This window comes from Eleginops maclovinus, chromosome 10 (genome assembly GCF_036324505.1).
Source record: "Eleginops maclovinus isolate JMC-PN-2008 ecotype Puerto Natales chromosome 10, JC_Emac_rtc_rv5, whole genome shotgun sequence".
NCBI classification, from domain to species: domain Eukaryota; kingdom Metazoa; phylum Chordata; class Actinopteri; order Perciformes; family Eleginopidae; genus Eleginops; species Eleginops maclovinus.
This window is the reverse complement of record NC_086358.1, coordinates 20,797,785-20,941,963: the sequence shown is the minus strand read 5'-3', so window position 1 is coordinate 20,941,963 and position 144,179 is coordinate 20,797,785. Positions and strand designations below refer to the sequence as shown.

The window sequence follows — 144,179 nt, the reverse complement described above, 5'->3', positions numbered from 1 at the left end:
CCTCTGATCCCTCTTTTTAAAAAGAGGAACCACCACCCTGGTCTGCCACTCCTTCGGTACTGTTTCCAACTTCCACGCAATGTTGATGAGACGTGTCAACCATGACAGTCGCTCAACACCCAGAACCTTCAACATTTCTGGGCGGATCTCATCCACCCCCGGGACTTTGCCACTGTGGAATTGTTTGATTACCTCAGTGACTTCCCCCCTCTAACATAGAGGGCGGAGTTGTCGGATTCAGGAGTTCCTCAAAGTGTTCCTTCCACCGCCCTAACACACTATCAGTCGAGGTCAACAGCGTCCCATCCTTATTGTACACAGCTTGGATGGTTCCCTGCTTCCCCCTCCTGGGGTGTCGGACCGTTTTCCAGAACAACTTTGGTGCCGACCGAAAGTCCTTCTCCATGGCTTCTCCAAACTTCTCCCAAACCCAGTGCTTTGCCTTGGCCATGGCTGAGGCTGCTGTCTTTTGGGCCCGTTGATACCTTGCAACTGCGTCAGGAGTACCCAGGGATGACATATCCCGGAAGGCCTCCTTCTTCAGTCGGACGGCTTCCCTGACCACCGGTGTCCACCACAAGGTTTGAGGGTTACCGCCCCTTGAGGCACCTAAGACCTTGAAACCACAGCTCCCCGCTGCAGTTTCGACAATAGAGGCTTTGAACACCGCCCACTCAGGTTCAATGTTCCCAGCCTCCACAGGGATGCCTGAAAAGCTCCGCGGGAGGTGTGAGTTGAAGGCCTCCTGGACTTGGGACTCCTCCAGACAACTGAATATTAACTATGATTTGGTGTTTATTCATGTAATTCTTTCAAACGATGTTAACAAAACCATCAATGCAAGCCAAAGATTTCCATGATATAACGATCTTAATCCTTTCCGAGAACCATCACCTTATCGTGGTGGAGAGGTTTGTGTGCCCCGATGAACCTGGGGGCTGTGTTGTCTGGAACCTTTTGTTCCTGGTAGGGTCTCCCATGGCAAATTGGTCTCAGGTAAGGGGCCAGACTAAGATTGGTTCAAAAGACCTCATGAAAAACACATGTGAAAGCGAGGATACCCGACCCGGAGGAAGCCCGGGGTCCCCTTCTGGAGCCAGGCCCAGAAGGAGGACTCGTCAGCGAGCGTCTGGTGGCCGGGCTTGCCACAGAGCCCGGCCGGGCAGAGCCCGAAAAAGCAACACCTCCGCTTCCCCGTCCCGCGGGCCCATCACCTACTGGAAACAGCGATGGGGTCGGGTGCGCTGCCAGAAGGGTGGTAGTGAAAGCAGAGGGTCTCGACGGACCAGACCCGGGCGGCAGAAGCTGGCTTTGGGGACGTGGAATGTCACCTCTCTGGGGGGGAAGGAGCCAGAGCTTGTGCAGGAGGTGGAGCGTTACCAGTTGGATCTGGTGGGGCTCACAGCGTCGCCTCTTGAACCTTACTTCTGGATAAGGGGTTGGACTATATTCTTCTCCGGAGTTGCCCAAGGTGTGAGGCGCTGAGCGGGTGTGGGTATTCAAAGCCTCCATTGCCGAATCTGTGGCGGGGAGCTGTGGTCTCAAGGTCTTAGGTGCCTCAAGGGGCGGTAACCCTCGAACCTCCTGGTGGACACCGGTGGTTAGGGAAGCCGTCCGACTGAAGAAGGAGGCCTTCTGGGATATGTCATCCCTGGGTACTCCTGATACAGTTGCAAGGTATCGACAGGCCCTAAGGGCAGCAGCCTCAGCCGTGGCTGAGGCAAAGTCCGTGGAAGTCGGAAACAGTACCGAAGGAGTGGCAGACCGGGGTGTTGGTTCCTCTTTTTAAAAAGAGGGATCAGAGGGTGTGTGCCAATTACAGAGGCATCACATTACTCAGCCTCCCCGGGAAAGTTTACTCTAAGGTGCTGGAAGGGAGGGTCCAGCCGATTGTCGAACCTCAGATTGAAGAGGAACAATGCGGTTTTCGTCCTGGTCGTGGAACGACGGATCAGCTTTTCACTCTCGCAAGGATCTTGGAGGGGGCCTGAGAGTACACTCATCCGGTCTACATGTGCTTTGTGGATTTGGAGAAGGTGCATGACCGGGTTCCCAGGGAGATACTGGGGGAGGTGCTGTGGGAGTATGGGGTGAGTGGTCTCTACTCAGGGCCATCCAATCTCTGTACTCCCAAAGTGAGAGCTGTGTCCGGGTCCTCGGTAGCACGTCGGACCGATTTCCGGTGAGGCTTGGCCTACGCCAGGGCTGCACTTTGTCACCAATCCTGTTTGTGATATTCATGGGCAGGATTTCGAGGCGTAGTCGTGGGGAAGGGGGTTTGCAGTTTGGTGGGCTAAGGATTGCACCTCTTCTTTTTGCAGATGATGTGGTCCTAATGGCTTCATCGGTCTGTGACCTTCAGCACTCACTGGATCAGTTCGCGGCCAAGTGTGAAGCGGCTGGGATGAGGAACAGCACCTCCAAATCTGAGGCCATGGTTTTCAGCAGGAAACCGATGGACTGTCCACTCGAGGTAGGGAATGAAGCCTTACCCCAAGGGAAGGAGTTCAAGTATCTCAGGGTCTTGTTCTCAAGTGAGGGAACAATGGAGCATGAGATGGGCCGGAGAATCGGAGCAGCGGGAGCGGTACTGCAGTCCCTTTACCGCACAGTTGTGACGAAAAGAGAGCTGAGCCAGAAGGCAAAGCTCTCTGTCTACCGGGCCATCTTCTTTCCTACCCTCACCTATGGTCATGAAGGATGGGTCATGACCGAAAGAACGAGATCGCGGATACAAGCGGCCGAAATGGGATTTCTCCGCAGGGTGGCTGGCATCTCCCTTAGGGATAAGGTGAGAAGTTCAGTCATCCGGGAGGGACTCGGAGTAGAACCGCTGCTCCTTCGCGTTGAAAGGAGCCAGTTGAGGTGGTTCGGGCACCTAGTGAGGATGCCACCTGGATGCCTCCCTAGGGAGGTGTTCCAGGCATGTCCAGCTGGGAAGAGACCGAGGGGTAGACATGGGGCACAGGCAAACTGCATAACATGTGGCAGTCAAATGCCTTTGCAGCTGTTGCCTCTACATGTGGAGGAATGTAATGTTATATTGACTGCAAGCTGTTATTAAAACATTTCTCTAATTTCTCAAATAAATATATAATATTTTAGTTTGCTCGAATGAATGTTTCAACGTCTATAGAACCAATTCTCTGTACCTTTTTTGTTTTTTAGGAGAATGAATCTCGGAAGTATTGAGCAGCCAAACCCACCTAACACAGGGATGGGAGAATTATCAGAGGTAGTTGATGCTGTCTTGTCCTGTTAAAGTTACTTTGCAATTTAGTATAAATGCCTTATTGTTTTCAGTAAGTAATGACAGAATGATTACAGCTGTGTATATAGGTAGGGTATAACACATTTCACCAAATTGACTTTGCAAACTGTCAATTCAATTCAATTCAATTCAATGGGGCTTTATTGGCATGAAAGTTAACAGAGTGTTGTCAAAGCATCAAAATACAGAATAATATGATATACTGTCTATTTACTAATTTTTCATCGTAGAATTGTTTCCTTGAATCATTTATCTCAGAGAGAATTCTTAAACATGAAACTTTTATTCTAATAATGTGATTTGTTTTAAAGGTATTGACATTTGTTTCTGTTTTTTACAGGTTTGCCCTATACGTCTTGAATCTTACCCGATTGATGTCCTCTCATCTCATGCAAGCACATGTGGTGAAGCATAAGAAGTTTTAACGTATTGAAGCAAAAGATGGAAGATAGACGTGTTTTGAGTGAGGTGAAAAACTATAAAAAGTGTCATACCTAATAATGATAATGTTTGGTGAATGTGCTTGTTCCTTTTTTGTGTTTTTAAAATGCTGCAATGTTACAGCTATAGCAGCTGTATCTGAGCATGAGATGCCTTTTCAGAAATGTAGATGTAGAAATCATAACAAAACCGAAATACTTATTAGGGATCTGATTTAATTTATTTTGTTTGATGGAGCTTATATGCCAGAAGAAATGTGTAAAAAATAATGGGCACTCATCACTTGTCTCTATTTTCCATTCCTGTGAGTACGTTTTTTGTTGTGTCTTTTCCAAGAATGGACCCTGCTCATCATAGCGAAGCAGCCAGTATGACAAGGACAGAGGAAATGCCAGGACCTTCAGTTCAACAATTTCCAGCAACAATTTCAACAGGTTATTTAATCAGAACAATTACTGATGTGGTGTAGTTTGAAACAGTGACTACTCACAAACACGTACCTAGCAATGATCACCAAAATGGATGTTGTTACATGTTTGATCCAGTAATATGTAAAGGATCATTGATTTCAAGTTACTACCTTTTAATATATTGCTTTAAAATACAGGGCTTACTGAATGAGACAATAAATGAAGTACTATTTTAGAATTGAAGCTGACATGAAGTTTATTGTACCAACCACTTTTTTTTCCTTCAAATTACATTTTCAGCTTAGGCTAATGAAGTGGACCCCCGAAAAGCATGTCAGTTGTTAAGATGATTCTTTAAAATGAACAATGTTAACTGGACAGCTCCATTCAAGTGCAGGCTGAGAAGTATTAATTAATAGTATAACTTCTTATGTTTCATTACAGGTAGTCATCTGGGTCGAATTTTGCCTTTTTTGTTTGTTTTTACTTGCATGTTGAGGATTAGGTTCATGTCCCTTAGATCAGGGAAGAAAGAACTAGTTACATTTGTTGTATTGAAAGCTTGAAGGATGGTAGCACAATATTCATGTTGTTTCTTAGTAAGTGCATGTTGAAGATCATCTTGTTGGTTGTACTTTTCTAAGTGGGGTCGTCTTTATTTTTAAGGGGATGCAGCAGTCGACCAAGGTGTCAACCGACACGTTTTGTCAATGGCCATGCAGAAACTGAAGACCGGCTTCAGTTTAAATTTAGGTGGAGTGTCCCCCTTTAACTTTCAATTGAAATAACCACTTGCAGCTAAATCTTAATAAACCACCAAAGGTTACAACATGCATATTCACAGTTGAACCAATACTCAATATAGCTTGAACTAAAAATTATGGTATAGCAATACATGATGTGTAAACTATTTCTCCCTTTTTCTTAAGGCTGTGCAGCTCTTACAAGCCTTTTTGAAGGGGAAATGGAAGATCGGGTTCCCTCCGCAGCTGCTGTACTTCCGGAAATTCATGGTGGTTTTGGTTTCTCTAAGTGTGCCTGTAGTGACTCTGTTGACTGGTGGGAGCACGGATACCTGCTGGACTGTCCTGATCTTAACCACTGTGAAACAATTGGTTTTGTGAGTGTCCTAGTTAAAAGTGTCATACACATGCTACATACACTTGTCATCTTGTGCATCATGAAAAAGATTCCATTCATGTGTCAAGGCTGGGCTGTTTAGCTACAAATCATTTCCAACATTTTTTTGTGTCCCATTGTGATTTTTCCAGATTTAGGCTTTTTGTCCACTTTTATAGACTGCCGTACACAATTTTGTATGCATTTAAATGATTTCCTCTTTTTTCCTGTTTTAGCTTAGGAATACAGAACTTACTGCTCAAGAAACCACCATGGTGACTGATCTTTGCCTGTCCTGGGATCTCCCTGTTCCAACCTCCACCAATCATGACTGGCTGTTCCAGGAACTTCTTTCCCATGCTGTAATCATTTTATATTGTACCAATTTTATTTAAACAATTCAATGTTATGGTAATTCGTAGGTTTGCTTTGTCTCCTGTGGTGTTTTTACATTATTGCCTCAGTTTGATTGTTCCTTTTACTTGTTTGCAGGTACTCCACCGTGGTAGGCAGCCTATCAAACAGATTTGCAAAGGCCTTAAAGAAAAGGGAATCTGGCCGCTTGTTTCAAATAGGCCAGATGTACACCCCATATTATTTCCATAAGAAAAAATGATGAGCTGAACACACAGGTAAGTAGCATTTTCTTTATTGGATTTATGTTATTCAAGGGATTTGTTTGCAAACACTATCATGTAATTTCATTTGTTAGGGGTGACAAAAAGTGACGAAAAGTGACAGCGATGACGACAAAGACGACGCTGTTCCAATAGAGAGGCAGTCTCGTCACTGGATTTTTGAGGCAATTCATAGAGGAAGGTAAGACTTTTTACTACATCTCTATTTTAATCTAGTTACTTAAGTGTAATGACTGCTAAAGCTGCAGTGCAGCTGAAGAGATGGCAGTTCTGATGAAAAGGAATATGCACACACGTCGGTGTATGAATATAAATCTATGCATGAGTTAACCGTTCTGTGATATTTCTGCAAGTTTTACTGCTCAAATTTAAAGTTTTGATATAATGCAATTTGAGGTATCTCATACATACAAAATGCTCTCCCATAGCATCTCCGAAGGTGCTGCGTGACCTCATGAAGTTCTGGGTCGGGTGGGAGCTGCTCACCACAAACCTTGTAGTTGAGGTTGTTACCTCAACATACCCAGTGGCTCTCACCTGCTTCCTAAAATTGAAGCTCCCAAGCCACTACCAAACCTACGAAAAGTTCCACCAGGACTTGATGATGGCCCTCAGTTCCATCAGTTCAGGCTTTAGGCTTGTGTAGCTACAGTTCCTGACTCTGTTTGTTTTGTATTTTTCTGGAGAAGGGTTGACCTCTCTATTCAATACACTCAGAGAGATACAGGGTTACAGTTTGTACACCTTGGTAACTGTGGTTATAAATAATGGACGTTTGGAAAAAGACTGTTTGTCCATTATCATTGTTACACTTTAACGATACCCAAAGCAGTACACTCTGAATTGTTCTTTTACAAAGTTTTTACTTTTTACAGAGTGTAAAATGAATGTAATTATGTTGCTCTGAAACAGTTTTTGATCCTGACTGAAAATGTATCTCTAAAAACACTTCCATTAGTTTCTCTTCCAATTATAAGTCAAAAGAAAAATGTCAAATCATGCAATTGAGAATCACTTAATCAAGCATAAGATATGTCAATATAAAATGATTCACTTTCCATCAATGCCAAATAACTGAAATCATATGACAAAAACCATACTATAGTTGTTAAATGTGTAACAACTATCGGTGCTCAATTAAGTTCTGAATGTGTTGGACAGTATTGAGATAGCATTGGATCAATGTTGTCTTGCAGTTGCATCATTTCAAGGTCAGAGAGAGGAAAGTTCAGCGTAGGGACATTGACACCGGTATGATGCTCATTTGTGTATCCACGAGTGGGAAAAGTCCCATTGAATCTCTGGTATGAGTGAACCCTAAGAAAGACAAAGTACGTGTAGAAATATTAAAGCAAGCACTGTGCCATTACTGCTTCTCATTACAAAATCTGTGATGAGATGAAATAAAGAGGGTATGCAATGGTTTTGTGGAATGTACTGATTGTGGAATAATGGTAAGGTAATAGTGTAATATTATAGAAAAGTTGTCTTGCTTGCACCCAGCTGAGGCTTTTTGAATCCAAGAAGGGGAGTGAGATTATGAATCAGATATCTGATTATACTGCTTGGGTTTTTATTGATTAATAATAAACAAGAGACAGTGATAGTGATGGTTTTGAAAATTCATAATTGACCTCAGGCTCAGGATCTGCAACAGGATTCAGGCCCTGGCCCACCTGCCACAACTGATTGGGTGTCAGATTTTGCTCTGTCCTGATAGGATGGTTGGCCCAGGCCTCACTGAACACATCCAGGTTGGCTTGGAGGCGTGGCAGGAAAACGTAGTGGTAGCAGAATAGGTGCAGGACGTTACTGATGTCAAGCAGGTTTTGTTCCTCAAGAGAGTGCAGGGTGTGATAAAAGACGCCCGTAACAGTCATGAACACATCTCGCCAGAGGCGTTCAATTCTGTGTTAGAAGAAAAATCCAAACTGTTCACTATGAACATTTTAAAGTTTCCCAGACATAGTCATTGATTCAATGGCAATGTCTCTAACTGAAGATTGTATTTATTTTAAAAGAATCAACTGACTTGACAGGAGAGTAAAACATAACAAGAGAGTTTTACATTTCTGTGAAAATTGTCTTTCTCTTCTTTATGAAGGAATGGTCTCACCATGTGCTTATGAAGGTTTGTTAAAGGGAGTATTAAGAAAAAGAAATATGCTCATAAACTTCCAAAATTAGGTTTAACTCACCGTTGATTGTGTACGCTTTTCCCTGCAATGAAGCTGTTACAACATTAGTTGTGCCACTCCCACATTTTCTCCAGCATGATCTCCTCTCACTCTGGAAAATAAATCAAATAATTATGCATAGTTGAAATCTATGTATTTGAAGGTAACAATATTTGCAATAAATGAGTCCCATCAATAATAAGTAAAAGTGGTCGTCACTGATGCAGCCATTGGAGGGGAGCATCTAAATTTGATGGAAAGGTCCGCAATGACATTATTGATTACATATGAAATAATGTGAACACCTCAGAGGGAACCCGTGCTCGTCCACAGCTTCATTGAAGAAACACAAGTGGGTGTCAGCCCGGTTGTTGTCTGCTATCTTCAAGTACATAATCTACACATAAAACAACATATTAGTACCTTGATGAGTCCGTTTACCTGCAGCATCTGTCAAATGACATTGTGCAACATTAAGAGAACAAAGCACAACATAATTATTCAATGTATAACAGAATATCATGAGAGCTCAGGCAAGCTGCTTGACATATATTGTGCAGTTACTAGTATAAGTGTTTTGATTATTTCATGAGTTCTTCAAAGTTTTTAGTTTGAAATTAGGTAAACACGTAAATGCATACTGTCTGATCTGAATGACTTTAAATATAAGGTGACTTTAAAAGTCTGTTTGGTAAGAGGCAATATGTAATTAACTATAGATCAGATTGTGTATCTAAAGATCACCACCTGTTGGTACAGAAAATAAACCATCGCATGATGTTCAGCAACATTTTGCAGTTGTTGGATCTTGACAATATAAAGTGTTACCTTCTTTAGCCATCTATTCCCCCAAAGATAACAAATGTGTACCTGTTATTTTTTTAAAAAAAGGACAAGATAAGAATTAACCCCTAAACACAATTCATAGCAACTGTAGCAGCATAACAAAATCTGTTGATGCTTTGTGAAGTCAATGATAGACAATGATATGATTACATACACACGATATATACAACTAGACATTCAAAATAATAAAATGAACAGTTTACATACAGACAGCATGCAGACAAACCTGATGAGCTGATGATTGGTGTCAATGTGCACCATGTACTTGGAGTAAGGAACTGTGTTCGTTCTCCTCACCACACATCCCATCTGGGTCATCCTGGAGAGCACACCAACGCTGTCCACACGATGCATGGATGCATACACCCGTTCCCATTGCACTTGTGTCCCTTCGCCAGGAGAACACCTCGGACTACACTGTAGCCAGCTTCTGGCATTGTACTTTTTATTGTGGTGATCAATGAATCCAATTCATCTTCAGTGCAGCCACTATATGAAACAGATATAGAAATGCCGTTTTCGGTTGTCCGCCTAAATAGCGTTGCTCTAGACCATGGCTGCCCCAATTTGGGCAGCCATTATATTTGATTATATTTGGCCCGTGCCTTCCCGCACTGTCCCACCATAAACGATCGGAAGCTCTCGTTGAAAATTATTTATTGGCGCACAACCAAATAATGCCATAGGATGGCGCTGTTGAGCTCCAGTCAGCTCCTAGCTATCCGATAACGCCCAAGACCAGTGAGTGAGAGGATTCAAGGATGGAGCGTAGTAGGCTGTGTCACACAGACAAACGAAAATTTTAAAAAACTTGGGAACAGGACTATTTTTTTACCGAGGTAGATTCCAATGCAGTGTGTCTGGTATGTAAGCAGAGGGTCGCTGTTTCAAAGGAATACAACATTCGCCGTCACTATCTAACTAAGCATGCGGCTGAGTTCGCAAAGTACACTGGAGAACATCGCAAGGTCAAGTTAGCAGACTTGCTAACAAAGCTAACCACCCAGCAGCGAACTCTACTTCAGCCGTCGACTGCACAAGAAAATGCCACTCGGGCTAGTTATCGCATTAGCAATGCAATCGTGAGAAGTGGGAGAGCTTTTGCAGTGGGTGATTTCGTCAAGGAGTGTTTGACAATTGCTGCCCAAGATGTGTGTGCAAATCAAATGCGTGTATTTTCTCAAATTAGCCTGTCACGGAACACTGTCACCCGCCGCGTTGAGGACATGGCCGAAGACGTTCGAGGTCAGATAGCCCAAAGAGCAAGTCACTTTTCTGCCTTCTCCATTGCGTGCGATGAAAGCACCGACGTGTCCGACTCAGCACAGTTGCTGGTGTTTTTGCGAGGCGTCAATGAGGACTTTGAAGTGTGTCAAGAACTAGCGGGCCTTGAAACATTGAAAGGGACAACAAAAGGTGTGGATATTTTTATGGCAGTGGAGCGAGTTCTGGACAAGAACGGTTTGAAGTGGGAAACCCTATCTGGCATCACGACTGATGGAGCCCACTCCATGGTCGGTAAGCGAGCAGGGCTAACTGCACTTGTGTCGGACAAGGTCTCCGAGTTTGGTGGCTCGATTTTAAAGTACCATTGTATTTTGCATCAAGAGCAACTGTGCGCTAAAAACATGGGCTTGAAAAACGTAATGCAGGATGTCGTCGCCATTGTCAACAATATTCGCTCAAAGGCCCTCTCACACCGTCAATTCAAAGCTCTGCTTGATGAGATGGATGCCCAGTATGGTGATGTATTGTACCATCAGGAGGTGCGGTGGTTGAGCCGTGGGAAAGTTTTGCGGCGTTTCCTTGATCTGCGCGAGGAAATAAGAGAGTTTCAAGCCACGAAGACAAACAACATCCAAGTGCCCACGGACAGTCACTGGCTTGCAGACCTGGCTTTTCTTGTGGACATCACAGAGCTGCTGAATATCCTCAATCTTCAGCTCCAAGGGAGAGACCAGATGATCACGCAGATGTATGACCATGTCAAAGCCTTCAAGCAAAAGCTCCAGCTGCTTAGCAGACATCTCTCAAAAGGTGAGATCTAACTTTAATATTTTATTGAACATAAAACATTGTATTACGCTTGTTGTCACAACCATGCTATCATAGATATATTGTTTGTGATGCATGTATACTTTGTGTTGGTGGAAAATAGATGTTCTTTTTAAAACCACTAAACCAGGCATTAAATCCAAAACAGTAGTTGTATTGCTTTTCATAGTCTACTGCAGCCATAAACAAAACAAAATATATCCCCTGCCCACCATTTGATTGATGATTGGTATTTCATTTCATTTCATGAACAACCTTGCATCTTACATTGCTGCTTTTGTCTTTGTGTCTGTATTTTCAGGAAATTTGGCACATTTCCCCAGCCTCAGAGAAGTTGGGTTGATGGAGGAAGACACACCAAAATACCTCGACATTCTCAACAATCTTGAGGTGGAGTTCGACCATCGCTTTGAAGATTTTCGTGGAAATACAACAGCATTTGAGCTGTTTGCTCAACCTTTTTCTGTGAATGTGGATGCAGTCAGTGAGGAGCTTCAAATGGAACTTTTGGAACTTCAGTCTGATTCAGACCTCCATAGCAGGTTCAGAGAGCTTTCCTTACAAGATTTTTACAGGTCTATTCCCGCACACAGATATGGCAAGATCAGCAAACATGCCCAGGTTATGTTATCCCTCTTTGGAAGTACTTATGTCTGTGAGCAGGCTTTCAGCCTTATGAATCTTAACAAGTCCAAACGGAAGAATGCTTTATCTGACTCTCACCTACATGACATTCTCACTTTGTCAGTTAGTCAGCTTGAACCTGATATTGAGAGGCTTTTAAAAACCAAGAACAGGCTTCATGTTTCCCACTGATTGGACTACTACAGGCAGAATATGTAGGCCTGCCCTAGGCCCCCATTGTGTCACCTGGGAGTATGGTAGGCCCAAGGACTGGTAATGTTCCACACCTGTCCACAAATATTTCATAGTGCTTCAGTTATTTTTTTAATTTAAAGAAGCCAGATCGATGTTATGAAATGTTATTGACCTAAATGTGAAGCACAATAAACAGTGCAATTCATTTTTCAAAATGACTTTGTGATATAGTGTTTATTTTGCACACGTATGCTTAACTTACACACGTAATGTACTGCACTCATATATTTACCGCACACTTAATGTACTGCAAAATTATCATTTTGACCCTCGGCCCTCCCCTCACGTTCAATTTTGGCCCTCCATCGGGAAGTATTTGGGCACCCCTGCTCTAGACACACCCAAGAGTCTGGCAATACAACGTGCTCAACGTTGGACCGTTTGTTTACCAACAACGGTTAATCCTATTTGACGTCAGCTCTAAATATTCAATTCCACTCCATTGGCTTAGAATGGAAGAGACATCTCATTGGCTATTGGTGGAAAAAATTACAAGTACGAATCGGGTGACCGTCAGGGGAGTCTCAAAAACCCACACGCGAATGCACAGTGATCCATGCACAGAGAGCGGTTTGTGTGTGCAGGTTCAGCGGTTTGACACGGAAAACAAATATGTGTGGATCAAAAATACACATGTAAAACTTTTTTCTGTACTTGGATTTTATTTACATGTATGTGAATCGGAACACATTTGTGTGTGCATTGAAAATACAAGTGTGGATGCTTTTGCAGATCATGAAATACACATATGAATCCTTTTAGGTGCATTCATGAATTATGAGACTGATCTGACCCCATACATTGTAAACTTACTACTTCGTTTGGACTCCTTGCCCCGTAGAATAATTCTAGAACACAACAATGGATAGGAACAACTGTGAGAGCATACACAGCAGGTCTCTGCTTCACCTACTGCTTCATTTTCTCCACCCCGGGAAAGGTCACAAGTCTTTGACGTTTTAAACCTCCCCTTTGTCGGTTGGTCCCTGTAGCTTGACAGATCTACTAAAGGGCCCTTATCCACCTCCAGGAGGTTCTGCCAAAGACCTACGAGCACCTCCACCAAATCCAGGTTGATGAAGCATTTTCTGAAGAGTTCCGCAAGACTTTGGGCCCCTGGTCATGTCCCTCAGCCTCAGTGCCAGCGTCTGCTCCCGCCAGCTTCATGGTCACCTGCAGGGGAGAAGTGTCTCATCCATTAGTAAAGGTACAACCACATAACATACAATGTAATTAATTTTCTGGCTAAGTAACATTACATTTTCTCACCTTCTGGGTGGAGTCAAGTTTAAGGATGGAGCCGAAGGCTGGGGTCACATTCCCTCCCTCAGCTCCACTATCATTGTAAATGACTATTATTTTCCATCTACAAGCCCATGTGTGTCGTAAGCACCGCTGTAAGACCAAGCTCCTTTTTACACTGTTTGTATGCATGATGAGTTCCCGGTTGGGCGTAGAAGGTGTACAAACTAACAAAGGTGAAGAAAAAAACGAATTTCTATGTGTTTAGATTTACATGTATCCACTAAAACAAGGTTCAATGTGTGGGCCATACAGTGGATGTATATAGCCTACAGGTAATCCTGGAGTAGTTTTTGTACACACGTCTTCTATTCAGCGCCAAAGAAGGTCTATCCTTTATCCAAATTGACACTGATCCTCCCAGCTTATCAAGTGCTCACATTAAGTGTAACAGCCGTGTTAGGTTAATGGGAGAAGGAACAGAGACATACTTTGTGGAGTGCACTGACTTGTGTTCACATGTGTAAAGAGGGAAAAATAACTCTAAAGGATTATCTGAGCAGACACTAACTGGCTCTAAGGTGTTCCATGTGTAATTCTGTCATTCTGACAAAACTATCTGCTCTTACACTGTCAGGCTCTCACACAGGAGGAATGATCGAGACACCTTTAAGGTTCAAAGGTTTTATTGGTCATATGCACAGCATATACAACGTATATGTTGGTAATGAAAATCTTATATCCCAGGCTCCTCCAACAACTCAACATACACAGTGCAAATAAGATAAATAAAATAGTGCAACAATTAGACAAGAATAAAATGTATAATATAAAGATATGTGTACTATATACAGATGTGAGCAGACTTTAATGGAAGGAGGGAGTATTTCACGTTGAGAGGAAAGGTTTTAAGGCGTGGGTTCTGACATTAAAAGAACATTTATGGAAATGAAGTCCAAACACATTTTTTACTGTATGACAATGCATTCAATTTTTGAACGTATTGTCATTGGATTGAGAATTAAAGTAAGACAATAAATAAAAGGAATAACAGATCTGTCGCATCCAGTATCGCATCGTCCCCTTAGACTACCCAATAAAAACACTAACCCAAAGAAAACCCAATAATACCTGGTTTAGTTGCTAAAACTAAAATGTAAGTAATTACATATGAGGATTTCATGTTAATATGTCATTTTTTAATTGAACCTTAAGGCGAGAAACTACAGGTGAATAGGGTAATTTTTTTAACTTAAAGATATCAGCATGAAACTTCTCCAGTTAATCACTAACATAAAGACAAAATGTTTTTTGTATTACAAATTTTCTGAAAAAGCTTGTTTAAATATGCAAATTAGACATTATCTAATTAAATATGCGCATATTTCAGAAACACAGTTCTGAACATTGGAAGTCAGGTTCCTAATTCTTATTTCATTTTGTAGTCATATTTGAATCTAACGGTTTTACAGAAGGGATTTTTGGGATCTCTTTTTACCACTCCATAAATCTGAAAATACTGTCAACAGCCGTAAAATATCCAATTTCGCCATGTTTTTAGGTATACAATGTTATGTAATTCAGGCGATGAATGACATATGAACAAACGCTTCTGTAAAAACCTTCAGAATATTGATAGGAATAAGACTGGAAGGTGTATGTAAGTGCTACTGAAGTGGAAATTTCGTGCTCCCAATATGAGAAAAACCTCATTTTGACCTTTAAAGATATTTACCAGTTGACCATTGATCCGAAGAAGATTTTCATTCCTTCAGTTTTGAAATAAAGATCCAGTATTTAACTTGAAGATGACTGGCTACCATGCCACCGAAAAAGAGGCCGCTTATAACGACGTCATGCTCAGACTTGACAGGTTTCGGTTTTACAACCAAAATGCAAAAAATAGCTCCAGATGTCACAGATACCTGCTAGCTCTACTGTGAATGTAGCGGATGCTAGCTTTGCAACTAGCGGTACTACATCTAGTGATGGCGCCACAGCCACTGCTTTGACACTGACCGAAGATGAGGACATAGAATCTGAAAAGGAGGATGAAGAGGCTGGGATCGGGACTGATACAACGGAGGAACTGCCATAGAACTGGGGACTCAATCAGTGGCGATGGTGGAAGGAAAAATTCCAAGGGTGGCCTTGGATGCACTGCCTGTAAGGTAGCAAAGACACTGTTTCTTACAGAGAAAAAGACGTGTGCATTTGTCGGATGCCGGGGTCAATGGGACAGTGAGTAGCCCTGTTCAAAAGCAGTTGCGTAAAAAGATGTACATCCACCGTGACAGTGTTGTTCACAACCGAGCTATGGAAATAGCAAACCTTAAAAAGAAAGATATCCTTCCAACAAAAGTTGTGGAATTAAATTCCTCTGTGTTAAACGTGACAGCCAGTTCATTCAGGGCAGCCTATACTGTCGCTAAAGAAAGATTTCCTTTCACGAAATTGAACCCCATTATGAAACTCAATGAGCTGAATGGTGCTTCAGTGGGCCCTGTTCACCGATTTGACTACTCCTGTGCCTCCATTGTGCAGTATATTGCAGATGAGATGAAAACAAAACTTATTTCCCTCATTAAGTCACTTGATTCTTGTGTCAGTATAACGCTAGACGAAAGCACCATTCATGGACGTGCGCACATGATTATATATGTTCAGTGTCATGTCACAGGGAATGGGGCTATGGACAATGTATTTCGTCAATTAGTTGAGCTGGACCAGGGGACGGGCTCGGAAGCCATTTACAATGCACTACTCAGTAGTCTCAAGGCAGCTGGAATGGATACGGAATTTCTTCAGAAGAACTTGATAAGTGTAGCTACAGATGGGGCTGCGGTTCTAACAGGGAGACAGACAGGACTCATAGAAAGATTGAAGAAGGATTTCCCCCAACTACAGGCTGTGCATTGCCTTGCACATCGTTTGGAGTTAGCTGTCAATGACTCATTGAAAATTGTGGCAGGGTGTAATCATTTTGAATTTGTTATTTCTGAGCTATATGCTTTTTACCACCAGTCATCGAAAAATGCAAGGCAGCTAGAGCAAGCTGCCGTGGAATCGAACATGCAGATTCTTAAAATCGGCAACGTTTTTATTATAAGATGGGTGGGTAGCAGTTTCAAGACTGTTAAAGTTGTGCTTAAGGACTTCCCTGTGTTGGCACATCACTTTGGAACGGCCAGTGAAGATGTCTCGCGTACCGGCGCAGAGAGGGCCAAGTACACTGGATTACTTATGCATCTGACATCAACTGGATTCATCTCAGATTTGGCGATCATGAAAGACGTGTTACGTGAACTGCAAGGGCTCTCCCTGAAATTTCAAAGACGGGACACATCTCTAGTTGATGCCAGCAGACATATTCACCAAACGATCGAGGTGCTGTCTGCTATGAAAGAATCGGGGGAAAACCGAATCGAAAATCCAAACAAGCATAACCAGTGGCCAGCTCAAAGGGGTTACGCTTACCAAGACGCAGCCTAAAATAAATAAGCCCCAATTTTACCAGTCAATCTTTGACAGTCTCACTAAACGTTTTCCAGACAGTGAGCTAGTGATCATGTTGAAGTCTATGGATCAGCAATTCTGGCCCAAAGAAAGAACTGACCTAGTTCTCTTTGGAGAACATGAGGTGGGGAAGTTTGCGAAACTCCTCGGTAGGGCTGAACGATTTTAAGAAAAAATTGAAATTGCGATTTTTCTGGCAGAGATTGCGATTTCGATTTCAACCACGATTTTTTTTATTTAAACAAGTTTCAGTGTAACAACAAAGTGGAGCAAAAAAAGAAGTCTTACCTTAAAAGTAATGCAAAATGGCTCAAAGGAGCTAGCTTATGAACCTCAACATCAGCAGCAGTTACAGATATTCAACCCGTGTATTCAGAAACCTGTGCTTCTTCTTCAAATAAAGTAGCAAGAGGAAGTGAAATGTAAAGGTAGTAAAAATAAATAATAATAATAATAATAATTTAAAAAGTTGAAATGACCCTACATTTTCCTCATCAACAAAAGATGTCCAACTGGTTACATTATTTAACATCTAGTCTGTAAACAAAAGATAAGTAAAAAAGAGTAAACACCTTTTTTAATGGAACAAAGACATGTCAGGGTAAGGTGCAGAAGAACAACAACAAAAATCAATAAATCTTCCCCTTCATCCCTTCAGAGATTTTTGGCCAAGAAAACCAACATGTCAACCTTTGCTGGCTTCAGACTTGCACGCTGACATGTGACAATATTGCCACTGGCACTGAACAGTCTCTCTGATGGTGCACTCGTTGCTGGTATGCAAAGGTACTTACGAGCCAACTTGCTAAGCCATGGGAAGTTGACATTGTGCACTCTCCACCAGGCCAGTGGATCTTGCTCTCCATCAATGGTAGGAGTTATGAGGTAGTTGTCCAGTTCTGCTTTAATGGTATCCTCCAACTGCACAGTAGAGGAAGCAGGGACCGCCTTGGTCTTGAAAAAGCTGCCCAGTGACCGCTTTCGCTTTGTAGAGGTGGATGGTGGTTCTTCTTCTGCACTCAGGGGCATGGGATGGGTTGTGACACAAGCCCTCTGCTCCTGCAACACACAGTAATAAGAGGCATCAATGTTTTGCTATCAGTTGTGATTAAGACCAACGAGGCATTTTGTCTAAAAGTTTAAAATGTCAGTAGAGTATAGTTCAAAAATAAAAACACAAATACAACTTTGTTTTATTTTGAAACAACAAAGAAAAAGGAAAGCTTACCTTTTGTGCCACCTTTTCCATTTCCATCTTCGCTCTGTCTTTGATGTATGGGACATTCTCTTCACTTATGTAGCTCTTCTTGAATCTTGGATCAAGGAAGGATGTGATGTCCAAGAGCTCCTGTGTCACTGGGTCGCTGTATTTCTCTTCAATGTAGTGGAGAGCTCTTGATTTGATCTCCTTGGTGAGATTCGTGTCCTGGTCAGTTTCAGCAAGCGTTGCTGTTCTGAGGAGATGGAGCACTGGCTTCAGGTATGACACGCTTACGTAGTCCTCACCTGAGAGGGCGTCTGTGAACTCCTGAAGAGGACCGAGGGCATTGTTTACAGATTCAAGGACATCTGTGTCTTGCCAAGTGGGGACCAGGTGCCGCGTCTTCCTGTCTTCAGACAGAACCTGGCACAGTGCCTTGCTCTGCTCCAACACCCTCCCAATAATTTTCTGCCGGGAGCCCCATCGTGTCGGACATTCAGTGAACAGTGACTGTTGAGGTAGGTTCAAGTCTTGCTGTGCCTGTTTTAGTGCCGCCTTCTTCTTCCAGCTGTGAGTGAAGACCGCAACCAGCTGCTTGCAAAGTCCTGTGGCCCGTTTGATTCTTTGCTCATCTTTGACAGCATTTTCTGGGGGAAAACATTACATGTATTACAGTATGAAAAGCCAAGGATAGCTCATAACACAGTATTCATAACATACCATTGATTACATCTGTTGTCATGTATTTAGTTCAATGACGTTTTTTTAGCAGCACTTCAGGTGGTACTACCACAGTAAGTTATTGCCCATAAATTAATTTGTAATTGGTAATTAATGTACAAGCAATTAATATGCTTCTTAGATATTCCACTAAAAACCAAAAAATCATTTAATCTGTATAGTGGCATCAGCTGATGTTGCACCACCCTGACATGTGCTACTACTAAAACACGCTAGCTGTTTATTGTACCAAAAACACGTTTCCCCCTCGCACCGAAACACACATTACATGGCCTCACTAATCCCTAATCCTTAAAACGTGCACACACATACATACACACTCACACACACACACACACACAAAGTTTACGGATGAAAGGGTTCATTTTTCTCCCTAGGATAAACAGTATGTTAAAGTAGCATTGCGCTAACAGTTGGTCAGCTAACGACAGCTTGACAACAAACTTCTCGGCGCTTCGTCCCCAGATAATACGAACTCTCACACTTGTAGTAACCTTGTAAACATACACACTCGCACAAACACACATTCTTGTACTTACCAATTGCAAGATGCAGCCTGTGTCCGAAGCACTGCAGTCTGGTCCATTGGTTAAGTTCCATTGCTTTGACCATATTTGAAGCGTTGTCTGTTGTTATGCACGTCTGGGCCTCTTCTTTTAGACCCCAGTTGGCCAAGCACTCCTTCAGCCCCATGGCAATATTCTCCCCGGTATGGTCAGTGGGGAAGTATGCAGTCTGCAGGCAGCGGCTACACAACTCGAAGTTGGCGTTGACGAAATGCACGGTCAAACTCATGTAAGGCTCGGTCGTTCTGCTTGACCACAGATCAGTAGTTGACGCATAAAACTCAGTGTTTTCCAGCTCATTTACAACTTTGGCCTTACATTCTGCGTAGAGCTGTGGGATGGCAACTTGATTGAAGTATGTGCGGGAGGGCAGAACATACCTCTTATCCATTGTGCGTAGCAAACGTTTAAATGCGTCTTTGGTCACGGTGTTTACAGACACCATGTCCTTCGATATGTAAGTCGTTACGGCAGTGGTAATCTCCTTGTGTCTTCGGCTAGTTCTTTCATAAGGCGTCACACTGGCGAACAATTATGTTATTGTTGGCTGTTTTGCCGAAGTATCGCTGCTGCTTGATGTTTCACAGTTCTTTTTCGCCATGCACTCATCATACAAGTTCAGGTGGTGAATTCTCAAGTGGCGATGTAAATTGGTGGTATTGCCACCCGATGTAGCCACTTTTACACGACATGTTTGGCACAACACCTGTTTCTGGTGTTCACCAGTGGCCTCAAATCCAAAATACTGCCAAATGACCGACGTGCTGTTTTTCTTTGCTATTAATTTCGTCGGCTCCGCTTCTGCTCCTGCTTCAGCCATGCTTGAAATTGAATGACGAGCTACACACTGACTTGGGTGGCGAACACGTGATCTGGTCACGCGCAGCCTGCAGCTTTCTGATCAGTAGCTGACACAGAGCCTTGGGCATTCATGTGAAATTATTGACGAAATTATTATTATTAATATGCACCAAGCAAAAACCGCAGCTTTGACGATCCCAAAATCGTGTTGTCTGAGATCGCGATTTTCGGTCCAAAACGATAGATCGTTCAGCCCTACTCCTCGGAGAGTCGACCACTGAAGCGGTCAATGAGTTCAGAGACTGGAAATTGCAGGGGCATCAGGGAAAAACAGTCAAGAGACTTATTACTGCAAGCAACACTATTCTCCTGACCTCTGCGGAGTGTGAAAGGGGTTTTTCGGCATGCAACGACACTGGTGATCAGAATACAAACCGACTACATGTCCCGAGCCTCAATGCATTGTTGTTCTTGGACTTAAATGGACCACCTATGGAGGAATTTGACCCTATGCCGTTCGTAAGGTCATGGATCAAGAAAGGACACCGGACGTCAGCATCATGGGTTCATGGAGCACGACCACAACAGAACAGTTTGGTCTATTTTGTCTGCGTAATGGTTTAGACGGCTTTCACTTTGTACAATAGTTAACCTATGTACTATCCCTCTTTTTGAATACAAGTTGAGGCCAGCTGCTTGAATAAGTCCCCCTGATGTTCACTGCCTTAATTAGGCTACCGTTATCATTCAATGAATTATTTCTCTTTGTGTGTTGTAGGCCTAATTGCGCCTGTACAATTTATAGCATGGGCTGGGCTGTAGCCACAAACAATATTTTTAAACAAAAATAAAAAGATCAGTTTAAGCATACAATGTGCGTGTGTGTGTTAATATGTATGCGCGCACAAGTGTTAAACGTAGCCGAACATAGCCGTCACTAAATGCGCACCTGTTTAATTGTAGACAATTTAATCGCGTATCCATAGTTAAAAAAAAAAAAATGTTTAGCCCCCACAGAGCCTGAACCCTGCTTGCAATGATACCTGTGATTACATGGAGCAAACAGCGGTCGCGGTACTATATGTTGCGTTAGAATGCTAACTTCAGGTGAATTTAGGAGAAATCTACGGACGCAAATAGACAAACTATAGTAAAATAAACACCTAAAAGTGTATTTTGTACGTTTTCCTTCCAAAAGACTGAAAAAAACATGTTATGGAATCATAATAACACCAAATCTCAAAATTGACCCGTGCATGAAAACGATGTTTTTGCCTGCCTTGTTGCCTCAATTGCAGGACAATAGCACCCCAATCCCAGCTGCTAACAGATAATGGCTAATGTCACGGTTCTAGCCCCGTGCTAGAGCTCTTCTGGATCCTCTTCTTTTTAGCCCCAGTTGTGTTTCCACCACTCAGAGCCCGAGTGGTGATACGTCCATTGCGTAATCGTTTGCGTCATGACGTTACTGTTTATGTGCCTGCTTCAATGAAGCCACACCGCGCGGAAATCCCTCACATCGACAACAACAATGGCAGATTGTATCAAATCGCTGCTCATTTTTGCTTTTGCTTTGTAAAAAACACATGGAAATAATAGGACGACTTCACCACAAATTTGCCACACCGTCCGAGGTCTCCCTTTTGGTCACGATAATCTTTATTTAATTTTTTCAGTTTATTGCAAATCTGATCCATGGTTCAGTCATAACCAGCAGTTTGCCATCTTGCTCTGCAATAGCTGAAAAATCGCCCTTGACCGAGTGCTCCCCTCCGCTTGTCTGTACCTCTTGGTAAGACCAGGGGTACGGCCGAATTGTCCAAAATTCTGCTCCTATCGTCTATTCCTATCTACTATTTGTTGACCTTAGCGTTAAACGTCACAGGGTTAAGGAATGGTGGATAGAAGAACACAAAAGGACTTAGGAAAAGAGACTGCGGTGCTTTGAGAATCCGACTGCACTTACACTATCCCACGTATTCATGATGAAGGACATTATTAGTGTGCCTCTGCTGTGGGGGACTACAGCTTCTATAAAGCGGACTACTGAAAGCGCATCAATCTGCACCGTGCTCTCTGATGGTGCTGTTTTATGCTTTATGAACGAGGACAACAGAGACACATATATTCTTCATTACAAAAGTTGGAATTGAAATAAAAAAGGAAAGTGAAACTTGTGCTTGTCACCCTCACCCTCCGGTCCACACGTATTAACCCATATGAATCCCAATCCGTATGATTATATGAAAGATGTTAAAATAAATACAAATGTGTTTATAATGAACTTTTATGCCTTAACCCATAACTTTGTATATCACCATTAAACATGTTTTAAAACGTTGAAGAAACACCACACAGCTCAGTAAACACTGAGCAATGTGGAATTTGATCACATCAGTGATCAAATAAACACATACACACATTTCTTCTTTTGATTAATACAGTGTTGAAGGTTTAAAAACAAAGCAGTTAAGCAAATTACGGCATACGTTTTAAATTGCTTAATGAGCACCTTAACTTTCATGATGCTCATCTGTAACCCTTTTTAGTGGAGCTACAAAATATATATATGAACAGTAGAAACAAATGTGATATCTATCTATGTTAAGGAAAGCTTTAAAATCTGTTCACAATATCAACTGTAATAGAGTGTTCACGGGTTCCTCCTGGCCCTTAGCGGGAGGTGGTGAAGGATATTATTGAATTCTTATTGCTTGCTCATAAAGACATGTTTATGTATAAATGCTACCAGAGAGGGTTTCAAACTATGAAGAGAAGTGAGCTTCATGACAGAGTTAAAGGTGAGCTAAAAACATAAGAAAGGAACTGCATTTTGCTTCTCTGTTCACAGTGAATATTAACTGCACATTCCTTCCTCAGAACACAACAGTGGCGTTGTCAGTTTAGCTTTAATAGGTAACCCCACTGACGGTTACCACAGAAGTTTCAAAGCTCCCTTCCAGTCATCCAGAGAATTCAAACAGCTCTTATCATGGCTGTCACTGAGGTACTTCCAGGTCATTTCCAGAATGACGTTCACAACCCAGAATCCCAGTAGAGCTGCCAACTCTCACGCTTTTGCCTGTTCAGGACCAAACAGCACTTCCAACAGGTAAGATGTATTCCAAAGATTGTAACATAAATAGGCTACAGGAAATGTGTGCAATACAAGTAGGCATGTTCTTGTAACTGAGAGTAGAGTTATTAAACCAACATGACTATTTGAATACTTCAAGGTTTCAAAATGTCCGTAAGAGACCTTTGCCAGGACAAAAGCAAAACCTTTTATTTTATTTAAAGAACAAGCAAAGTGAAAAAAGACAGACAAACACACTGACAGAACAGCCAGAACCACTGATAGAAACAACAGGACAACAGACAGAGGAGCAACACATAGGACAGAGAGAGCAGGAGACAGGTCAGAGAGAGCGACAGACAGGTCAGACTGACAAACACGTAGAGGAGCAACAGACAGGACAGATAGAAACACATGCAGAGGAGCCACAGACAGTACAAATAGAATGACCAAGAAGAAGATACAGAGGGTCAGATAGAAGAGACTCCCCCAATCCAACAGCAGGGCCAGAAGAGTCGTGCTCTGGCTGGAGCAGCAACAAGTAGATCCATTTTCAATAATGAGTGGACCTCATCATGGCCATTTATTACCGCACTACTGGTGTGCAGTCTGCTGTATTGAAAACTCATGTTGCTACCAGGGTGTGGCAGATGTAGTGCGCCACATAAAAAGCAAAGGCCACCAAGAAAAGCAAAGGCTCTCCAGTCCTCAGCCACAATATCACAATATGCAATGCCCGTTCCCTCTGTTGGGGGGATGTCTGCACAAGATGTTAAGGTATGATATGTGTAATGGTCCTGTCAAGGTTCAGTCAAGAGATTTGTGTTATAGTTGATCACGGTAAAGTCATGGTTGATAGTTTTGACTAATTTTTGGTTTGTATTTCAGTGTAGTACAATAAAGTTTTCTTAATTTGAGATCTTAGTTGCTGATTGTGTTTTTTTACCTAAGCCCTATTATCGCAGGTGTCCATTTGAAATAAACTATGGTCTTTTGGGAGGATTAATCATTTTTAATTTCTTACAGACAAGAAGGGTTGAGGTCAAAATGACAGCTGGGTTGGTAGTTCACAACGTCCCCCTAGCCTTTGCGGACCACCTGGGGCCTCTCCTAAAAGAATGTTTTGGAGATTCGAAGACAGCGCAGGACTACAGGTGTGCCAGGACTAAGTCATCCTGCATTACCAATGAAGCACTCGCACCATATTTCACACAGGAACTTGTGAAGGAGATGAAAAAAGATGGATTGAATGACACTGGTATTTCCCAAACTATTTGAGATTAATGTCCTCTGCACAACATTTGCTTTGTGTATTTTTAAACATCTAACAATATGAACATCTGTATGATTCTAACTTGTCATTATAGAAGTGGCAAAGATGAACTCGCTTACTGTCTGGGTCTTCATGGGCAGCAAAGTGGTCCGGTTTTTAAATATGTACACAAGTAGGGACGAGATGCGGGACAGCAAGTGAGATCTTCACATAAATTAACAACACCTTAGAGGAGCATTGCATCCCTTGGGAGAACTGCATTGGTCTCTCAGTCGACAATGCAGCTGTGAACATTGGATCACGTAATTCCATTGCCTCTAGGATCCTCCAGAAGCATCCAAACACCTATATTCATGGTTTGTCTTGTCATGTGGCACATAACACCACCAAAGCTGCAGGAGTGGGGTTTTTAACACTAGAACTGCCAACAGGTCAATTTTACCCGCAGCTGTTTCTTGATTGACTTTTCCTGAAAGTGTGTTATGTAACACCCTCTGCTGTTAACAATTGTCAATATAAAGTCAGATTGAAAGAAATGGCCATTTATACCTATCAACGCCAGCAGGTAATATTTACCCCTATAGAAATGCAGTGATTTCGAGCTATTTATTTCATGTGTAAAGATAAACATGACGTGTTGCTATAGCAACGCCCATTGTGTACTGCTGTTCCTTACAGAGCCGGTCATATTTTGTAGAGAGCCTTTTAAAATGGACAAAAGAAAGAGACTCATGAATGTACAAGAGGCATTAGCGCTGCTAAACCGTCTGAGTAAAGAAGAGTCTGATGGTGGGGAGGCATCAGGACTGAGTGATGTGTCCTGGGTTTGTGCCGCTGACGGGTCATCTGACAGCGATCCAGGGCCTCCGCGGAAAGTGAAGCCTTCCCATCAATTTTGTGCAAACTTCCCTGCTTTGGGACGCCCCCGGGCAGACAGAGACAGTAATTAAACGCACCCCTCAGACTATGATGTCACTAGTCACGCGCATTGCGCTCCCGGACATATACAGATTGGTGGCGAGTGAACGGGTTGCTGTGTGTTCTGCAATCGTGCATATATGAATCCATAACCACACACACACACACACACACACACACACACACACACACACACAAATACTATATTGTAAAGAGGTTCACCTTAACCTGATCTCAACACTAAGAGAATTTTCTACTAATCACTAATAACTTGTTGGTTATTAACACATCCCCCAAAGCATTGTGGGACAGCATTTTCTCCTTTGCTTTTGTAAAGGAAGGTCCAGTGTTTCCTAAGCTAAAGGGGGTTAGAAAGGAAGTCGTAAAGCTCTTTTCCTATCATCTATTCTAGAGAATTCAAACAGCTCTTATCATGCCTGCCACTGAGGGACTTCTGGGGCCTTTCACTCTGTTAGGAACATAAACTGACAATTCGACCGCAACCAACATCTCACTGTCTCACACTTATTCGCTGGAGCTGTCAAAAGGTGTTCCGGGAAGTGTAGGCAATAACTGACAGAGAAAAAGGTACCCATACAGCTTTGCATTTCCTTGAACCTACTCTAATCCAGTGCTGGGGGAAATTGCAAAATCCCCTTAAGGCTCAAAGCACTTCTTGCAAGCTGTGATTAGAAAATAACCTGACAGAAGATCTGCTGATGTGACAGGCCAAAGCAGCATGGCTGCCTCAGATCAATAAAGATCCAAATCTCCAGCCGGACAAGCTGATGACAAGAGTGATAAGTATCACCTTTAAAGCAACCTGCCGTCTTCACAAACCATGACATGAAAATGAATAAGGCCCGCAGGCTGTTCTCCTTGAATAACCCTGCAGTTGAGAAAATATACACAGTGGTCTTAAAGGATGCATTTTAGTGTTTTTACTGCACAGTGACGTGTCAAAAGTGAAAGGAAAAGCTCCATTAATTCTCCTCAGCTTCTGCACACTGTGGACAGTAATCGTTCCCATGAAATGTACACAAAAGGAAACGATCCGTTTCCCCTAGCTTTTGATGAATGGATCCTCAGAGGGACTTTAATTTTCAAAACGGCCCTCATGCAGGTTCTCAGATATCACCGCTCACTAACTGATGCTTTGCTGAGCTTATTGGATAATTATTTTTCTGAAACCTGACCTATGGGAGACTCTTGTAGATGTTTCACAGTTTAAACATGACCATTGCAATTTGTACACACCAATCAAACTATCCATTAACTAAATAACTGCAGTTGACTCATAAAATGGCTGAGGGTCCTATGACTTTATTCCCCTAAATGTCTGAAAGTCAAATAAAGAATGAATAATTATGATGCTTGACTTTGAAGAGGTTCTGTTCTCTTTCTTCAGGTGTGATGCAGACGGTCAGGGAACAGCCATCAGAAAAATAAAAACAAAAGGTTCAATATATTATGTGCAGAATCTTGGTACAACTTACAAAGGCATCAAAATATTTAGTGTTGGACAACTAATATCAAAGCTGAGAGGGCTTTGGAATATGCAGGAAGATGCAAGAACTCGCCCACATGCAGTTCTTCAGTCTCACTTCTTTATACCAGAGAGTGATCTCAGAGATTCAAAGGCTTTGTTATAATTTGCACAATGGCTACACCATGATGCTTTGCAATAAAAAAAAATGTCCCAGACTCCTTAAAAAAAAAACATTTGTCTGTGAAACCAGGCAACACTCTGCCCCATCACCAGGCTCCCTCATATGATACATGTTAACACAGCTGGGTCGTTGCAGCACTGTCACTAGTCCAGGATCATTCTTAGTATAGTTCTATAACTGGAATCATATGGAGACCTGCGTCTGCCCAAATATCAGCTCCCGTTTATAACAGGTGTAACATTTAAGAATCAAAGGTTTTAATGTCATATGTACATGAGCTACAGTGTAGAAATGGCAATTAAAATTTTAAGTCCCAAGCTCCTCCAACAATGCAACATATCTTTTGCATTATGTACATTTCTTAATATATCCAACCGCATACTTTTGAACTGTAATTTTGTATATTGACTGTTCTTTTATTTATGCCTTTTCCTGTGTGTATATATATGTATGTATACAGCTCCGGAAAAAAATAAGAGACCACTGCAGCATTATCAGTTTTTCTGGTTTTACTATTTATAAGTTTGTATTTCAGTTAAATTACTTTTTACATTTTTATTGTATTCTATAAACTACTGACAACATTTCTCTGTGTTGGAATTCAACAGACACTGGAAAGACTGCCATACATGTAGAGATACAGATTTAAGATATTGTGAAGTGGTCTCTTAATTATTTTTGTATATGTTATATAGGTGTGTATGTACAGTGGGGCAAAAAAGTATTTAGTCAGCCACCAATTGTGCAAGTTCTCCCATTTAAAAAGATGAGAGAGGCCTGTAATTTTTTATCATAGGTATACCTCAACTATGAGAGACAGAATGGGGAAAGAAATCCAGGAAATCACATTGTAGGATTTTTAAAGAATTAATTGGTAAATTCCTCGGTATAATAAGTATTTGGTCACCTACAAACAAGCAAGACTTCTGGCTCTCACAGACCTGTAACTTCTTCTTTAAGAGGCTCTTCTGTCCTCCACTCGTTACCTGTATTAATGGCACCTTTTTGAACTCGTTATCAGTATAAAAGACACCTGTCCACAACCTCAAACAGTCATACTCCAAACTCCACTATGGCCAAGACCAAAGAGCTGTCAAAGGAGACCAGAGACAAAATTGTACACCTGCACCAGGCTGGGAAAGCTGAATCTGCAATAGGTAAGCAGCTTGGTGTGAAGAAATCAACTGTGGGAGCAATTATTAGAAAATGGAAGACATACAAGACCACTGCTAATCTCCCTCGATCTGGGGCTCCACGCAAGATCTCACCCCGTGGGGTCAAAATGATCACAAGAACGGTGAGCAAAAATCCCAGAACCACACGGGGGGACCTATGTGAATGACCTGCAGAGAGCTGGGACCAAAGTAACAGAGGCTACCATCAGTAACACACTACGCCGCCAGGGACTTAAATCCTGCAGTTCCAGACGTGTCCCCCTGCTTAAGCCAGTACATGTCCAGGCCTGTCTGAAGTTTGCTAGAGGGCATTTGGATGATCCAGAAGAGGATTGGGAGAATGTCATATGGTCAGATGAAACCAAAATAGAACTTTTTGGTAAAAACTCAACTCGTCGTGGACAAAGAATGCAGAGTTGCATCCAAAGAACACCATACCTACTGTGAAGCATGGGGGTGGAAACATCATGCTTTGGGGCTGTTTTTCTGCAAAGGGACCAGGACGACTGATCCGTGTAAAGAAAAGAATGAATGGGGCCATGTATCGTGAGATTTTGAGTGAAAACCTCCTTCCATCAGCAAGGGCACTGAAGATGAAGCGTGGCTGGGTCTTTCAGCATGACAATGATCCCAAACACACCTGCCAGGGCAACGAAGGAGTGGCTTTGTAAGAAGCATTTCAAGGTCCTGGAGTGGCCTAGCCAGTCTCCAGATCTCAATCCCAGAGAAAATCTTTGGAGGGAGTTGAAAGTCCGTGTTGCCCAGCGACAGCCCCAAAACATCACTGCTTTAAAGGAGATCTGCATGGAGGAATGGGCCAAAATACCAGCAACAGTGTGTGAAAACCTGGTGAAGACTTACAGAAAACGTTTGACCTCTGTCATTGCCAACAAAGGGTATATAACAAAGTATTGAGATGAACTTTTGTTATTGACCAAATACTTATTTTCCACAATAATTTGAAAATAAATTCTTTAAAAATCCTACAATGTGATTTCCTGGATTGTTTCCCCCATTCTGTCTCTCATAGTTGAAGTGTACCTATGATAAAAATGACAGGCCTCTCTCATCTTTTTAAATGGGAGAACTTGCACAATTGGTGGCTGACTAAATACTTTTTTGCCCCACTGTATATACTGTACATATATTTATATATATTTGGATATTTTTACTTTCACTTTTTTATACCTCGGGACTGGGGGAACAGTACTTCGATCTTTCTCTCAGTACACACAAATTGAAGGATCGACCATAAAGTTGACATTTGACTTTGATAAAACAAATTTGAAAATAAAATTAAAAAGTGTGAAAGAAAATATCTGTACATGTAAATAGAATATAATATATACATGAATTTGCAAAATTAAATATTGTACAGTAAGATACAATTTAAATTAAATCCTATTTATTACAGTGATAACTATTTAGATAAACAACAGCATAAACTTCAATAAAATATGATCATTACATTCCTGATTCAATCAAATCATATTTTATCAAAGGAAGATTTCATCCGTACATCGTAAGGGCCAGTGTTTATTCCACATGGTTCTGGTCTTCTTTTGCTGGGGGGTTGGAGCAGATGGGTGTGGTGCAGCATGACGGGATGACAGGATGAATTAGATGCAGAGAGATAATAAGAGAGGTCAAAATGTAAAGCTATTCATCCAAAAGACATGCGACACCTTGCTGTGTCAAACGGCCTCAGCCTCTCACACGATTACCCTTTGTACAGCGGCTGAGCAGACTCACCAGCAGAGAAAACCCACTGCCTCCAAAAGTCTCACTCACCAATATCGAGTCTAAAGTCTGGGGCAGATTCAGTGCGGTCTGAATCTTGTTGGCACAGATTACTCTCAGGCCTGCTGATCAGGAGTGTGTAAAGTATGTGTATCATCTAACACACTGAAGAGTCTGTTATTGGTTGGAAGTAAATTATTCATTTTACAATAAATATATAGACAACTTATTGACAAATTAATCATTTAAAATGTAATACATTTATCAAATAAACATATTTTTCAAGACACACACACACACACACACACACACACACACACACACACACACACACACACACACACACACACACACACACACACACACACACACACACACACACACACACACACACAAAGATGGCTTCTCAACCTGGCTACCACATCTAGCACACAGCAGTTTTTTATTGTGTGGTCAAAAAACAAGTGGCCCCTAAAGGTTACAGAACTTACATCAAGGTTTTTCTAATCAATCAAATTTGTATAAACCCATAATCACAAATATTGCATTTTTGTCCTCAAACACTCACCAAAAAGAAACTCCACAAAGAATAAAGATAAAAACCTCAGTTCATGAGGAGGGGAGGCTCTCACAGGAAGGACGGGCCTGCAAAATATGATCATACATCATAATAAAACAAGACTTACGTATGTAACTACGGTTCTATGAATCCTGGATGACCACCAGAGGCAGTGCTTACCACTGGATATCTTCGGTCTCGTGCATGCGCAGATCGAGTATTTATGTCAACAAAGTCACGTGTGACCTCTGTTGTGTTCTAGAATTTCTCTCCGAGCCAAGGAGTCCAAACGAAGTAGTAAGGTTATAATAAAGCTGATTTATTTTCAGTGGTGCTAAACATAGTCAATATTGAGGTTTCTGGGTTTAGTGAGCCACAGACTGCAAGCAGGTACTGTCCTTCATTTCCACCCAGAGCCTCGTCATATGACATCACACAATATTTATACTTTGTGAAAGAGAAAAGGGGCATTCCCTTTATGACAAGACATATGTGTATTTTTGAGTGTGGTGCGTGTTGGTTTCTTTTTGGAGGACAGGCAGAGTCCTCGCCTCCTGGATCCAGTAGTTCCAGGTCTGCATCCTATCATTTAATCCTCCTCTACTCTATCATATCTTTCCTCTCTCGTGCAGTATCCAGTTGCCTGGCACCACTATCTTTCTGCCTTCTCTTGGGCCTCTCGGCATTCTCCCACAATTCTGGAATGTGCAGTTAGTGTTCACTGTGAATAAAGTAGCAAAATGCAGTTCCTTTCTTATGTTTATAGCTCACCTTTAACTCTGTCATAAAGCCCACTTCTCTTCATTGTTTTGAAACCCTCTCTGGTAGCATTGATACATAAACATGGTTTATGAGCAATCAATAATAATTCAATAACATAAGTTCCGGTGTTGTCAACGAGTTCAGTCCTATGAAATCTTCTCGCGGGGACACGAGAAGATTCTGAGTGACTAAGAACTCTCGCAGTCATCCAGGATTCATAGAACCGTAGTTACCTATGTAACTCTCGTTCTTTCATATTTCATCCTAACTGACCGTCAGAGGCAGTGCTTAGCACTGGATGACTTATATCAACAAAGTCACGAGGAAACCTGAGTACCCACCGTATAAGGATGGGGTAGGTGGACTCTGCAGGAGGACCACACCCAACGGGTGCGGGGCGGCAACATTTACTCTGTATTATCGGGCAAATGTGCTCGGGGATGCCCATATGGCTGCGGCACATATGTCCTCCGGGGGCACACCTCACAGGGTTGCCCATGATGTGGAGATACTCCTGGTAAAGCCTGCACCGGGCATAAGAGTCTTGACCTCTCGTCCCCCTCTCCTGGTGGGGGGTCAAACCACGCCAGCTTGATAGGCCGAATGGAATGCAAGCATGCCAGTACCTTACCAAGGAATGTTGTATTTGGCCATAAGGTGACACCTGATCCATCTGAGTTCCATGTAAGACACAAACTGTTCACGGACAAGGCCTATAGCTCGCTAACACGCTTTGCTGAAGTGATGGTAAGAAGGAAAGCAGTCTTGGCTGAGAGCCACCTCAGTTCTGCCTGTGACAAGGGTTCAAAGGGAGGTGAGCATAGGGCGTCCAGCTCCATGGGCAGGTCCCATGTAGGAGCCCTTGTGACGTTTGGAGGGCACAGCCTCAGAGCTCCCCTTAAGAAGAGGGATACCAGCGTGTGGCTCCCAATAGTGTTGTTGTCAACCCTTGCGTGTTGAGCTGAGATAGCAGCCACATACACCCTGACGGTAGCGGGACGCCGGCCGTCGTCTAAGAGGGACTTCAGAACCTCGAGGATAGCAGGTACCGAGTGTAGCGTGAATGACTCGGTAGAATTTCAGAATTATGATAATTATCAATTATTAATCATTATGAATGACTTTAGATTATAAATTTGGCTATTGAAGAAGGTTCTTTAACTTTGTGTGTAAGAATAATTATAATTTCGGGGCACCAGTGGCAACTAAGCCAGAAATACAATAGCTCAACTCGTTAAAGAAGTCTCTAAAAGAGATACTAACAAGAATACATACGATAAAAAATGAAATGGAAAGGATAATACTGCACATTGAATGGAAATCAACACAGCATAAGTCAGCAAAAGTGGAATGTGGCAAGATGATGGAGATGAATACCTCTTGACAGCAGAAAGTCTAAAAGGGCATTATTTCATGGGAATCCTTATTCCTATTTCATAATCCCTAAATCAATTCAGCAATTCAGCTAATACATCAACCCAAGATACAGAAACTACAAAGCTTGGACCTATTCGAATGATGGTCGGTGGTAGAGGCAAAGAGGAGGCAGAGGAGAGTGGAGAGGTGTGGAATAGGAAGTCGGCTGTCGGGTCCACGTGGGTTCGGAATGAACGTTGCAACCCTTTATGGGTGATCGCTTCTTCCCTCATAGCGACCCCCTTCTTACAAAAAGGGGGTCTCAAAGGGATGAGGGAAAGTCCGCGTTCAGCAAAAAGGGCTGTTCCGACGGAGGAAAAATGAAGATAAATTAAAGAAAAAGGGCGGGATGTTACAGGGAAGTTATCTTTAAGCTCAAGAAACACTCTATCCATTTACAGATGCAGGTCACATGGAACGTCTTCGCACTGTCGGGGTCTTCAACTCCATCCTCTTTCAGCCACTTTTCTTGCCCTCTGCATTTGGTCAGATTATTTTGGCCTTGCTGTATTAAGCTTAATAACAATATATCCCACTATTTAACTTTTCACATCTTTGACCTCCATTTTCCAATTGTCAAGAAAACACCAAATATGATACGATAAGTTATTATAGGACTTTGTCATTATCCACATTCAATGTCCTATAAAGGGAGCCCAGGATAAATCATAGTATATAGCATAAAAACATGGTCCATGTATTTATATTCGAGGGTTTATACATACATTTGGACATTATATTTCACACAAATGAGGTTATTTCTATGGCGCCAAACTCCTGTGAAAGTCTCAGTATTGAGTAACTTGACCCTCCCCAGCCAGCTATCTGGATTAGTCACAAAGGGGTCTCCTTTCACTTTCCCCTTCCTGATCTCTATATGATGGGAGTTTTGGTGTGTTTTCCCATGGGACCACACTTAAACCTAGCAGTTCAGAATCAACATATATCACCTGGCTTTTCAGTTGTAAATACAAAGTTCCCCTTTCAAGCTTTGTCTGTCTCTGCTATGTCAAAGTGTTTTGGACAAGGAGATAAGCATTCGTCGTCTCTTTGCTCGGCTACGGTTTCACCCAGCCTTCCGATGAACTCTCCCTCGCAGTTTTACGACACCCTTTAATCCAAATGCCATCTGGCTAGTATTCCCTGTGAGGAAAAGAGAGGATGAAGATGATAGTTCCTCCGGTTGGATTTGACCCGACCATCAGATGATTCTCACCCATAGTTTTACGGTGTCCTGACCCAGGGGGCTGGTCTTCTCCATCAAGAATAACCATACCATGGGGTGTTTACTACATCAATGAATAACAGGGGGCAGTGGGTCGACATCCCTGAGGCAAAGAGATCTACCTCTGCCCTGCCGAAGAGACCCCAGATGCTGTGCACCACCTCTGGATAAAGCCGCCACTCGTCCAGCGGAGGCTTGTGACGGGAGAGGAAGTCTGCGACTTATTTCTGCTCTCCTGGTAGATACTTTGCACGTAGGCTGGCCAGGCAAGGGGCTGCCCAGGTCAGGAGAGTCTTGGACACCTCTAGCAAGCGTGCAGATCTGGGGCCCCACTGTTGGTTTATATGAAACACTGTTGTAGTGTTGTCCGATCGGACAAGCACATGCTTTCCCTCAGGTATGGCAGGAAGTGCCTGCGATCTAGGGGTACATTGATGTGCTCTGTGCAGTCCTGAACAGTCCACTGCCCGAGCTGTCCTGTTCTGCCACACCGCACCCCATCCAGAGAGGCTGGCATCCGCAGTAACGGTCTCTGTGTGGAAAGGAACGGAGCCCATAGTCATGCCTCTTGACAGGAGCTGTTGCGAAACCATGATTTCTTTGTGCCTGTACAACTTGGGGCGCAGCGATAGCAAGCCCAAGGGAACAATTTGCCTAAGAGGCGAAGAAAGAGAATTTACTGTATGGCAGAGATCGGCCACTTTGGAAGAGGGGAAGAAGCTGGAGGATGTTGCCCAGGCGCTGAGCAGATGGAAAGGCCTGCATAGTGACTGTGTCCAGAGCCACACCAATGAAGGATAGGATCTGAGAGGGGTTCAGACAACTCTTCTCCAAGTTCACCCTGAGGCCTAGTCGGGCGACGTGAGAGAGAAGGAGAGTTGTGTGGTGGTGCACAAATCAACCAGTCATCTAGGTATGGTAGAACCTTCATACCTTGAGACTGCAGGGGCAAGAGGGCTGCCGCGACACACCTGGTGAACACCCGTGGGGAGAGGGAGAGTCCAAATGGGAGCACCCTGAACTGGAAATTACGGTCTTTGAAGGCAAGCGAAGGAACTGCCTGTGATGAGGCCCAATTGGCACATAAAAATAAGCATCTTTCAAGTCATCAAACGTGAACCATTCCCCCCAGCACGAATAACGTCTGCTGTGCTAACCATGTAAAAGGGTAAGGTCTTTAGGAACTTCTTGAGTCCCCTCAGATCCAGGATTGGGCGCAGTCCACCGCCTTTCTTCCTTACCAGGAAGTAGGTTGAGTAGAGGACCCTGGGCTGTGAGATGGGGTCCACAGGCTCAATTGCACCCTTGGCAAGGAATACTGACAGCTCCTGGCTCAGGGCTAATTATTTTGCCGGGTTGCTTATGATGGTCATTTTGACACGGCTGGAGGCTGGGGGAACTGAAGTTTACACCCCTGGGTTAAGGTGGAAACCACCCAGGGGTCTGAAGGTTGAGCTACCCAGTAGTCGAGCTGCTGCTGGGAGAAATAACCATCAGCCAGCCCCAGGGCCTCAGCACCTTGCCCCCCGGCCTCTGGAGGCTTTGGGGGGGCGACGGTTAGGCACCGAAGCCCCAGGCTCCCTGGGGGGCATTTAGCCGTGATGGCAGCGGGCAGGTCTCTCTATGGGTTTCTGAAGCCAACCGGGGAGTGGCAAGTCTCTGCGAAGAGCTGAGAACTGTTGCCTGGTCTTATTAGCCTGGACAGTCCGTTCGAGCACCTGCAAGGCAGCTGAACCGAACAGCTCCCCCGGCTCCACTGGGACAGTACGGAGGGTCCTCCTACATGCCTCTGACAAGGGTGACTGGGCCAGCCAAACCTGGTGATGAGTCTGGACGAGAGTACACATTAGGCACCCAAGCTCTCTTGACATCAGAGCGAACGCTTGTAATGAGGCGTGACTGAGGAAATGCTGAAAGCCTCCTGCTGTAGGGAAGCTGAGAGGACAAGCATGAGGAGAGAGAGGGAATTGCCTATACAGCCCATGGGCACCACTGTATCGTAAGCCTTTGTGAGCAAGTCATCAGTGATCCGGCATTGGGGTCAAGGGCACTTGGCATCCGACCTCAGAGCCTCGTCGGGGGAGACTATGAGTGAAGCAATGGTAGGCTCAAAAGTCAGCATGTAGTCAAGGCCAAATCATGCAGCATCCTGCATGACTGCCAGGGCTCGGCCATCGGACGTAAGACGGGAAAGAGCCCTAGTGTCCCTCCAGCATGCATGCAACTCCCTCAGATATTCACTAGAGGGAGGAACAGTAAAAGTGGCGGGTGCCAGAGTGCGCCTGATGAAAGCACTGGCAGGCGCTGTTTCTGGCTGCCGTACGTCTAGCTGCAGGCGAGCCAGTGTCATGCAAATGATTGCACCCATGGAGCCGTCATCTGCCTCTTCCGAGGATCCACGTGCTGAGGAACAGGAGCCAGGCTCAGAAGCATGGGCTTGGCCCTCCTCATCATACTCATTAAAATGAGTGGCTGAAGCTGTGGATTGGGTGCAGCCTCATGTTCTGTACGGGCGCTAGGGTGGAGAGCCAGGAGAAAGTACTTCATCTGGGCTAGCTCGGTAGTTAGCAGGTCCACCCTAGAGGATAGCTTATCAGACGTAGTCCTCTTCTTGGGTGGAGCACCCTCAGCCTCTGCGGCCCGAAGCTTAGGGTGGGTAGGTTGGGCTGGAGTCAACTGTTCAGGGGGAAGGTTGACCTCACCAGCCAGTAGTTCCACCTCCGCCAGACTGGCAGCTCTCACCGCACGACGCATGATGGTGCAATTCATGCAAGGGTCCTCTGAAAGGCCCTCCCTCAGATGCTGGATGCCAAGACAAGAGGGGCAAAGGTCATAGCCATCCTCAGGTTGTAGTATTCTATAAACTACTGACAACATTTCTGTGTTGGAATTCAACAGACACTAGAATGGCTGTCATACATGTAAAGATAAAGATTTAAGAAACATTTGGAGTGGTCTCTTAATTTTTTCCGGAGCTGTACTTAAGATCTGTGATTGTCAGAGAATGCATTTAACAAGCAGCTGTTGTTGTTGTTTCTTTCTATCTGAGAAGATGTGTGTATGAGATTAGATTAGATTAGATTAGATTAGATAGAATTTTACTCATCCTGAAGAAAATTATTTTTGCCAGGTTGCTTCAAAATGACAAAACAGAGAATACAGGTACATGTACAATATGCAATATACAATAAGTCAAATATACAAAGTGTTATATACAAGTATAAACAAAAAATGGCAAAGTGTAAAGTGAAACAGAGCACCGTGTAGAGAAAAAGTAGTAGTCTGTGATGGTGACAAGTCATATTGCACATTCAGTAAAAACACTAAATACTTAATACTAATTGCACATTGTAGTGAATTAAATGACACCTGGATACTCCTGGCGTGGACAACGCTTCTCCTTCACCGGACACTCGGCACTCGGTCACCTGCTGACACCAGTGCTGTGCTAACGCTCCTCTACCTGACAATGCCGCCGCTGTACTCCGTGTCTGAACTCCACAACTTTAATCACCACCTGCCTCCAGATAACATCGACACATTGCTGGAAACGGGATTACTCCGGGGAACCCCCCCCCCCCCACACACACACACACAGAGGATCTGGCCGAATCTTCACCTACAACTGCACTTCCCCAAACTCCATCCCGTTACTGTGGTCATCGCGTCGTACACCAGCCTTCGTGTTATGCCATGACGTCCAATCTCCGTCTCCTCCCTCAGTCTTCCCAACCAACCACAACGCAACGTCACCTGAAACTGTCCCTACTCAACACCCGTTCACTCAACAATAAAAGCCTCATACTGAACAAATTCATCACAGACAATACCTGGACTTCTTCTGCTTCACTGAAACCTGGCACAAACCCCTGGACTATTATTCACTCAATCAGACTACACCCCCTGGCTTCACATTCATCGAAAAACCTCGTCCTGAGGGGCAGGGAGGCAATGTTGCAGCAGTTTACAGAAAGGACATAAAATAACCATCCCATCCCCGCCACTGCTACATTTGAACATCTCGCCTTGAAACTCTCAGGCTCCACTCCCCTGGTCACTGCAAATATCTACTGCCCTCCTAAGCCAAACCCTTCTTTTCTCTCTGACTTCTTTGCTTTCCTGACCCAACATCCGTTCCTCTTGGTCTTCTGGCCAGCTATCATGATTGAAGATGTTGCAGCATTTCACAGCTTCGGTTGTGGCAGATTCTGTAGCATTCTCTCCTAAGGATAAAGACATCTTAATGAAATGATTACCATCATTTCTGATCTATCAATGTGTTCATAAGACAGAGGAGTACACTTGCCGAGGAGGCTACAGAATCTTGCTTTCAAGTGTCTAGTGACAGTAGATTTAATTGTTGCCTCCCTTGCTCTTTGTAGTTTAGTGATAGCACCACCATCCTCTGCCAGCTTCCCCGTGGAAATCCACTGACCTTTCTGGCTCGGCCTGAAATATCTGCATTGCCAGAGGACCCTGCCAAATGGTCCATATGACAGTAAACTGCAGTGAACTGGCCATGGCCATTCTGTCCTGGTCTGAGGAAGGTTTTCCAGGGCCATGGAGACATGTCGAAGCCATGGTGTTCCTTTAACCCCACCGGGGTCACTAGGACATTCACTCCCAGGTCTGCTCCAATAGCCTTCAGCTCCCTCATTGATTTTGGACTAAAATGGTAGGTCTTCCACACCAAATGTAGCAGATCATATACTTGACCAATCATAACATTGTCTCTCTGGACTGACAACATAGCCAATTCCAATATGTAAAGATACATCACAATTAGTTTACAAATAGTAGATAGATAGATCGTTATTAGAAAATGCACAAAAGCCTATATCAGGGGTTTTCAACTGGTTTTGTCCCAGGGACCACCATTCGGACTAGAAAGCAATCCGCGGCCCACTGATGTGCCTGCGCGTGCGCGTGTGTATTTGGTGTTACATGCATAGCTCAATGCATGAAACATGAAAGAGAGGCCACGCAGATTTTATAATAATAAAAGTAGATTTATTAAATTAAATTAAATTAAAGATTATTTTAAAGAAAGAATAAAGAATAATAAAGTGTTGTGCAATTCAGTATTGGGAAAAGTAACTAAAAATGTCATGCAAAGTCAGTCTAGGTGTGTGACAAAACAACAACGGAGAACAAAAATCCAACAACACCGGAGAACCAAAATCCAACAAATGAAGACCAAGGCAGCCTCAACTGCTGGCTGGTCAGGGCTTTTATAACCCAGCCAGGACAGACCTGTCACCAATCACCTGCTGTAGAGACAGAGAGATTGAGAAAAGCAGAGAGAGATTGAGAAAAGCAGGGAGAGAGAACAGGCTTACCATTAACACAGGGCGGGGCCTAAACCCGCCAGGGTCGTAACAGTGAAAACATGGGAGAATTAGGCCTACCTGTCAGTGTGATATCTGGGCGTGGTGAAGTCCACACAGCCTGTCTATTCGTGGCGAAATGGTAGACAGAGACAGTCTCATGTCATTCTCTGGATCAAGCCTAGCCCTGTACTTATTCTTTAAGTACGCCAGTGTAGAAAAACCACTCTCACACAGGTATGTGGTTGGAAAGGGCAAAAGACACCTCATTGCTTTTGCAGCAAGCTGTGGAAATTCTGTCTGGCAACTTATCCAGAATTTAACAAGGGGCTGTGTGTCGTACATATGCCTCCTGACAGAGTCTGTGGACATCTCAATCAGCTTATCCTCTTCCACAGCCGTCAGACTTGACCCTACTGATGCATCGTCACTGAATGGGAGCAGGATCCACTTGCTGTCACGGCGCCACTCTTCCGAATCAGTGAAGTACTTTGCGAATTGACGCACAAGCTTCCTCAAATGCTCACATATAGTGTCGTTGATGTCAGTGCTGTCAGGGTATTCCTCAACTGAAGGAAACATCGCCAAGTTATTGCTCTCCACTCGTTCGATCCACTTTGACATTTTTTTCACAAATGCGTCGAGCTTCTCGTAGAGCTGCATGACGTTTGCATCTCTCCCTTGCATGGAGCTGTTCAACTTGTTCAGCTCTGCAAAAACATATGTGAGGTACGCCAGCTTAGTTAACCAGTAACTATCGTTGAAATTGGAAGCCAGATCAGAATGCTTCTCGCACAAGAACTCGTAGATAGCTCCGCGTAGTTCAAACACACGGGCGAGCACAGCGCCGCGAGACAGCCAACGCACCTCTGAATGATAAAGGAGAGAGCTGTGTTCACTTCCCAAGTCATGGCATAGGGATGAAAACAGGCGTGTATTCAATGCGTTTCGTTTTATGAAGTTGACCGTCTTGACAACGACATCAAACACACCACTGAGCTCAACACTGAGATCTTTGGAGGCGAGAGCCTCTCTATGAATCAGGCAGTGTGTCCAAATTACCCCCGGAGCCACCCTCCTTACATGCGCAAACAGTCCAGTCTTGCTGCCACTCATGGCTCGGGCCCCATCGCTGCATAATGCAACGCACCTCTGCCACGAGATATTGTGCTCCGTGAAAAAATCGTCCAGTGCTTTAAATATTTCTACACCGGTAGTTCGCCCGGGCAGTGGTTTGCAAAAAAGAAATTCCTCGCACATAGTGCCACTGTCCTCGTATCGCACAAATGTTAACAGTTGCGCATCATTAGTAACATCTGTCGTCTCGTCGATTTGAAGGGAAAACAGAACTGTCTGAAGTTTTGCCATCAGCTGGTCTTTGACATCATTTGCCATTTCCCCAATTCGTCTTCCGATTGTGTTGTCTGACAACGGAATAGTTTTTAATTTGTTGGCACATTCTTCGCTTACCATAGCTCTGCACATATCTATGGCTGCTGGCAATATAAGCTGCTCTGCAATGGTATGGGGCTTCTTACTTTTTGCAACCCTGAGAGCGACCAGATACGATGCTTTCAGTGCGTTTTCATTTATTTTTGCACTCTTCCTCATGCAGGCCCGTCGCGTTCAGGTAGGCATGGTAGGCAATTGCCTAGGGCCCCCGAGTAGGAGGAGGCCCCCCAAAGACGACAGGTTAAGATTTTTTTTTTTTTTTTTTTTTTTTTTTTTCAAAATTCAAAGAAAAGTCTGATACAAATGCAACATGAATCAAACAACATGCATACCAATAAGACAGGTCATGTATTCAACAGCAATGACGATTTTAAATAGCTTCATAATAATAAGCAGTCATCTGTATATGAAGGGCTCTGCTGCGACTGCGAGGGCAGCAACAGCGCCTCCCTAGAGCATGCGATGTCCGAAAAGCGCAACGACACATTGTAGTCGAAATACCCCAGCTCGAGGGGGCCCCCCTTTCCCATGCATTAGCGCGACAGCGTCAAGTGCAAGTGAAAAGTGAAAAATTAAAATGAAGCGAAATTATCTCTCCGGCAATCAAAAAAAGAAGAAGAAAAGGGAAGAGGAGCAGAAAAGAAAACAAGACACCGGTAAGTAGAATATACACAATCAACATGAAAATTGTGCCAGGCAGGGTATACCATATTTTGCTAGAGTAGCGAGGTTGTAACGACGACTAGCTAGGAACCAGTGGTTTGGCATGCTAGCATGCTAACCAAACTTAAACTGCTACCTTTGACTTCACTATAAGTTCATAACGTTATCAGCTGGCCAAATTGATCAACGATTAATTCCTCTTAATATCCTAAATAAACTTCACATATGTTTTCAGTCGTTAGAGCCTTGAGACAACCAGTGAAATAGTTATTCCTGTAGTAGCTAGCTATTTAATAGGAGATTAACATGGGAGTTTACAATAATTTTGCTAGAATACCATTGGGTTGATTTACTTACTTTATTTACATTTTAACGGTTAACATCCCGGCGCAGATCAGCCACATGAAGAAAACAGCCACTTTAGTGTCAATTAATCCTTTTCTAAACCTATTCTGCTGTTTGTTGTTGTTGGTCTCCATGATAGCTGTAAATACCACTGGACCACCGTTAAAAACTGTACCGATAGCTTTGAGCTTTTTCTATGGGACACAGACAGTACACAGACACACACAGACACACCACGGGTGCGGGGATGGCGCTGTTGCCACTCACAGAATTGATTTCAGGAAAACAGCTCGTCTTAGTGACTGTATTTCTGTTTTCAAACCAGTGAAAACGGGATTATTGTAAGATTTTATTATTATTATTTTTTTTACTTTTTTTTGGTGAAGCAGTGCTTCACCTGTAGTCGTATAGAAACCGCCACTAAACCGCCTAGTAGGAACTGTGTGTAATGCTTTTAATATCTATTTCACCACAATTATCAGACTGTAAAATGATAGGATTTCAAAAGCATTTGAAAAATAACCAAGCTAATCATACAGTACTTATTCTTTCTCCAAGGGGCATTGCTGAAATTTCTTCATCCCGCTCTACCAAGTGTTGTCTCTGGTGCTACTGAAGGTAACGTTCTTTTCTACCTATTATTAGTGCCTTCTATCAACACACTTGATGTTATCAAAATGACTTTACATTTTTCTAATTCAAGTCATAGTTGTGTGTATTCATTCCACTTGCCCACAGAGTCTTCTGGACATTTCAAATATGTGGGACATTCACTAATGTTAATGAATAACTGAGTTGTTGAGATCAATGCATGCAAAATGTGCAATATAAATAAAAAGAATATTATTTATGTATTTATTTATTTTTGCACCAGGGCCATCAACATCGTCTTCGTCACATGTTTATGAGGAGGAGCAAGTGGAAGACAACATTGCAGCGTCCACACCACTTCCCAGCAGTGGTTCAACAGAAGGTGCATTAAGCCGCACAATTTCAACTTATCACCTATCATAGTGACCCAAAGTTATAGCAGCATGTGCTGTGAAAGTGTATTAAAATGACCATTTGCTATAAAGCGTTACACAAGTAGATCACCATACCTTAAGCATTTAGTTGTCGTACTTCACACATGAAACTGTGCCATGAATTAATTTGTAATTACATATTTTTCAGCAGTGCCATCAACTCCATCACGACTTGAGGAGGAGCAAGTGGAAGCATCCACACCACTTCCCAGCAGTGGTTCAACAGAAGGTGCATTAAGCCGCACAATTTCAACTTATCACCTAACACCCATGTGCTATGAAAGTGTATTAAAATGACCCTTTCTTTTTAAAGCATTATACAAGTAGATCACCATTCCCTAGTTGCTGTACTTACCACATGGCAATTGTGCTATAAATTAATTTGCAACTATATGTTTTCAACAGTGCCATCAACTCCATCTCCACTTCATGAGGAGGACAAAGAGGAAGATGACATTGACATGGCAGAGACCACCCCACCATCCAGAACTGGGTACCTGTAGGTATTGCAAGCACCACATTAAGTGATGACCCAGGATGTTGGCCCAGTGTCCTAACAAGCAGTATGCGCTGTGAAATAGTCAAAAAAGGACCTGTGCAAATCATGGACATTGAATTCCCGCAAAACTTAGACAATCCTCCTCGAAGATTCACCAAGGACAGTTACAAAAGAACCATGAAAAATGGTGAGAATATACATCGATCGTGGCTGGTGTATTCCATCCACACAGATGGAGTGTTCTGTTTCCCTTGTACTGTTTTCGGGAAGCGTGAGCGTGACAATGCCTTAACGACCTGTGGCTACGGTGGATGGAAGAACCTTTCCTATCGCCTAAAAAAAACACGAGTGCACAAAGGTGCACTGTGACAATGTGAAAAAGTGGCACGACCTTCAGAGGAGACTGCAAACCAGTACACTGATTGATCAAAGACAGATGGAGTTGATGCAACTTGAAGTTGAACACTGGAAAGGCGTGATTCGGAGAGTGATTGCCATAGTTTCCCATCTGGCAGAACGCAACCAGGCTTTGAGAGGAACTACCAGTACCGTGTATGATCGCCACAATGGGAATTTTCTGGCTCAAGTGGAACTCCTAGCACAGTTTGATCCGGTAATGAATGAACACATCAGACGAATACAATGCAAAGAGACAAAGGTGCATTACCTGAGTGGAGTCATTCAGAACGAAATCATTCAGCTGGTCGGAGACAAAATCCTACAGGAGATTGCAAGAAGAGTGCACAAAGCAAAATACTTCTCCGTGATCATGGATTGCACTCCTGACATCAGCCACAAGGAACAACTTTCTGTTGTTCTCAGGATTGTCAACTGTGAAACACCTGTTTCTATTGCTGAGCATTTTTGGGATTTGTACATGTTGAAGACACAACTGGTAAAGGGCTCAGTGAAATCCTGCTTGACCAGTTGGAGAAGCACAACCTCAGCATTTCAGATTGCCGTGGGCAGTCATACGACAATGGCAGCAATATGATGGGCCACAAACAGGGTGTGCAGGCAAGAATTTTAGAGCTGAACAACAAGGCGCTATGCATCCCATGCAGCAGTCACACACTAAATCTGGTTGTGTCAGATGCTGCCAAGTCTTCAGTGTTGTCCATGTCTTTTTTTGGTATGCTGCAACGACTGTACAACCTTTTCAGTTCCTCTGTGCACCGCTGGGCAATTTTGAAGCAGCATGTGAAGCAGCTCACCCTTAAGCCACTTTCAGGGACGAGATGGGAGGCCCGAATTGACAGTGTGAAGGTAGTGCGGTACCATCTACCTGAAATACTAGACGGACTGTCAGCACTGGAGACATATGCTACAGAGAAGGGGGACTCAGAGACCATGTCCTCAGCAAAAAGCTTACATGGTGAGCTTAAAACATGGTCCTTTCTTCTGTGCACAATAACCTGGTACAACGTTTTGTATCAGGTTAACCATATGAGCAAGCTCCTCCAGAGCCCGGATGTTTCAATGCAAACACTGAAAAAAGAAACCGAGGGAGTGACAGAGTACCTAGAAGATTTCAGGGAAAATGGACTCGCATCAAGCCAAACGGATGCAATGGAGATTGCAGAAGATCTGGAAATTGAGAGGAAATTGCCTGAGAAAAGGCAACGTAAAAAGAAAAGGCAGTTCCTTTACGAGAGTACAGATGAAACCCAATCGACCCCAGAAGAGGCCTTCAGAAGGGACTTCTTCCTGCCTTTGGTTGACACTGCCATCACCAGCCTAAAAGACAGATTTTCCAGACTGGAGGGGGTGTATGCCCTGTACGACTTCCTGTTCAGCATTGATATCATGAGGGCCACAATCAAGACTGGGAAATTGCATGAGAGATGCAGGAAAGTGGAACAAACCCTCCATGATATTGATGCAGACGACTTGGCATTGGAGATCAACTCTGCTGTCCACACCTTTCCAGATGAAGTATCCAGGTGCCCATTTAAAATGCTGGACTACATATACAGTGAGAAGCTGTTGGACCTGTACAGCAATTTAAGCATTGCACTGCGCCTACTTCTGACCCTTCCTGTCTCGGTTGCCTCCGGAGAGAGGAGCTTTTCATCTCTGAAGCGCATAAAGAATTACATGAGGTCAACTATGAGCCAAGAGAGGCTCTCTGGACTGGCACTCATGTCAATTGAGAGTGACGTCCGCAGGTCTTTGGACTTGGAGGGGATTGTGTCTGCATTTGCTGAGGCCAAGGGCCGCAAGCAGCAGTTTCAGTAGGAAATAAAAAAAATAATAAAGGCTACTTTTCAGTGTATGTTTGACCTCTTTTGTGATTAAAACGCACAGAATTGCGGAATTTTTTTTTTTAAAGGCCCCCAACAACTTCTTTGCCTAGGGCCCCCAAAATCCTAGAAACGGGCCTGTCCTCATGGTAGCCTGCTGTCCTTTGAAATCACGCAACATCTGTTGCATGTACTCAACGGGTTTGGCCTTCAAGTGGACGTGATGCGTCTCCATATGCCGCGTAAGTTTCGACGGCTTCATAGCTTCATTACAGAGAATTGTTGAACATACGAAACACAGTGGTACCTCCTCTCCTGCTCTGTCTGTCGTCACTGTGAATCCATATTTAACATATTCCTCATTGTATTTTCTTTTTCGTCTTTTTTGCGAAGTTGACGCTTCGGAAGCCTGTCCTTGCCCTATCGTGGCGGCCTGTCCCTCTGTCGTGGCAGCCTGACCCTCTGTCATGGCAGCCTGTCCCTCTGGCACTTTCCTCACTACAAAACGATCCATTGGTGCTAGATATATAGCTAGACTAGTACATATGTAACAAATGTTTGCTGTACTACAACCTATCTTAAAATACTCTCGTCGGCTATGCTTATAAATGTGTGTCAACTTTGCTCGCAAGACTGTACGTAATGAATAATAAGTGAGGTTAGCGACGCAACTCATTACCATTAGCGAATCACAGGCTACCATAGACTGGATAGGCGCAAGGCTACATTCTGTCAGCTTGAATTTCCTTTATATTATTTTAAACATATTTTTCACGATATGTAACGGTATTCTGGAAATGTGTTGAAATATCAAAGCGAATTTATATTAAAAAAAAACAATGGTGAACTGATCAACATAGGCTCTTGTCACGGACCACATGCAATGCCGCCGCGGACCACCAGGGGTCCGCGGACCACCGGTTGAAAACCCCTGGCCTATATAATTAGGCCTACCTGAAAGGGCACAATGAAATCTCCTGCATCTCTTTGTAAAAGGGCTATAACCCCTCCTTTTCTGCCGAGGTTAACTGCAGCACCATCAGCACCCAGAGCAACCGTTTTACCCAGCCAATCTGCACACTGATGCCCAAGCGCAGCAAATTCTTGCTTTGTGGCAGCATACATTCTCTTGAAAGATCATGCAAGTCACTAGCCTATAGATTGCAAAGGGAAAACTGTTTATGTGATCTTAGCCTACTTATCTTATTACTTATTCATTTTTAATAATATTTAGGACTATACAATTTTCTTAAGATTTCTATTTCGTTATCTCTCATGCTGTAATGTGGATGGACCTTCAAATTTACCTTGTGCATGTGCGTGCTCCACCTCTGTGTCCAATTGAAATGTTGACCGGTCTCCCTTTGCGCAAAATGCGGCTGTAGACGATCACACACTCCTTGGTAGAGACGTCTGTCACCGTCAATCATGAAGGACATGTATGTGGCGTTTCCAACCTCCGCAGCTGTCTTTTGCGTTAAGGTGTCGGCTATTACCCCAATGAATTGGGTACATGCCGTATAATTGCTATACGTCGGGTTGACGTTTATCCATTTTTCTTCATGAGAATAAATTCTGATTTAAATTTGGTGACGGCAACTCCTCTTTGACAGTGTTGTATGCGACAATTAAATTTGATTAAAATTGATCAGTTCCGATTCCTCGGAGGACCTGTTTATTACTGCCTGCCTCTGAAATGCAGCTGGGAGAGGGGCCACTTTCTCTACACACTTGTCACGGCATATAGTAGGATTTTTAGACATGTGGTGTTTTTTTAAAGTTTCGATACGAAACATTGTTTACCCGCTTATGAATGCACTATTGCCGGCCATATTCTGACCGCACTCCTGACAGTAAACGCAATGCATTGCGTTCCATCCTTTGTCATACTTCAGCCAGGGAAATTGTTTTAGCCAGTCCTGTCTGAAAGAATACATTTTGGGCTTTATAATTTGAGTGTTGGGGCCAGGCTCTATGTCAGACTCGGTTGTCTCCTCTGGTTCCGAGTCTGATGCTATCGCCAAAGGACCAGGGCTTGGCATCTAACCAGGACCGAGGGCTCCGTGTCTTGGCTGGATGGACTTTCAGTAGTGGGGATGGGTGGAATGACAGTAGTAAAGCTGGTTGTAGGCTTAGTTTTCCTAATGAAAAGACTTTCAATGTTTCTACCTCTCTTAATTTTCCCACGTTTTGTCGCGTTTATTTTCTTTTCCGTATTTTTCCGGTTAGGCTACTCTGGCGCTCAGTTCGTTCGCAATTTTTAAACACACACAACTTAGAACAGTAACAGGACCACAGCCAATCAGAGGCAAAGACCTGTCTTTTTGGTTTAGACCACGATATGATCCTACAATGAGTGTGAGTTCGGTCACATGAGAACACAGAGAGATGCACTTGGGAAAGAAAATTATGTTTTTACCTGGGCAGCGTCAGGTGCACCAGTGCGACCTAGAAGTACAGTACATACAGAACTCAGCCGCTCGGCTCCTCACCCACACCCGCTCCCATGACCACATCACCGTTCCTGCAGAACCTCCACTGGCTCCCCCGTCCCGCATCCACTTCAAGATCCTTCTCCTCACTGAAGGATATTATTGAATTCTTATTGCTTGCTCATAAAGACATGTTTATGTATAAATGCTACCAGAGAGGGTTTCAAACTATGAAGAGAAGTGAGCTTCATGACAGAGTTGAGCTAAAAACATAAGAAAGGAACTGCATTTTGCTTCTCTGTTCACAGTGAATATTAACTGCACATTCCTTTGTGAAGAGAAGGCAGAGAGGCCCAAGAGAGGGACAGTAGAAGTTAGTGAAGAGAGGCCCCTGGGTGCTTCACAAATGACAGGAGAGTTATGGCAAGAGTAAAGAAGGATTACATAACAGGATGCAGACCCGGAAATCGTGGATGCAAGAGAGGAGGACTTCTTGCTGTCCTCCAACCTGAAACCAACATGCATCACCCTCAAAAATGTACATTTAATATGTCATAAGGCACTGCCCCTTTTCTCTTTCACAAAGTATAAATATTATGTGATGTCACATGATGAGGCTCTGGGTGGAAGGAAAGACAGAACCTGCTTGCAGTCTGTGGCTCACAAAACCCAGAAACCTCATTATTGAGAATGTATATCTTCATCACCACTGAAAATAAATCAGCTTTATTATAACCTTACTACTTCGTTTGGACTCCTTGCCTCGTAGAGAAATTCACAGAACTCAACATCACCCACAAAGCCCTCCATCACCAGGCCCCCTCCTACCTCACAGACCTGCTCCAACACCACACTCCTTCCCGCAGCCTCCGCTCGTCAGACGCAAACCTCACACTCTCACTTCCTTCAAGGACCAAATTCCGGACCTGGGGGGACAGAGCCTTCTCTGTCGCTGCCCTGTCTCTCTGGAACTCACTCCCCAAAAACATCCATGACTGCCCTGACATCACAATGTTTAAATCCCAGATCAAAACTCACCTTTTCAGAACTGCTTTTACACTGTAAATTAATGTTGTATTTTAAATATATTAAGTGTGTGGCTTGAGTTATGTTTGATGAATTGTACCTCTGTAAAAAGTGTCTTTTAGTTTTTGGAAAAAATATTATTATTATTATTCATAATAATAATAATAATAATCAAACAGCTACCAACTCTGCATCTGTCCTGACCAGCATGACGATAAAGTACCCCATTATGCAGCCACTTGAGTTAAGATACTACAGCACTCCAACTTATATCGCAGCACTTAAACAACTTGGAATTCTACACCGACGCAGCTACATCCACAAAAGCTCCCGTAGAACGTTTGTTTATTCCCAGTTTGGAGACTATTACCACATCATCAGAGTACTGCCGCTCCTGGAACTTTGGAAACACCCCGAGACATCGGCACAACAAGCAGGACAGTAAACATGGATTTGATTTCAGCCTACTTCTGCCTCTAAAAACCACTGCTTTATCAATCCTCAAAAAAGTACTATTGAACACACAATCTCTCATTTATAAATCATGTCTGATACATGATCACATCCAAAATAGGGGAATTGACTTAAATGTGTCTTACTGAGACCTGGCATCAAGCCAGAGGGCTATTCAGTCCTGAATTAAACCTGTCCTGCTGGCTATACTTACTGTACCTGGATAAAGCCTGCCGCACTGGTCTCGGTGGCGACTCAGCCGTAATACATCGCAGTGACCTGAAACTGACCCTCTTGTCTCTTCTCGACCTATCCTCCTTTGAATGCCTTGCATTCAAATGCAAATCCCCTTTCCCCATGACTATTCTTCTCATCTACCCAAACCAAACCCAGCCTTCATCTCAGAGATAAATGAACTTCTCACTTCACTTTGTACTACATTTGCAAATACTATCATACTCAGGGATTTGAACATCCATGTCCCGGCAACCTGCAGCTGAGTTCTTACAACTATTGGATGTTCTCAACTTAAAACAGCATGTTGATGTCCCCACAAACACCAGGGGGCACACGCTTGACCTGTTCATCACTGACTCTGCCCCCATCACTAATCTTTTGGCGTACGATCTGGGAGTGTCGGATCACAAGGTCATTTCAATGGAGTTAAAATTGTCTCACCACACCAAGCCCAAACGCCAAATCCATTTCAGAAATCTGAAACACATCAAAACAGATAACAGGACTTTGGACCTCGAGCAAATCCCGCCCTCTGCTAATTTCACAACAGTCATTGAATCAGTGGAATTCTACAACAAATCCCTGATTAGTGTCCTGGATCTCCACGCCCCACTGAAAACATGAACAGTTACCTTGTCACGCTCGGACCCCTGGTTCACTTCAGTGCTACGCAACATGAAGTCAGCTAGGCGTGTACTCGAGTGGCGTCTCACACAATCTGGACTCACTGTTCACAGATTAGCCTATCATCAAAAGTCCTACTCAAAATCACTGAAAAAGCACAGTCACAGTTCTACTCCGACCTCATCAATAAAAATCCTGGAAACTCCAAGCAACTTTTTCCCACTATTAATCATCTCCTCAAGCCACACACTCCCTCACACACTGATACCACAGAAGAGCAGTGCAATAACTTCATCACTTTCTTTAGGACAAAAGTTGCCAATCTTCGCTCTATTCTCTCCACCCCCTGCGCTCTGTCCGTCACTACTGTCAACCAACAGCCTGGGAATTTTCAACATCTCTGCTGCTTCATGGAGATCGCTCAGCAAGAGGTTGAGGACATCATCCGCTTTCCACCTGCACACTGGACCCAATACCTAGAGCCCTGGTGAAAACCAACATCTCTGCTATTAGTCCCAGGATCACCCAAGTAATCAACCTCTCCCTCCAGGCTGGTCATGTTCCATCAGCTCTTAAAACTGCCGTTATCAGACCCCTTCTCAAAAAACCCACCCTAGATCCAGACATCCTCGCTAACTACAGGCCAATCTCCAACCTCCAATTTCTAGTCAAACTGCTGGAAAAAGTGGTTGCCGCGCAGCTTCAGGACCACCTCGAAATAAACTGCCTCTTTGAGAAATTCCAGTCCGGTTTCCGTTCTGCCCACAGCACTGAAACAGCTCTAGTAAGGGTCACCAACTTGCTGATGGCGGCTGACACTGGCTCCCCATCTCTACGCATCCTCCTGGATCTGACTGTTGCGTTCGACACTGTCGACCATAACATCCTCTTTCATCGCCTCCAAAACACCATTGGACTCTCTGTCACCTGTCCATGAGTATCAGACACCTGTCTGGAAGAACAGAGTACATCTCCTTGGGAGGTGCAAGGTCCCAGACACACCCTGTCAACTGTGGTGTCCCTCAAGGGTCGGTCCTCGGGCCCACTCTGTTCACCCTCTACACTCTGCCCCTTGGCCGAGTCATCAGCCAGCATGGAATATTGTTCCATTGCCAGGCTGATGGTATGCAGCTAAATATAGACAGACCCAATTACCCATGCATCATCAAAGACTTCTTGTTCTCGTCTGTGTATGGATTGTATGTTTGTGGGAGCCCTAGGGGCGTGTGATGGTAGCACAGGTTTATTTATTAACAGGAAATAGTCACGCAGGAAATAGTTGTTAGTCTCTTGGGAAAACTACATCTGGCAGTCCTGTAATGAAAGCTCCAAAATGCGGTTGCATCCATCTTCTGGAGACTTGTTATACATATTGTCTGTAAGTGAATATGTTAGTTGAGAGTATATTTGTGCAGAACAGTGTTTATTTTACAGTTTGATTGTGTATTTTGTACCTTAATTAGATGAGGTTAAACTGCATCTGTACCGCTAGGTTTAAGCTACCGCCTCATGGCAACCTAATACAAATATGTTAGCATATTAGCTCTTGGTTAGCTTAGCATATTAGCTTTTTGTTAGCTTAGCATTGTGAGCATGTTAGCTTCTTGTTAGATTAGCATTGTTAGCATTAGCATAGCATTTAGGTTGTGTTTCTGTATACTTGGACTGGAATCATCTCTTCTGGAGTGTTTTAGTTCATGTTTATGCTGGCTGAATAGCTAGATCGTGGAAATCTATTGAGTTGCAGTTACACATTACATCCTTAAACACATGCCTTGAGGAGATAAAGGGTTGGATGCGACAGAACTTTCTGCAGCAAAATAGCACCAAAACAGAGGCTATTTTAGTTGGCACACCAAACAGGTCCAGTCATCCCCCATAACCCACATCACCTTTTCTGGTCAAAACATACCACTCTCCACAACAGTTACAAACCTGGGTGTCACAATTGACCCAGTGTTTCCCATACAGAGACCAATGCGTGGTGGGCCGCCACAGAATCAACACCCACCGCCACAAATTGATTGCGTTTTTTGTTGTTGTTTTTTTTCAACGTGATTTTAAAATATAACTATCGTTCCATTCATTCAACTCTAGTGCTCTAAGCCTGAGAGTTTTACACATAATCTCAACATAAATGTAGGCTAGGCTACTAAACAAAAACGGAATAATACCCTATAACTTTCCATTAATGTAAATTTTACACATAAGACTTTCCCATTGGATGCTACTAACTAAAGAAGAAGTAACACAAAAAAGCAACAGCAGCGCCTGCTGGCTGGAATGAGACAGAGTCTTAGACAACACGCCCATCCTTGATTCCTTCCACTGGCGTCCTGTCTCATTCAGGATCGAGTACAAGATCGCACTATTAACTCATCAGTGCATCCACGGGAATGGTCCTTCATACCTGAAGGAACTAGTGTGCCCACAAACCACCACACGCAAACTCCGCTCCACAATCAACCATCTGCTTTGCCCCCCCAGGACCAAACTCCGCACAATGGGGGATCGGGCCTTGTGTGCAACTGCTCCCCACCTGTGGAATTCCCTCCCGGACCGCCTGAGGGCTCCACAGGCCACTGACGCCTTCAAAAAGGACCTAAAAACCTTTCTTTTAAAAAAAGCCTTTCATTAAACTTGTGTTTGTTTCGTTTTTTTTTTAAACCCCTTGTAACACTTTGAGATTACTGTCAAGCAATGAAAGGTGCTTTATAAATAAAATGTATTATTATTGTTATTATTATTGTTATTATTATTATTATCATTATTATTAATAACGTGAACAATAGTCGTATGTGTGTTTGCGTGTATCTGTGTGTCTGCCAGGTGTGGTTCATGTGGGAGGATGGGCAAATTAGAGCGGGAAATGCATATAATTGTTCAGTCTGAAGTGTGTGTGTGTGTGTGTGTGTGTGTGTGTGTGTGTGTGTGTGTGTGTGTGTGTCTCTGTGTATGTGAGAGTGTGAGTGTGTGTTTTTTCAGACACAACAATGGCGTTTTATAATCAGATCAGAGCGTGCCTTGCAAACGTAGGCATTACATTTAAAGCATGTAAGTCTGGTTTTGTTTTTCCTAGGGGCACAGAGCTTACATCTTTTCCTTTTCTGCCCCTTTCCTTGTTGGGGGAGAGGGGCCAGAGAAGCGGCTGAGGCTTGCAGACTCCTAACCAGACTGGGAGAGCCTAGTGTGCGGGGAAGGTGCTTGCGCTGTTGCATGAGAGGAGTCACCAAAGCTTTCCCAAGCTCTGGGAGGAATAGTCTCTTCTTGTAACATTTCCCCTGGTTCCATGTTGGGTCGATCACTGTCCACACAACATATGCATTGCATGCAGACACATCCTGGATGTTGTGGAACACCGCCACAGGCCAACGGGCTGTCATTCACTTGCAGGTGTATGTACCAGTAAGCTGCAATGAAAGAAACAACAAATAAGAGATTTAAAAACAATATTGAATATGTCTTACACAAAAATTTAAAAAATTATGTAAATAAAAGTACATTTAATGCAGAATAGATGAAAATATGCATTACCTTATCAAGGCAGTCAACTCCTGCTTTGTTGCTGTTGTAGTCCTTGATGATATGTGGCTTCCTGTCCTCTGTTGTGCTGACAGCGGCGTTTCTGTGTAGTGTGCTCATCAGAATGACGTTTCTATTTTTCCCGGGTACGTATGACACAAGACAGTGTGTGTCGGTGAAAATAAATATTGATGAGAGTGCCTCTCTCCCTCTGGTCGACACCAGTGCAGAGGGAAGTTTGGGCTTGTTCTTTTTCACTGTCCCTACCATGGTGAGCTTTATTTTCAGCAGCTCCTGACCAAGCATGTATGATGTGAAAAGTTGTCACGTGATATTACGGCCCTTGAGACCGGTTGTCATGTCCAGCACAACACGCATGCCCTGGTTATTTTCTGGCCATCCATTTGTAGGTTTCCCCGTGTAGACCTGCATATTCCAGGCATAGCTGCTCCTGGCATCACATGCTGCCCAGATCTTGATTCCATACTTACCTGGTTTGCTCACGAGGTACTGCTTGAAAGGACAGCGTCCTCTTAAACGAACCAGGCGCTCATCCACTGTCACCTCAGGGCTTGGATTGTACATCAGTGGTAGGCGCTCCACCCACTTGTCCCAAATGTTCCTGATGGCAGCCAGTGTGTCATTTCTCCAGCGGACAGGTCGTGGTTCCCTATCATCAAATCGGATAACTTTCAAGAGGACATGAAACTGCTGTAAGGACATAGTTGACCGAAATATAAGCCTCTGCATCCCACAGATTTTGTGTAGCCTCATTGTTCGACCGATAAACTCCTGCCAAAATCAACAGCCCTATGTAGGCTTGGAGGTCTTCATGGTCCAAATCTCTCCACGTGTCCCCAAACACAGGCCTCCCTCCAGGGTTTTCATTTCCAGTATAATGTGCTGAATGGACTCTGGTAAGAAGAGGTGGAAGCTGGACTTGATGTCATCCACACGTGATGTTGCATATCGTGTTGGACCTGGCGTCATCCTAACAACATTTTCCACGCTCGCTCTTCCTCCGATGTCCTGGGAGGATGAATTCCAGAGCAATTTGCCATCCTTGGACTGATATACAGTGGGGAGAACAAGTATTTGATACAGTGCCGATTTTGCAGGTTTTCCCACTAACAAATCATGTAAAGGTCTGTATTTTTTATCATAGGTACACTTCAACTGCGAGAGACGGAATGTAAAACAAAAATCCAGAAAATCACATTGTATGATTTTTAAATAATTAATTTGCATTTTATTGCATGACATAAGTATTTGATCACCTACCAACCAGTAAGAATTCCGGCTCTCACAGACCTGTAGGTTTTTCTTTAAGAAGCCCTCCTGTTCTCCACTCATTACCTGTATTAACTGCACCTGTTTGAACTTGTTACCTGTATAAAAGAGACCTGTCCACACACTCAATCAAACAGACTCCAACCTCTCCACAATGGCCAAGACCAGAGAGCTGTGTAAGGACATCAGGGATAAAATTGTAGACCTGCACAAGGCTGGGATGGGCTACAGGACAATAGGCAAGCAGCTTGGTGAGAAGGCAACAACTGTTGGCGCAATTATTAGAAAATGGAAGAAGTTCAAGATGACGGTCAATCTCCCTCAGTCTGAAAGATCTCACCTCGTGGGGCATCAATGATCATGAGGAAGGTGAGGGATCAGCCCAGAACTACACGGCAGGACCTGGTCAATGACCTGAAGAGAGCTGGGACCACAGTCTCAAAGAAAACCATGAGTAACACACTACGCCGTCATGGATTAAAATCATGCAGCGCACACAAGGTCCCCCTGCTCAAGTCAGCGCATGTCCTGGCCCGTCTGAAGTTTGTCAATGACCATCTGGATGATCCAGAGGAGGAATGGGAGAAGGTCATGTGGTCTGATGAGACAAAAATAGAGCTTTTTGGCCTAAACTCCACTCACCGTGTTTGGAGGACGAACAAGGATGAGTACAACCCCAAGAACACCATCCCAACCGTGAAGCATGGAGGTGGAAACATCATTCTTTGGGGATGCTTTTCTGCAAAGGGGACAGGACGACTGCACCATATTGAGGGGAGGATGGATGGGGCCATGTATCGCGAGATCTTGGCCAACAACCTCCTTCCCTCAGTAAGAGCATTGAAGATGGGTCGTGGCTGGGTCTCCCAGCATGACAACGACCCGAAACACACAGCCAGGGCAACTAAGGAGCGGCTCTGTAAGAAGCATCTCAAGGTCCTGGAGTGGCCTAGCCAGTCTCCAGACCTGAACCCAAAAGAAAATCTTTGGAGGGAGCTGAAAGTCCGTATTGCCAAGTGACAGCCCTGAAACCTGAAGGATCTGGAGAAGATCTGTATGCAGGAGTGGGCCAAAATCCCTGCTGCAGTGTGTGCAAACCTGGTCAAGAACTACAGGAAACGTCTGATCTCTGTAATTCTAAACAAAGGTTTCTGTACCAAATATTAAGTTCTGTTTTTCTGATGTATCAAATACTTATGTCATGCACTAAAATGCAAATTAATTACTTAAAAATCATACAATGTGATTCTCTGGAATTTTTGTTTTAGATTCCGTCTCTCACAGTTTAAGATTACCTATGATAAAAATGACAGACCTCTGCATGCTTTGTAAGTGGGAAAACCTGCAAAATCGGCAGTGTATCAAATACTGTATCACCTCAGGGGACTGTTCTTCAGTTGCCTCCGCCTCAGGGAGCTCTTCCTCGCCATCAGTTGACTGGTCAGTCTCAAAAGAGTCTGGATCAAAATCAGGATCAATATTGTCTTCCATCTCTGAGACATCTTCCTCAATTTCTCAATTTCCACTTCAATCCCTTCTTCATCTGGCTCAAAAATTTGGTGAGGAACCTCTCTGACAGATAACAGCTTAACCGGTTGCCTACTCATTGTGCTCATGGAGAAAAATGATAGCAGGGCCAAAATGTAATTATATATAGGGGGTCTGTGAGAAGATATGATAGATAGTTTAGTAAGCCATATGTGCACATAAGAGCGAGAAACAGATCCAATTGTTGTGTGTGTGTGTGTGTGTGTGTGTGTGTGTGTGTGTGTGTGTGTGTTTGTGTTTGTATGTGTGGGTATGCCAGGTGTGATACACATGGTGGGATGGGCACATAAGAGTGGGAAATGTATCAAATTGTTGTGTGTGTGTGTGTGTGTGTGTGTGTGTGTGTGTGTGTGTGTGTGTGTGTGTGTGTGTGTGTGTGTGTGTGTGTGTGTGTGTGTGTGTGTTTTATCTGATCCAGATGGTTACAATTGTTTTTCTCTATGGCGGTCATTTTTGACCGGAAACACCATGGGTGTTACAAAGTTGACTAAATCATCCAAAATTCAATGTAAGTGGTGGTCAGCAATTTTATATGTTCAAATGTCTACTATGAAGGATATCATAAAGCCTTAATGCAATCGAATGTCAAACAAAAAAGTTATGATTGATGAAGGTAGTAAATCGGTCAGAAGTCACACAAACACAACAGGAGGGTTAAACGCGTAATAGTATTATTGCAGCATCAATGAGTGAGAGGTAGAGGCGGTGTGTTTAGTATAACTCCACGCGTCATTCTCCCTCCACTCATACAATATACCAGGGGTTTTCAACCGGTGGTCCGCGGACCCCTGGTGGTCCGCGGCGGCATTGCATGTGGTCCGTGACAAGAGCCTATGTTGATCAGTTCACCATTGTTTTTTTTTAATATAAATTCGCTTTGATATTTCAACACATTTCCAGAATACCGTTACATATCGTGAAAAATATGTTTAAAATAATATAAAGGAAATTCAAGCTGACAGAATGTAGCCTTGCGCCTATCCAGTCTATGGTAGCCTGTGATTCGCTAATGGTAATGAGTTGCGTCGCTAACCTCACTTATTATTCATTACGTACAGTCTTGCGAGCAAAGTTGACACACATTTATAAGCATAGCCGACGAGAGTATTTTAAGATAGGTTGTAGTACAGCAAACATTTGTTACATATGTACTAGTCTAGCTATATATCTAGCACCAATGGATCGTTTTGTAGTGAGGAAAGTGCCAGAGGGACAGGCTGCCATGACAGAGGGTCAGGCTGCCACGACAGAGGGACAGGCCGCCACGATAGGGCAAGGACAGGCTTCCGAAGCGTCAACTTCGCAAAAAAGACGAAAAAGAAAATACAATGAGGAATATGTTAAATATGGATTCACAGTGACGACAGACAGAGCAGGAGAGGAGGTACCACTGTGTTTCGTATGTTCAACAATTCTCTGTAATGAAGCTATGAAGCCGTCGAAACTTACGCGGCATATGGAGACGCATCACGTCCACTTGAAGGCCAAACCCGTTGAGTACATGCAACAGATGTTGCGTGATTTCAAAGGACAGCAGGCTACCATGAGGAAGAGTGCAAAAATAAATGAAAACGCACTGAAAGCATCGTATCTGGTCGCTCTCAGGGTTGCAAAAAGTAAGAAGCCCCATACCATTGCAGAGCAGCTTATATTGCCAGCAGCCATAGATATGTGCAGAGCTATGGTAAGCGAAGAATGTGCCAACAAATTAAAAACTATTCCGTTGTCAGACAACACAATCGGAAGACGAATTGGGGAAATGGCAAATGATGTCAAAGACCAGCTGATGGCAAAACTTCAGACAGTTCTGTTTTCCCTTCAAATCGACGAGACGACAGATGTTACTAATGATGCGCAACTGTTAACATTTGTGCGATACGAGGACAGTGGCACTATGTGCGAGGAATTTCTTTTTTGCAAACCACTGCCCGGGCGAACTACCGGTGTAGAAATATTTAAAGCACTGGACGATTTTTTCACGGAGCACAATATCTCGTGGCAGAGGTGCGTTGCATTATGCAGCGATGGGGCCCGAGCCATGAGTGGCAGCAAGACTGGACTGTTTGCGCATGTAAGGAGGGTGGCTCCGGGGGTAATTTGGACACACTGCCTGATTCATAGAGAGGCTCTCGCCTCCAAAGATCTCAGTGTTGAGCTCAGTGGTGTGTTTGATGTCGTTGTCAAGACGGTCAACTTCATAAAACGAAACGCATTGAATACACGCCTGTTTTCATCCCTATGCCATGACTTGGGAAGTGAACACAGCTCTCTCCTTTATCATTCAGAGGTGCGTTGGCTGTCTCGCGGCGCTGTGCTCGCCCGTGTGTTTGAACTACGCGGAGCTATCTACGAGTTCTTGTGCGAGAAGCATTCTGATCTGGCTTCCAATTTCAACGATAGTTACTGGTTAACTAAGCTGGCGTACCTCACATATGTTTTTGCAGAGCTGAACAAGTTGAACAGCTCCATGCAAGGGAGAGATGCAAACGTCATGCAGCTCTACGAGAAGCTCGACGCATTTGTGAAAAAAATGTCAAAGTGGATCGAACGAGTGGAGAGCAATAACTTGGCGATGTTTCCTTCAGTTGAGGAATACCCTGACAGCACTGACATCAACGACACTATATGTGAGCATTTGAGGAAGCTTGTGCGTCAATTCGCAAAGTACTTCACTGATTCGGAAGAGTGGCGCCGTGACAGCAAGTGGATCCTGCTCCCATTCAGTGACGATGCATCAGTAGGGTCAAGTCTGACGGCTGTGGAAGAGGATAAGCTGATTGAGATGTCCACAGACTCTGTCAGGAGGCATATGTACGACACACAGCCCCTTGTTAAATTCTGGATAAGTTGCCAGACAGAATTTCCACAGCTTGCTGCAAAAGCAATGAGGTGTCTTTTGCCCTTTCCAACCACATACCTGTGTGAGAGTGGTTTTTCTACACTGGCGTACTTAAAGAATAAGTACAGGGCTAGGCTTGATCCAGAGAATGACATGAGACTGTCTCTGTCTACCATTTCGCCACGAATAGACAGGCTGTGTGGACTTCACCACGCCCAGATATCACACTGACAGGTAGGCCTAATTCTCCCATGTTTTCACTGTTACGACCCTGGCGGGTTTAGGCCCCGCCCTGTGTTAATGGTAAGCCTGTTCTCTCTCCCTGCTTTTCTCAATCTCTCTCTGCTTTTCTCAATCTCTCTGTCTCTACAGCAGGTGATTGGTGACAGGTCTGTCCTGGCTGGGTTATAAAAGCCCTGACCAGCCAGCAGTTGAGGCTGCCTTGGTCTTCATTTGTTGGATTTTGGTTCTCCGGTGTTGTTGGATTTTTGTTCTCCGTTGTTGTTTTGTCACACACCTAGACTGACTTTGCATGACATTTTTAGTTACTTTTCCCAATACTGAATTGCACAACACTTTATTATTCTTTATTCTTTCTTTAAAATAATCTTTAATTTAATTTAATTTAATAAATCTACTTTTATTATTATAAAATCTGCGTGGCCTCTCTTTCATGTTTCATGCATTGAGCTATGCATGTAACACCAAATACACACGCGCACGCGCAGGCACATCAGTGGGCCGCGGATTGCTTTCTAGTCCGAATGGTGGTCCCTGGGACAAAACCAGTTGAAAACCCCTGCAATATACTATTAGCTATATGCTTACTGAGGCTAAAAATAATAGCATCCGGTAGTACAACCGGAAATAAAGTCTGGTCCGTCGGGAAACAGTGAATTATATCATTTAATGTTCCGTTTCAATATATTGATTATTCTTACATTTTTAAAAAATATATATATAAATATTTTAAATTATATTGTTTTTTAGATATACATTTATGTATATGTATAATATATATATATATATTTTATGTATTTATTAAATTACAAGTCACACAAGAGTTTTATTGTTTAAATGTCTTTTAATTGTATAAACCAGCATTTTCCCCCCAAAAAATGTACTGTACTATATTTACATTTTTTTTATAGCAATAGTACACCACCATGTTTTTAAAGAATATAGGGGGTAACTTTGAACTTGATGAACTGAATGACGAATGAAAAAAATAATATTCAAGTAGAAATAAATCATTGCAAATTACAGCCCCTAAAAGTACAAATGGCATCACCTAAAATCTCAACAATCAACTTTTTAATCAAATTCAAGCTGAATCCTCCTATGACCAGAGGCATCCCACCGTCGAAGGATATTCTCCCGGTCCACTTCCACTTTCTGATGCACATGCATCATCGCCAGGCCCGTCAGTCTGTCGTTGGACATGGTAGATCTAAGCCATGTCTTTAGTCTTCGCATGGCTGAGAATGACCTCTCACAGGCACAAGTTGTCACTGGCAAGGTTAAGAAAATCTTCAACATACATTTTATGTTAGGGAAGAATGACAGGTTGTGTTTTTGTAGAACTTCTAGGGCAAAAGAAGGAAGGGGGCCATCTTCAAATGTATGTCTCCAGCGCTCAATTTCCTGTCTGGCAGTGTCTTGGTCAGGGAGGTCTTCGTGGTACCACCGAAGCATCTCATCCTCTCGTGCTGGTGTTAAATATTTCAAGGATGATGGCACCAAGTATGATGCAAGGATAGGGGGCTTATTATTCTTGGCAAATCTCTCATCCAACTGAGCTGTGATGTGGTCCAAGAAGGGGTAGAAGAGATTTATCCTGTAATGGTCCTCCACTGATTCTGTGGTCACGTTTGCTCTGTATGTTTGTCTCACAGATACCCTCCGCTTGGCTGGGACAACACCTATTGAATTAGCCAATGCAGTGGCTTTCTCAAAGCACAACCTGGAACCTTTGTCCTCTCTTTGGTTGGCGATGACCTGCCGCATGTTTCTTGCTTCCTCATAGGCTGTGAGGATGTCCAAATTTGTAGTCTGCAGCAGTTTGGTTAAAGGATGTATGTATCCAAGTATTTCATTTACCATCACAGCTGTAATTATGGTCTCAAATGATTCCATGCTGTGCCTGAGGGTGGCAGCCTTTGCAGAAACAGAACACAGACACACAGAATGCACCGCTGTGAACTTCTCCACAAATGCGCTGAGGGTGGTTGATCTGCTGCTCCATCTTGTGTCACTCATGAGTGGGATTCCTGATTTTTTTGTTGTTTGACCTTCTTTACTGGTTTCTGCCTCCAAAGCACCTTTTCTGGCACTAGATCCTGAAAAGAACACTGCAATTTCCTCAATAATAGACATTGTATTCCTCACTATAGGCAGATCTGAACAGCCATGCACTACAACTAAATTAAGTGCATGGCTCCTGCAGTGGGTGTACATTGCCCTGGGATGAACATCACTGATTCTTTTTTGGACTCCACTCACATGGCCACTCATTGTAGATGCCCCATCATATCCTTGGCCCCTTAAATACTCAGTGTGAAGTCCCCATTCAGTCAGCTGTCGAAGAATTACTGTGGCTATTGTCTTCGCATCTTGCTGAGTCAAAGGGCAGAATCCAAGAAAGTCCTCTCTTATTTCAGAACTCTCTCCCTCCTCACTCACATACCGAACGCAGAGTGATAGTTGCTCAATTCCACTGATATCCATTGACTCATCAGCTAAAACAGTGAAGAACTTCGCTGTTTTGATATTGTTGATAAGAGTCTCCCTTATGTCCTCTGCACAGCATGCAATGAGATCATTCTGAATTTGTGGGGATATGTATTTTGCATTCTTGGCTGCAGTCTCCAGATGTTGCTTGAGTGTAGTGTCAAACTGTGCTTTCCAGTTAACAAAATAGTTAAAATTTCCATTTTCACTGGATCCCTCCCAGTTCCCCCGGAAAGGCACATTTCTTTTCCCTAAACATACAATGATGTCTATGATGGAGAGCAAAGCCTTGCGGTTAGCCATGACCTTGTCATCATATTGCTTGCTGATAACAGATTTAATATCTTTCTTTTGGCCTTGTGTGATCAACATGACATTTTCAGCCAATTCGGTGGCTCTCTGGTGTCCCTCTGAATGGCTATGCCTTGGGATCACGCCTCTTTTATCACCAACTGCATTTTTCCAGTCAGTAAAGCCCTTTGTAAGGAAGCTAAAGTTTTTTCCTTTTACTTTATTAAAGCAGAGGCAAGTGGCACAATAAGCTGCATCCTCAGATGGCGAGTAGCTCAGCCATTCATAATTTTTCTCCCACTGGGGATTGTACCTCAGCTGTTTTCCTCCCAAGATACGTTTGGGATAGCTATATCCCTGTGGTGCTAACCACCGATTTTGGAGTACACTTTTTTTCTCATCATCTGTAAGGGCATCACCATTAATAACTTTGTTTTTTACCCTAACCGGATCAAAGGGATGCTGAGGGCATGAACTTCCAATTTCTTCTCCCCCTATTTCCATGTTTCCCTGCTCCCTGCTGTATTCATTCTCTGCGCTTCTCTGCCCTCCCTCCTCCACTGTGTGCCTCTGCGCTTCATCATCCTCTGCGCTTCTCTGCCCTCCCTCCTCCACTGTGTGCCTCTGCGCTTCATCATCCTCTGCGCTTCTCTGCCCTCCCTCCTCCACTGTGTGCCTCTGCGCTTCATCATCCTCTGTGTGCCTCTCTCCTTCCATCTCTGAATGACTCTCTTCTCTGTGCTCCAGCTTACTTTCCCTATTCTCTCTTTCATCCTCCTTGCTTTCCTGTTTACTATCTCCATCTCTGTCCTTTTCTTTCTTTTTCTTTGACAGAAATGCATCCATTGTGTTTTGTTTTAATCTCTTGGACATGGTTGGCCTGCTCTTTGTGACTTGTTTTCTGTGGAATGGGTATATTAAAATTAATATGAGCTGAAAACGTGCTAGATTAACTGAACATTAATATCTAAAGGTGCCCCCTCCAAATTTAACCCATAGCCTAACCCAATAAAGTCAATAAGACTAGATGCTTATTAATCTACCTGAAAAGGAAGCTTTGGCTGATCCTACAGTATGGGTCTAATGCCAAAGTAGCCAACAAATGAGCTAAAATATCCGTTGAAGTCGTGGACAGTCCCAAAACGGATATTTAAAACGGATATTTTGCTCATTTGGACACTATTTTAACGGTACAAGGGTAAAATAGTAGCCTACTTTCACTTACCAAATGGTTTCTTGACGTTGACACAGGCTAGAAGTTACTGTCGTTACTGCTATCATTCACACACTGACTTCATGTCGGCTGAACATTCTTATCCTCGCGTCGCACGCGCGCTTTGTGTTATTTTTTTCTTAGTTCTGCACACGTAAACGCAAAAAGCCGAAAGTGCACACAGGAAACCGAAAACAAAGCCCATGGATGTTAACCACAATCTGCAAAGCACGTTTCACAGAGGTTTAATGAGAGGTTTTTAATGTTTGATTCAGTTGGGCATTTTTGACGTTCAAAAAAAAAAAAAAAAAAAAAAAAACCTCGGATGAAATAAGCGAGGTCCGGACCTCCCTTACCTCTAATGTGGCTACGGCCATGAACACACTGGATTTAGTTAACGACCGACAGGCGTGTTCAGAGATCAGAGCGTGATGTGCCACCCACTCTTAAGTGTTAACAAGCTCTCCCATACACACCCGTTATACAATGTGAAACAGTATGAGATGTTCACAAAACGTAAGCTGTGGCTATGTGCGAACCGTACTAGCTATCAAAAAATATCAATTTGTGTAGTAAAGTCCATAGTCTCGGAAACCGTTTAAATTGGTAATTTTTAAAAAACTTTTACTGGGCTGTTTTAAAGCTCTGTTCTAATGGTTTTAACATTCAATCCTATCAGGAAAATGTATTACTTTTACATTTCTACACATTTAGTTTTGGTTACTTTTTTGAATTAATTTATTTTTAATGTATTTGAAGTGATATTTCAACTCTTTTTGTTATTATTTTAAATGGTTTTGTACTATTACATGTTCTGTACGGGGGGAGGGAATGGGTGTAACATTTGGACTTTGTTTTTGATACTGTATGTAATTTAAAGTTGAATAAAAACAAAATAAAGAAACGACTCACTCACCAATATTCAGCTTTTTTATTAAATTAGTTTTAGAAAGGTCCTATTAAAGTCCAGGGCAGATTCAGTGCTGCCTGAATCCTGCTGGCAGGGATGACTCACGGGCCTGATGAGGTGTGCATGAGTGTAACTTGTGTGTGTAACATCTAACACAGCGCTGACAAAGTGTTTGTGTTGGAACAGCCGGGGTTTGTTTGTGTTCGGCCACACAGGGAGGCATCTGTGGCCGATCGTGCTTCCACCTTTTCTCTCTTTATTTGGTTAGACGCCTGATTGGGCACACCTGCAGGTCTGCCAAGCCGCACCGCTGAGAGCTGTTTATGTTCTGCTGCTCTGTGTGTGTGTGTGTGTGTGTGTGTGTGTGTGTGTGTGTGTGTGTGTGTGTGTGTGTGTGTGTGTGTGTGTACAGGGTAGTGCATTGTGTTCATTGTTGAGCTTGTTTTCAGCTAAGCTTTTGGAGAACACTCCAGCTCAGTACAGCATTGTGTAACAGAACAATATGTGGCTCAGTTGACATTTGGGGTGCGTGTGTGTATGTGTATGTGTGTGTGTGTGTGTGTGTGTGTGTGTGTGTGTGTGTGTGTGTGTGTGTGTGTGTGTGTGTGTGTGTGTGTGTGTGTGTGTGTGTGTGTGTGTGTGTATTCATTCACTGGACAGAGATTGCTGTAACAGAACATGATTCTGAACAATTGACAGAACACAGAGGTGGTGAAACGTGTGGCTGCAGTTTGATGCTCATCATGCTAACAGGAAGTGCAGCTCCACCTTTGGGCCCCCGCTCCACTTCCCTCTGACAGTAGTTGCCTTCCATGGATTTATGCATTTATTGCTTTACCTTTATTTTCTGTTCAATGTTTTTTATTCTATTGTTTCTTATGTTGCTTTGAAAACTGGACTTAACACCCACATCATTCATCCATCTATATAGTGTCTTTACACGTGCCTTTTACATTTATATTAAATTGAATATGCTATTTGTTGCACATTTAATGTAAATAATATCCTGCTTTAACTTATGTTAGCTGTAATTGGCCCTTCATGGTGTTTATTTGACAGATAGTCTTCAGATATACAGTATATCTTTCACTATCAATATGTTCATATTACCTTTTAGTTCTGTTTTATTTCTTATGTTATATATCTGTTTTTCATTTTCTCATTATGTGCAATGCCTTGCTATATACTGCTGTGACTGTGAAACACATTTCCCAAATTGGGATCAATACAGTAACTGTTACCCTATCTTTATTTTGTTTTGTGTTTGTTCTTTTATTCTCTATGAAAGTTTACAGCAGCATGGCTGAAGCTCCAGCAGCAGGACAGTCACTTTAAGGCTTTTAAACAGCGCTAACAGGCTATCAGCTAATTACAGGTACTTAACAGCACAGTGATGCTGACTTCAGACCAGCATCTATGCATACAGTGAATGAAATAAGTATTTGATCCCCAGCCGATTTTGTAAGTTTGCCCACTTACAAAGAAATTAACAGTCTATACTTTTAATGGTAGGTTTATTTTAACAGTGAGAGACAGAATATCAAAAACAAAATCCAGAAATGTACTGAAAAAAAAAGATATAAATTGGTCTGCATTTAATTGTGGGAAATAAGTATTTGATCCCCTTCAAAACAAGTCTCAGTTCTTGGTGGAGAAAGCCTTGTTGGACAGCACAGAGGCCAGATGCTTCTTGTAGTTGGTCGCCAGGTTTGTTCACATCTCAGGAGGGATTTTGGTCCTCTCCTCTCTGCAGGTCCTCTCAAAATCCTTAAGGTTAGGAGGCTGATGCTTGGCCACTGGAAGCTTCAGCTTCTGGGTCATTGTCGTGCTGCAAGACCTATCCATGTCCCATTTTCAGAGTCCTGGCTGAGGGAAGGTAGTTATCAGCCAATATTTTACGATACATGGCCCCCTCCATCATCCCCTCGATGATTCTCTGTCCCCTCAGCAGAGAACCCCACCAAAGCATAATGTGTCCATCTCCATGCTTGATGCTGGGGATGGTGTTCTTGGGGTCATAGTCAGCATTTCTTTTCCTCCAAACACAACATGTGGAGTTGATGCCCAAGATCTTGATGTTGGTTTCATCTGACCACGTCACCTTCTCCGAAGCCTTCTTTTCTAAATATTTTATATGTGCTTCAACATCGGAAACTATCTCTGTTTTTTCCTGTTTTGTGCAGAATGCCAAAGCACAATATTAAAATACTGTACAATATTGATGCAATACTGGAAAGTGTAGCTCCTTCTTGTTTATGTTGATAACGATTGAGTCATTTATTGATTTACCCCGTGTCACACACATCATTACCGCAAAGATGTAGCAATTACTCTTCCTATGAATTAGTATCATATACATGGAACAATGAGAACTCACAGCACAGATTCACCACACCTGCACAACGACCTCTGACCTCAGATTATTTTTTTGTTCTGATTCACGGGCAGGTCCTGTTTGTGTATTTACATTACAACATTGTTTTCAAACTATTAAATATTTAATTAATCACATTTAAAATCCTCTGGCCAAATATGTTTCTAAACTGCTAAAGGTAAGACCTTAATATATCACATTAGGACTGGTTTGACCTGCATGCTGTGGAGTTATTCCTATCTGCCTCTTCACTTGCTTTAATGGACTTCCTTTAATAATCACAGTCATTTGCGCAAATTCCATTTCCTCAATTCCAACAGGTCACAGTCCTGGAGTTCAGAGTGAAATCATGAGGTTGAAAAGCATAGAGCCACGATGATATATGAAAAGCCTTTAACAAAGCCCTGCAGGTAAAGCGGGGACTGAACAAATCCCTTCCTTTCTGCCAGGAGCTTATTTTCTGGCCTGTTCACTTCTTAGGACAGCTTTGAGGAAGAGTTCATGCGAGACTTCAAACCGGTACCTGAGCTGCCACAGAGAGGCAAGATTTACTGCACATGTCTACCAAAGGTCCACCCAATCCATCAGCGCCCTGAAACACAGAGACGCTGTAGCAGAACATCTTTAAACATCTCACACATTTGGAAAATAAAACCTGTTATGCATAATGCTATGCTAAATATGTGAGTGAGTGAGTGAGTGAGTGAGTGAATGAGTGAGTTAAAAAAGCTCCAATCAGCTCACAAACTAGATAAAAACAATCCTAGTGAATAGCTCTCTGTGAGTAGTCAAGTCAAAAGTCAAAGTCCACTTTATTGTCAAAGTGTCCACATGTGTTATACATACAGAACATTGAAATACCGTTTCCAGCAGTCCCACAGTGCAAATATAAACAAGAACATATAACATAAAACGATAAGAGCGTGGAAAAAAAGGGGGAGTAAAAAGGGGTATACCAAAAAAAACTAAGTAATATATACATATGTTAGACACAATCAACACAGTTTGACGGCAGTGCAAGTAGGTCTTTAGTGCAAAAAATACTTTGTGCAAAGTACATTTTCAGTAGCAGCAGAGAATAGAAAGTGACGTTTGCACGCTTCGAAGCGCAGTTGTGTTGTTCTGTGCTTCGATGCGTGCAAAGAAGCCGTTGAGGTTGTTGAGCTGGGAGGTGTGACTGTCACAGGTCTGCGGCGGTAGTTTGTAGTCCGTTATGGTCCTAATACCCTGCCACAGGCTCCGTGAGTCCCTGCTGTCTTTGAAATGTCCTGTGATTTTCCTGGTGTAAAGACGTTTAGCTTTCCTGATGCCACGGCAGAGATCAGCCCTGGCTGCTCTCAGCCCAGCTGGGTCTCCAGCTATGAAGGCGGGGTCGCGGGCCTTGAGCAGCATGTGGACCTCCCCTGTCAGCCATGGCTTCTGGTTGGCTCGGATGGTGATGGCTCTGGTGATGGTTACATCATCAATGGACTTGGTGATGTAGCCTGTGACTGTCTCTGTGTATTCTTGTATGTTAGTGTGATGGTTGTAAGTAGCTGCCTGCTTGAACATGTCCCAGTCTGTCGTATCAAAGCAGTCCTGAAGTGCAGCAGTACTGTCCTCTGTCCATACCCGTACCTGTTTTGAAACCGGTTTGGCAACCTTTACTCTTGCTCTGTAGGCCGGTTTCAGCAGGACAGTGAGGTGGTCAGAGAGGTAAATGTGGGGGAGGGGGGACGCCTTGATGGTCGTGTAGGACTAGGTCTAATGTGTTGTTTTCCCTGGTTGGAAAATCAACATGCTGGTATATTTTAGGCAGAACAGTTTGTAAGTTAGCGTGGTTGAAGTCTCCAGCTGCGATGAGAAGGCCGTCTGGGTGTGATGTCTGTTGGTCACTGATGGCTTTGCAAAGTTCACTGAGTGCCTCCTCTCTGTCCTTGTTGTTGCACTGTAAAAAAAAAACGGTTGACAGAACACAGATTTTCTAGGCAACGTGATGCATTTGGTTTTTTGAGTTTTCTTAACTTAAATTCACTGTGGTTGAGTGTACAAAGATTTTTAAGTTCTGCCAACTCAAGTTTTTGGAGTGTTGCATAGAAATTTTGAGTTCTACAAACAAAGGCTTTTGAGTTTCACATGTTAATATTGAGTTCTACCAACACAGTTTTTTGAGTTTCACCTTTATGCTCTGAGTTCTACCAACACAGTTTTTTGAGTTTCACCTTTATGCTCTGAGTTCTACCAACACAGTTTTTTGAGTTTCACCTTTAAGCTCTGAGTTCTACCAACTCAGTTTTTTGAGTTTCACCTTTAAGCTCCGAGTTCTACCAACTCAGTTTTTTGAGTTTCACCTTTAAGCTCTGAGTTCTACCAACACAGTTTTATGAGTTTTACATATAGATTCCAGGAGTTCTACCAACTCAGTTTTTTTAGTTCTACCAATCCCCCTCACCACTCCCCATCATTCAACACACAACAAATTAATTGAATACAATTTGTTTTTATTTTTCCAACATCAATGGGCTGCTGGAACAATGATGTGAAAGGGAGTCTCCTTGTGTTTGTGTGTGTGTGTGTGTGTAAGAGGTGGTGTAGGCTATAACTGTCCAATACTCTGATAAAGACATTAGGCCATTAGGCTCATGTAAATGTGGCTATTGTATCAATACGTACAAAAACATAAAACCACAATGTAAACCACATACAATATAAACATAAAACCGCAATGTAAATCACCATTTATCATCATAACTGCTAGAGTCAATGGGCTGCCAGGACAACGGTGTATGAAAGGGAGTCTCCTTGTGTGTGTGTGTGTGTGTGTGTGTGCGTGTGTAAGAGGTGGTGTAGGCTAAAACTGTCCGATACTCTGATAAAGACATTAGGCCATTAGGCTCATGTAAATGTGGCTATTGTATCAATACGTACAAAAACATAAAACCACAATGTAAACCACCATTTAACTGCTAGAGTCAATGGGCTGCCAGAACAATGATGTATGTATGAAAGGGAGTCTCCTTGTGTGTGTGTGTGTGTGTGTGTGTGTGTGTGTGTGTGTGTGTGTGTGTGTGTGTATGTGTGAAAGAGCTGGTGTAGGCTTGTTCATGGAGGAGTGATGACAGAGCTGGGCGTGCGTGCGTTCGTGTGTATGTGTGTGTGAGTGTAAATCATACACAGGCTTCACAGCAAAAGCTTCTCTTTCAAGGATCGCGTGCGCTGAGAGCATCTTGAACCAAGCTCGAAAAAGATAGTCTGGATGGCCTCAAAGGTGTACCTCATCTTCTCTGGATAGCTTATGTCCATTGCATACATTAGGCCAAACAGGTAGGCGAAGTCAGCAGCGAGGTCAGGTAGGTCGTGTTTTATAACTGCCCCTTCCAAGATGACATTGATTTCAGTCACTGGTGGGGATTCGGTGCCATCATCATCGTCATAGACAGTCAGTATGGCAACTGCCACTCCTCCAACCACCTCTTCCTCAGGGTCTGTGTTCTGTGGGAAAAAACAGACACAGCAAATGTTTTAGTGATACCGACACCCCATTACAATTGCGGTCAACACATAAGCTAATTTAGTTGTTTACAGTCACATTTAGGACAAGACTACCAGCCAATATGTATCCAGCTTCTGGGGAGATATGAAAGAGGCACTGCAAATCTATTAATCACACCGAATTGCTCTGGACTGACTTACCATGCACTTCAGAAAGAACTCTGATGCATCCTCTCTAACAAAAATATATCAGTCAATATATAAGTCTATATATTAGTACTGAATGCCCTGTATGTAGGTTACCCCACAACCTAGCCCTTGCCTATCCTCGTGCTACTGCTCCCTCCACAACCAATGTTAGCGCTACTGTCGCTATCACTAGCTACTACTGCTTGATTGTTAAGCAGACATCACATGGTTCTTTCTGCAACACACGCGGTCCTTATGCAACATGTGTATGGAGTACATTCAATTAAGTTGAATATTTTAGCAATTTTAAGTTTAGATATTTATTTTCCATGAATTACTGAACAGTCAAATTAAAAGTAAACCAGTAAATTCAAAACCACAGCAGCATTCATTAATGCGAGAGAAAAAATATATCAGTCAATATATAAGTCTATGGGTGCGTTCGTAAATTGCCACTCCGAGCACACTCTGAAACGTTTTAACCGATATATACAGTCTATGGATTTGACAGTATCATGAGACTGGTGAAATACTGTCTTTCTGGGAAGTGTTTCGAACGGTTAAAAAGTTTCAGAATGTGCTCGGAGTGACAATTTACGAATGCCCTGTATGTAGGTTACCCCACAAACTAGCCTCGCCTAGCCTCGCGCTACTTCTCCCTCTACTTCAGTTAAGACACAAGGGCACAAACTCTAACTCTCCCTCTACAACCAATGTTAGCGCTACTGTCGCTATCGCTAGCTACTACTGCTTGATTGTTAAGCAGACAGTTCTTTCTGCAACACACGCGGTCCTTATACAACATGTGTATAGAGTACATTCAATTAAATTGAATATTTTAGCAATTTGCTGCTACTGACTGTGCATAGAACATCACGTTCAAAAATTAGCATTAAGTTAGCAAACTAAAATCAGCTAATAACTTTGCTAATTTGGTTGAAATACATTAAATATACGACGCTGGTTAGTTCAGCGACCAAATCTATCTTCAATTATTTGCCTTACGCATTCTATTAAGTCATATTTTAGAGCAGGGGTTTTCAACTGGTTTTGTCCCAGGGACCACCATTCGGACTAGAAAGCAATCCGCGGCCCACTGATGTGCCTGCGCGTGCGCGTGTGTATTTGGTGTTACATGCATAGCTCAATGCATGAAACATGAAAGAGAGGCCACGCAGATTTTATAATAATAAAAGTAGATTTATTAAATTAAATTAAATTAAAGATTATTTTAAAGAAAGAATAAAGAATAATAAAGTGTTGTGCAATTCAGTATTGGGAAAAGTAACTAAAAATGTCATGCAAAGTCAGTCTAGGTGTGTGACAAAACAACAACGGAGAACAAAAATCCAACAACACCGGAGAACCAAAATCCAACAAATGAAGACCAAGGCAGCCTCAACTGCTGGCTGGTCAGGGCTTTTATAACCCAGCCAGGACAGACCTGTCACCAATCACCTGCTGTAGAGACAGAGAGATTGAGAAAAGCAGAGAGAGATTGAGAAAAGCAGGGAGAGAGAACAGGCTTACCATTAACACAGGGCGGGGCCTAAACCCGCCAGGGTCGTAACAGTGAAAACATGGGAGAATTAGGCCTACCTGTCAGTGTGATATCTGGGCGTGGTGAAGTCCACACAGCCTGTCTATTCGTGGCGAAATGGTAGACAGAGACAGTCTCATGTCATTCTCTGGATCAAGCCTAGCCCTGTACTTATTCTTTAAGTACGCCAGTGTAGAAAAACCACTCTCACACAGGTATGTGGTTGGAAAGGGCAAAAGACACCTCATTGCTTTTGCAGCAAGCTGTGGAAATTCTGTCTGGCAACTTATCCAGAATTTAACAAGGGGCTGTGTGTCGTACATATGCCTCCTGACAGAGTCTGTGGACATCTCAATCAGCTTATCCTCTTCCACAGCCGTCAGACTTGACCCTACTGATGCATCGTCACTGAATGGGAGCAGGATCCACTTGCTGTCACGGCGCCACTCTTCCGAATCAGTGAAGTACTTTGCGAATTGACGCACAAGCTTCCTCAAATGCTCACATATAGTGTCGTTGATGTCAGTGCTGTCAGGGTATTCCTCAACTGAAGGAAACATCGCCAAGTTATTGCTCTCCACTCGTTCGATCCACTTTGACATTTTTTTCACAAATGCGTCGAGCTTCTCGTAGAGCTGCATGACGTTTGCATCTCTCCCTTGCATGGAGCTGTTCAACTTGTTCAGCTCTGCAAAAACATCTGTGAGGTACGCCAGCTTAGTTAACCAGTAACTATCGTTGAAATTGGAAGCCAGATCAGAATGCTTCTCGCACAAGAACTCGTAGATAGCTCCGCGTAGTTCAAACACACGGGCGAGCACAGCGCCGCGAGACAGCCAACGCACCTCTGAATGATAAAGGAGAGAGCTGTGTTCACTTCCCAAGTCATGGCATAGGGATGAAAACAGGCGTGTATTCAATGCGTTTCGTTTTATGAAGTTGACCGTCTTGACAACGACATCAAACACACCACTGAGCTCAACACTGAGATCTTTGGAGGCGAGAGCCTCTCTATGAATCAGGCAGTGTGTCCAAATTACCCCCGGAGCCACCCTCCTTACATGCGCAAACAGTCCAGTCTTGCTGCCACTCATGGCTCGGGCCCCATCGCTGCATAATGCAACGCACCTCTGCCACGAGATATTGTGCTCCGTGAAAAAATCGTCCAGTGCTTTAAATATTTCTACACCGGTAGTTCGCCCGGGCAGTGGTTTGCAAAAAAGAAATTCCTCGCACATAGTGCCACTGTCCTCGTATCGCACAAATGTTAACAGTTGCGCATCATTAGTAACATCTGTCGTCTCGTCGATTTGAAGGGAAAACAGAACTGTCTGAAGTTTTGCCATCAGCTGGTCTTTGACATCATTTGCCATTTCCCCAATTCGTCTTCCGATTGTGTTGTCTGACAACGGAATAGTTTTTAATTTGTTGGCACATTCTTCGCTTACCATAGCTCTGCACATATCTATGGCTGCTGGCAATATAAGCTGCTCTGCAATGGTATGGGGCTTCTTACTTTTTGCAACCCTGAGAGCGACCAGATACGATGCTTTCAGTGCGTTTTCATTTATTTTTGCACTCTTCCTCATGGTAGCCTGCTGTCCTTTGAAATCACGCAACATCTGTTGCATGTACTCAACGGGTTTGGCCTTCAAGTGGACGTGATGCGTCTCCATATGCCGCGTAAGTTTCGACGGCTTCATAGCTTCATTACAGAGAATTGTTGAACATACGAAACACAGTGGTAGGCTACCTCCTCTCCTGCTCTGTCTGTCGTCACTGTGAATCCATATTTAACATATTCCTCATTGTATTTTCTTTTTCGTCTTTTTTGCGAAGTTGACGCTTCGGAAGCCTGTCCTTGCCCTATCGTGGCGGCCTGTCCCTCTGTCGTGGCAGCCTGACCCTCTGTCATGGCAGCCTGTCCCTCTGGCACTTTCCTCACTACAAAACGATCCATGGTGCTAGATATATAGCTAGACTAGTACATATGTAACAAATGTTTGCTGTACTACAACCTATCTTAAAATACTCTCGTCGGCTATGCTTATAAATGTGTGTCAACTTTGCTCGCAAGACTGTACGTAATGAATAATAAGTGAGGTTAGCGACGCAACTCATTACCATTAGCGAATCACAGGCTACCATAGACTGGATAGGCGCAAGGCTACATTCTGTCAGCTTGAATTTCCTTTATATTATTTTAAACATATTTTTCACGATATGTAACGGTATTCTGGAAATGTGTTGAAATATCAAAGCGAATTTATATTAAAAAAAAACAATGGTGAACTGATCAACATAGGCTCTTGTCACGGACCACATGCAATGCCGCCGCGGACCACCAGGGGTCCGCGGACCACCGGTTGAAAACCCCTGTTTTAGAGAAATAACAATAATTACCTGATATGAATCTCACGTCTGGCAATCCTCTCAACTTCGAGGGAAAATGGTAGAACGGTCGACTCGTGGAGACCTGTGTATGTCCATGGAGACAGGAAGGAAACCCCGTAGTAGGCGTGTCCATGAACATACAGTTGAGGAAACTTAATTTTTTGTGTTAGAATCTTTCTAATCTTGTTAGAAAGTTGAGGGAAACAAAAAATCTTGTTTTGGTGAATCAAATTTCCTTGTTGACCAAATTCTGAGAATATTGAGTTGGGCAAACATTAATTTATTTGTTAGATGACAAAATTGTATTTCTGAATTAGCTTACAATAAAATTGTGTGTAAGTACAACAACTGTAATTTCCTTTTTTTTACAGTGTGGGGCTCGGAGGGATATAAACTGCCACCAGTAGAATGGCGGAAAACTCCCTCGGCACGTAAAAAGGATGGCACCTTAGACCCATGAACTCCACCAACTGGTAACAGTGTTGGTTAACAACAATAGCATCTCGACACCAAGCATCACTGATGTAAACACACACACCGCCGCCGCAGGTCTTCCCCCCGCTAACTATGTTTCTGTCTGCTTGGTAGCATGTTAGTTTGTCTAGTTGAATAGCGGAGTCCGGGATGTTGTTGTGGAGCCATGTTTCCGTGAACACGTAAGCACAGCAGTCCCTTACCTCACGCTGGGTTGTTCTAAGTAACCGTATGTTGTCCATCTTGTTGTCCAGTGAACGAACATTTGCCATGAGTAGTGTTGGAATTGCCGGCTTGTGTGGGCTAGCCGCTAGCCTCGCCCGGATACCTCCACGAGCCGCTAGGGGGCCCCCAAGAGCTGGCATGTTAAGCCAACTACTAGTTACCTTATGAAAGTAAGTGTTACTTTCATAAGGTACGCACACCAACCGGCACATACGCATTTAACACTGATGTTACAGGCGCTTAACTTGTATAGTAACAAACTACGTTAATTACTATTTGGCCGCGAACTTAAACGTGCTACTCTCCAACTGCACATGCGCAGCGTTGCTAGGCAACGTCACGTAAATAAAGGGAGTCTTTTCGTACACACATTCCGATTGGATGGAATGTTAATTGACATTGGCTTTGCCGAGTTACTTTCCGATATAAGTCCGTCGGACATGACAAACACAGCGACAAACTCGACGAAAACACTGTTTTTTCGGGACTGCGAGGGGCCGCTGCGACTGCTCGCGCCGCCATCTTGTCACAGCGGCCCCTTGCGGTCCCGAAAAAGTAGCTGTCAGTATTAGAGAATAAGTGAACGACTACTAACCAGAGTTGTGCATGACTTGGACTCGAGTGAGACTCAAGTCATGAATTTGATGACTTTAGACTTGACTTGACAACATCTAAAAGGACTTGCACTTTGACTTGGACTTTAACATCAGTGACTCGCCTTCGGACTTGGACTTGCCCCTTTTGACTCGAAAAGACTTGCTACTTTCCCCAAACCCAAAGATTAAAAAGTATGTTGACATGGACTGCGCTATCTCTCTTTGCACCTGTGTGCATCTGTGTGCATAATGTGTGTAGCATGACATCCAATCAAATGAGATCCACGTTGTTTTGATCGGACAGCATCCAACCAATCAAAGTACTGGACAACCAATGAGGCGGAACAAACTATAAGGCGCCAAGTAGGCAACAATGATACCACGGGTAGTTTCGTTTGGATTTAAAAACTTTGAGGTGGTCAACAAAAAAAGAACTACAGTCTGTAAAACATGCGGGACGAAGATAACAGATGGAGACGCAACAACTTCCAACTTCGTTCGACATTTGAAGTTGCACAAAGAACGGTAAGTTTTGAATGAAAGCCAACACTAGCTTATCGGCTAATTGCTAGCTAGCTACATATCAATGAGACTGTAAACGTCACCTTGGCTTACGAACACGCTAAACGGTATCTCCTGTGGGTTCATTAATGGGTAAGTTCACTATTTTGCACTTTGAGCCCCCTTTCTGGGTCGTCTTGGATGAAATAGAAATGTTGACGATTGGTCCAGTCTCCAGCTTTTGGCTAATTTGGAATCACCCCTGCTTCAGAATGGTTGGCTACAGGCATTCATAACATTGTCCTTAAAACAACCCTAAACATTCGTTTTCAAGGATGAGCAAATCACCGAGTGGTAAGTGGTGTTCGTAGTTGTTTTAAAAAAATATATCGGCGAAATATTTGGTTTCCATCCGTGTTATTTGCTATTGTGGAACTAGCTATGTTTTCAGATACCTCACTGAGTAGGCTATTAACTTCCGCTTGATATTTGGAATACAAAACGGCAAATTAAACACGACAGAAACTGTATTTCACTAAGACACTCGTTTTGGAGCATCACCATTAACCAGTGAGCACTCGGTGAGTTGCACATCTTTGAAAACGAACCTTTAAGGTTGATTTAAGGACCGCTTTATGAATGCCCGTACATGAAGCACGGGGGACCAATCGTTAACATGTCGGTGTCAAACACACTATTTCATCCTAGACAAACTAGAAATGGGGCTCAAAGTGCAAAATAGTGAACTTATCCATACTCATATTGTAAAAGGATAGTTTAGGATTTTTTGAAGCGAGATTGTATGTACTTCCCAGCAAACAAAAAAACGTCCCCAGGACGTCCCCTAAAGGTCCTCTCCGAACGTCTGCTAAACGGAATTGTGTAGGGTTCCCCTAAGGTTCTGTGGACGTTATTGGTGACGTTCAAAGAACGTCCCGAGAACGTTAAAGGGACTTTCCAGGAACGTTTGGGGAAAGTCCTCTAGACGTTTTTTATGTCATAATAATAATAATAATAATAATAAATTATTATTATTATTATTATAAGTACTACTACCACCAGGGTTACTGCTAATGGTAATAGCCTGGTTTATATGCGTTTCTTGAAAGCTAAAAGAAATACACAGATTCCAGATCAAATGTTTCTTTCTTTTATAACATATAATTAACTTTTTGATCATAAGGATGAAATGAAGGGGTGCGAGGGCGTTAATATTCTTCCCGGTCCTCCGATGCGTCTTCCTCCGATATTTCCTCTTCCTCCTCCTCCTCCTCATGCGGGCACCTTCAGATCGAATCCATCGGAAAGGTAAGAATTACAGAATTGAAGAAGATGTCGTGGAGCAGAAGTATAAAGTTACATAAAATGGAAATATTCAAGTAGGGGAAAAACACTTCAGTAGCCTAAATGTAACTTAAACCTACTGAGTTGCATTCCACCACTGCTAATAGCTAACGTTAACGCTAGTTAGCTAGAAAGAAGAAGCTTTTTTTAAAGTCCAACACAAGTGATTTTTATATTATATTATAGGTTGCACACTTATAAATAGACTTAACGTTAATAGCATATGGATCAGCTAACGTAGTAGCATAACGTTAGTCACAGCGTTAACCAGACAATGCCGTTGCCATAGATGCGTGCTAGCTACATGGATCAAGCTGACATTAACATTAGCTATTTAGGCAAAAATAATTTAACGTTAAGAAAAACTTAACTCATCCTCATGAAACTTTGACCTTAGATAATTGTACTCACCTTGAAAGTCAGACGATGGCTGGCACCTAAACTAATGATTAACCTAAAGTCAACACTAGTGTAACGTTAACGTTAACACTAAAACACAAACATAAAAACAATATAAAAACTATTTACAATAAAACTAATCTAAGGTTCATAAATAACTAACACTACTATTAACAAATATACTACAAAACTATGCGAAACTACACAATGCTCTCTCTACTCAAAACTCAATATCACAATTACCTCCGTCCCACTGACAAAACCCACAAACTCAACCGTCATCTCAGGGTACTTATACGGCCTATTCGCCTTATTCACCTGGCGGCCATTTTGAAACTCGAACGAGGCTGAGGGGTACACAAACCCGGAAGTTTGACTCCGACGCATACGATCTATGGAAGATTCAGCAGCACCAGCAATGGAAACTCCAGTGTGGACCACCAACCTTTCTTGTTTGCCAGAATTAACAATTCAAAATGTGGAGCAGTGGGCCAGTACCGACTGCTCCACACACACACACACACATACACTGAGTGTGCAGTGAACCTTCCTCAACCCTGGATACACTGCTCCAAGAACTGAGCAACTCTTATCTTATGAATGTTAATACTTAGCTTACCTTATCACTTACCTGATAGTTATACTGTCATTATACTATCATTGTCAACAAGCAATAGCAACATGCACCTAGCGCTGTCTGGCTTTGCTAATTTGAAACAAGATAATACTGTATTTGAGTAGATATCAATGAGGCTTATGTGATATTACATCAACTAGAGATAACATGTTAATGAGATAAAATCAACATGTTATTTTCAGTCAGACAGGGAAAGGTACATCGTTGATAAAACTCTTAATGAACATTTAGCAAGCTGGTTTAAACTGTGGCACTGCTCTGCGAACTGAGCAGTTTGCCCACTTAGCACTATGATACCTGTATGTTGTACGGTGACTCATTTTTCCGCACCGAGGGAAAAGACCTAGCCCTCACAAATATGTGTGTTGGGCTCCTATTAACTGTCGATTAAATACATGTTAAGTTTTAAATAAAATCAAACATAGTACAGTCAACAACTCCATATCACAGCTAAGCTTACTACCCCTAGCTGCTACACGCTAGCAGAAACTGAGGTAAATTAGCGTCCATTCTTACCTTCAATGTCGTGGATAAAACCTTCAATCCAGTTAAAGTATCCTTTAATTAACACCGCCCGGGGGATGTTGCAGTCGGTACTGGCCCACTGCTCCACATTTTGAATTGTTAATTCTGGCAAACAAGAAAGGTTGGTGGTCCACACTGGAGTTTCCATTGCTGGTGCTGCTGAATCTTCCATAGATCGTATGCGTCGGAGTCAAACTTCCGGGTTTGTGTACCCCTCAGCCTCGTTCGAGTTTCAAAATGGCCGCCAGGTGAATAAGGCGAATAGAGCACGAGATAGCCGGCCCCTGTCACGTGCACAATAGAACCAGGGGTCGGCTATCTCCGTACGGAGCGAACAATGGAAGGTTCTTATCAAATTAGGTGTTCTACCTCTTTTCCATTACCTTCACACTGTCATTCAAACAAATAGTAAGAATTCCTCAGAAAAACGAGGCATCTGAGGTTGTAAGGATTGTGGTTTTGGGCCTGCTAATCACCTCTTTATGTTGGGCTTATGCTAATACAAATGTACAACCAAGTACCAAGCTACATAGAAGGAATTGCATGTAAAAAATATCAAATGTAAATAGGTTTGTGAAAAGAAGTCAGACATTGTGCGTATGGTGTATGTGCATAGGTCTCGTCCTTAGATGTGTCTGAATGTAAAATTGAGTGTGTTGCCTTTCTTTAAAGATGACATACAGATGCTGTGTATGTATGACTGTGTGTATGAGACGGAGACTAATTGAATTAATGTTTTTATATCAGTAATATATGTACTAATGTATGCTTTATTTCTGTATTGTATTTCTAGTTTCACAATGAGAATCTTACAGTAAACCTCAAGAAAAGACAAAGCTTTGTGATTATTGGAGGTTCAAGTTGTTAGCTACCTGTCTAGCTTTGCGTAGAAACACGTTGCAAGGGCATTACATTGAGCATATTGTATGTGCATGAAGTAGTGATTTTAAAGTGGCAGTGCGGTCAGTACACTATTATATATAAAACATAAGCTTCATTGCCATGTATAATATACAATTTAAGTGAAAACATGTCAGTACAGTGCAGGTAAGGTAGCAGCTTCATATAGTCTTATAGTCTGTGGGGTCTTGGCAGATTGCGTTAGGAGGTTTATTGCTCTGGGATGGAAACTGTTCCTCAATCTAGCAGTGTGGGCTCTGGTGCATACAATACAATACAATACTTTATTGTCATTGCACATTATTGTACAACTAAATTCGCTGTGTAGTTCCCAAAACAGCAGAGAGAAAAGATGATGACCAGGGTGAGTTGTATCCTTCAGAATACTGCTGGCTCTGTGGTTCTGAAGATGTCTCCCAGTGTGGGCAGATGTAAAACAAAAGCTTGGGAGAAACAACACCCTCTAGGAAGACAGCGGCTCTGTATTATTGACACGTTTGAAATGTTGACGTCAATCTTTTATAAAAATGTGCTCCAAGCAAAATATTAAGCCTTAAGCATTAGACTCTGAGAAGGCACATCAAATCTACTTCTAATCTAATGTATGTTATGTAAATAAGGGACAAAAGCACCAACTACTACAACCCCCTTGTGCTCCTGTGGTGTTTGAGCTCAAACCTGGTGGAGTTGTGGGCTGTAACACAGACAGATCTCTCTCCCTCAGCTAGCAACAATACTAATAGGCTATAAGGTTATGCAGGCGAAAACATGTAGTTCTATATATATAATAATGCCAAGTCATGAATGAATTTAGATATATGTAGACTACTTACATGTCAGATGGCAAGGATGTATCTCTTGGACGGAGTCCAAACGAGCATCTTCTGATCTGTCACTCTTAGCATCCATGTACAACAGGGCTATTCAAATGGCGGCCCGCGGGCCATATGCGGCCCAGAGGCAACACCCAAGTGGCCCAGCCCGTGGTCCCACCAGAAAGGCAGAGTGAGAGCCGCATATTCAAAATAAATAAAAAACATTTCGGGAGCCTTTAAAAATCCCTACAGTCGTACAGACCTTGAGTGCAACACTGCGTATCCTAGCAACCCATAAGTCAGTGCGTTTTTGTTGACAGAAGTGTTAGTAGTCGCCAGTAGTAACAAACATGTCTTTCTCAAAGCAGAAACGTACAGTTGAAAATGAAAACCGTCGGTTTAACCCCGCCTGGACTGATAACTATCTATTTATATTACCGCCAAGTTTAAATGCCAAACCGATGTGTTTAATCTGTAATGAGTGTGTCGCGGTTCTAAAAGATTACTGGATCTTGGCCAAAAAGAACAGACTCAGAAACTGTCAAAGACTGCATGCTGGCCATCGTGGATGAAGTAATAAATGACGACAAAATTAAAACGAGTGTGACATCTGCTATTAAACATGTACCCATGTCAGACACCTCAAACATTCGAAGGGTGGAAATTCTTGCCACAGATGTGTTTGAAACACTGTTAGAAGACCTGAGGAAAGCTGAGGTGATGTCTATAGCTGTAGATGAGTCCACAGACAAAACAGATACCGCACAGTTGTGCATATATGTCCATTTTTTTGATGGGAATTGCTTCCAAGAGGAACTGCTTGGTCTACTGCTGCTGGAAGGTCACACAACTGGCGAGATACTGTTTGAGAAAATTTCAGCTTTTTTCAAAGACACTGGTCTGGATATGAAGCGTGTGTGTATGCTTGTGACTGATGGGGCACCATCTATGGCAGGAAAAGTGAATGGTTTGGCAGCACGTTGGTCTGCTGTTAGACCAAGGATGATATCCTTGCACTGCATTGTGCATCAGACGGTGTTGTGCGCAAAACTAAGCGGGGAGCTTAAAACGACAATGGACAGCGTGATGGCAACAATTAATTTTATCCGCTCAATATCAAGCCTCCAACACCGCTTATTCCGCATGCTGCTGTCAGAAATGTCCGCTGAGCACCACGACCTGCTTCTTCACAATGACATCAGATGGCTGTCCAAAGGCAGAGCACTGGAGCGTTTCTGCAATCTCAGAGAGGAGATCACAACTTTTCTCCGCAGCAGCAGCAAGCACAAAAAGGCAGAAACACACTTAAATCGCATACTGGACGACAACTTCATGGCCCATGTCTGCTTTCTGAGCGACATATTCAAACACCTTAACGACCTAAATGTGGGACTACAAGGCAGAGACAAAACTGTCACTGAACTTGTGGAACAGACGCGCGCATTCCAAGTCAAACTGGACCTTTTCGCGACTGACTTCACCACAGGCCGGACGCTGCATTTCCCAACACTCCGCAACTGCATCTCATCCCCGGAACAAATCACGGATACGATGAAAGAATTTATTGCGAGGTTGAAAGAGAACTTTGTCGGTCGATTCGATGGACTTCCTCTGCCCACAGAGGTGATGGACTTTGCCAGAGACCCGTTCACCGCTGCAACAGGAGGGGATTTATCCACCAGAGCAAAGGACGTGGTCCCTTCCATTGACGAGGGGAAATTCATTCTCGAGCTAGTTGACATGCAGTCCTCCATAACCATGGCACGGGAGCTTCGCACTCACGGGCCTGCAAAGTTTTGGACTGATGTCAATGTCCATCAGTTCCCTAATGTTAGGAAAGTAGCAGTTATCATGCTCAGTATGTTTGGATCAACATACACCTGTGAATCAAGCTTTTCACACATGAACCCAATGAAAAGCAGCTCTCGCTGCTCTCTGACTGACAGCACTCTTCACCAATGCCTTCGGGTTGCATTAACATCATATGAGCCAAAAGTCAATGCTCTTGTTCAGAACAAAAAATGTCACTTCTCCCACTAAGAAGGTCATCAGATTATAGATTACATATCAACATACACCAATCAGCCATAACATCATGACCACTTGTACAATCTAATGCGATCAATACAACAGCTCTGCTATTAATTCTGCCTTTGCAAAGATAATAATAATTAATTAAACTACATGGTGATTATTTAAGTTGTATTTTGAACTGGTGTTGAACTGGAGTGCATTATCTTGAGAGGTGTCTCCATATTTTTGGCCCTCTGAATCTTAGTAGGGTGGCCTAAAAGAGACAATAGTAATCACCAAATTAATATAATTTAATTTGGTCATAATGTTATGGCTGATCGGTGTATGTGGGATGTGTAACAAAGCCATGCCTAATCACACGTGTTCCCTCAGTGTGCAGTAGTAGACGTTGTATTCATGTGTTATTTACTGTTAGTTACTGTTATCACTTGTGTGGGTTTATGCACTTTTGTTGCATCTTGTTTCAAAATGGATACTGGTGTTATTTGTAATACTTTGCACTGTTTAATGTTATGTACCTTGACATGTTCCTGGGTAAGATGTGAGCAAATGTTTTATTTTATTCCTAAAGGGAAACAAATGTTACTGCGAATGTGCACTAGTTTGTTTTTATGCACTTTGAGATGTTCCTCGGTCAGGTATGACCAAAATGTTAATTTTTTTATTTCAAAAGTGGAAAAAAGTGTTGCTACTGCCAAAGATTTTGCGCTGTTATAGCTTTTTTATTTTTGTATGTACTTTTGATGTTCCTGTGTTGGATGTGACCACATTTAAGAAGGAAACATTGAATAAATATGACTTGTTTTTCAATACATTCATTTGTGTTGTTTTAAAATGTGTTATTACCTGCTGCTTACTGGCTGCCGAGAATGTCTGGCCCAGCTCAATATCTTGGTTTGAAAATTTGGCCCAACCAAACTTGTAATTGAATAGCCCTGATGTACAACAACAAAATGATTTATCTGGGAAGTTCTTGACTTTTTTTTTTTCTGTCTCAAAATTTTAGTTCTTCACAATTGGTTCTTCATTGCTTTGTTTTCTGTGGAAGTGTAACTGCACCCAAGGTACTGTCATGTTATGACCGTTGTTCATGATTTCTGAAGTTATTCATCTTGTCTTTCAGGGTACAATTGGTAGGAAAGACATCACTCTCCCCTGTACATTCAGCCAGTCCCAAGCAGCAGCATCTTTTACACTGGTAATTTTTCACCCTGATTGTGTTAGTTTTGAGAGGATACACAGTTTAACAATAGGTTATCACATTTTAAGGTGCTGCCGAGCTGTATTTTTGAAGCTCTTAGTAGCAAGTTAATGGTATGGGGCTCCGAAGGGGGTTTCTAACCCTTGTCATTGTAGTGTCCTGCACAAAATCATTTATTTCGAGGGGGTTTCTCTCATGCAGTTGTTGTTGCTGTGGAGTAATGTAGCTGTATTTAGGGGGCCCCCTTCCCTTCCAGCTCGGGGCCCCAGAAAGCCACCTGTTTTGCCTCCCCTATCACAATGCCCCTGGTAGTAATACCATCAACATCTTCTTTGTCAACCAGCTAAAGCAAAATGACTCGGGTATTAACTCCTGAAAATCATCCCCATTGTCTGGTTTACAAAAGATACTTGCACATACTTTCTCCACCAGCATTTTCATTCTAAACAGTTATGCTTTCGTATGTTTCACAGATTCGGAGAAGAAAATGACATGTATCTTTTCTAAGTGAGAAAATGGTGATGACTTTCAGGGTGGTTGAATATTTTTGCAAGGCACTGGATTTACCTTTGATGAATGTGAGTCCAGATGTTTAGGTGTTGTTTTAACCTGTAAGGCAGAATCCACCCTAAGAATGACCATCTGTAAATATACATGAATGTAACATATTCATATTTAGTCTTGAATCGATCCTTACAATATGGACAGTAGTCTGATCACTGTAATGTCAATCTAACTCATGGCAATCTAAAGTATCTGTGCATAGTTCTGCTTTTGACTCTGATAATGATATTAAGTCTGATAATGTTGTTTGTTGCTGTTGTTGTTTTTATAGGGAGGCAGCCAGAGGCCAGTGAAAAAGTGCTTTCGGTACCCGCTGGACAGAATGGGGGACAACAGAGCGCTACCTGATTTCACAGAGACACACGCACACTAAATATCATTCACTGTATTTTGTACACCTGTGTCCTAATCTGTTTATTGATGTGATCATCAATAAAACATGTAACTGTTAAAACTGTTCAAAGTTGCCAGTTGACATATTATTGCCTCATAACTTTAATGGGGTCATAACTTAGCAGTATACAAACCAGCAGGTACAAAGTTTATTCGGCATTGTATCAGTGTGTTTTAAAAAGACTACAAATCCTTATGCTTACGTTTCTCAAAATGGGCTGAAAAACGTTTCAGCTGGGATTGTTTCCTTTTTTTGTATTGGAGAACACAAATAAGGTATTACAGATTGTTATGCTTAAGATAGGCTTACTTAAAGTGTACTCATCATAACAAGTCGGCTTTATGGTTGTTCTCAGTGGCAAATGTGTAAGGTCTCTCTGTTCAGATTACTTTTGTCCTATTGTTTAGCTTGGTTGTGTCCATACCTCTTAATTATTAGTAATAGCAATAAAAACCATCCAAACAATTACATTTGTTTGTTCATTTTTCAGGAAAGTGAAAAACAATATTTCAGGACGTGTGGTGCCTGCTGAGTTGACTGTTTTACATTGCACAACTTTAATGTATGTTCATTTATTGTTGAAATCAAGCGTCCAAGGGCATGAATGTTCTAACTGGCAAACTAAAATACTGGAAAATGATGTACCAAATTGACATCACTGGTTTTCCCCTTGTTTTGGTTTTTCTTACTAAATTTCATTTTTGTTTTGATCTTGAATGGATTGCAAATATTGATACTGTCTTCAACATCTCCACACACACAGCTAACATTAACTGATCCAGAAGTTTCACCGATCCCTTTGCTGTTAATAGCTCACTGTTAGATAAATCTTAACACATAAGAGGGAAACACGTTATAGAAGTTCTACAGTACCTAACCACTGATACCCAACATTTGCCTTTTAAGATAAGGAACATTTTTCGACCTGACTCCCTTCGTGTGACCATGTGAGAAGCTGGCACAGTGACTATCAGCACAGCTACATTTGATAAACCTGAAGCAAGTGTACATTTATTTTGGAGTTTCACTGAATCTCCCTTGTGGCCCTTGAGGTACAGTGTTTCCATTTTCTGTGAAGCCTGCATGTAGGTGGGCAGGTCCATTCACCATCCCACTTGGACCAATTCGCAGTGATTAATGCAGACTAGGATTGTCTTAAATGTGTATGGTGGGTTGCCACAATTGTTTGCAAAAGTACATTCAGTTATAGCGTTTTCTAGCAGAAGAAAAAGTTGCCATTGATTAATCTTAAGTAATCAGATAGTGTTGAGGTGCATTGAGTCAAGTCTGATCTCTGCCCTTTTGGCAACAAACAGGTGGGTATGTAGGCTATGTGTGTGCGTGTACAAATATGAAAACATAAATAAACGTCCCAGGAAAGTCCCGTTAACGTCCCCATTATAACGTTATGGGGGGCCAAGACGGGACGTTCGCAAAACGTTTTTGAAGGACCAAATAAGAACGTTATCCGAGGGACCAAACGGGAACGTCCCCTGTAGGTTCGATTTACGTCTCATTCGGAACGTCGCATATGGATCAAACTAGAACTTGTTGCGAACGTCAATAACGTCCCAGTAACGTGCCACAGAGAACGTTGTGGTGGGGACCAATGGGGGACGTCATAAACGTCCCCTGTTTGCTGGGTTAGCAGCTAGTCAGTGGGTCATACACAGTAGACTGCTGCCAGCAGCAAAACTAAATCAAGCCTAGTCAAATCACGGTCAGTTTAATGTACTTTATATTATAAATATGTGTACCATTTGAGCTTGCTGCCAGACGATTTTTTCCGATAGGAAAACTAAGTATATCTCACTCTCTCCAGCACACAAGATTCTATTGACAAAAATGGCTATTTTATCTTCACAAAGGAGTTGCTAGTCTACTGCTGCCTCATTCAGGTCGTTTATGTAATTTAGGTAAATCACAACAAAGCTGAACTATCAACAAAGACATAGAATAGCACAATTAAACTTAATCATTGAGCCAGCAGTAGACCAGCAATTTCTGTGTGATGCAGGTAAAATAGCTGTTTTTGCCAATGGAATCTGGTGTGCAGCCTTCAATCTCACAATTATTGGACAGTCGTGTAGCACATTACAGCATGAGTCATCCACAGCAAAGGCTATCAGTAACGCAATACTGACCAACTTGATTATTGATTGCAACCTTCCCCTGTCTATTGTGGAACACAAGAGTTTTCGGCACTTTCTGACAGTAATTGACAGTCAGTACAGCCCAGTGTGTCACAGAACGTTGACATCAAAAACAGAGAGCCTCGCTGGGGAGAGACGTTCAAGATTAAAAACTCAATTGAGCAACACTGAGCATGTTTCAGTCACTGTGGACATTTGGTCTGACCGAAAGATGTGGGGATTCCTTGGTGTCACTGTCCACTGGATAGAGAAAGAGACAGCTAAAGAGAGGATACAGCTAAATACAAATCTGTTGGCCTGCAATCGCTTCAAAGGCTCACACACAGCTGAACGAATCTGTGACCAATTTGAGTCAATATGCGATGAATACAACATCAAAGATAAATTGGACTACATTATTAGTTACAATGCTGCTAACATGCGAAAGGCATTCACTGTGTGCTTCCCCAGTGAACAAGAGGATGATGACGGAGATCATCTTGATGACCCTGATCTCTGGTGTGACTTAACCCTGGAAGAACAGCAAACGGTAGATGCTGCTATGGCAAAGAAACAGCGCCTGCAGTGTTTTGCGCATACTCTTCAGCTGGTGGTGGGAGACGGTTTGAAAGAAACAAAGTGGCATGTCCTTCTCTTTCCAAGTTATCAAAACATAGCTCATTGCTGCACACAAGCACAACATTCAAAGATGTGTTTGATAGTGAATTTGGGGAACAGAAAGGTATCCCTGCTGCAGCCAACACAAGATGGAACTCAACACTGATGCAAGTAAAGGCAGTTCTCCAGTGTGATCATCTAAAGCTCTGTGCCATTCTAGAAAAGGCTGGGCATAAGGAGTTGTCATTCACACCACGAGAGTGGAATCTGTTGAAGGAGTTGGTGGACATCTTGAAGCCGTTTGGAGAAGCAACTGATTTGACACAGGGAGAGAAGTTCATCACAATCAGTGCAGTTGTTCCATCCGTCTTGTCCCTCAATCATCACCGTGAGAAACTGAAGCCTCAAGTTCGTTTCCTGAGCGGCCTGGTTGGAAGTCTCCAGGCATCCCTGAACCAAAGATTTCTTGGGATCTTCATTAACATGAAAATGGCCGGGACTCAAGATGGGATCACTGCCCACTTTTCAGACCCAGTCTACCTCAAAGCAGCCGCCTTGGATCCAGCCTTTTCTCTGCTGTGGGTGGAGCACCATGTACTGGTCAATCGTGACATCAAGGCAGAGGTGGCACAACGAGTTAAAGGTAAATATGATTGACTTCAATGCAACTTTTTTTCTCGTAGTCTGATCTTATTGACAGCATCAATAATTGCATTCTTCAGTCTCACACTGTATCACCAACACCAATGGTAATAAGGGCTCTTTTGTCACAAGAGCAAGAGGACCTTGGACAAGGAGAAGGGCTGTTTGCTGCATACCATAAGAGGCAGAAGAAGGATGTTGGGACCACTCCAGCACTACAGCTAAGTCACTACCTAGACACAGCCGAAGGACAGAACGCCCTTTTGTTCTGGGCACTGAACATGAAGTCTCTTCCTTCACTCTTCCGAGTGGCCACCAGAGTCTTGGCAGTGCCTGCCTTTAGTGCTCCAGTGGAGCGAGTTTTCAGCCATGGTGGCATCATACTACGTCCCCATCGTGCACAAATGACTGACAGACTGTTGGCCAATTTGATCTTTTGCAAATGCAATGCAGCATAGGGCCCTGACATAGAAAAGCACAACTCTGTTCATTGTCATGTTCATGACACTTCACATCTAGTCCCCTTCCACACACACACACACACACACACACACACACACACACACACACACACACACACTTTTTTGTGAGTGAGGATATCTTGTATAAAGTGGTGACATGTTTGAAAAGGTTAAGGTTACACTTAGGTTTTGAAATGAGTTAAAAAGACTGAAACTATTTTTTGTAAAGTGGTAACACATTTGGAAAAGTTACATTCAACTGTTTCTGTGATCCTCCAAATACCTGTTTGAGGGTGAAGACATGTGTTTTAGTTCAAGGCTAGATTTAAGTTTTAAGGTGAAGAGTGTTTTGCAAAAATGAGGATCTTGTGAGACAGTTATAGTGCAATAAGCAATGGAAATACAATGTCAGCACTTTCTGTGGAAATGACATTTGCCTTTGTTTATTTCAGATGTGTTTGAACAATGTTCTTGGTTTGATAAATATATAGAGGTCTTAAAAGCATACATGATTTGTGTAAATATTATTTCTCCGTTGTTAAAAGGACTCGAAAGGACTTGAAACTCAAACGGTAAGACTTGGGACTTGACTTGAGACTTGTCGATCTTGACTTGGGTCTTGACTCGGGACTTGAAAGCAAAGACTTGAGACTAACTTGTGACTTGCAAAACAATGACTTGGCCCCACCCCTGCTACTAGCATTTACATTCTGCCAGCTGGTGATCTCAGATTGAGATGGCGTATGTGTGTAACACCCCGTCATGTCTGTTAATTTAATCTGTTGTGTGTTTTCCCACCTGACAGATTAGTCCTTTATTATTTCTCGATTTTCGACTATAACCGAGGACACACTGATGTATATCCTCCGGGGATTGTATTTCTGGCAACAGTGATGTTTATCAGGTGCAACACACGGCTGGACGTATCTGAACCAGTGACAGCTCTGCAAACTGTTCCGTTGTGATTACAAGTTATTAAGAGGATCAAATCTGCCCTTTACTGTTTGTTACTCACTAATCTCCTCTGGATATTAGGCTACTTGTGTTTTTAATAACACTGCTTTAATCGATGTTTGCAGTGAGAACAGCTGAGGTCTGTGCAGAAAGCTGAGCAGTGTGTATAAAATCACTCAGTAATATATATTACAGACATACATTACACTCTTTAAACAGGAGCTATGTTTCATAAATCCATATAGTGCTTCACATAATGAAATATACATCGGCTGTAGCCTGATATATATTATATGCTTTAGGAGCTGTAGGTGTGTGTTGTTCAGTGTGTAGGTCTGTGAGTGTGCATATATGCGGCGGACAGCCAGGACAGGTCTCAGTTGGTCTGGTTTCCAATGCTTACTCTAATAATTGTAAATAAAACCTTTTGGCCTGTAATTTCATTTCCACAGACCAGAGAGAGGAGAGAGAAATATCCAGTCTCTGATAGTGTCACGTTATTATGAGAGTGCTCTGATACTTGTTTGGTCCTGAATTGTATATACACAGTTGAGGCCAACATTATTAGCCCCCCAGGAATTATGGAACATTTTCCTAAAATTCTTCCCAGTAATTGCAGCATTGATAAAACTTGATATAATCAAACGTTCACCAGTGCTATTTAGTAGCTTTTGGTACATTTTGGAATATAAACTACATTTTTAGGCTTGCTTTATATCAAATATAATGAAAAATGGGGGGTTCAAAACTATTAGCCCCCATGATTGGGTGGTCAATAATATTACCCCCCCCATGTGAATTTTTCCTTTCAAAACACACATGTGCAGTCAATTGGCTTCCAAACAACACCTGAGCATTCAATCAGCATAAAAGGACTCTAACAGTTCCTGAAGGATACCAAAACCAAGATCCTGGAGTGGCCAGCACAGAGCCCAGACCTCAATCCTATTGAGAATCTGTGGCGGGTGCTCAAAGTGAATGTCCATGCTGTGAAACCACGCAATTTGGACCAGCTGGAACAATTTGCAATGGAAGAATGGGCCAAAATCTCTCAGGAGACCTGTGCCAACCTAGTAAAGAACTACTCTAAGAGGTTGTCAGTTGTGGCTCAGAAAGGGTACACTATTGACTATTAATGGCCAGGGGGCTAATCATTTTGGATGTCTCATTGTTGCCCTTTCTTTGTTACAACTCAGTGTATGAATAACATATCTTAATCAAACTTAGTGGACATTTTGTCTTTCTTATTTTGGAAACAAATACACTATAAACACTTGTTGTTCATGGTCATTTCCATAGATAGATAGATAGATAGATGGATAGATGGATGGATGGATGGATGGATGGATGGATGGATGGATGGATGGATGGATGGATGGATGGATGGATGGATGGATGGATGGATGGATGGATGGATGGATGGATGGATGGATGGATGGATGGATGGATGGATGGATGGATGGATGGATGGATGGATGGATGGATGGATGGATGGATGGATGGATGGATGGATGGATGGATGGATGGATGGATGGATGGATGGATGGATGGATGGATGGATGGATGGATGGATGGATGGATGGATGGATGGATGGATAGATAGATAGATAGATAGATAGATATAGCATGTCTACAGGTTATTCCATAGCTATGAAAAATATTTCTATCAGTCAAATCATCCCCTGCTGTACGCATCCGTAGCCTGTTATTGTCTCATTATGCCATATTGTGAATGAATTAAAAGTAAATATATAAATGTTCATGAACACAGTTGTGCCTATCAGACAGAGAGCTGCTGTGCCTCCTGTCATCGGTAATGGACGTCTCTTCAGAATAAACATTTATGTAACCGGTCTGGTTTGACGCCACATGTATCTCTGCGTTGTGTTGTGTGATCAAATAAAACGACCTTCTTCTTGTCAGCCAGGATTTATTATCTGTGCAAAACAGAATATAATTACAGCAGGAAATGTCTTCATCAGCTTTCTATATCAATACCTCTCCTCAGCCCGGCCTAAAGCTATATCGAAAGCATACACAAAGTTCTACATAAATAAATTAGCATGTTCTTTAAACAGATATACATTTATCCATGGTGGAAAATTAGGTTTTTCTTTGTAAATTAATGTATACAAATATAACCATTAATTTACACTTGGAAAATAAACAATACACCCAAATGCACGATATTTATAACACCTACCTCTCCTCAGTGAGGCCTAAAGCAGAGAAATAGAAACAACGTTCATTTAGAAAGTAGTTCAAGTATTCTCATTAGTTTTTAAACCAGATTTTCCAAATGCACACAAAAAGCATTCCCCTTATATTGTTGGGTTCTTAATCTTGAAGAAAGGAATAGGCAATTAGACCAAGAAGCTTCTCTGTAAAGTATAACAATATTTAAAAACGTAACGGCACGATAAGTCTACAAAGGAAACACAGCTGCGCCCCATGAGCATATCCCCGTCTCTTCTATTGGCTGAGGTCGGCGTAGGCGGGTCCATGGCACGTTCTGCTTTGCCCTTTTATGAATTCACCGTCTCCATCTGTTGATGTAGTCATGACGCTTCCCCTTATGATATTCTATTATGCAATTCTTCTGAGGTTTATCAGTTATTAAACATGTAATAGTATTATTGCAGCATCAATGAGTGAGAGGTAGAGGCGGTGTGTTTAGTATGTAACTCCACGCGTCCTTCTCCCTCTACTCATATACTATTAGCTACATGCTATCTGAGGTTAAAAGCATAACATCCGGTGCGACCGGAAGTATAGGTCTGCTCCGCCGGGAAACAGTGAATATCCCTTAATGTTACGTCTCAATACATTGATTTATTGTCACAATATATAAGCTTATTAATATAGCTACTGTGTTAGAAAACACATTTCTATTAACACATCCAGCAGAGCAATACTAAAGCAAGAATTATCCCTCACGTAAACTACTGTCTCATCTGCTGGACACATTCAAATCTGTGGAAACATTTGAAAAGTGGGCTATGACAACATTCTAGATAAAAAAAATCCATTCATATCATCAATATACAATTTCACCTAAATAGGTTTTTTGAACTGGGAAAACACAAATTTGAAGTGTACTTGACCATGTCCCATTTCAATGCTGGGAAAGTCTTCAAAGTTGGCCTTAGATAGATTAATAACCATCAGGAAGGTCTGGTGATATTTGTTGGGATGGGGTCCTAATTAAAGAATATGAGGTCACGAGATCCAAGCTTGTGATGATCGTTTGGAGGTTTATTTCAAGGTTATGACAGAGGACATCTTGTGAATCTGATCATACTAGATGACGTATGTGAGTGGGGAAAGCAGCAGCATATGAAAGTGTGATATTTGTATAATGGACAGGCTGTTGGTTGTTGCTGTGTTGTTCTCATGATCTGTCTGACACGGTAATGAAACTCAGAACCAGAGCCAGGCTGCCCTCATCAGATCTGACTCTCCTCTCCTTAACGGTGGAAGAAAGGATAGCAACACTGCTGGATTAGGTACATATCATAGTTTTGGCACGGTGCTTTTTCAGCTTCACAGTTCAGTTCGGAGCTGTTCGATCCACTCAGTGTAGGCGGGGGGATATGCTCCACCATACATCCTCAGGATGATCTATAGCTGCAGGGGATGCCTGTTAAAGCACACACTCATGCTTACACCCCTCCTTCCCGCATACAGCCATATTAGCATTGATTCAGGTCATATTTATGAGGAGAGCTGGCACCAGACCCACTCTGCCTGCCTCGTGTGAGGAAATTATTTCCAGGAAGAGCCATTTAAGAGAGTCAGGAGCCCCGGAGGGAATGCTAACACTTTGCTGACACTGAGATACCGTGCGACTTCTGGCTCTGTTCTTGAGCTTTTGTCCTGGCACCACACGCTATTTATACACCTTTCATCTGTAATGAAAAAAGAGAGAGTAGGAAATGGATACCCTCCTTGTTGCATGTGAATTTCTGAGGTGTCAAGGTGGCCTCTTCCTGGAAGTCATGCTGATAAAGGTGAAAAAATTCAAAATGATCATGTTTTATAATAAGTTGCCTTAAACATAGACGGCTATATTATATGTATTTTTGCGGAGAAACATGGTCTATAGGTCAGTTCATATTATAAAGTCTTTAAGGTTAAAAAGTGTGTTCTAATGATAAGTAATAACAATAACAATAATCCCACATGTACATGTAGCGCCCGTAGTCTGATCAGCAACAACCTTATGACACTTACACTCTTGCTAGGTTCGGATAGTTGGGAGTAGTTAGTCAAATGCGAGAACATGAGGTTAGAGTATAACAATTTATTGCAACACGCAATTTCCTTGACAGTGTATGGAAAATAAATGATACAAAAAAATAGAGCTCTCTTATTAAAAAAAACCAAATTAAAGGGTCCCTTCTTCTTCACTAGAAGTCAGAGTTCAAGTCCCTCAGGGTGTATGCAATATTCTGTCTATGTACTACCCGGGTAGGTTTTTGTATCTTATCTGTGCCAGTGAGTGAACGAGATGATGGTTTGAGTTCCTCTGAGTGGATCCGCGGCTGGCCACACTGCGCTCCGCTCCTCTTAATCAGGGTCCTGGCTCGCCACCGAACCAAAGGTTCGGAAATCTGAATCCGTTCCTAATCTGAAGTCCAAAAAAAAACCAGTCGGAGTCTAACAGAGGGCTTACACGGTTGAAGCAGCTCCTCCCTCTCTCTCTCAACAACTCACGAGGCTCTCTCCCAAATTCGTCAGCTCACTCAACGAACGGCACTCACAGTCAACGTCTCGGTTGAGTCTCAGGACGAGCACGCGCTGCGTGGTCGTGACCATGAATACAGGGCTGGTGCGCCCCTTGTGGTGGGGCATAGTAACTCTTATATTACGTAAATGGGTTTCATACTCATGTGGGTTACACCCTCCCCTCTTGAATCTGCATGAGTCCCTTAATGAGCCGGTCTCTGGTTCACATGGGGGCTATCATAGTTACAGATAGTGTCTAGTGCTTGGTTAAAGCTCTGCAAAATACTCTGTGCAAAAGACATTAAAGGGTTTCCCAACTGAGTGTAATGAAAACGGTCAGGGGGTTGTCGTGACCTTTCTGACCTTCGTGTGGATTCATTTGTGTTTCCATCTGTTTCAGTTTCACTTTCAATTTGTTTTTCAGACGTCTCAGATGCTTGAGTGTGGTTTTCCTCAGCATCTTGTGGGATCTCCACAGGATTCTTCTCCGTCTCAGTTTCATTTATCATGTCTGGTTCTCTTTCATTTGTCATATTCAGGGTACTTGTCACATCTGTTTCGTTTGTCACATCCAGTTCGTTCGTCACATCCGGTTCAATTGTCACATCCGTTGTTTCGTTTTCAGGTATCGGTTGTGTACTGTCCTCTCCATCAGGGGGCTTCTTGAACATGACCTCGGGCTCCTCTCCTTCTACCAGCTCAGGAGGTGTATCGACAGGTTCGGCAGGGGGATTGCTGTCATCAGGAGGACCATCCTAAGGCTGGGAGGTCAAGGAACCCGATGGCATAGCCGGCAACTCTCCATCCTCGGGGTTTGCATTGAGTTGCTGCTGAGTGAATTTTCCTTCTGGAGCAACAGAGGACCAGTCAGGATAGATGAGCAAGTCGTCCTCAGATTCTGAGAGTTCCACTGAGAGTTGAGGGTGACTCTGTCTTGTCCTCGGCTTGCGAACCTTAGGCTTGACTGGTTCAGTTTCCTCCGCTTCGGAGAGGTCACCACAAGCAAGCATTAGGTCCCTGTGTAGAGTTCGGATGGGACCATCTCCATTGATAGGCTGTACTTTGTACACTGGTAGGTCTCCCATCTTTTCCAGAACCTTGTTCATAGTGGACTCCCACTTGTCCGCAAGCTTGTGTTTACCCCGGAACCTCAGATTTTTCACTAACACTTGATCTCCTTCCTTTAGTGTCGACTCTCGTACTGCCTTGTCGAAGCGGTGCTTGTTCCGGTCAGCAACCTTTAGCGAATTCCTGGTGGCAATCTGGTAACTCTCTTCGAGGCGTGCTTTCAGGTGTTTCACGTACTGAGAATGGGATTTGGGGGAGCCATCTTTCACAGGTAAGCAGAAGGCGATGTCAACAGGTAATCGAGGTTGGCGTCCAAACATTAATTCGTATGGGCTAAAGCCTGTGACATCGCTCTTGGTGCAATTATAGGCATGGGCAAGTGGTTTTACAAAATCTTGCCAGTGACTTTTTTCCTTGTCCTTTAAGGTTCCCAACATGCCTAACAGGGTTCGGTTAAACCTCTCTACGGGGTTTCCTCTTGGGTGATAGGGCGTAGTGCGCACCTTAGTGATGCCTGCTAGGGCGCAGAGTTCTTTGATGAGTTGGGACTCGAAATCCCTGCCCTGATCACTCAGCAGCCGCTCAGGAAAGCCGTAGTGCACGAAGAACTGCTCCCAAAGCGTTTTGGCAACTGTTGTAGCCTTCTGGTCCTTTGTCAGTATTGCAACCGCGTATTTGGTAAAATGGTCTGTAATCAAGACCAAGATATCTTTGGTATTGTGACTGTCGGGCTCGAGCGACAAGTAGTCAATGCACACCAGTTCCATGGGGCGAGTTGTATGGATGTTCACAAGAGGTGCTGCTCTTTCTGGTTGCGTCTTCCTTCGGACGCAACGCCCGCAGGTCTTTATCTTTTTCTCCACATCTTCAGCCACTTTCGGCCAATAGAACCTTGTTCTAACCAAGTCCAGGGTCCTTTCCAAACCCTTATGTCCCATATCCTCATGTAAGGACTTGAGGATGGAAGCACGAAGAAACTTGGGGGCAACGAACTGGTAAGTTACACCATCTCCTGATTGACGCGTTCTGTACAACAGACCATTTCTCATCTCCAACCTTTTCTTTTCCTTGAGCATCAGCTTAAGGTCCAACGAATCGGGAATGAGGTTGGCTTCATCTCCGCCCTCCAAGACTTGGACAACCTGTCCAATGATCGGGTCGGACTTTTGATGTTCTTGGAGCTCTCCTGGGCTGTAGGTAGGTATGGTAGGACACCCTAGCACATCATCATTTTCATAGGTGTCTGGAACTGCATCCGGATGGATAGCGAGGGATTCAACCAAGGTGATGGAAGGTAGGTCGTCGTCTGCCTCGTTTAGAAGACGGTGTTGACACAAGACAGCGATTGCTTCCACAGGTAAGTCTTGTTGGTCGGGAGATGAAGAAAAATGGTGGGAAGTGAATCTTTTTATTCTCTCCTTCTCCTTAAGAGAGGCATGATCGTCAGCCATACTGTCATGCATCCGCCTAGAAAGGCCTGACTGCTCATGCGCGGAAGTGGTGTGTAAAACTTAGGAGCGTGTAGCTCCCGTTTCAAACTTTTGAAAAATCCGGTTATGAACGGATGATCAAGTTGTTCAGTCAAAGTCCATAGTGAAATATAATGTGGGGAATATAATGGCATCAAAGAAAGCACACAAAAAGGCTAAAGTGCCGTTAAACGAGAGCAGCGGCCTGTCGGGAGTGAATGACACACGAGCAGCTGAGGAGAACGCCATGGAGAGCGAGTCCTCGCAGGTGAGCCACTTGGAGCTGTCGGCACTAATACGCTCAATAATAAGAGAGGAGATAGGGGCTGCTTTCGAGAGATTCCAGCCGCAGCTTGATGCTTTAAAGGGAGAACTCGACTCATGTTGTCAGAGGCTCGGTGATGTGGAGGAGGGACTGACCGATATGGATTGTAGGGTTGCTATACTCGAAACCGCAAATGGAAATCTAATGAAGGAAAACAAAGAGTTTAAAGACAAAATTGAGAGGATGGAGATTCAAAACAGAAAGTTGAATCTACGTGTGTTTGGACTGAAAAAGGATATAGAGAAGAGCGATCCCATTGCCTTTGTGACAAACTTTTTAAAGGAGGTATTCGGAAGTGAGCTCTCATGTGACCCGGCAGTTGAGATGGCATACAGGATTGGGCATGGGACTGATATGAGACCCAGACCTATGATTGTCACTATGCAGAGATACCAAGCAAAGGAAGCTATCTTGAAGCTGGCAAGAAGCAAGGGAGAGATCATTTTCCGAGGCATGCGAGTGAAGATATTTCCTGATATTACTGCGGATATTGCCAGGAAGCGAGCACTTTTCAATGACGTCAGGATGAAGCTGCGTAAGGCTGAGGTGAGGCATGGACTACTGTTCCCTGCAACACTCATCGTAACCTTCAATGGACAAACAAAACTGTATCGGGACTGTAGTGAAGCTGAGCATTTCTATAAAACAGTGATAAACCCGGTTTCAGCTCAAAGCTGAAATAGAGGTGGGAAATGACTGATGGACATGACATAATTAGATGGTATGTTTATGCATATTAGGAGGTGAAATGAATTATATTATGCAAAGGGAATTGTTGCAGTTTTGGTGTATTGCAAATGTATTCATTGTAGGCCAATATTCACTGGCCTATGAGTTATCTACTACCTTATTTTAAGTTATTTATTTCATCAACTGCGACTATGAGATTACGTTTAATAGATTTTGAATAGAGGCCAATTTTAACTGGTCTCTATTGTTGTTCATTCCTCCTAAAATGTCATTTTGATTTATTGATTTATAAATTTGATCTTGCGTTGCAAGACATTACCATGAATGTATTTAACACAAAGGTTATTATCTAAGATGTTAGGGAGCTACCGTGCTGCTCGTTTAGGTGAGTGAGTATGCACATGGATAGCAATCTATGGGCAGTGAGGTGTGGGGTTGTGTGTGTGATGGTGTGTGTGGTTGAAGTTGTGTTGCGTGTATGTTTTGGTTCAGCTCTCAATTTGAAAAGAAGTGAAAAAGGAAAAACATTTAAATTGCCATCTTAATGTCAAATAAGTTACCAAATAAAGGGTTTAAATTGGCTCATATCAATATTTGTAGCCTAAGAAATAAAGTGTCTGAGATAGAGGAAATATTATCATGTGGTATTCATTTGTTAGCAATATCAGAAACTCACTTAGATGACACCTTTAATGACGCTGCAGTGGACATTCAGGGATATAGTATATTTAGAAAAGACAGGAATGCATATGGAGGTGGGGTGGCAGTATACATTCAAAAGGAAATACCAGCTAAAGTCAGATATGATTTGATGTCTGTTGATATTGAAGTACTTTGGTTGCAAATTCATTTACCTCATTTGAAACCTTTGTTGGTGGGATGTTGTTACAGACCTCCTAATTCAAACCTAAATTATTTAGAAAAAGTATGTCAAATGTTAGATAAAGTTTGTGATCTTGATAGAGAGATTTATTTTATCGGTGATTTAAACATTGACTGGAATATGTCCCACTGTGCCTTAAAAAACAAGTTGCAGACAATAGCTAATACATGTAACTTGGTACAAATGGTGACTAAACCTACTAGGATATGCATAAAGAAAGGTGGAGCAACAAGTGCAACTTGTATTGATCATATATTTACAAATGTTAGCCATTTATGTTCACAGGCAATATCAATTCCAGTAGGGTGTACTGATCATAATTTAATAATTATCGTGAGAAAGACAAAGGTGCCAAAAGCAGGACCGAAAGTAATTGTGAGGAGATCAATGAAATGTTTTTGTGAAGAGTCATTTATAAAGGATGTTCAAAAGATATGTTGGAAAAATATTTTTGAAAAACTAAATCCAGATGATGCTCTTGCAGTATTTAATTTGTTATTCATGCAAGTGATTGATAAACATGCACCACTTAGAAAACTGACAGTAAGGAACTTTAGAGCACCCTGGTTAGATGATGAATTAAGAGATCTAATGAAACAAAGAGATGATGCCAAAATTGTAGCTTTCTCATCAAGTTATGAGTCAGATGGGCAAATTTATAGAAGGTTAAGAAATTATGTTACAGCATTAAATAAAAAGAAAAAACAATTGTATTACGGAAGTAAAATTAAAGACATTAAGGATGATAAGAAACAGCTGTGGAGTTTAGTAAATGGCATGATGGGCCGTAAGCCGAAATCCACCTCAACATATCTTGAGGCAGAAGGGAAATTCTTGACTAAACCAGTACAAATTGCTAATTATTTGAATGATTATTTTCTTGATAAAGTGAATGATCTCAGGAGAAATATGAAGCAACCTATAAATAGGAACTCCACTTTTCTAATAAATGATTTAATTATGGAAAATAAGAATTGTAAATTCAAAATAGAGAAAGTGACAATTGCAGATGTTGAATGTCTTCTAGGTAAATGTAATGATAAACCGCCAGGTGTGGATAATTTAGATGGTAAATTTCTTAGATATGTTGCTAATTTGGTTGCAGAGCCTATCTGCTATATTATCAATTTGAGTATTGAACAATGTATTTGCCCACAGGCATGGAAAATAGCAAAAATTATTCCACTTGCAAAAAATCCAGCTGGACCATTTTCTGGTACAAATAGCCGCCCAATAAGTTTGTTACCAGCACTAGGAAAGATAATGGAGAGAATAATTTTTAACCAAATACAAAAATACTTTGAAGGTAACAATCTTAACACTGATTATCAACATGCTTACCGGCCGGGCCATTCAACATGTACTGCTTTAACACAAATGACCGATGACTGGAAGGTGGAAGTAGATGATAGGAAGTTAGTGGGTGCAGTACTACTTGATTTTAGTTCTGCCTTTGACGTCATTGATCATCCATTGTTGTTGCACAAGCTAAAACAATATGGTTTTAATCTGAATGTGCTGAGGTGGGTAGAAAGTTACTTGACCAATCGATGTCAAACTGTTTTTTTTAATGGAAGTTTGTCAAACACTAAGTCAGTCACTTGTGGAGTTCCTCAGGGTAGTTGTTTGGGGCCACTTTTATTTTCTATTTTTACAAATGATCTACCATTAGTGCTACAAGAATCCAAAATTGTAATGTATGCAGATGACTCGACAATATATGGAGCAGCTTCATCTACAAGTGAGCTGAGTCACTGTATGAACAAGGATCTAGAACAGATCTCAGAGTGGGTCATAAATAATAAGTTAGTACTTAATGCTGGAAAAACTAAATCTTTAATAATAGGTTCAAATCATCAGTTAAAAGGTGAACCTAAACTGCTATTACATTTAAACCATATTGAAATTGAACAGGTCAAGGAAACGAAATTGTTAGGTATAACTCTGGATCAAAAATTATCTTGGTCTAAACAAATTGATAATGTTGTATGTAAGATGGGAAGGGGTGTGTCACTTGTTAAAAGAATTGTAAAATATTTGCCAAAAGATGTCAGTAGACAAGTTCTAGATGCTTTGGTTCTGTCACAGCTTGATTACTGTTTTGTTATTTGGTCTAGTGCTGCAGAAAAAGATCTAGACAAACTACAAGTAGCTCAAAATAAGGCAGCACGATGTGCACTGCAGTGCTCCTACAGAACCAGAGTGACTGAAATGTTGGAGACCCTTAAATGGTTGAGTGTCAGACAGAGGTCCACTTATACTTTGTTAAATTTTGTTAGGAATATTACAGTGACACACTTACCACATATATTATCTCAAAGGTTTATATCGCAGTACACTCAACATAACTATCAAACAAGACATGCAATAGAAAGAAGGTTCGTATTACCCACATCTAAATCAAATATCAGACAGAAAACAGTCATGTACAGAGCCATGGTCAGCTGGAACTCGTTACCAGTGCACATAATTCAGGAACATTCTCAAGTACATTTCAAAAGGTTGCTAAAACATTATATGAGCATTACAGAGTAAAATGTAACTGTGCCTGTGGTTTGGCCTTGTGATGATGGCTAAAATGTGATGACCATTTTTGTTTCACTTCATATACCATTGTTCATATGATGAAATGAGTTGTTCTATTTTGCTTTTAGTTTTGTTTAATGTTTGTTCTGTGTGTGTGTGTGTGTGTGTGAGGACCCCAGGAAGAATAGCCAACGCTTATGCTAGTGCTAATGGGGATCCTAATAAAGAATAATAAAGAATAAAGGCCGTCGGCGTCCTGGTTGCTCTTTCCAGCACGGTACTTTATGTTGAAGTCGAAAGTCGAGAGAGCCGCTAGCCAGCGATAGCTGGCAGCGTCTACTTTGGCTGACTTTAGAAACATAAGTTAACGGATTGTTGTCCGTTATGACAGTGAATGTATTACCATAAAGGTAATCATGGAACTTTTCCACGATCGACCACTTAAGAGCTAGGAATTGGAGCTTATGAGCGGGGTATCGCTTTTCACTTGATGAAAGACCTCTGCTCGCATCTCGCCTTCCTGTTCTTGGTACAGGGCAGCCCCTAGACCTGAAGTGCTGGCGTTGGTGTGTAGCACGTATGGTAGTTTCGGGTCAGCAAAACCAAGAACAGGTGCAGACGTCAGTTTTTCAATGATCATGTCGAATGCCTTTTGACATTCAGGCGTCCAACGCTCATTAAAGGGTTCTTTGGGGTTTAAGTACCCTCCAGGATTAGATGTTCTGGGACCCTTCCGATAAGGTGGGTAGCCGCCGGTCCGATCATTCAAGGGTTTGACTATTTTTGAATAGTCACGCACAAAGCGGCGGTAGTACCCCGCGAAACCCAAAAAGGACTTGAGCTCGCCAAGGGTTTGGGGTCTAGGCCAGGTGCGGACAGCACTGACCTTGTCTGGGTCAGTCTCTACCCCTCTTCTCGAAACAATGTGGTCTAGATATCGCACTGAACTCTGGAAAAAATGGCATTTCTTGGGCGAGAGTTTCAGGCCATTCTCTCTCAGCTGCTGGAGGACGTGCTTGAGCCTGGTTTCGTGCTCCTCTAACATGCTGGAAAACACGATGATGTCATCTAAGAACACCAGTACTTCTTTCAGATTGATGCTGCCCATGACTCTCTCCATCAGTCGTTGGAAAGTACTGGGGGCATTTGTGATGCCTTGGGGCATGCGATTGAATTCGTAAAACCCCAATGGACACACGAAAGCGGTTTTGGGCTTATCACGTTCCTCCATCTCGATTTGGTAATATCCACTTTTTAGATCCATCACTGAAAACCATCTGGATCCAGCAAGGACTGAAAAGGCTTCCTCAAGATTGGGCAATGCGTAGGCGTCTCTGATTGTCAGTGAATTCAGTTTGCGATAATCAATGCAAAGACGGATCTCTCCATTTTTTTTACGAACTACTACAATTTGGGAAGCGTAAGGGGACTCTGACTCACGAATCACCCCTGCATCTAGCAGTGTTCGCAAATGCATTCTCACAGCTTCGTAGTCGTTTGGGTGGATTGGTCAGGGTCTTTGTTTGAATGGTGAGTCGTCTTTCAGATTTATATGGTGTTTTACTTTGGTTGCATGCCCAAAATCAGTCTCACTGCAAGCGAAAACATCACGATACTCATCCAAACTGTGTGTTACTCGGTCTTTCCACTCACTCGGAAGGGGCGAATCACCAAAGTCGATGGTGAAGTCGGACTGGTCTGGTCCTTCGGCTGGTTTGGGGGTACCAACACAACATGTCACGGTGTCAGTGGGTTTGTCTGTATCAGGTAAGTTGTCATGGATCTCTTTGGGAGTGTGAAGAGCTGCAATGACACAATTTGAAGGAAGTGTGACATCGTGCTCGTTCTCATTTCTCACCCAAACAGGTAATTTGTGGGGACGGTATCTGGGTAGAGTGACGAGACAGCACTCCACAAACATACCACCAGGTAAGGCAGAGGATTGAGGTTGCTCGACCATAACGCAATCACTGTTGGTGTCAACTGTCACGTACCACTCTAAGCAAACTCTTGCTTGAGCAGGTATTACTTGCTGCACTTTACTTTTTAGAGTTGCCAACCCTACTCTCCCGGTAGAAGTAACTGTGTGTCTGAGTTTGAGTACACGAGTGATCTGCCTTTAACCGTACACAGAGGACAAGTCATTTGGGTTTCTATCAGTACAGTGTTCCTGATACAAAGCGTCGAGTGCATTCGTGCCAATGAGTACAGGTAAGTCACAATTACTTCTGCGGTCTGGTACTACTAAGGCTAAGGTGGAGATTTCGGGCTCGACATCAACAAACTCTTTTGGAAACTTGAGAGTGATGGGTACATAACCTAAGTAGGGGACATTTTGACCGTTAGCGCCCTCAACATCGAGGGCTTGGAAGGGTTGGATGGGGTGCTCTGACAGGTGAGTTTTGGAAAAGGAAGCGATCACTGTGGTCACCTGGGACCCTGAGTCAAGTAGACATAGAGTATTAACTCCTGACACGCTAACATCAGCAGTACATTTCTGTCCTACGAGTCCTCGGGGAAACTTAGCTTGGGGCTCTGCTTTGTGGGATCGAAGGAAGGTTTTTGTCCTAAACTTTGGGTTGGGACTGTCATTCTTTGTTCCAGTTCCTGGTTGTCCCTCCACAGGAACTGCATTTAGTTTAAATTCTGTACCCAGGATTCTTGCTTTTGTTTAAGCTCTCAGCGCTTCTTTTCAACTAACTCAGGATTTGCTTCATTGTTGCAGGAAGGCGCAATGTGGCCGTCTTCGCCACACCTGAAGCAGTACCATGGGCGGGGCTTCTGGTTGGTAAGTTTTGGTTCTGGAGAAAGTGATTGGTTTTCTCCACCAGGGGCTTTTGGCTTAGCCTTCTGTTTATTACCTGGCTTAGTAGACGCTTGGTTTGAGCGCAAGGATGCTTTCAGGGAAGCTATTTGGGCTTGTAGCTCCGCCATTTGCTTTTCAAGTTTTTGTGGGTCGTAGGGGGCAGCTGTTACCACGTCGCCATCAGTGGCATAGTCTTCCACTGAGAGGGTGTTTGACTGGACTTTTGTTCTGTTAGCCCCAAAGTGTTGCTTCATCCTGCTGGACTTAGCAGCTTGTCTGTCCTCCTCAGCGCGCACCGACAGGAGCAACTCGGAAAAGAGAGGCGGGTTAATCTTTTTCTGTTCAAGCTGAAGACTGGTAAGTAGACCGTTATTCCAGCAGCCTCTACAGAACTGCTTAAGCAACTGGCGGTCTGAATCACTAGCAGCTAAACCACCTCTTTTGATGACCTTGCTCAAGATTATCTGCAAGCGCTGCCAGAAGGCTTTTCTCCAATGTCTTGGTTCGTGTTTAAGAACTTTGCAAAAAGCTCATCGCCGTCATCGATGATACCATAAGCAGAGTCAAGAAGGCGAGATATTCATGAGGAGACGCATTGGGCCCAAGATGTTTCACAATCGTGGTGGCAGGCGGGAGAAGACTCTCAACCATCTTCCTGGTGGTATGTGCGTCAGACATGGCAGGGTCTGCGAGGAGAAACTCAACATTGCTGCGCCACGTGTCAGAATCAGACTCTGCACTGGAACAGGGGATTCTCCCTGAAAAGGGTCGGAGTCGGGTGTTGCCATGGTAGAGGTGAGAAAGATCAGTGTTCTTGATGACATGCTCAACCACTACTTTCTGTATCTCTGGAGTGGAGAGATGCTCAGAAGGTAAGTACCAATGTGGGATCTTAGGTGGGGATGACAACGCTGCACCTACCTCGGGTGGGGAACCATATTCAGGAGGGTGGGTCTGATTTTCACCTATATTGATAGGGGTTACATCAACTGTATGCACGGGACTGGCACGCGGAAATTCCGATTAATCCTTGATGCGTCTGATTCAGTTGTTTTAGGCTTTGTGGATTCTTGAATCCGGGCTAGTTCATCTAGCAAAACCTTTTCAAAATCTGCTCCGCTTAGCTGAGCGACATCCTTCAGCTCACATAGGTAAGTCTGAGTTAAAGTGTAACCTTTGTCTGCAGTATACAGCTCAGACAAGAGCTGAATGTAGTGAACCACGTTCGGATTACTGGTAGGTCTAAAGTACCTTTAAGATACTCGATAGCTCCGCCTGAACTATATTCTACTATAGCTGTGTGTTGGAACTTAGCTTCACTGCTGGTAACTTTAATTACCCTTTCAACTTTTCCATACTGTGCTAAGTAGTCGAATACTTCGTTATCTACTTCACTACCAGTTACACCACTTACAAGCAGGGAGTTAGGCACTTTAACATTCTCAGATTTAACTGTCCCCATGTTTGTACTTGTATCACAGTCTTATGAAAATCAATTGGTATCAATGTTCACAGACAAATGCAATAAATGTCACAATGCTCAACCTCACGTTCAGAGGACTTAAACCAACTCCTGGCTGGCTCGCCAAGTTTTATGTAGCGCCCGTAGTCTGATCAGCAACAACCTTATGACACTTACACTCTTGCTAGGTTCGGATAGTTGGGAGTAGTTAGTCAAATGCGAGAACATGAGGTTAGAGTATAACAATTTATTGCAACACGCAATTTCCTTGACAGTGTATTGAAAATAAATGATACAAAAAAATAGAGCTCTCTTATTAAAAAAAACCAAATTAAAGGGTCCCTTCTTCTTCACTAGAAGTCAGAGTTCAAGTCCCTCAGGGTGTATGCAATATTCTGTCTATGTACTACCCGGGTAGGTTTTTGTATATCTTATCTGTGCCAGTGAGTGAACGAGATGATGGTTAGAAGTCCTCTGACTGGATCCGCGGCTGGCCACACCACGCTCCTCTTAATCAGGGTCCTGGCTCGCCAACGAACCAAAGGTTCGGAAATCTGAATCCGTTCCTAATCTGAAGTCCAACAAAAAACCAGTCGGAGTCTAACAGAGGGCTTACACGGTTGAAGCAGCTCCTCTCTCTCTCTCAACAACTCACGAGGCTCTCTCCCAAATTCGTCAGCTCGCTCAACGAACGGCACTCACAGTCAACGTCTCGGTTGAGTCTCAGTACGAGCACGCGCTGGGTGGTTGTGACCATGAATACAGGGCTGGTGCACCCCTTGTGGTGGGGCATAGTAACTCTTAAATTACGTAAATGGGTTTCATACTCATGTGGGTTACATACATTTAGTAACCTGTCTATGAAGCAACATTTTATATATAACAATAATTACATGATATTTCAATGACAATGCTGTTGTTCCCACCCTCTCACCTCTCAGGCAATCATGAACTATTCTGATATCTTCCCTATTGCTTTGTATGTATTTATATTCTGATTCATGAAGTGAAAAGTGGAAGTTGGCTCAAAGAATTCTGCAGCGAGGGATACAAGGGGCCCAGTGCTCCATGACAACAGTGATGAATGTATCAGACTTTTGAAGTGAAGTGGTGTAATTGTGTTCAAATTCAGTATTTTCCTCCCTTTGTAACCAAATTAAGATTAACATTTTCATAGGACAGATTTTTGCAGACCACAGGACTTTTTATGTGAGGGTAATTTATAAATAAAAATGCTTACAGTGCCTAAGCACTTATTCTTATTTTTTATAAACATCAGAGGTGGAAGAAGTACTTAGATTAACATAAGTTACAGTAACAATACTACAGTGTAGAAGTAAAAATACTAAAAGTAAAAGTACTCATTAGGCAGACCGGCTAATTTAAGCACCATATATTTTTAATTATTGTATTATACTTATAGATGCATCATTGTGTTCATTACTCTTGTGTTGCACTTTGTATAAGCGGGGTCTATTTTAATTATTTCATATGCTACTGCTTAGAATTGCTTAAGATACATTATACATTGCATTTTTTGCATTGATAATCTAAATCTGCAATCTGTGTAGAATAACTGTAATGGAGTAAACATTTGCCTACAAACTGTAGTGAAGTTAAATTATAAAGTAGCACAATGTGAAAATACTCAAGCTAAATGCAAGTACTTCATTTCTTTACAAGCACAGTACTTGAGTAAATGTACTTTGTTACATTCCCCTACAGGTAAACATAAAGACCAGCTAGCAGTGCAAGCTAGTTTGTTTTTTTGTTTCTAACTTATTCTTTATTAGTTATTTTCTCATATTCCCCTTTACATCCAATAGTACTCCAAATTAAATGAATATTTTCTTTAACAAAGGGTGAAATCCCAAAAATTCAACATGAGAACATGAAAAACAAAATGTAAAGTAATCAAATCAAATCAATCAATCAATAACACTGAGAACATAAATAACAAAGGAATAACAAAGATATAAGGTCATCCTACATAGTACAATTATACAGTCCTTTATACTTAGGAAAAATATCCATATACAGAGAATTTATCAAATTAAAATTCCTCATTTTAAAGAAGCCATATTATATCATGTTGGACTGTCACACAGTCCAGTTCCTTTTATGCAGCCTCTATAATCCTTCCATTATTAATCCCAGTTTCCTCCTATTACCTCCACCAATTGTGTCCATCTTTAAAAGTTTCCCTGTAATCGAATCATGTATGTCATTATTTCCATTTTATAAATATTTCTTAGAACTGTCAGCATAGGTGGGGGGATCTTTTTTAAGCCATCTTATTGTAATCGTTTAGTTAGTAATATTTAGACATCTTTTCCTACTGTGAATTGTATCTGGTTTCCTCCCAATAATTGCTATTTGGGGGTCTCTTATCAAGTTAACCTTTAATACTTTGTTCACAGTGCAAGCTAGTTTAAGCTAAAAAGCTAACACCCAAGAGGAGCAGCCAGTCACAACATGGATGTGTAAACAGAATTGGACACAGGGTCAGAGCCATGACCCTGTTGGTTCCTATGAAAGCTCAGTGGCTCATAAAACCAAAACAGTATACTTCCACTCCCCGAATGGCGTCACCCGACTGACCCACATGTCTTAATTACACACTTCTGAACTGGCTTCCAAGCAGGGCGCTGTTACTCGTGGAAAACTCAAGGCCCATTTCGTCATGGAAAGGTTCCGGTCCAAACAAGATTTTCAAAGAAGCCCAGGACATGATGACATTGTTGTTGTGTATTACATTAGAAGCAGTTTAGCTGAAAACATACACACTGAGGTTGATAAGTGAGCAGAACACAAATGAACACATGGTTGCAATATGGGACTGTTACTTTACGGACGGCTGGATTGCATCAGGAAGTTTGCTGCAGAAAAACAAGCTCCTCACTATTTGATAAACCCTTCGGCAGAACTGCATCTTGTAGTGTCTCGTGCTCCAGAGTTATCCCTCTCTCTGCACTCGGCCTGTTTCTCTGTCAGAGATGGCTCCAAAAGTTAATAAAGTATTGAGAGGGAGGCCATGGACGGAAGGGGATGGACAGTGGCCAATCTTTCTTCATTGTTTATTTTGCTTTTGTATTTTCTCGGTGCTGTAGACATATTGCCTTGCTTGATTGCATTGTCAGAAGCCCCAAGGGGAGTTGTTAACTCTTTGCAGAGAGAATGGGCTTCCATGGGGGGGGGGGTTGGTTGAAATGCTGATGGAGGCAGGAATCTGCTAGAATTGAAAACAGAGAGGGAAAGAGCTGCTGATTCTGTGTGTGGCCAAGAATGTTCAAGTGGACAGACAGGAAACCAAAATGTATGCATTCACACACACGCACCCCCCAGGTCCGAGCTCTACCTTCCTCTTAAAGTCCACTTATTTAAAGAATAATAAGTTATTAGGAGAAGGTATATACCCTTAAACTGGGGACAGATTGTTGAGTATACATAATGAAAAACATATACATAACCAAAATATAATCTTCCTGTATCCATTTAGGTAAAGGTGGGGTAAAAAGGAAAATATAAGCCAATTGTACCAGAAAAACAAAAAAGAAAACATAGTCATAAGATATAAACCAAGCATATCAGACTCTCCTCACAGAATTTGTCTTTATCCAAAACTATACAATAAAGAAGGGTTAAGTTGTGGATTCTGTCTCAAGATATGTAAGAAACCCACTCCAAATCTTACCAAAAACTTCAGGTTTCCCCTTCAAGTTGTACATAATCTTTTCATTTGGTATACACAGTGGTTGTTCATCCTTCCATCGCATGGCAATGCATTTGTTTGCTGTAATAAGGGCAATTATAATGGATCGGAGCTTGTAGTTAGTGGTTTTCATCATGGATGTGTCGCCCAGAAGGGTTACTCTTGGTTCTGCAGGGATGATTATACCTGCCATGGCAGTAACCATGACAGGTGTAACTAAGTAAAACTAGTTCAAACAGGGACTGGCCCAGACCATATGTATTAGCGTGCCTATACACCACTTTTACATGTAGGGCAGAACTGTGAGCATTGAGGATTTATTCTGTGCAGCCTATCAGGGGTGTAGTATATTCTGTGAATGAGATGGTATTGCGTTATTTTGTGTCTAGAATTAAAGGAAAATTACTGACTACTTTTACATAGTGTTTCCCAATCCTCTTCTTCAAAATTCCAGCCTAGCTTCCCACTTCGATTTTACTTGTAAAAGTTCCCACCCCACGGGTTGAGAAATACCTAAGTACATATATGGTATAAACTTTCTTACTCCTCGTTTGTCAGACATAAGTTTATCTAGCGGTAAGTCTACTAACGGTTGAAGGTGCCCGCTTTGTTCTGATATAATGAAGTGTCTAACCTCGAGGTACTTGAAGAAGTGAGTGCGTGGTAGCCCGTACTGTAAGGAGAGCTCTTCAAAAGTCATGAGGGATCTGTCTTTAAATAGATTTCCAAAGGTTTTAATACCTTTTGTAATCCACATGTTTGTGATGCCATCTGTCAGGGATTCAGGCAGAGAAGGGTTTCTATGAAAAGCAGATTTATTGTAAATGGATTGAATACAACCAGTTTTTTTCCAAATTAGTAGTAAGATCTTATATGTATGGACAACGATTGGGTTTTTGGTAATAACCAGGAGAGACTTTAAGCAGCGTACACATGGTACTGACTCCAATTTCAACCTATCTAGGTGATGCTGTTCAATCTGTAACCATACAGGTGGGTGTGCTTGCTCTATCTGCCACATCCATACTGCTCTAATTTGTGCTGCCATGTAGAAGTACTCAAAGTTAGGCACCTTCAGTCCACCTCTTTCTAGAGGGTTTTGTAGTACTGTCAATTTAACCCTGGATGGCTTGTTTTTCCATATAAACTCTGTGAGGCAGAAATTGATTTGTTTGAAAAAAAGGTTTTGGAATTGGAATGGGGAGCATCTGGAAAAGATAAAGGAATTTTGGCAGTATATTCATTTGAATGTAATTGACTCTCCCTATTATAGATAAGGGTAGGCCACTCCACCTCTTACAATCCTCTTTTGTTTGACTTAGTAATGGTGTGTAATTAAGGGAGAACATATTTTGTATCTCATTAGAAATCTTAAGTCCTAATTAGGGTAATTAGGGCTCCAGTGAAGTGTAGTTTCAGGAGGGTGATTCTTAGCTTTGGCATTAAGAGGCATAATTAGACTTTTGCTTATGTTAACCTTGAAGCCTGATATTTTACCAAATTCAGCCAATGTATCCCTCAAAGCAGGAAGAGATTGTTCAGGTCTCAAGAGGTTAGTTAATAAGTCATCCACATAGAGAGACAGAGTATGGTCACTGTCACCGATTTGTTTACCATAAATACCTGGATTGGACCTTATAGCTGTTGCCAGTGGCTCTATGGCAACGACAAATAATAAAGGCGAAAGACAACAGCCCTGTCTAGTGCTGCGTGATAAAACGAATGTGGTTGATACGTCTTTATTAGTTTGTATTTGTGCTGTAGGATGTCTGTAGAGCAATTTGACAAATTTGATATAATTATGACCTATATTCATTCTTTCCATTGTCTCAAACAGGTATTGCCACTCAATACGGTCAAACGCTTTTTCCGCATCGAGTGATACAGCAACGCAAGAGTTTTGGTCAGATTTTGAGCGATGGATTACATTGAAAAACCTTCTAACATGGTCAATTGATGATCTATTCTGTATAAATCCGGTCTGGTCCATATTGATTATGGTGGGGAGAACCTTTTCAAGTCGTATAGCAAGTATTTTGGAGAATATTTTAGTCACTGGTTAGGATTGAGATGGGCCTATAAGAGCTGCAAAGTTTTGGATCCTTGCCTGGTTTGGGTAAAACAATAACTAGTCCCTACTCCAATGACTCAGGCAGCCTACCCATTTCGATAGCGTATTTAAACATTTTGAGCATAGGTTCTAGCAGTTTGGGGCTGAATGCTTTTTAAATTCCATGGGGAATCCATCGTGGCCTGGTGATTTTCCTGAGGCTAGTAGGGTCAAGGCTTTCATCACCTCCTGTTCTGTAATGCTGCCCTCTAGTGTCTCCTTGTTTTGAATCGTTAGTAATGGAAAGTCTAGCTTTTTCAGGAAGTGTTTTATGTTCCCAGGGTTACATCCTTGAGATGTGTACAGGGTCTGATAGTAGCTCAAAAAGGCCTCATTAATCTTATTGGGGTTACTAGTAAGTGTGCCCTCATTTTCAACTCTGTATATTGCCATATTAGTCTCCTCTTTTTTAATCTGCCAGGATAATAGTTTCCCTGCCTTATCTCCTTCTTCATAATATCTATGTTTCATTCTTTTTATTGCATTTTCTGTGTTGTGCGTATTAAGTAAGTTATATTCCAGCTGTTTTGATTTAAGTTGTCGGAGAACAGTGCTATTATTCGACTCTAAGTGTCATTTTTCAAGTCCTTTAATCTAATTTTCCAGGGTTTGGATTTTATGCACATACTGTTTGCGTTTACATGAGGTTTACAATATTATATGACCTCTAAGGCATGCTTTCATGGCATCCCATTCAGTATTAGGATTTGTCGTATTTAGATTTATTTTAAAGAAGAATCAATTTCGTTGCTGATCCTACTTATAAATACTGAATCATTAGATAAATGGGAGGAAAATCTCCATCTGTTACATCAGGGAGCTGGCATGGAACACGGTATTGTGACTAACAAGGCAGCATGGTCTGAAAGAGTCCTTGCTAAATACTCACAAGTTGTGATTTGATGTACCTTTGAGGATGGTATCAGCAGTAAATCTATACGGGTATAGCTATTGTGGACAGGAGAGTAAAGGAGGAGAAGAAGAAGGAGGAGGAGGAGAAGGAGAAGAAGAAGAAGAAGAAGAAGAAGAAGAAGAAGAAGAAGAAGAAGAAGAAGAAGAAGAAGAAGAAGAAGAAGAAGAAGAAGAAGAAGAAGACTTTTTTTGACTTTTACAAAAACACTTTATTACAGGTTTAGTAAATGTACATTTACATCAAGTACAACACAACTCAATTTACCTAGAATAGGTAAATAAAAAAGCTAAGCCTTAAAAACTTGTGTAAAGTGCAAATCCTCATTAACCACAGAACATACAATGTCTTCATAACACCACCGTTGTTTGAAAGCTTCCAAGTCCCCGATGTGTTTATAAAAACGATGCTCTAGCCAGAGTCTGGCTCTGATATTGCACAGCCAGATCGCTTTTGCTTCTTGTCCCTTCCTGTTTTCCACTCTGTTCTTCCTACTTAGATAGATAGCCATTTTAGCTTCACCAGAGAGGTAGTTTAGGAGCTGCCACTTTTCCTTGCTTGTCTTTCTGTATGGAGCCCCCATGCTAAACACGCTCTCGGTAAAAGCTATACTAAAAAGACTAAAACCCAATGTTAAAAGAGAGAAGAAACCCGTGAGTCTCTGGCACTCTGTAAAAACATGGAAAACAGTCTCTCTAAAACCACAAAATGGACAGTTGTTACTGACAGCAGGATTAATGACGGAGATAAAAGAATTTGAGGCGATAGCGCCGTGTAAAATTCTCCACTGGAGGTCGGCAGTACATTTTTTAAGGGGGGTTTGTGCAGAATCCTCCACTGTGGGCCTGGTCCGTTTCCGGCACCTAGTCTAGTGCGCCACACAGTGGAGGCCCTGTCCTTCAGTCCATTTTTGTTTATGGTTTTTACAATGTTCATGTATAATGTCTTTTTGTCAGCTTTGTGCATGGTCATTTTCTCTGGGTTTGCAACCTTGAGCAGGGGGCCCGTCAGCTCTCCGAGCCCTGGGCTCAGTTATATCTCCGGGAAAGGGTCTGTTGGGTCTGGTTTGGCTCTGCCCTGTCCGTAGCTCCTTAACAGTCTCTGTTCCTCAGCGCAGAGGCTCCGGCTCCAGAGTTGCAGGATCCTCTGGGCCACCCGGACAGAGTGTAGACCCAGCAGAGAGCCCAAGGCCCGGGCATCGCTCAGCTCCGGCCCCACTGCATCCACCACCTGCTGAAGGCTCAGGGTCCCAGATCTGCGCAGCACCACCGCCAGTCCTGGTGTCTCGCTGCAGCTAACGTCCAGCCTGGCTCCATGAATCAGAGGCTCGTTTAACAACCAGTGCAGAGAGTCAGTCTTTGGACACCTTTTATGGTTAAAAAGGGCCCAAGACTTAAAAACACCTTGATAAAAGGGAGGTAACCCACTTAACTTTAAAATGGTTAAATCAGTTGTGGTGTATTGAATCTGGAGATATACTAAGGTGGATACTCTCTGAGGCCAGAGGAATGTTGGGTGGAAGAAGAGTGAAAAACAACATCTGGAATACGTTAGGGTTCATTTAGGAACTGACCTAGGTCACCTTAGTGGGGAACGCAGGGGTATTGTTTACCTCATGGGAGACACACACTGGGTGCACACACTCTTTTTTCCTCTTTAAATGGCATGCACAAAGACTGTTCGGGGGACTTCCACAATTGGCTCTGGGAATCCCGCCTCGCCCGTGTTGGTGTCTGATACTATGCTGTTGTAATAAACCTTATTATATACAAGCTGGTGTCTCCGGAGACTTCTTCATCATCTTCACAAACATCGCTACAAGATATACTTCACAGTTAAAAACAGAGCAGCATCCAGCCCAAGGTTACTCACGCGTCTTAGAATGCAGCTGCTCACATCTCTCCACACCAAATCAGCCGGGCCGGTAAGATACCTTTGCAGAAACTGCACTCTAAAAGTGGCTGTTCGGCTGGCCAGGTGGACAAGGCCCTGTCCCCCCTCCTCTCTAGATAAAAACAGCACCCCCTGTGGCACCCAGTGTAGCCCATCCCAAAAGAAATCTACCAATCTCTTTTGTATTTGGGCCAGTAGGCCTGAGGGAGGGTCTACACAGGTAAGGCGGTGCCACAGTTGGGATGCCACAAGGTTGTTTAAAACCAACACTCTACCTTTAAAAGACATCTGCGGGAGCAGCCACTTCCATTTGGACAGTTTTTCCTCAATCTTCTCTGTGACGTTCTCCCAGTTCTTCTGGACTATATTTGTGTTCCCTACGAACACCCCCAGGTACTTTATGCCATCTCTTTTCCATGTCATGCCCTGGGGAAGAACTGGGAGACCGCCACGCCACTCACCGACAGCGAGGGCCTCACACTTCTTCCAATTGACCCTTGCTGCCGATGCTGAACCAAAATCTGTCACAATATTGGTTAAAATGTCTGCATCCCTCTGGTCACTAATAAAAACAACGATGTCGTCCGCATACGCAGATAAAACCGTGTTTCCATTAAAACCAGGTAAAAACAGCCCTTGCAATTTAGAGCGTATTTTGCAGAGGAGGGGTTCTAGGGAAAGTGCATAGAGCATCCCAGACAGAGCACAGCCCTGCCGGACCCCTCTACAAACTCTAAAAGGAGCACACAGCCCACCGTTGAACTTCAGCACACTCTCAATCTTATTGTACAAGACTTTGATCTTAGCTATGAAACCAACGCTGAACCCAAACTTCTCCATTACTTTCCAGAGGAAGCTGTGCTCGACGCGGTCAAAAGCCTTTTCCTGATCTAGAGAAATCAGACCAGTATCAATGCCCAATGAGCTGGAGACCTCCAAAACATCTCGAATCAGGTGAACATTGTCCACCATGGACCTGCCGGGCACACAGTAGGTCTGATCCCGATGGATGACCTGCTCAATAGCTCTCCCCAACCTGGTGGCCAAAGCCTTGGACAGAAGCTTGTAATCCACACACAGCAAAGACACAGGGCGCCAGTTTTTGATGTCCTGCAGGTTCCCTTTTTTTGGCAGCAGCGTGATCACCGCTCTGCTGCAGGACATTGGCATAGAGCCAGAGGCCAGACTCTCATTAAAAACGTCTAACAGGTCATGAGACAAGATGTCCCAATACGCTTTAAAAAACTCAACCGAGAGGCCGTCGATACCAGGAGCCCGCCGTCCCTGCATGCCTTGCAGTGCGGCCTGCAACTCCTGCGTTGTCAACGGCCCTGCGAGCTGTGAGTTGGCCTCCTCAGAGACCTGAGGTAGTTCTGCACAAAACTCCTCCGAGAGTGTTTCGTCCTCGTTGTATTCACTCGTGTAGAGGGTGGAATAAAAACTCACAGCTCGTCTCCTGATCTGGCTTTGCTCTGTTAATTCCTGCCCTGTGTCTGACAGCAGTGAGTGGATTACCCGCCTCTGTCCATTCTTTTTCTCCAGGCCGAAGAAGAAACTAGTGGGAGCATCCATCTCGTTTATGTTTAAAAACCGGGACCTGGCCAGTGCACCCTGAACTTTAACGTCCAGCAGGCTGGCTAGAGCCATCTTTTTCTCTTTGAGGATTTCAATATATCCTCGATCTCCTGTGGACTCGCTTATTGCTTCTAGTTCCACTATATCACTCTCCAGGTCTTTCATAGATCTGATGTTGTCCTGTGTGACATTGAGGGTGTGCTGTTGACAGAGCATTCCTGTCTCAGTCTTACCATGGTCCCACCACTGCCTAAGACTGCTAAACTCTCCCTTCCTCTGTCTAAAAACACTCCAGAAATAAGTAAGGGCCTCTTTAAAATGTTTATCAAATGTTAAAACCGAATTAAAATGCCAATAAGCACTTCTCAGTAAAACATTTCTAATAAAAACATTACATAGAAGCAAAGAGTGATCTGTAAAACCAGCAGGGAGTATACTGCACATTTTAAAAGTATTAAAATGATGCTTAAAGCAATAAATGCGATCTAGTCTGGCTGATGAAATCCTATTCTCTCGGATGTGGGACCAGGTGTACTGCCTATCGTCTGTGTGCATCCTTCTCCATACATCCACCAGGCCGTGGGAGTGGACCAGCTGCCTCAGAGCATGCTGGGATGCTGGATGCGGCTCTGCATGGTTGCGATCTAAAGATGCATTTTCCATACAAATAAAATCCCCACCCAAGAATAAAAAGTCCTCCGTGGCACAGCCGTTTAAAACCTCATTCACTTTTTGTAAAAACAGCTTCCTCTCTGCACCGTTTGTTGGAGCATACACATTCATAAAAACAGCCGTAAAAAGGTCAAACCTTGCTTTTATTAAAAGCAACCTCCCCTTGATAAACTGCTCAACCTCCGGTGAGACAGGATTAAAAGACTTGGAGAGAAGGAAGCCCACCCCTCCACTGAGAGAGGTGCTGTGGCTTGAAATGACTTCCCCCTCCCACTCCTTTTTCCAGTCATTCTCGTTACCAACGTCGCTGTGCGTCTCCTGTAAAAAAAGCACGTCGACATGTTTTATACTTGCTGTTTGATAAATTAAAGCACTCTTTCTTAGCTCTCTGGCTCAATTGACGTTCAGGCTTCCCACTCTAAAAGTGTCCATTGTGAGTGAGGTAGTGCATACAATAATAAAAACAAATAAGTTAAATAAAGCACACATAAGGGGTTTTAACTTCATTGCTGCTTATTTGTTTTCGTACTTTATGCACCAGTTTTTTTAATCTCCAAGCTTCTTGTTCTGTGAAGACAGACTCCTCTTTTCGACTAAGATGGAACTTGGCCGAAGAACAAAAAATGACCAAATCAGGGAAATACTCTTCCACAACTACCCCATGCTGGTTCTTTGTCTGGAGTAGATCGTTTTTAATCATTTCCGCTGTGTACATTTTTTCCTTTTGACTGTCACTGAACCCTATCACGTCACTGTCGTCCAACACACACTCATCCCCACTCTCATCTGTCTGCCATTGCTCTCTTCCTTTCTTTCCCTCGCTCACCACTTTACTGCTCTTTCTAACAGTAGGTGCGTTGTTCCTCGTGCTTCTGCGTTTATTAGCAGTCTTTTTTGTTGTTGCTATTGCTGTTGCCACCTCTTCATCCTCCATCTCAGCAATCTCCACCTGCTCACCCCATGTTTTCCTCTCCTCTCCTGTTTTCACCATATTTTCCTCCTGTGTTTGGCAGACTTCACCCGTCTCTACCATTTTTTCGATTATCTCAGTTTTTTCTTGTGTTTTTTTCACCATTTTTGTTATTATTTTTTCTTTTTCTCCCCCCACCTGATTTTCTTAACCTCTACACAAAACCACAACCTCCCTTTCGTGAACATCCTTACCATCACCCATACCCTGTGCAACACCCCCGCATGGCCCGTCGGACACAGCAACAGCCGGCTGCTCCGGAGCAGCGGCGCTGTCAGCAGCCGCGGCCGCCTCCGGAGGGGAGCCCCCCACCGCCACAGCGGCCACATTAACGGCCACCGCCGCTGGAGACACCCCTCCCTCAGCAGCAGCCGCCGCCTCCGGAGACAAGCACTCACGGTGTGCCCCTCTTCCCCGCAACCAAAACACTTCATAACTGATGAGGTTGCAAAAATCACGTAGTCTAATCATCTACTTTAACCAGTGGCGGTGCGTCAATAGTGGGCGCTTGGGCGCCGCCCACCCTGACTTTTTGAGTTAAAAAACGTTATATATACAACATAATTGAAATAAGAAATGTACCGTGTTTATGGGTTAAATGTGTATGGGAGACCACTGTCAAGAACCGCTAAAATGTGTCCGGACATAATATATTGCCATTCGCCTTTTCTGAGAATAGGCAGGTCGGCTACCGTCCGTGGGCGCCGATAACATGGGAGTCTATAGGAGAGCTTATACTTTTCTCAGTCATTTTAGCAAGGATAGCTTTTCATTGGGGGATGAAACTTAGATCTGTGGGCGCAAATCTTTGCGCCCACAGCCAATGGCATTGTTTCTTAGTTCAATGTGACATTCTAGATACGCGATTGGACTATTTCGGCGAATCAGCATCGTTATCATTCCCTAACCACAAGCGTAAAGAGCAGCACCGTAGCTAGCTGAAACTTAGATTGAGTGAATATGGCGACATCGAGATGGCTGAGAACTCCGTGCAAGCTCTACTTAAAACACCGTTTCATCGACTATCAGATGTCGAAAAGAAGAAATTGAAAGACTTGGGACCCGAAGCGTCCGGATTTAAACATTCAACAGACGACACTGATCGCGGGAGAACCTACACTCGGACTTTCTCCTCAAACTTGTATGCTAAGCGGAATTGGTTAGCTGGTTGTACAGTGAGCAATGCCTTTTTTTGTTTCCCTTGTCTGTTATTTCAAAGTCCTGGGACTGAAACACTTTGGACTACAACCGGGATGAAGGATCTAAAGCACTTCACACAAAAATGTAAGAAGCACGAATGTGGCCGCAGCCACCTAACCAACTGTCTTAAGCTAAACCTCTAAAAAAGTGCTATTTAAACCGTGCCGCCCAACTGCGCCCCCCCCAAAAAAAATGTTCACCAGCCCGCCACTGACTTTAACGTAAAAAACGGAGGTTGAGCTCCGCGTTCCGATTGTTAAGTATCATATAGACCTGTCTGCGATGTGACACCACGTGCATCAGTAACTGAGACTTACACCCAGACAGCATCTTCTTCACCGGAGAAACAAGTTTCCCGTGTCTGGATAGCTCTCTACTGAGGAACTCATCAGTTATGAAGGGAGGGACGTTGGATAGAACCACTTTGGTTGCGGGGAGCGTCAGCGGCTGCACCCGCACAAACATTTCACTCACCGTGATGCCTGTCTCGATAACGCGGTTCACTTTCTCCACTGGTCCAGAAAGATCACGACTGCACTGTTCATCCGCGCCAGGGACTTAATGCTGCTGTGTCCGATCTTCTCCCCCACAGCCAGCCCGATATCCTCCACCGTGCATGGGAAGCCGGCCGATATTTTAATGCCGTGCTCCGCGTGAGTCTGGCAAAGTCTCCATTCACCATGGCGTCAGACGCCGGCCGGCGAGACACCGGCAGGAGAAGCCCGCAAAACACCCCAAAAACAGCACCAAAAGACCCAAAAGTTAAGCAAAGTAAACTATCACCGATGAACTATATGAAACTAACACCCATAAACAAAAATAAGCGGAAATATAACTCAACAAGTGTCGTTCTTTTCTTCAACTTGCACTCCGAAAATCTCCCAGCATGCACCGGAAGAAGAAGAAGAAAAAGAAGAAGAAGAAGAAGAAGAAGAAGAAGAAGAACCAGAACCAAATAAATATAAAACCACACACGGATCATAAACGCAACACAAACACTCCAAAAAATGTTCGCAAACATTCAGCATCTTGTCATTATCCTGAGCTCTTCTGCACCTGTGAAGGGCACATCTACAAGTGCTAGCACTTTTGTTGCCATCCACTCAAGCGCGCAACTCCTGTGCCAGCTGAAGCATGAAGTCCCTTCTTTGGGTGTTCTGGCTCATGCAGCTCTGGAACAGCACCCAGGCATAATGGCAGCGAGACCCAGCGCATTGTAGAAGACAGCAATGGGCCATCTACGGGTGCCACCCGAGAGAAACAGAATTTAGTAATGTACACCAAATATCAATCAGTCCCATTCTCAGCATTTCCTTTTTTATAAGCTTAGCACCTTGTGTTATAGGGCTGGTCCTCTGTGAGGATTGATCAAGGGTTGGGTCCAAAACCAGATTGAAATCTCCACCCAAGTAGACAGTGTGAGGATCAGATAGATTAAAGGATAATTTCTCAAAAAATCACAACACGTTTTCTACTCCCCCGTGCTTCCGGTCTGACCTTCTCTCATTGGTTGGAGGCGACGGGGATGGTCCTCTGCGTGTTCTGCTTTGTCATCTTCTTCTGTCGCCCTCTAGTGACGTAGCCAAAATAACATCCTTTCATGTCTTGCCACACAATTCTTCTGATGTTTGTTTGGAATATTACATAATTAAACACATAATGACAGTTGATATTGTAGCGTCGATGAGTGGGAGTTGGAGGCGGTGTGTTTAGAATGGAACTCCACGCGCCATTCTCCACAACACGATATCCTATTAGCTACATACTACTGTGAAGCTACACACAATAATAAACAGAAACTACAACTATGTTGTTGGTACAATGAAGGGTCATTGGTCCCTTCCAGGAGTAGTTTCAGTAAGGGATGGTGGTGGGGGGGGGGGGGGGGGGGATCGCCACAGATACATTCAGAGTGTTCAGATAAACAGTGCAGTACACATTCGCCCCAAAGAAAGTGTTTGTTTGTGTGTGTTTGTGTGTGTGGAAGGTACTAACATTGAAACTGATCAACAGCCATTTATCAAATAACAAAGGACTCCAAATAAGTTTCCCCCTCGACATATTTGGAAGATGAATAGTTTGCAGCCAGCCAGCTTAGAGGGCCTGAATGACACACACACACACACACACACACACACACACACACACACACACACACACACACACACACACACACACACACACACACACACACACACACACACACACACACCACACACACACACACACCACACACACACACACACACACACACACACACACACACACACACACGCCAGTGTGTCTGGTCATGCAGCGCTTGTGCGGTCCTGCAGGATGCTGTAATCAGTGTTAGGGCTGTGGAGCGTGTCAAAACACTGAGGAATGAAATCTCAATCCCAGGATGCGACCTGATGGGTGCAGAGAGGGAGAGACATAGAGTAGGGGTTGAGAAACAGGGGATGGGAGAGAGACAGAGAAGTGGGTGAGGGTCAGCGCGGACGGCAGCAAATCTTTCTCGCTGCACTCCTCAGATGTTGTCAGGCAGCAAATCAAACATTTATTTATTTCTCCCTGGAAAAATTCTACTCTATCATCAAGTAAAAGAATAATGAAACACGGTGTTAATGTCCAACAATCTGCCAATAGAACAAGTGAAATGTGATTGGTGAGACTTCTTGAAATAACATTGGATATTTAGACAAATGAGATCTGGTAATTAGCTGGGAAAACTTAATCTGAACTAAATTTGACCAGAATCAGGAGATGTGTGACAAAATAAGCCAGAAATGCTCAAACGTTTCTGTTTTCTGATTTTCTAAAGTAAAGTAAGATTTATTTCTTGAAACAACACGACCCATCACTAATACAAATGTACAAATATCACAGCATCTTAAAAACGTTGTGACGAGTAAAAAAAACAACAGGATACTTAAGATGCATTGTCTTAAAACAAGACCCGATATCTCACGGCATTGCTACTTCTTAAAGGTCCCCTATTATGCAAAATGCACCTTTTGCTGTCTTTTATACATAAATATGTGTCCCCGGTGTGTAAGGAGACTCACAAAGTGTCAGAAAATACAACCCTCTCTATTTTCCTCCTTACCCACATCTCTAAAAACAGGGCTGAGCACACAACCCTGAGGGGCTCCGGTGTTGAGGGTCAAGGTGGAGGATGTGATGTTCCCCATCCGCACTGCCTGGGATCAGCCTGTCAGGAAGCCCAGGATCCAGTCACAGAGGGCACTGTTGAGCCCAAGGTCCCTGAGCTTAATGATGAGCTTGGAGGGCACAATGGTGTTGAATGCTGAACTGTAGTCAATGAACAGCATTCTCACATAAGTGTTCCTCTGGTCCAGGTGGGAGAGGGCAGTGTGGAGGGTGAGGGAGATGGCATCATCCGTGGACCTGTTTGCCCTGTAGGCAAACTGCAGGGGGTCCAGTGAGTCAGGGAGGGAGGAGGTGATAAAAGTTTTGACTAACCGCTCAAAGCACTTCATGATGATGGAGGTGAGTGCAACTGGGCGGTAGTCATTGAGGCAGAAGGGTTTTGTGTTTTTGGGGACAGGGACAATGATGGACTCTTTAAAACATGTGGGGACTACAGACTGGAGCAGTGACCTATTGAAAATGTCTGTAGGTCACTGTTCCAGTAAAAAGAAAATGTGTAATGCACGTGAAATGTTGGTATAAAAAGAAATATTGTACCTGGGTTTTACCTTGCTGTTGAATTGATAATTCCCACTCTTGTAAATGGTGTGTGAGTGTATGGGGCTGCAGGCACCTCACCTGCCTGCTCACCTATTACGGCACACCCAATAGTTTTTAAGGGGGTGCGTCTTCAGGAGACGGGTCGGTTGTGAGCTTCTCTGGAGTAGGAAGTGTGTGTGTGTGGGTGTGCGGGTATCCAAACTGGATGTTGCATCGCCCACCTGTCGCACATCGCCGGGGAGAGGACGTGCGTGCTGAGAACAAAGGACTATTCTCCACAACACGGGGTGAGATTGGCCGAAGATCGTTTTTCTTTCCTTTTTTTTGTGGATTACAAATATCGACATTTCAGTTTGCTGCCAATGCAGTTTTTTCAATGGACTATGGGGGCCTGGAGTGGGCTTTAAAGACAATTTTTGTTCAGCTTTTTTGAGCTTTGTGTGTTTTTTGGGCTTGGCAGAAAAACTAATAATAATAATATGAATGAAGCATACAAACTGTGTGTTTCTTTGTACCATTCCCTTTCTAATTACATTTCTGAGCGAGTACCCCTTTGAGTTTAAGTTAACACTTTGTTACAGATGGTGGCAGATATGGGGACAGAAATGGGATTTAAAAATATGATATTATTTAAAGGGAAACCTGTTTATGAATATTTTTGAAACTGTCAATTGAAATAGCCTGTGAGATAATTGTTTTGGTGTACTGAGACCATATAAGTATGTGTTGAGTTACATTTGAAAAAACATTGAAAATTATTCTTCCTTTGTAAATAACTCTGATAAAAAAATGGCAGCTGAAGAAATTGTACAAAAGAGTCTGGAAGCAAACCTAGTGAACTTAGAGAATGAGCCTCAATTAGGTGACATAATGCATGAGGCCAGGGGGCAAAGCTAGGAAAATAGAGGCATGCGTAACAAGAAGAAATTCTGTGACTGATATTACTTCTTTGATTGGTTCTCTTTATATTTCTGATGCAGAGCAGGAAGAAAGTATAGGAGAAGGGGATGCTACATCTTACCTTGCTTTTCCCGCTCTTTCATCTCTCTCTACAGATTTGGGAACAGTTATATAGAGAGTTAATTCCCTTGAGGCTGATTTTAGGGATTCAATGAATAGTGCACTAAACCGAGAAGATAGCATCAGAAGCTACGTGGCTAAAAATGTTGAAGCACTGGAACATCGTGTGATGTCAACCTTGAGAAACTTTGAAGAGCAACTGGTGGACTGTTACACTGGCGTGATGGAAAATGGAAGGCAGAAATTCAAAGGCTGAAACGTCTCCCTGATGTCCCATAGGCCCTTTGGCAGCGCTGGCGCTAGTTTGCAGCCAACTTATAGTCGCACCACACCAGATAAAACTTCTCTTATTGGTGCCTCTCACAGCCATGCTCCTTCACGTGGTACTTACACTCAGGTTCGGTCCTCATTGTAGTGATCCCGCTCCTACTTCTTTGATTCCTTCTGCTATGGTTTCTGCTGACCGAGCAGATATTGCCAGGAGGGACCGAAACGCTATTGATGCTGTGCCACCGGCCCGGATAACACTCCCTGACGTTGTTCTGCTGAGACAACCATCACGAGTCACGGACAGTTTAAGCCCCACCACACCGTCCGGAGCAGTACATGTGGTGTATTCAAAGCCTGTCATTCATATGAATTTCCCTTCTTTTGGAGGTTCCAGGGAGGATGGAGAGGTTCTGAACTTTGTGGATCACTGCAAAACATTCCTTGAAGTTAGGCCATTAACAGATGCAGAACTGATAGGCGCTCTATCAGGTGTTCTTAAGGGACCAGCGCATAGTTGGTGGTGTGTAGCAGAAAACACAGTCCACAACTGGCTTGAATTCAAAGACGCTTTTCATGCCGCTTCACATGTCGCATGTCGCACATGTCGCATCATTGAGCCGTCACAATCAGCCCCAGCGTCCCCAGTGGTCTTGGTTCCAAAACCTGACAGGTCCCCAAGATTTTGTGTTGAGTTTCGACCCCTAAATGCTAACACTCTGCAAGATGCATATCCTATGCCACTTATCCATGACTTGTTGGAGTCTTTGCATGGAGCCTCATTTTTCAGCACTCTTGACCTAAAATCGAGCTACTGGCAAGTGGAAATGGCAGAGGAAAGCAAGGCCAAGACAGCAGTAATCACGCCGGTAGGCCTCTACCAGTTCAAGTGCATGCCATTTGGTGCTGAAAAAAACACTGGTGCATCTTTCCAGCGACTGATGGAGAAGGTTCAGGGGGAGCTGAGGGGGAAAATCTGCTTTGTGTGTATTCGACGATGTAATCATCTTTTCACCCTCTCGAGAACAGCACCTCAGTGATCTAAACGCTGTGATGAAGAGACTTCATGAGGCCACTCAATCTGGAAAAATGTAATTTCTTCCAGCGAGAGTTAAAGTTCTTTGGCCATATATTTTCCTGGGAAACGGGTTCAGGTGGATCTAGAGAAAACACCGGCAGTGAAGGAATATCCAACTCTGACCAATATTAAAACCCTGCAGTGGTTTCTGGGACTTGTGGGATGGTACCATAAATTAATTTCTCACTTTGCAGATATGGCAGATCCCTTGCATCGCCTGACAAGGAAAGTGGTGGAGTGGGTATCGAGCGAAGAATGCCAGCAAAGTTTTGAACACCTGAAAAAGGCAATGGTCACTGCTCCCACCCTAACCCAGCCTGACCACTAATTTCCTTTTGAGGTGCACACAGATGCTAGTGACGCTGGTTTGGGTGCGGTCTTAGTCCAAGCTACTGACGGAGGAGAACAGATGATAACATATGCTTCACGGGGGTTACGTGGAGCGGAGTGTAATTACTCCACATCATAAAAGGAATGTCTGTTCTATGGGCTGTTGAAAAATGGACTTGGGCCTTCAACTGTCCGAAGACTTCTTCTCGGCTGACTAGGTGGATCTTGCGACTCCAGCAATTTCAATTTAGGGTGTGATATAGAAAAGGCCTGCACAACATAGTGCCTGATGCTCTGTCCAGAGTGGTTACACATCCATCCGCACTGCGTATGTGGCCTCGAACACCTCTCATTGTAATTCTGACTTGCCAACTACCCTGTCAGACATACGAGAGGCCCAGGAAAGGGACCCTGAAACCAGTGACCTGGCAAAACACTCTGCTACCAATAGCAAGTCAGATAGGATAGGGTACACTGTGTTACAGGGTATACTGTACTGGCGGTTGCCTGTGAGAGTAGGGGGGACAAATATCAGCTAGTGGTCCCCAAAAGTCTGGTAATGTCTTTTCTAGATTACTTTCACAACCATCCCCTGAGTGGACACTTGGGCAGACTTAAGACTCTTCCTAAGATCCTTGAGGTGGCCTGGTGGCAGTCTGACGTGTGGGCCCAACTGAAGGGTTGCTACACGCCTAAAAGGGGATAATCAAAGACCAGCGGGGTTCATGCAGCCTACCCCTGTGGAGGAGCCCTGGGAGAAGCTGGGGATCGATCTGATGGGTCCTTTTCCCCGCAGTAAAAAAGGTAATTGCTACTTCCTGGTAGTGGTGGATTATTTCACAAATTGGGTTGAGCTGTTTCCCCTAAAAGACAGCAAGACTCACAAGATCGTGGCCGTCTTGAACTGGTCATGAAATGGCTAACCTCAGTAAATCCTGGGGAGTAACACAAAAGTTCACCACCAGCTATCATCCTCAAGCCAATCTCACGGAACGTTCCAACCAGACCATCAAGAAGTTGATTGCTTCTTATGTGGGAACACAACACAAAAACTGGGGTCAGTGGATCAGGGAGTTTCGCTTTGCCATTAATGCTGCCTATCAGGAAACAACGGGTCAAACACCTGCAGGGCTGGGACACCTGGTCTGGGTCCGTAAGCACCCACTCTCTAAAGCATTCGAAAGTTTCTCATCGAAGCTTGCGCCTAAGTGGTCAGGTCCAGCTGCAGTGGTGAGAAAATTAGGCCATATCAATTACCAGATAGAGTGGAACGACCAAAGCAAAAAAAATGACACTGTCAATGTGGTCAACCTAAAGCCCTACTTTGGGGTTAAGCCCCTCATACCTCTGGTGGGGGGGGGGGGGGGGGGGGTATCTGTGACGCTGTCACAGTGAGCAAAGTGTCATTGTGTGAAACAGAGCAGCAAGGAGAAAATGTGTAATGCACGTGAAATGTTGGTATAAAAAGAAATATTGTACCTGGGTTTTACCTTGCTGTTGAATTGATAATTCCCACTCTTGTAAATGGTGTGTGAGTGCATGGGGCTGCAGGCACCTCACCTGCCTGCTCACCTATTAGCGCGCACCCAATAGTTTTTAAGGGGGTGCGTTTTCTGTAGACGGGTCGGTTGTGAGCTTCTCTGGAGTAGGAAGTGTGTGTGTGGGTGTGCGGGTATCCAAACTGTTTAATGATCATTCCTCGCTGTACGTGTGTATGTGGAAAACGCGACTAAACAAAACTGGATGTTGCATCACCCACCTGTCGCAGGTCGCCTTGGAGAGGACACGCGTGCTGAGAACAAAGGACTATTCTCCACAACACGGGGTGAGATTGGCCGAAGATCGTTTGTCTTTCCTTTTTTTGTGGATTACAAATATCGACATTTCAGTTTGCTGCCAATGCAGTTTTTTCAATGGACTATGGGGGCCTGGAGTGGGCTTTAAAGACAATTTTTGTTAAGCTTTTTTGAGCTTTGTGTGTTTTTTGGGCTTGGCAGAAAGACTAATAATAATATGAATGAAGCATACAAACTGTGTGTGTTTCTTTGTATCATTCCCATTCTAATTACATTTCTGAGCGAGTACCCCTTTGAGTTTAAGTTAACACTGCTATTTTTAATAGCTGATTGTTACACTACAATGGGGGATCTGTTTGGTATTTTGAGCAAAACAATTCACAGACATGTTTTGAATAGATATGGCCCTGCAATATATTGTTCAAATATAGTATAATAGGAGACCTTTGAGTTGACTTAACTAGAAATGACACGGATACTGAGTTCTTTAGGTGCTCCAGATGTAAAAGGGAGGATGAAAGTGCATGGCTAGGGGATAACAATAAATATCTGTTCTTTACTGTGTCTCTGTGTTCCCCTGACTCGGGTCAATAACATCCTTTAGTATCAGTGACACGGGTCCATTATGGAGCTCGGCCTCAGTGTGTGCATTACTGCCGTCTTGTGTTTCACCCGCCACCACACGCTCCTGTGGGACAGTGGGCAGCAGCTTCCTGTGGCCACAGTCTGCTCTGTGTGATGGGGGGGTTAGCATGATATGCCACTCTGCTGATATGGACCACTTACTGCGGCCTGTGAAGTGGGTATCAGTCGCTCTCTGATCTCTGCCTCTATCATGATGCACTTTGATCGATCAGGTATTTATGGTGGAATGTTTTCAAGAGAAACATTTTGCTTACATTTCTTGTGGGAATGTTTTCAGTCAATTTGTGAAAATGTTATCCTGATTTTTAGCCATGTAACTGCAGTACAACTGGCACTGACAGCATCACTGCAGGTTAAAAGGTTTAAACTGCTAAATTCCAACACATATTTTCTCCGTTCATGCCGAATATAATTTTGATTAGGAATTACTGCCTTTGAACTATCAATCAAGTTGTTTTGGTTGTGGTGTTCACAGAATTTTAAAAACACAGAAAGCTGTGGACTAGTATTGTTTATACTACTTCCTGTCATCTGCTTAGAGGACACTTTTCACACATACACAGTGGATCGATTTATACAAGTGTGTTTGGGAGTTTAACACAGGCTAAGCACAAACACTGGATGTACTGTGCACACTCTTTAAACTACTAATTCATAAGTATTTTTTTTTAAAGATTCAGTGAGCAGCTGAGAGCATCTGAGGCTGCTGAGGACTTGAAGGTATTCGGTCATAATCCAGTGGGAAGAGAAAAGGAACTTTTATCTGATAAAGATAAGAGTTCCTTTTAACAATTGTTCTGCAAATCATGAGTAATGAGGACATTGATGCAAACAATTCAAACTAATCCTTTGAATTGGAATTCACAGCAGCAGATGCCTGCAACTTTGTGACCTGTTTTTATTTTTAGATCCTAAAAGAATGATAGTAAACCAAGGATTTCACTTTTTTATATTTATTTTTTTCTTAAACCCAGACTAAAGACAGAAATCATTAACTCATGAAGGGTTTCCCTCGATGGATTTCGGACTGTTCCGGCCGACTGGGATTGCACTGAGAGCTTCATCATGCCTTCACCATGAGCCTGAGTCTTTACCTTGAGTCTGAGTTTTCACCGTGAGCCTGAGTCTTCACCGTGAGCCTGAGTCTTCATCATGAGCCTGAGTTTTCATCAGGAGTCTTCAGATGGGCTCTGTGCTTTTGAGGACGTCCTGTCTCGTTCCTGAGACGCTGTGTCCCTATGGCTACAAGGACTTTTATTACATGCTTTTACTTCAATGTCTTCTGTTTGTATTAACTTTCCTTTCTGTATTGTCACACAATTTAATTTCCCATTAGGATTGATTTGGAATTCTGATTTGGATTATTCTGATTCAGAAAACAGAGAAGGGTCGTACTACAGATCTCACATACAGAGACTACAGTTCTGAATATTAGAGATGCTGCACAACAGAAACCTTGCCAAGTATATTTGTCTAATTTCTAGTCAGCATATGTCTTTACACAGCAGTAACCATTCAGTGAGATGTAGGGTCTTGTTTTTAGACAATGCATCTTATCTTTTTAGGTCAAAAACTCTTGAAAACATCTTACATGAAGGGATTTTTGCAAAAGGCTTTTCCCCAGCTAGAGTAGACGTGATATTACTTGTGACTGATTCACAGTAAGGGGGCGGGGTGAGTGGCTGAGGATTTCACCAAAGGATGGTCTGATGGTACCTCGGTTATCGCTGCTCGCTCCTCGCCCGCGGCCCTCCGGCACAAATAAAGGCCATGGAGCGCACCTTAAGATGGCGCACAAAAAGCAACTTCCGGTGAGACTGAGGATCGAGGAAATGACAAATAAGAGACTTGGCATGTACCCCATGTAGTTGGATGAACCAGAAGGCCTCTCTGTAACCTGAGCTGTGTGTTCCAGATCTACATTTCTTTGTGTGAGCTACAGAACCTTCTGCTAACAAACCAGCTTCCTGCCATCACTGCATGCCTTTTGTTTGCATTATTTATGAAACACCTTGAAAAGTCCTCACCTGAGTCAGTCTCTGCTTTGGGTCCATTAAATATCAGAGTGTTACACTCATCACTCTCAAAGACACTATTAAGCTTTATGAGTTAACATTACATTAAACTGTCATGGGTGGGTGGTTTTGACGTTGACATTTAGACGATTAGAAATGAGTATCTTCCTTGAACTCAACTAAAGTGGTACAGTTTTAGCATGTCATTGAGTGGTTTTGACATTGGCTGACATGAGACTATAATGGTGTCATCAATAATTTCCAGGCCTCAGGTAAAGAGGTGGTCTTTGGACTGCAATTAAGATGTCATCATATGTTTTATAAAGTTTGAGGTCATGAAATACACTATTGAGATGATTTATGGAGTTTGGAGAGGAAGCTGCTAGCTGTAACTAGCTACCCTTAGCTTGTAAGCTTAGTTAGCCATACAACTAGTGCCTATTAGCTGAATAAAGCTTGGGATGCTAGGAGACAAACTTCACCAATAGCACCAGATGTGCCTTCTGTTCCCTTCTAGTCCTTAAGAACAGTCAGAATGTAGGGGCCGGGTGAACAGCCTCAAAGATACACACCTCTGCAAAAAAAGTAACAAGAAAATGAAAATTAAGAAATATTGGAATAGACTTCAATCCTAGAACCGACTCCACAAAATCAACTCAATACGTTTTCTGACAGCAATACAAGATTCCAAAGAGGAGCTGTCCTGTCAGTGGTTGGCAGCATTGACTGGCTGATATCCAGCCTTACTAGGGAATACCATTTTTGTATCCAGCTATAATCTATTCTGTTGCATGCATTTGCAGAGGCCCCTCGTGGGCGCAGGTCTTCCATTTTGCACAGCATGCCAAATGGCCCATGACATGAATGCATCATCACATTACCTGCCTCTGAGGTCTTCCAAAGCTTCCATCCAAAATCTGTGTAGAGAGCCCTGTTATGTAACTGACCTGAAAGCATTGTCTCAAGGCGACATTCCTCCCACCACCTCCATCTCCTCAGCCTCCTACTCTTTAAGGCAGACACAGGCCTGGTCAGGGCAGGGCCATCGCATCCACCTACAACTTCCTGTTGTGTGAGCTCATGAAAAGCTACTGGGCCCTGCAGGTCTGAGAGAAGCAGCTAGCTGACTGCTGTCAGGCCAGGACAGAGTGGGTGGTCTCCCAGAGAATAGGAGGCAGAAAAAGGGAGAATAGCAGGGGGGAGATGAAAAGGAGCTTATGTGAATTCACAATATATTCGGATGGTGGTATTTACCTTTACAAAGGGCTGAGTGAGTAAATACACTGACATTTAGTGAAGTTTGAGACTGCGTGGAGGCTTTAAACCACCAAATACATTCTGGGTGTTAATTAAAGGGAATCGATTATATTCTATTTAAAGAGTCCTCTCCTGCTGATGTTCAGGTGTATATCAGTATGTAGCGTCTCTACTTTAAAGAGTCCTCTCCTGCTGATGTTCAGGTGTATATCAGTATGTAGTGTCTCTACTTTAAAGAGTCCTCTCCTGCTGATGTTCAGGTGTATATCAGTATGTAGCGTCTCTACTTTAAAGAGTCCTCTCCTGCTGATGTTCAGGTGTATATCAGTATGTAGTGTCTCTACTTTGAAGAGTCCTCTCCTGCTGATGTTCAGGTGTATATCAGTATGTAGTGTCTCTACTTTAAAGAGTCCTCTCCTGTTGATGTTCAGGTGTATATCAGTATGTAGTGTCTCTACTTTAAAGAGTCCTCTCCTGCTGATGTTCAGGTGTATATCAGTATGTCTCTACTTTAAAGAGTCCTCTCCTGCTGATGTTCAGGTGTATCAGTATGTAGTGTCTCTACTTTAAAGAGTCCTCTCCTGCTGATGTTCAGGTGTATATCAGTATGTAGTGTCTCTACTTTAAAGAGTCCTCTCTTGCTGATGTTCAGGTGTATATCAGTATGTAGCGTCTCTACTTTAAAGAGTCCTCTCCTGCTGATGTTCAGGTGTATATCAGTATGTAGTGTCTCTACTTTAAAGAGTCCTCTCCTGCTGATGTTCAGGTGTATATCAGTATGTAGCATCTCTACTTTAAAGAGTCCTCTCCTGCTGATGTTCAGGTGTATATCAGTATGTAGTGTCTCTACTTTAAAGAGTCCTCTCCTGCTGATGCTCAGGTGTATATCAGTATGTACTGTCTATACTTTAAAGAGTCCTCTCTTGCTGATGTTCAGGTGTATATCAGTATGTATTGTCTCTACTTTAAAGAGTCCTCTCCTGCTGATGTTCAGGTGTATATCAGTTAGTGTCTCTACTTTAAAGAGTCCTCTCCTGCTGATGTTCAGGTGTATATCAGTATGTAGTGTCTATACTTTAAAGAGTCCTCTCCTGCTGATGTTCAGGTGTATATCAGTATGTAGTGTCTCTACTTTAAAGAGTCCTCTCCTGCTGATGTTCAGGTGTATATCAGTATGTAGTGTCTCTACTTTAGAGGGGGAACTCCCTCTGGAGGGAACACAGGTATTTTAGCAGACCATTTACATGCACACAAACCTATAGACCACACCAAAGGAGAGAGTAAAAGGGCCCCTTTAAAAATCACAAGGCAAAATATTTTCCTAAGATAGAAGTTTGATCAGCCTGATAACCCCAAATAGATATATTGATCTTGTCATTTTAACTCAAATAAACTAAGTGTAAATTATTAACAGCTGCAATAAAGCATTTTGTCATTCAGTTCTTACATGTAGTGCAAATATGATCTCATTTCGAAAGAAATAGAAAACAATTGTTAAATCCATTGCTGTTTTGCAAATATAAGCAGTTGAATGCATCAGGCAGCTTTAAGAAACATCAGCCAATGGTCACAAAGCTCTCAGTGTTCCCTGCCAGTGCATCACGAAGAGATGTTGAGAGACTGTATACCATGTATATGATGTTTTCATCCATTGAAACAGACCACTGCAACATTATTAGTTTCTCTGGTTTTACTATTTATATGTACGTGTTTGAATGTTTTGGATGTGTTCTTTATTTTATTCTATAAACTACTGACTCTTCTGTGTTGGAATTCAGCAGACACTGGAATGGCTGCCATACATGTAGAGATTGAAACATTTTGAGAGGTCTCTTCATTTGTTTCCAAAGCTGTATATCTTAATCATTTGAAAACCAAAATAATAATAATAACAAACCTGGCTGGTCCTGTCCCCCTCCCCTTTATTCTAAACTTCACACACAGCCGCTTGCTCTAGTAAAATATAAAACGGCTCAGACCTTTCAAAACATTTCTTTTCGCTGAAAGTCAAATTGAGTTGATGTGAATCACCAGTATGTGCACCCTTTAGCCTTCCCTCCATGCCGTTACTTTCAGATTGATCTCTGACATTTCTTCTGTGGGAGAGAGATGCTTCATATCACTGTGTATGGCTGGCTTCCTTACAGCATCCACACAGGGCTGTAAGGGAGAGAGCAGGGAGGGAAATCAGATCAACTGAGGTGTGTACGATTAACTGACCAGTGTCAATCCACAGCATGGAGACGGTCCTTTTTTTCTTTTCGGGGGGGCCGTACTACAGATCTCACATGCAGAGACTACAGTTTTGAATATAAGAGACGCTGCACAACAGAAATCTTGCCAAGTATATTTGTCTAATTTCTAGTCAGAATACGTCTTTACACAGCAGTAACCATTCAGTGAGATGTAGGGTCTTGTTTTTAGACAATGCATCTTATCTTGTTAGGTCAAAAACTCTTGCAAACATCTTACATGAAAAGACGTTTTGTTTACATTTCACAGGGTTTTTAAGCTGCAGTGGTATTTGCAGAAGATAGATCATCTTGTGTTATAAAATAAATCTTACCCTTTTTTAGAACATCACTTACATCAGAAAATTGAAACTTTTGAGCATTTTTGGCTTATTTTGTAACAACATTTCCTGATCCTGGTAACATATAGTTCAGAAGTTTTCCAGGCTAATTATAAGATCTCATTTATCTAAATATCCCATCTTATTTCGAGAAATCTCACCATGCACATTTTCACTTGTTCTTTTGGCAGATTGTTATTGTACTCATTTCGCAGTTAGGTGCAGCCTGTTGCAGCTCCCTGTGTTTTATTGATTTGTGTCTTCTTCACTACTTTTATTCTCTTATCTTAGTTTCCGGTTTATTTCTATTTTGAATCTGTTATTTATTTCTATACTAATTCTACTTTCTAATTTCAAAATATGTGCAATTCGTTGTTTAGTTTTATGCTGCTGCAACAAAAACAAAAAAAATTCCCAGTTTGGGAATAATAAAGTACTTCTTATGTCATCTTATTACAAGACAAAATACCTTGTGCTCATTATTGTTTTACTTGATATGAAATTGCATTTTTTCCAGTGTAATCCATTACAAATTATAATGGGTGTATATTATATGTCATACTATTCTCAAATGATCTAATATCTGCATGTTTTCTCGTCTGCATGATACAAAAGCTAGAGATAGGAGATCCAAGATGGCGGGGCTGCTGACTCTTTGTGCAGATGATTGTTGATCATTCAGTTTTTCTGCGGGACCTCTTAAGCAAAGACAGGCTCATAAACACCTGGGAAACAGCTCCATTGGATTCACATCTGACCCCCCCTACCATCTGTGGAAATGATGGACCTTCTGGAAACCTTAACAAGGGAAACTTTGGCCATGAGCTCCCATAATACACAGTTTATTAAATGCCCGAGCAGAGAGGAGGATATTTAACATCACTGTTACAGTACCAACACCAGCGGTGTCTAGTATACATCTATTCAAGTACTACTTCAGTACCATTTTGAGGTATTTGTACTGTTTTCAGTATTTGCTACCTTGTACTTTTACTCCACTATATTTATTTAATCCCTTTATTTACTTTGCAGCTAAGGATTAATGATAAACATTACGATCAACACTTAAATAAGATGTGAGTTACACCTGAAGTAAATTCACACCTTAACATTTATTTTAAAATATAATCTTTATTTTTTAAAAACGTTTTATCTTATTTAACTGTGTTTATGTATGCACCATATACACCTAGGCAAATGCCTCATATGTGTAAACCTGCTTGGCAATAAGCCTGTTCCTAGTTCTGAAAGAGAGAATAGGCTGGTGATTATTTCCTGTGAGCAACAATATGTCAATATGGCATCAATTAAATATGTTGCATCCATTGGTGCTACGCAGTATGAAGTCATTCATTTCCACAACCAATAACCGTTTCACAGTGAGATGATCACTCAAAGCTGTTTTAAACTCTGACAATATCAACATACCCTGTGGTAGATTAAAATGTTTATGAGGCTCGTTCACTAAAGTCCTCTCCGTCAGGATGGGACAATATCAATATGTAAATGCTGTGCAGGGCGCTCCCTCTCAGTGGCAGTAAACTTTATTAAAGTTCTGTAGCAGGCCTCTGCTGAGAGATTGCCTCAGTTCAATGCAATTTTACATGGCAGCATATGAACGAACTCACTAACTGCGCAGCTACAGCGCTCAGGCTAATGAATCACGCTGCCTGAATACAAACCTCTGTACTCCAAACAGAGATACCATATTTTAGCAGAGGGAGATGGACGGTTACCGCTGCTGAAACACATCAGTGTTTCACACACTGTACACACACTGGCACTGCTGCTCTGTAAATGGTCAGATCAGAAGTGTCAAACATACGGCCCGCGGGGCAAAACAAGTCCGCTAAAGAGTGTAATTAGGCCAGCGGGATGACTTTGCAAAGTGTTACAATAAAAAAAAAAAAGACATAATCTGTGATTTTCACAACTTTTATGTAATATTTACAGCGGGTAAAATAAGTATTGAACATGTCACAATTTTTCTCAGTAAATATATTTCTAAATGTGCTATTGACATGAAATTGTCATCAGATGTCGGTAACAACCCATGTTATCCACACATGCAAAGAAACCAAACCATAGATGTCCATAAATTAAGTTATGTGTATTAAAATGGAATGACACAGGGAAAAAGTATTGAACACATGAAAAAGGGAGCCGCAAAAAGGCATGGAAAGCCAAGACAGCAGCTGAAATCTATCAGTAATTAGAAAGCAATCCTGCCCCTTGTCAGTCCAAAATAATATCAGCTAGTTCAGTCCCAACTGATGGCCTATAAAAAGGTCTCTCATTACCAAGGTGTCACACAAGAAAGATATCATGATGGGTAAAAGCAAAGAGCTCTCTCAAGACCTTCACAACCTTATTGTTGCAAACATACTGATGGCATTACAGAAGGATTTCTAAACTCCTGAATGTTCCAGCACTGTTGGGGCCTTAATCCGGAAGTGAAAAGAACATCATTTCACCATAAACCAGCCACGACCAGGTGCTCCTCGCAAGATTTCTGACAGAGGAGTGAAAAGAATTATCAGAAGAGTAAGAGTCAAGGACCACTTGTGGAGACCTTCAGAAAGACCTGGAATCAGCAGGAACAGGTGTTTCAAAGAAAACAATAAGTAATGGCCTCCACCCCCATGGCCTGTGCACGCTCACCACGAAGACTCCATTGCTGAAGAAAAAGCATGTTGAAGCTTGTTTAAAGTTTGCTGCACAACATTTAGACACGCCTGTGAAATACTGGGAGAATATAGTCTGGTCAAATGAGTCCAAAACTGAACTCTTTGGATGTCATAATACAAAGCATGTTTGGAGGTCAAATAGCACTGCACATTACCCCAGAAACACCAAACCAACAGTGAAGTTTGGAGGTGGGAACATCATGGTGTGGGGCTGCTTTTCAGCATAGGGCACTGCCACACTTCATATAATTGAAGGAAGGATGAATGGAAAAATGTAAAGAGACATTCTTGATAAAAATCTACCAGGATGATGAAGATGAAACGAGGGTGGGCATTTCAGCAAGACAATGACCCCAAACACACAGCCCAGGAAACTCTCAATTGGTTTCAGAGAAAGAACATAAAGCTGCTAGAATGGCCCAGCCAATCACCTGACTTGAATCCAATAGAACATCTATGGAAAGAACTAAAGATCAGAGTTCATAGAAGAGACCCACAGAACTTTCAAGACTTGAAGACTGTTTGTGTGGAAGAATGGGCAAAAATCCCACCTGAGCAATGCATGCGACTAGTTTCTCCACACAGGACGCGTCTTGAAGCTGTTATTACCAACAAAGGCTTTTGTACGAAGTATTAAATACATTTCAGTCAGCGTGCTCAATACTTTTCCCTGTGTTATTCCATTTTAATACACATAACTTAATTTATGGACATCTATGGTTTGATTTCTTTGCATGTGTGGATTGCATGGGTTGTTACCGACATCTGATGATCATTTCATGTCAATAGCACCTTCATATATTTAATGAGAAAAATGGGGACGTGTTCAATACTTATTTTACCCACTGTATGTTTACATCTTATGTAAGGCAGGGGATAACTGAAACTTCCTCAATAGTTCCCACTTTAGTTTGTTTGGTGGTGTGTTAGGATTACTGCACAAATGTGGAAAGGAATGTAAAATAATGTCTATATCTTAAGAAGTTGTTTTGATCATAGAGTAAAATAGTATATTGTTCAGTTCCAGATACCGGGGACTGAATGTTTGTGTGTTTCTAGTGATCTGTACGTTGTACTGCACATGTGTAGATGATAAACTGAGGCAGAATATGGTTTAAATTCCACTTATCTTTCTTAACACCCCTGACCTTGGGGCAGGCCTTTGTAAAGCACTTTGAGTCAAAAACACTGTATAAAAAAATACAATTTAATTGAATTTTATCATTTATTAAAACAGTAACCCTTTCATGATATTCCATTGTAGACGGGTGATATGCTTTCCCAAGTTCTCTGAGTTTTCGGAGTAATGACCTCTGCTCCATGTCTGCAAACACCAGGGAAATTTGCACGAGGAGTCGCCCCCCCCAGGTAAGGCTCTCCAGGGGCAGGTTCTTGGCCCTGGAGAGAATTCTTCAAATAGGAAATGACTACCCTGGGCAAGGAAATAGTGAGAAACAGACAGGACATAACGAACAAAAGGGAGGCAAGGACAAAGCAATACTGCTTATTAAACACTCAATATGTGTTTAGCATGTGTTCCTACATTTATTTATTTTTAAACACTTTCTTTTCGGTTTCTTAACACCTATAGACAATATATAAGACTCTACACAAACGTATGGTAGACTATGTAAGAAACTATACAAACACAACATATGACGCAGATATGAAAGGCTTCCATCCTTCTCCAAGCAGAGGAATATTAATCATCTCTAGATTCCTGACCCAGAGTGCTCTCTAGATCAACATGTTCTAGAAAGTTAAGGAAAGGGCCCCGTACTTTTTTAGGTAGTTCTTGTTTCCTTTAATTGAATAGGTTATTTTCTCTAATGGGACACATGCAGAGAGTTCTTTTAGTCATTTACCAATACTTGGACTGTTTACATTTTCCCATGAAAGTGTTATCATGCGTTTTGCCTGTAGCAGACATACATTTAAAAAGATGTGTTCTCTAATCCTTATGTTGTCTTGTTTTGGGTATGTACAAATAATCAATATATTGTGATGGAACATAAAAGATATAATTCACTGTTTCTGGACGGACCATATTTTTAGCCACAGATAGCATGTAGCTAATGTTATATTGTATATATGAGTAGAGTGTGGCATTTTTTAGGCTTTTGTTGCGATTATAGTGCGAGAGGAAGTGAAAGTTGCGATAAAAGTTACGAAAGTTGCGATTTTCCGGAGGTTAAATATTAAGTTATTACTGAAAAAAAAGACATTTGTTTAGTCCTGCTCATGATAGCATACAATTGTCTGCTAGTTTCTGTTTCTTTGTTGTCTTGTTATAGCCTACTACTGTGTAGGCTAATATAACCTACCCTGGCAACAAGAGAGAGAGAGGGAAAGACAGCGAGAGGGAGAGGCTATGTGCAAACAAGAAAGCACATCAGTGCGACTACATGATAATCTATACAAACTTCACCACTACCCATGCACATTTAAAATAACTCACCTTGATTCTTTCCGCACTGGCAATTGACTTGGATGCAACAGCCTGTGTCATAGTGACCTGCCTCGTCGTCCGACGTCCTGCAGTTCTGTACTTATGTTTCAAGGTGGCAAAATGCTTGTCAAAGGAAGATTTCCACTTATGTTTCACCACAATGTTAGCCTGACTCCGCCCTCCTACGTACTTCCGCTCAATTCTCATTTCCCTTCAGAACTAGGTCTGGGTTTTCGGTATATTCGCAGGTTTTCTCCGGCAAATCTTTAACGGTCCAATCAGCGAGCAGAGGGAGTGGCTGAGAACGATGACGTTGAGGTCGTGCTCAAGTTTGAGTTGTAGTTCAGCGATGGGGCGGAGAGGGGATGGACACTGGAAGATGATGTGGGGATGTTGACCAGCGGTTGACAGCATTGTCCGTCGTATTGTCACTTCGGTATAGTCAGGGTAAGAGACTGCTGGACCAGCCAAGTGGGATGGTAACCCTGCAACAGCAGCCGGAACCCCCAAAGGTCTGGCCTCAGCAGCCGCCGGATAAGCTGGTGAGACAGGCAACCGAGGGGTGTTTCAGGTCACCATGTACTGGTGGGTGAAGGTTGAGGGGCTTCAGGCCTCAATACCAACAGGTCACCATAGCATGACAGCTCGTCCTCAGACCGTGGTTGGTCATGACGAGTTGGAACAGGGGCAGAAGAACCACTTTGGGGGGCTGTTCCAACAACTGCCTTTAACAGCATGCGGTGGACCTGGTCATAAACGGTCGTCGCCTTTCAGAACGGTCGTTGCCCTTTTGAATGGTCTATGCCATATCCAAGCAACCGATCTTGAATTCCGAATGCTCGTGGAATGTTCGTGAAGTTTTCGTAACTTCTCGGAATTCTTAGAATTATGGGTAATCACATTTCTCGACTCTACTCTACAAAAAAGCTCCTACCTACCCGACGACTCTACTCACTCTTACTAGGTCTTACTAACTCTACATACACTATACACTTTACTTTATTAACTTGTCAACTTAATAACAACAACACATATTCCACGACTCGGTACAAAACAAAAGAAATAAAAGTACCCGGGATTTTAGTCAGTTATGGTACCCTTGTTGGCGAGCTAGATGGAGCTCATATTCCCTCCACACGGCCGATCCGTAGACGTATCTCCCCGATAAAACAATCCCGCGTAGTCTTCCTGTTGGCCCGATGTCCTTCTTCTGTCAACCGGCAGCAGGCAGGCACACAAATCTCTTAAGATTAAGTCTATACTGTTCAACTACTAAACAATAAACCCGGACAACGCAGCTCAACAAGAGGCTAACTTAGCCGTTGCTACAGTTAGCATACAGTCTCACAGTTTTACATAGTCTTGTGAGTTTGTCACCAAATGGGTTCCACGCTCTTCTCCCAAGCACTCAAACACACAACAGTAATTCTATCTTATTTTAACATTGGTAACCCCCAAATAAATAAAGACGTTTTCCTCCGGTCTTAACGAATGACTGAAAATGTACAGAAATTAGTAGGGCACGACACTAAGAATTCCGAGAAGTTACGAAAACTTCACGAACATTCCACGAGCATTCGGAATTCAAGATCATTCGCTCAGATATGGCATCGACCATTCAAAATGGCAACGATTGTTCTGCGAAATGGCAACGACCGTTCTGAAAGGCGACGACCGTTTACGAGACGGAAATCTGCGTCGGCGGAGAGCATCTCTCCGCGATCTCAAGTCATCCACCGTCGATTTTCAACATGCAGGGAAGTTGAACAAATATACAAACAGTAATAGTTCAACAATAATACAGTAAACAATGGACACTGTAAATATTGTCTGCCCGTGGTGAGATGACGAGGCTCCATTAGAAATAAACCTATTTTAGTGAATTACTGAGTTCAGGCAAGTTATTAACGTTTTAATGAAGTTGACTACAGCATAATCACATTTGTTAATGCTTTCATGTGAATTGGGCAGACATATGATACATTAAATGATCGTTATGATGATGATTAAAAATACAAAAACAAACCGATTATTTTTGTAGTTAACACACGTGGATTAAACCAAATTTATTTTGTTTTATTAAATATTTCATTTAATTTCACTATTTTATTTGTGTATTTCTTATTTCTATTTGTAATTATTTGTTTTGCATTTTTCATATTGGTTTTCGCTGCTGTAACAAAACAAAACAAATCCAGTTTGGGATGAATAAAATAATTCAGATTCTGATAAAATAAAAACTTTTTATTTTATTTTTACATTTATCTTATTTAATGCACAATATGATTCTATCCGTGACAGTGGGAATTTAACAACGATATGCTATAGCAATCAGAGATAAATCCCCCTTGTTGTTCCTGGCAGAGCAAAAACCCCTCCAGCCTTTTATTTAAACTTGTTTAAAACATATCTAAATAAATATGTGTGTCCCGGGCCATAAATGTAATTATGCCGTCAGTTTTCAGATAAAGCCCCGGCATCAACAGCTACTTCTGTGTTCTACAGTATAATTCTTTTCACCTCCCATTTAGCTTTCAACCCACCAGCTTTTATGGAGAAAATAAATTCTATAATTATAACCAGAGGCATGTTTTCTCACTATTTTACGCATAGAAACAACAGGCTGCTGTGTCTGCCATAAGCAGCACCCTCTGAGGAATCAGCTGTTTATTTCATGAGTTCCATGGTGGCAGCGTCCATCAATGCGCCACCTGGTGGATTGATGAGCCATTGCAGTTTCTATCCATATCAATTATCAAGGGGGCGTCACAAGTCTGAGCCGTGTCCACTACGTCACACTGGAGGTTTTCCTTTTGGCGAGGGCCAGCCACAGACCGTACAAGACCAGTGTGGGTGGGGACGCCCGAAATCAAGTGATCTATATGTAGGTGCAATTGTGCACACACAGCATCCCTCTTTTGGTGGTCTTAAGACTCTGTACACTACAGAGCTCCAAATATCCTTTATCTTTCGCACTGTAGTCTCGCAACAACACCAACTGACCCTCCTTCAATGGGGTGTCTTGGACATGTTGGTCATGGCTCCTTTTTCGGTGCTATGCTGCTACTCTTAGCCTCTCTCTTGCCCCTTCAAAAGGCAATTTGCAAGTGAGTCTGGTGCTCCTGAATCCACTCATGGACAGCACCACCAACTGGCTCCTGGACTCTGCCCAGCAGGAAGGGGGGGGGGGGGGGGGGGGGGTACAGTACAAGTGGCAAACAGGAGTTCCAGTCCCGCTTACGGGATGCAGGCAGAGTATGCAAGTTATGAAGTGTCCGGTTAAACCGTTCACATTGACCATTACCCGCCGGGTGGTATGGAGTTGTTCGGGACATTTCAATGCCATAGAGGCCACACAACTACTGAATCAGTGAGACCTCAAAGTTTGGGCCCTGGTCGGGGTGTATCTGGGCTGGGACACCAAACTTGGAGAAACATTCTGTGACCAAAATTTGAGCCACCGTGGCGGCTCGTGGATCACGAGTGGGGAAAGCCAATGTGTATTTACTAAACACATCTGTCACACAAGAACATTTTCTAATCCATGACTGGTGGGTTCCAACACCGTGTAATCAATAGTTAGAATCTCATTGGGTCGAAATACAAGCAAGTGTCCCATGAAAGCACGAGACCCTGATTGGTTGTTCTTGGCAACCTGGCACCTCTCACAGGACTGGCACCATTGTGCAACCTCTGAGAACATGCCAGGCCAGTAACACCGCTGCCTGAGCAGCTCCAAGGTTCTTTCATCACCTTGATGGCCATGCTTCTGATGTACTTCAGTGAGCATCTGTTCCCTCAGGGAAGCAGGTAAAAGCAACTGCAACCCTGTCTCAGCACCATCAGGGAGACAGACCTGCCAATATAGAACCCCATTACTCTCAGCCAGTCGGTCACATTGACGAAGCAGTGCCACTGCTGGCTGAGACATCTGCTTCCATTCATCAGGGTTTGGATGCTGCCTCCGACTCAAAAACAAAGAGTTCATGGAGGACAGGGTGAGCTTGCTGGAGTTCTCTGATATCGGACAGCGTATGATAAGGCAAGGCTGTGACAGTCATCTTTGTGGCTCTGGCCGTTGGCACAAGCAACGCTTGCTGCAAAGGTTGCTGCAAGATAGAGGTACTAGGAAGCATGGCTTCCAGATCTTGCACCCCAGCCGGGAACTGACGGGACAGGACGTCAGCAATTACATTACTTTTCCCAGAGCGATACTTGATTTCAAAGTCAAATGAAGCATGCTGGGCTGACCAACGTTGTTCCGCTTGTGGCCCCAAGCTTTGCAGATGACAAGTGGCTAAGTGGATTGTTGTCTGTGAAGACTACACACTTGTGGCCAAGGAGATACTCCCTGAATTGTTCTGTCATGACCCACTTGAGCCCCAAGAACTCCAACTTCATGGAGCTGTAGTTAGCCATGTTGTGCTCTGTGGGCCTCAGACCTCTGCTGGCATAAGCGAAGGGCCTCACTTTACCACCCTGCTGCTGTGACAACACTGCCCCCAAGCCACAGTGGCTTGCATCTACCTCCAAGATGAAAAGAAGGGAGAAGTTGGCGTGAGCAAGCACAGGAGCTTGGTTTTGAGTGCCTCAAAGCTCCTATGACACTCCTCAGTCCAGTTCTCCAGGGGAGGGCAGTGGCACAGTATGCATTCTTGGTATTAGCATATAAAAGGTCCAGAGTGTTGTTGTCTCTGGTGGGGCATTTTACATACTGTGTAATTGTAGGTAGAGTTTTGTCCAGTTTAGCATGATTAAAACCTCCAGTGATGGTGATGAAAGCATTAGGGTGTAGTGTTTGGAGTTTGGCCACAGTGGAGTGGATGACGTCACCAGCAACCTCCGCATCAGCTGATGGAGGAATGTAAACAGCAACAACAATGGTGTCGTGAAACTCATGGGGCAGGTAGTAAGGACGTAATCCAACAGTTAGCAGTTCAATATCAGGGCTACAGAAACGCTCCTTCAGGGTAACATGTCCAGGATTATACCATCATTTACATAAAGTGCAATCCCTCCTTTCTTCTTACAGCTCAGAGTACCGTCCCTGTTGCCCAAATGCTCGCTAAGCGGGGGAGAGCCGTGCTGTTATCCACGATATGGAGTGCAGCCACGTCTCCGTAAAACACATTACCCTACACTCACGGTAGTCCCACTGGGTCTTTGTCAGCACGCCGAGCTCGTCCATCTTATTTGCCAATGATCTCACGTTCCCCATTACGAATGCCGGCACAGAAGGCTTGTATCTCCTCTTCTTCTTAGTCTTCCGCTTAGCTCTGCAAGCCTCGCTGATGCCTCCGTAGCTCATCAGGGATGTCATGCCAGTCTCCGGGCAGCAGCACGGGTTTGCACAGCGTGATCAGCTGCTCGCGGGAGTAAACAATGCCATTGGTCCTTTGTGCGTGGCTGTCTGTTACAAAAAGTGCATAGAGTAACAGAAGAATTACCAGAAAATGTTCAAAAAAGAACGTGGCCATGCCTGTTCAAAACCTAAATAAATATGCGAAGAAAAAAAAGCTAAATACAAGATTAAGGTAGAAGAAAAAGACAATATATCAATAGAAGACAGGCAGCTGCTGCAACAGGCTGCCACCTAGCACG

General features: G+C 42.9%; 3 protein-coding genes and 2 long non-coding RNA genes across 5 annotated transcripts; 2 read left to right on the top strand and 3 right to left on the bottom strand.

Annotated features, from left to right (window-relative positions):
* Nucleotides 1-38,566: 38,566 nt before the first annotated feature.
* Nucleotides 38,567-40,646, bottom strand: LOC134870494 (zinc finger MYM-type protein 6-like). The gene is made up of 2 exons (XM_063892677.1): nucleotides 39,126-40,646; nucleotides 38,567-38,987 (listed from the first exon to the last, which is right to left on the bottom strand). The coding sequence occupies exon 1, from the start codon at nucleotides 40,527-40,529 to the stop codon at nucleotides 39,129-39,131; it is 1,401 nt and encodes a 466-aa protein (XP_063748747.1). The 5' UTR covers nucleotides 40,530-40,646; the 3' UTR covers nucleotides 38,567-38,987; nucleotides 39,126-39,128.
* Nucleotides 40,647-40,848: 202 nt separating this feature from the next.
* On the top strand, nucleotides 40,849-42,417 carry LOC134870495 (uncharacterized). Its single transcript, XR_010166574.1, has 3 exons — nucleotides 40,849-41,152; nucleotides 42,063-42,122; nucleotides 42,379-42,417. It is a non-coding gene; the product is annotated as an uncharacterized LOC134870495 (long non-coding RNA).
* Nucleotides 42,418-57,160: 14,743 nt separating this feature from the next.
* Nucleotides 57,161-60,040, top strand: LOC134870488 (protein FAM200A-like). The gene is made up of 2 exons (XM_063892672.1): nucleotides 57,161-59,476; nucleotides 59,615-60,040. The coding sequence occupies exon 1, from the start codon at nucleotides 57,392-57,394 to the stop codon at nucleotides 59,471-59,473; it is 2,082 nt and encodes a 693-aa protein (XP_063748742.1). The 5' UTR covers nucleotides 57,161-57,391; the 3' UTR covers nucleotides 59,474-59,476; nucleotides 59,615-60,040.
* A 9,183-nt stretch (nucleotides 60,041-69,223) lies between these two features.
* LOC134870354 (uncharacterized) lies at nucleotides 69,224-74,714 on the bottom strand. Its single transcript, XR_010166552.1, has 2 exons — nucleotides 74,364-74,714; nucleotides 69,224-70,231 (listed from the first exon to the last, which is right to left on the bottom strand). It is a non-coding gene; the product is annotated as an uncharacterized LOC134870354 (long non-coding RNA).
* LOC134870353 (zinc finger MYM-type protein 6-like) lies at nucleotides 71,442-73,907 on the bottom strand. The gene is made up of 2 exons (XM_063892486.1): nucleotides 72,020-73,907; nucleotides 71,442-71,881 (listed from the first exon to the last, which is right to left on the bottom strand). Exon 1 carries the CDS (start codon nucleotides 73,661-73,663, stop codon nucleotides 72,023-72,025), a length of 1,641 nt encoding a protein of 546 aa, XP_063748556.1. The 5' UTR covers nucleotides 73,664-73,907; the 3' UTR covers nucleotides 71,442-71,881; nucleotides 72,020-72,022.
* Nucleotides 74,715-144,179: the final 69,465 nt, after the last annotated feature.

Bases quoted from the DNA above. Each gene is read 5' to 3' on its own strand.
- LOC134870494 (XM_063892677.1), bottom strand. From the start codon at position 40,529: ATGTGCAGAGCTATGGTAAGCGAAGAATGTGCCAACAAATTAAAAACT.
- LOC134870488 (XM_063892672.1), top strand. From the start codon at position 57,392: ATGGTAGCCTGTGATTCGCTAATGGTAATGAGTTGCGTCGCTAACCTC.
- LOC134870353 (XM_063892486.1), bottom strand. From the start codon at position 73,663: ATGAAGCCGTCGAAACTTACGCGGCATATGGAGACGCATCACGTCCAC.